Below are 144,179 nucleotides of genomic sequence, written 5' to 3'. Positions count from 1 at the left end.
ATTTTAAAGTGTTAGCATCTGACGTTTTGGTCTTGTCGCTCGCTGCCGCCATTATCTCTTTGAAAAACTGTTTGTGACTCTTGGGAAATGTTGGCCAGACAAGGATCCACCCATTGGATCCTTCATCGCGTGGAGATGTCGGCTGCATTTGAAGGAGCCTTTGAAATGGAACAGCCAAGCTGAGCCACTGAGATGCAATCTGTCCTCAAATGTAAGAAGGTGGCCGCTGAAGTGGAACACAGCTTTTATACCTTCGAAACACTCACTGTAATCATTTTTTTTATTATTACAGACTCACAGAGATGTTAAATGTAGTTAAAGTAGTTTCTCTAATTTCGGTCTGTCAGTGTCAGTGAGCAATAAGGAGTTTCCACACTATGATCCACAGCGCATTCATCTGAACAATCGATTTTTTTTCCCTTCAGGACTAGTTTTTGTTTGATGTGTTATCTTTGAAAGGCTAAAAGAAGAATTCATCAACATGGAACATGAAGTCTAAATCAATAATTTCACAGTTCAGAAAATTTGACATCTTAACCACTGATTGTTTTTTTCCAGAAGCCATTTAGTTTATATATCAAACTGAAAATGATCATTCTTCATTCGGCATCCCCTCCTCTTACTGCTCTCATTCCTTTATCAAAGTCTCACTTGTAATTCGTCTCACACACACCGCACACAAAGTCATTAATGGCTATCAATGTCAAAAAAGTTTTGTCACCCTCGGAGTGTAATTTATTCCATCAAAGGGAAAATCCATAAATCTGTCGGAGGAGAGGAGAGAGAGAGAGAGAAACAGGACTTTAACATCACAGCAGTAAGACATCAGAAACTCTTCATTCTCACAGAGCTGCTGTTGTGGAGCATGACAACAGTGCTACAGTAAAAGATGTGATTACTTTAAAGGTACAGTGTGTAGAATTTTTAGTGATGAAGTGTCATGTTGCAGCTGAACACTCACCCTCTCCTTCCAAACAAGAAAAAGAAACTGTGGTGAACTTCAGTTGTCATAAAAACTCAAAAGGTGTTTAGCTTGTCCAGTCTGGACTAATGTAAAAAACATGGCGGCCTCCGTAGAGAGGGTCCCCTCGATGTCAATATAAAGTCTTTAAATATAAAGGACCTTTTCTGGGGTAAAGAAAACTACAATTCAGACAATTTAGATTAAACAAACTAGTGAAAACATCATGAGGATTATTCTACATTAAATTTCTGCCAATCGTTCCCTTTCACCTAAATCTTACACACTGGACCTTTAAAGACTTTTGCAGCTCAGCTCATAGACACAACAATCCGTCACTGCAAAGAAGTAAATTATCATTTTCATTTGCACGACTTGTCCAGGTTGTACCTCGCCTCTCGCCCAGTGTCAGCTGGGATCTGCTCCAGGCCCCACGGCCCTTACGAGGATAAGTGGTAGAGATAGTGGATGAATGGAAACCCTTTTTATTTATATATTTTATTAATAAATTAAACAGCCAGCATCCTTTTTTTCTTTTTTTGTTTATAATCATTCTTAGAAAAAAGTTAAGTATGTCTATGAAAGCTTTTCATGATGAAGCCACAGCTCCCTCTGGTTTAATTCTATCTCACGCTGTGTGTTAGATGTTAGATTGTGCATGACTCTTTTCAGAAAAACGAACCAGGCAGACAAGGAGGAAGTTAATAAATTATTAGTCCTCTTGTCCTTTATATATATTTCCCAACTGTCATAACCTTTTCTCACTTTACGTTCCTGCTTTTGCAGTTCTGTGCAAAAATAAAAAACCTTCAGAAAAGACAAAGTTGGGACATGATTGTAAACTGTGAGCTCACTGTGCTGCTGCCAGTGGTCAAGCTTCAAATAAAATCTATTGCAAATTCATTCTGAAATAACAGAAAATCAGCAAAAGAAAATGTGAATAAATGTTTCATCCAGTTTTAGCAGAATCGTCCGATGCTGACGTTCTGGTCTCCCGACAGCACTTTATAGAGAAACATTAAAAATTCTTTATATTAATCTATTTTTAAAATTTTTGAAGTCCTAAAATTTCTCTCTGTGGTAAAATAAAGTGGTGGAAGGTGAGTTATAGCATTATTAAAAACCCCACACTCCCCTCACTGGTGTCGTTAAATTGTGACCATTGTTCCTCCTTTTCTGTCTGAGATTTTGAATTCACTGAGAACTCTGTCATTTTATAGTTGTGATATTAACTGCGGTTCTGGGGACCTGTTTCTCTGTTGCTGATAAATGCAGCTAATTGGAGTTTGATTAATTTCCCATTATGTTTTTTTTGTTAGATGCTTCTTTGTCTTCCCTGCTGTCTCACCTGAAGGATCAACAGCAGGGAAGTGTTTGACTGTTCACATGTTTTTTGACTCTTTTTCTCTGCAGCAGCAAGTTTCCATATGAATCCAGTGCAGAGTTTCTGGAGAGACAGCAAAATAAGATAAGAAGTCTTTACCCTCTAACACAAATGATGAAATAGATATATTGAGTTTTTATATTATCTTTATATAATACTTCTTTTTTAGCATCATTAGTCTTTACATCAGCCCAGATTTTATCTGCTGCCATTTTCCTCTCTTCGGTGGAGCAGAAGCTTCAGTTGACATATTAAGTCAAATGATAATGTCAAATTTCCAGTCTTTCCATATCCAAACGAAAATTCACATAAGTCAACACACTGACAGCGAAGTGTATTTAAAGTGTGTGTGTGATGATTTCAAACACCGAGCATCAGCACCACACTTGTTTGACAGTAAAGGGATGTTTGCACTTTTCCTCGTACATCTGCACAGCCTCTAAAGTTGTCATACTGTAAGACAAACAGTCAGAACATCACGTTTTGGCTCCTGGCCTCGTGTGTGCATTCTAATTATGCAGGCAGGTGGAGGTGCTGGGAATTTTATGTTCATCGCCGTCGAAGGAAACACATCCAATATGCTGTGACTGCGGGGTTAACAACCACCTGCGGAAGCTGGGAAGGTGCTTCCTCTAATGTTCACCCTCACCATGGCAACAGGATGAAGCCCCTGCCTCCAACCGCTTCACCCGAGATACAGCTCATGTGGTGGCAACACTTCAGAGGAATAAAGATGGTATTACAACAAATTTAAATTTCACACATCCGGCATCAGTTGCTTCTCTTCTCAAAGTCAAGTGTCTCTGTGGGAATGAGCAGGGATTGGGTCAGAAAGGCTTAAGAGTTATTACCACATTCCTTTCTGATTTTCTTCAAGTGTGTCTTTCTATTCATCATAGGCACACTTTAAGTGATACTGGTAATTGCATTCGTTAATACTCTCCATTTTGGCTCTGAAGCAACACGGACGCCAGATTTAAAAAAAATACTCAGGCCTTCACAATGTTTAATTTAAGTTTTTTTTTTCATATTGTCTGCAGGTTTTATTTCAAAAACTAATCAATTCATTTAAATGTTCAGAATTTCTTATACTCTCTCTCTATGTTTTACTATTTAATATTATTATTCCAATAAGCCTTCATTTTATTGTCAATTTTTAAAAGCACATATTAAAATATATATATATATATTTTAACAGAGAAGGGTAAAAGGGGGGGTCTATTTTGAAATATATTTATAAAAGAATCCCACAAGGTGCTTTTTGGCTCTGCTGTGATACATTTTGGTGCATAATAGAAAAATAAACCAAGATACTCTTGCACAGCAAAAAGGACCTGTGGGTTGTGGCACACTGACCTTTATCAAGTCAGCTCAACATATTCACAACAAGAGTTTCTTTTATATTTTTATATTATATGAAAAAACAGTAGAACGTCTGTAACCGTGAATGTCAAAAAGTTGTTTGAAAGTCCTCTCTATGCGAGCACAAAATTAGATGTTGCTATAATCTACAAATTCCCACAAATATCACGAAAGACATTAACTACGTTTCCTCAAATGTAACTGCACCTGTGCTCGTTCCTGACTCCAATCAGTGGATTCATCCAAAAACATCCGCTACGGCTCATACATGTAAATAAAGTGAGTTCATTATTTGTCGTTTCAGTGTGAAATTCGCTCTTGTATCAGGATAAATGTGATGAACACAAGCTTTTCCTTGAAACGCTGATGACCATCTGTGCCCTGCTCATGTTAATGGAGACTGCAGTGCCTCTCGGTGCAATAACACCAATGAATCATATTTCTATCAGCACAAAACTGAGCGGGAAGTTGACCTTCTTCAAGGGAAACATTTCTAGCCACAAAAGTTAATCTGCTCAGTAAAAACCCACTCTGATATGATCAGGACTGAAGGGCTTTTTAATATGAAAAACAAACAACGCAGGAACAGACGTTATGTCACGACCGAACTTTAAGAAACCTTCGTGTTGTCGTCTCCAAAGATTTAAAGTGATAAAAGTCTCTCTCCTCAGGGCAGCTCGGTATTCTCTCATAATGTTATTATATGATTTTTTAACTGTGCTGGTTTTGCTGATTAAAGCAAAAGTAAAAAATTAAGACAATCTCATGGTGTTGACTTTGAGTGGCAGAAATGTTGGTGTTGAGTTTTGTTTCAATCAGGCCCCTGGCACGTTTAGAAAATGATCTTTGCCCAATCCGTGCCTCTGTAATGAGACAAGCAGGGACATTATCTTGATTAAAATCAATTCCTATTGGATTACTCTATACGCTACATTCCCTCGCTCAGCTTCGCTCATTAGAATACAGCTCGGAAAACAGGAACCAGACTCTTCAAAGCGTTACATGTTCTGTACATGCATGGACAACCTGACAGATAATCCCTATACTCCTCTTAACCATGCTGTACTTTCCTCTAGTCGGAGCGAGGCTACACCTCCACAGGTTTCACATTCACTTGTTCCATCTCCATATTTTTTTCATTCTGTAGAAAATATGAAAATAATGGTTATAATATAAACCAGGGCATTGCCCCTGAAGGAACCATTAGAATGAGGTGAATAAAACGAGCAAAGAAAGGGAGTAAGGAGAAAGAGAAAATGATGCAAAGACAGAGGGAACAATTAAAAGAATGAACAAGTGAGGAGGGTGGAAGTTTACAAGGAAAGAAAGAGGGTGATGGAAGGAAGAGGAGTACAGGAATGAGTAAAGTGGAGCAAAGCAAAGATTTGAAGAGAGAAAAGAGGGGTGAAGAAATTAAGCTAATAAAAAACAAGAATGAAAAGAAGGACAGCGGACAAAGGGAAGTACAGAAGGAATGGATGAAGGACAGTAGGAAGGGAAAAAAAGAGCAAATTAAGAGAAAGGGAAGGATGGAGATAGGAAGGAAGGAGGGACAGAAGGAAGAAAGGGATTAGAGACAGGTAGGAAAGAAGGAAGGAAGGCAGTAAGGAATCAAGAAACGAAGAAGAAAGCAAGAAAGGAAGGGAGATGAGATAGGGTGGGGTGCAAAAGAAAGGATGGAGGAATAAAAGAAGGAAAAGAGCAAATGATGAGGAAGGGAACGATAGAAGGGATAGAGCCAATGAGGAAGGAACTAGGAAAGGAAGTGAACTAACTCATTAGTACTCGTCCTTCTGTCCCGTTCGGAGTCGCTTTGCCGCGCGCGCTCCGTCAGTAAACCGAGTCTCGCGCAGGTTGTTGTACCCATCACGCGCCGCCACATTCTTCCACACGGTGAAGTGTCGCGTTTCACCGGCGCATCTCCACCGGGCACCACCACCACCAGCCGAGCCGGGCACCACCACCAGCCGAGCCGGGCACCACCACCAGCCGAGCCGGGCACCACCACCAGCCGAGCCGGGTACCACCACCAGCCGAGCCGGGCACCACCAGCAGCCGAGCCGGGTACCACCACCAGCCGAGCCGGGTACCACCAGCAGCCGAGCCGGGTACCACCAGCAGCCGAGCCGGGTACCACAGCCACTGAGTCCGCCGACAGCCACCTGACGGGCGGCCGAAGACGCGCTGCATCTCAAGCCGCCGCGAACACAATCACCGCGGGCTCAAGGAGCAACCATGGAGGGCGCAGGTAACGGCTCGGGTGCGGATTACCGGAGCCAACTCCCCGGGCTCTATAACAGCAGCTTGTGCGGGAACTTCACCGGCGGGAACAACAACAACAACAACAACAACACCACCACGAACTTCGAGGTGGTGCGATGCGGCGGGGACCTCAGCGTGAACGAGGGCGACGCCAACCCGGTGATCATAGCGATCGTTATCACGGCTCTGTACTCCATCGTGTGCGTGGTGGGGCTGGTGGGAAACGTGCTGATCATGTACATCATCGTCAGGTAAGAAAGTGGCCCACTCCCCAATTATACCCAACACGCGCTTTGTGCACAATCAGGCTTTTTACATGCTTGAAACTATAAGAGACAAATCACTCACAACCTGATAATGTTTGAACCATATTGGACATAAAGGTGTGTGTGTGTGTGCGCGTGTGTGTGACTGCGGTGTCAACAGCTCAGCTGCCGTTCGTGCGTAAAATGCCTCCAACCTTGCACCAAGTTGCTCCAAAGCGCAGAGAGCGAGCACAGCGAGGGGATGGAGGGGGAAAGAGAAGCTGCTGCACAAAAAAAACCCTCCTCCATATTTCATACAGGCGCAGCCAGCGTGTATATATCTGTCTGTACGTGCGTCTTTTCATCCACTGTGACAGAACTCAGGTGGAAAATCGCTCTTATGACTTAATGCTGCTGTTCCCACGTCAGTCTGCTGAACAAAAACACGATGCAGCATGAAACTCATGTCCACACACACACACACACACACACACACACACACACACACACACACACACACACACACACACACACACACACACACACACACAGTGTCCTCTGTCCACATGAGACATGACTTTCTCTTAATGTAAATAAATGAGCAGACTGATGGTTCCTGGAAGTATTGACCGACAGACTCTAAAGCTTCAGCCTCACTGACTTCAGAGAAGAGATGACAGTCTCAAACCCAAAAGACTTCAATTGGATGCAATGTGAAATATGCTGTCTGCCAACATGGACATCTCATTTTTAAATAACATTTCAAACTTTCTTTCAGACACAGTCACACTTAAAATATCTCCACACAGCAGAAGTTTCCATCCACTTTCATCATTTGCCACCTCTGCTGATGTGCTCCCCAGCTCCACGGTGATCACCCGCAGGTCCTCACGTGTCCAATTAAAAATAAAGTTGATCGTGCTTTTCAAAGTTGTGGCCCCAAGTGGAATACTCTCCCCATAGATTTGTAGTATTTATTGAAGCCTTTAAAAAACAACTCAAAACCACTCACCGTGTGCATCTGAGTGTTTGAATCCATGTGATTGTTGTTTTTTATCACATATATGTGTTACTACTTCCTGAGAGGCAGGGTTTCATTAGTGGCCTTAAATTACAGGTGAACATCTGACACTCGAGCGTTCCCTGGTATTTCATGTAAAGAGAGAGGAAGAGAGAGGGAGTGTAGACGAAGACAAAACAGGTGAGTGGTGGAATTAGAAAAATGCAGGAAGATGGATATGGGCAATGAGACGTTTAAGAGGTGAGGTTAATGGAGATCAAGAGGAGGGTTGTCCATCTTCCTTTTTCCACTTTGTGATTGTTCAATGTATTGGTGCAATAGAGTCTGTAAAGGTTTGGCTTTGGAGTTTATTACCTCTCTCTGTAACTTCTCTCTTTTATATGAACTTCTTTACTACAAAACATTTCTTTATTCAGACATGCACTGAAATTACCCGGAGGGGTTTTATGTGTGAATGCAAATGTCCGAGTGTGAGGCTCCGGAGTTTCTCCTGCAGGCCCTTGTGAGAATAACTCGGGAGATCCTCCGGAGGATTCACTGCGTGCGAGTGTGCACGTTGATCAGGTTTCTAACACGCAACAGACGCAAAACTTAAAGAAACAAAAACAACACACATATCTCAGGGTGTAAAAGAGGTGGAACGACCACAAGATTCGAGAGCTTTCGGTGTCGAGAGCCGATGCCGGCGTCGATGTGCTGTAAACAGAAACACACATCACATCACTGCGGCAGAATTCACACGTTACATCCTGTCTCCTGCCACCGCACACCTGAGTGCTCCAGAGATTTCTGTGCTGTGAACGAGTCTGACCTGGGAATCTCCTGATGTGATGCGTTTTGAGGAATGTCAGAATGTGCGGACATTCTCCGGAGTGCATGTCTGAAAAAGGCTTTTGTTACACCTGTGACTCTCCTCACTTCTCCACTGTTTCCAATATCATTCAAATGCTCATTTTCCTATGATATCGTTCGCTTCAACCCGAGCGCTAAAATAGTTCTGTTTCACTGAAGGATCTGTCCTGCATCTCTCTCAAATGTTTTCTACCTCAAATGATTCTCAACGGATCTGCCCCCTGGCACTTTACAGATCGACTAAATGGAGTGGAAAAGGAAAGGAAAGAGCAGATGGAAGTCAAATCACCTTTTGAAATAGAAACGGCGTCATTTGAAGGAGGGGATCTATTTGTCGGTGTCTGACTGGCAGAGGTTCAACAGTGTTTATGATGTATGAGCTGCTATTCAGGCTCGTATTATGTATTCTGTTGTAGTTTTTCCTCAAAGCTGTTGATAGATCGTGAAGGGCATTGCGTGAGCTTTAGGCCTCTTGTCCTTTTCTCGTTCTTGTAGGAACGACCCTCCTACCCTCTCTCTGCGGTAATGAAAGGGCCGTCAGATCTGATACTGACAGTCAACCATCAAGTGTGTGTGTGTGAAAGTCAAGAGTGCTTATATAAAGTTGTTTTGGGCTCCTGCAACTTTTTGAACTCAGCTAATGAAACCTTGTGTCTCCTTCCTCCGAGAACCACAATCCATCAGGATCATTAACGTTCATCCGCCTCTTTGACTTTCTCTCTATCTTTGCCGGTCTCTTGGTCTTTTGAGTCTCTGTTGGCAGATAGAGAGTGAACAGCCATTTAGCTAATGATACGTAGCGGATATATTTACTTGCAAATGGAAATGTTGTCTTGAACTTCCCATACCCTGTTTTACAGCCGTGGCCCTTGATGCCTTTTTGGTAGATTAAATAGTAACAGCAGTGGATGAGGACTGTTGCTCTCACTGTCTGAGTAACGATAACCTTAAAGCCATAAACCTTTCCCTCTGACTCCTTATCTCTACGGTCCATTTGCCGTCTCTCTTTGCCCCACGTCCGCTCGCTCCGCGCTTAACATCCGCATACTTCTTTTGAGCAAACAAACATAAGCCAAGACCAATGCACACTCAATCGGAAAAATCAATTGCGGTTGAACAGAAACCACCGGGTTCCACTAGGAATATGCTGCCAGTGCGGAGGGTTTGCTGTTACCATGGAAACACTGGGAGGCGCTTTGATAGTGATGAGTGCAAAATGACTCCACCACCAACCCCAAACCTCTGCCTCCATCCCCCATACAACTAGAAGAGCTGTTGCACACAGCGTCTCTAAAACACTGGATGTTTTTGGTGAAGAGGCTGTTAATAATCTGAACTTGCCGCTCGTACGCTATGAAACAAATGTGGCCGCATGTGATTCTGGTGATCCTCCACACATGACACATTTTCCATGACCCAGCTTTCTGATGTAACTTCTAAATATCTGTGTCTCTGCTGTTTATGTGAGAGACCAGTCACATGAAATATGATGTTATGATGAGAGTCGGGGGAATCTGAAAAACAAGGCTAATGCATTTAGAGCCTCATTATTGTTCCTCTGCTGTGGATTCCTCGTCAAGCTCCCGCTGCTTGACATTACAAACAGCAGGGGGGGTGGGGGGGGTTCGGACTGAGTTTCACACAGCTCACCTGCAGTCTTTTGATGTGCTGCTGACACCAGGCCTGCCGGGCTAACACTCAGCTTCAAGCCAGAGAGAAAATCAGGCACAGTGTTTACAAGCAATGAAAAAAGGTGGAAAATGTTTGGGATGGATTGGTTCACATTTTTCAAGGCTAAAGCAACATTGACAAATTCACATTTTAGGGTAATTGGTAGGAGTAGGTGTTTCTCTTGTCAATACCAGCTGCTTTTCCATATCATTTCCATATCAGAATTTACAGGTTACGTCCTGCCTCCTGTGTTCTCTACCCACATTTTCCTGTCGTTGTGAACATGTCTGACCAAGACAAGCTCCAGACATTTTTTTGACCTAATTTCCCAGAAGTTCATGTCTGAAAACTTAGACCACAAAGCCTCGTATTACCTGCAGCTGAACTCTTACACAGACACACAGGTTTGGTCCTTACATTGGAATCACTTAGAGAGAGATAAGGCCAGGACGAATGAACACGGCAAATATTGACCCTGTCAATGTACACACGAGTGTGTCAGGTTTAGACAACTTTTAATTGCCTCCTTAACTTTATGTAAAATGAAAGTATAATTTATTTATAGAGACTTCTTTTAGAGCCCATAGTTATTAACTAGAAATATCAGGAGGTGAGCTGTGCAGGATAAAACAGAATGGTTCCCCTCTCATTAAAACAAATTAGTCACTGTGTATGTGTCATATTTTCAAAGTATTTTCAAAATACCTGACTATATTCAAAACTTTTACTTTTTTTATTGTGGTAACTTCGAAAGTCAAGAAACTTTTTGTGCGTGTTCATGAGCGTGAACGTGCCTGATAAATGGGACTTCCACTGTTCACATGGACTGTTTCAGATAAACATAGAGGAGCTTCGGAGGTAAAGCCAGTGGTCGTTAAGGCCTCCAGAAGACCAAAGCCGGCCCAGAATAACATCAGCTACATAGAGCAGCACTCTACTGTGTGTGCTTGTGTGTAGTATACGGCACACGTCAGTTTTGTAACAGCTGTACAGCGATGAAATGCAGCTATTGTGTATGATGACTTTTATAGTAGTTAACCAATGACAAGAGGGCAGCTCGACAAACTATGGATGCTATGCTGCAATTACAATGTTTGCTTGGAGTACTGACCTGGCACTAAATTAGTGGGTGGATGTGTACTCAGGCCCTAACCTCTGCCCTCGGCATCCATAAAACTATCGGCTGATACTCCTCATTAATTGTTTTACTGGTGCGTTTACCACAAGGCTTCCTGACTTTCAGTGATCAGGATTATTATCAGTTTGACAGCTCAGGCGGGAATTCTGTATGCCACTCTCTCTGAATTAGTGTGTCTGCACACAAGGTACACTGTGTACTTCATTGTAAGGTAGACAATAAGGAGAAGAGAGCATGCAGTGATGTAATTAGACCATCCTGTGTTGATGAGTAATGTCCTTTCTAACACCACTGGACTCCGCTGGAGAGACAGGGCACTTAGCGTCAGGAATCGACAGACGCTCTGTTGAGCTTGCCGAAAGAAAGAATTACAGAAACAAAAAAAAGATAAAGAAATAGAAATAATAATAATAAAACTGTGTTGAGAATGTTTAAGCTTGGCTGTGGAGACTGAAGAGAGAGAGCTCCAGGATAACAGAAAAGCACATTTCAAGGAGATCTTTTGTGGTGATGGAGAGAAGATGGAGAGATGATGAAAGATGATGATAAAGAAGAGGAGGAAAGAAAAGATAGATTTTATCCCCTGTCCTTCTCCACTTGATAATTGGTGGGCTCTTTTGTTCCTCTGTCATTTACAAAGTGACTCATTCACTTACTGTTTAAAATGTCTTTCTCCATCAAGGCGCGTCAAAGTATCGACAGTGGATCTGAACTGCAACTCACTGTGGTTTGAAAGCTGTCAAACCTTTTCTCTGCTGTATACAACAGCTTCAATCGGGTTTGTGCAGTTAAGATGGTGGACAAGGTCAGAGGGGGCCTCTGCTCTTCAGTACATTAACAGCGTTTCTAAGTAACAAGCTGATCATCTCTACTAAAGCTTCATGTTTCCATTGCCAACGTCACTGAGGATCTGGATTTGGCCCAGATTGGCTTGCGTCATATCTTTGGAGAATGGAAACCATTACTAGAGTGAATCACAGTGAAATGCACATGTTTACAAAATAATACAGTGGTTATTGAATAAAAGCAGAGTGTGGGATTTATGTCACTGTGATCTACATAATATTATTCAGGTTAATATTTGTGTCCTTTTTCTGTGTTTCTGGATTTTGTAACCATCTAATTCCAGAAATCTCTCCATCAGTGGCTCACACACCTCGAGAACATTTCACCTCACTGCTTATTGTTACACTTGACTTGTGTATTGTTAAGGGGCCAAGGAAGTGCAGCGTTGAATATGGTGCGATTTGGACATGGATACGTTCAATATTTCTAAAATTTGAATAAACAGGTGAACAGCTCTTTGTGCAGCAGCTGTGGTGCATGCAGCTTCAGTCCAGCAGGTGCATGTACAGAGCTACATATTCACATTCATACTACAATACTACAACACCACAGAAAACATTCCAAGGCTACCAAGGCCCTGGCTGATTCAAACCAAGACAGCGCCAAAAGCTGTACCATTGTGCAACCCTCTATAAATTCAATTCAGTTTTATTTGTATAGCGCCAAATCACAATATCTCAAGGAAGGCACTTTACATTGTAAGATTGAGACCTTCAAAATTCTCTGGCGTCTCCAGAGAGAAAAAACATCCTCATTAACCAGAAGAAAAACCTCTGGCAGAACTTACTCAATGTGGGCGGACATCGCCCTATTCTGGTTGGGGTGAGCAGAACAATGGGGAGGAGAGGAGAGAGGTGGGTGGGAAAGATGGGAGATAAGAGAGGGGGGGGGGGGGGGTGTTTCATTTAAACACAACATAAATGTTTCATATTACTGCTTTCAAGACTTTTGATTGATTTTGTCCTTGGTTTAAATACATTTCATTATAAAACGACAAACAGCTTTCAGGAACTAATGACAGTAGTCGTTCATCACAACAACAACACAAAAGACTGCATCGAATACGACAAAGTGGTGATCGCTCTGATTGTCACAGAATGGTGGTTTGTTGTACACACACACACACCCAGGTATGTTTTCATTTATTCAGCCTGTAAAGAGGAACGTGACAGAAACAGCAGGAGGAAAATGTTTCAGTGTGGGTCTGAGGTTTCTGTTCATGCTCGTCAATGATTTGTTTCAATTATCAAACTGTTTGTACAACCTCTGTGATTAGCCGGTCTGTGTTTGTATTGAAAGAGGGTTGTGTTATACTGTCAGAGGCGGCGACTGATTAATTGTACACATGCCGAGATTCCACCCCACCGGAGTTTGTCTTATCATATTGATCTCCTCCTCAGTTTCAGTCAGGCCAATCATGGCCATTCCAATGTCTCCTCTCAGTATTGATGAATGTTTTGTTTAAATGCTTGAATCAGTGAGCACACACATACGCTGTGTTTCTCTAATTACGTGGAAATATGATGTTTTAACATGGCAGCTTAGTATCTTAGAACCTATTTGGACCTTTATACAGATTTCACATGTCAGAAATCAAATTTTAAACAGCTTTGGCAGAGGACCGTACTGCAGCTAACCACTATAGGTGATCCAGATGTTTTTGCATCACATTTAGGTGCCGGCATGCCATCTTTCTCTATATACAGTTTATGATTAAGATTCAATTCTTCCCCCTCAGATCCCTAAATACAAGCATCCTGACCAACCTGCAAGACTCTCAAGTGCAGGGAATAAAACATGATCCCTCACTGGCTTCCCACCCTCTGTATATATTTAGGATCAGATCGGCTAAATACGATAAAATGGGAATTTGTCGCTGATAGTAGTTTACTTCCAGTTTAGATCCAGAAACGCATCCTTTCTATTGTTGATGTATTACTGAACCTCTGCAGTAGGTGAAAAGATCAGTCAGTGTGAAATGTAGGAAATATGTTCGTGTGAGTCACTCTTTGTGTTTTTCTGTGCAGACTGCATGTGTGTAATTTTTCATCACAATGTGTGTTTGTATGACTCATCACCAGCCTCTTGCAAAACAACCTTCAGCTTGAACAGTGGGACATTTGTCAAGACATTGACCATTCATCTCTGCCTGACGTCCCGAAACACACTCTGCCAAATTGTTTGTCTTGCTGCTTTTTAGATTTGGAACTCTTGATTTTGTGTGTGTGTGTGTAGACTCATGTTCTCTGTCTCCCTCACTGACGCACAAAAAAACTCATTTCAAACCAATGGTTCGGTAATCTTACTTTTATTATCCAATTGTTTCCTGTTTCAATTTTCAGAATTGTTTTGCAATCATGTGTTCAGCTCAGAGACAGAGTTAAATATCTCTATGAATATTTGTGTTTGATCACATTCCATCTATTTCAGACTTTGATGAGTACCCATTACCAGTCACTTGATGTGATGACTGTGAATATTTACTACTCTACACTTTTAACTTTTATATGTTATTTTTATACTCAATCATCATTTTTAATTATTTATTAATATCAATAACAGTGGATTTGATCCATTGATCCAATCAGAGCAGGAAGGCAACTTTAGACCCCGCCTCCTGCAGCAGTCACTTGTGAAGAAACACCTGAAATGGATTTAGAAGACGCCACCGCTGACAGACTTAATGATGGAGACCATTGCATCAGGGAGTACGATTTACTTAGTAAGTACTTTTAATTTTGATACTTTAAGTGTATTGAAAAGGAAATACTTACTTATCCGAGTAATGTGGTGCTTTTACTTTTACCTGAGTGTCTATTTATTTGTAATTTAAATCAAGTAAAAAATTTTAAGTCCTCCCTCCAGCACTGTAGGAATCAGAAATGTTTAAGGCGATCAAGAAACTTTATAAGGAAAGGAGGAACGTCACCTGATTAAGAGGAAGTGTGCAAATGAGGGATGAGAGGCAGTTTGAGGAAACAAAGCAAGTGAATGAGAGGCAAAAACTTTTACTGCCAATTTGCAAGAACAGAAAAAAATGCAACGTAACTCAGGAAAAGACGCAAATTAAAAAACCAAACACCAGAAAAACAACAAGGCTAAAGTCCAAAAACACAGCAACGAGTCCAACAAAAGATCAACCAGGAGTGAAATCAAATGTCCACAACAAGACACTGTAGGTTCCTGACAGAGGCAGGATCCTGACAAACATTGTTCAGGGACCTTTGTCATTGTCCTGGTTATAATAATACATGTGGTTAGGGTTGTGTCAACAGTCTCACGTGTTAAAGCCTGATATTTATTGAAATAATTTATCCACTATGACGTCCTGCCTTCGCTGACTTTAGCTGGAAGTGTTCTGTAATCAAGGTCGTCTGCGCAAGTAGATTATTGTGACCCATGTTTCCAAAAGACACGAGCATAGGAGGAAGTCGGTGACTCATTCTAATCGAAGAATGTTATTCGGGGGGGGGGGGGGGTTCTTGTAAACTTGAGATTTATTTTAATCCCATTCATTAAAACAATGCAGTTAGATTGCTCTCGTACTGCATCTCAGTCATTCTGTCACAACCACTGACGATGTGTGTGTGGGTCCATTTACCAACATTTAATCTGCATCCACTGCAACACATTCCCAGCAGCGCCTGTCTAATGACTTCCATTTACTGAAATGATTTCCAAGAGAATTAGGACATGAGATAAATAGTTATTATGTTACTTTTCTGAGTTTATTAATTTTGCTTTTGTCTTGGGATCTTTCATACAGTTAAAGGTCCAGTGTGTAAGATTTAGGTGAAAGGGAACTATTGGCAGAAATTTAATGTAGAATAATCCTCATGATGTTTTCACTAGTTCGTTTCATCTAAATTGTCTGAATTGTAGTTTTCTTTATCCCAGAAAAAACCCTTTATATTTATATAGGTGTTTAGCTGCAACATGCAATTTCAACACTAGATATCACAAAATTCTACACACTGTACCTTTAATGTATAAATAAATTATAGAAAACGAAAACATTTACAGTCTGCGGCCATTTAAAATCATATTGGAATGGTTCCGTATGATTACAGGAGTCGTAGTGCATATTTTATCATGCTTTTTAATACTTGAACTGTTAAATAAAAAATAAATTTCTCCAGCTTTAATGTTACAAGTCATTTGTACCTTTAGAATCACATTAAATTAAACTTGAATGATCCTCTTGAGAGACTTCATAGCAGCTGTAGCCGCCTCACATCAGATACCGAATATACCAACGGCTCATATTTAATCACTGCCCCAGGCCTCCTCCCATTTAGACCTATCAACAGTGCATCCTAAAGCTGGTTGGGCCAATCATAGCCATTTATCTAAAGCGGGTTCGATATGATGTCTGACATGTGCGCCCAAGGGAAGCGCTGCTAAAACCAAGATGGCTACCACTGATGTGGAGAGTTCTCTTTAATCCTCTAAGGATTAAATTATCTTCAGTGTATATTTACTATAAAAGAACAAACAGCTGCTGTTTACACTGTCACACAGTAAGTCTGTTCTGCAACAGTTGATAACGTAAACTGCAAATTATAAATGCATACTAATTGATGTGGCGATGCTCGACTAGTGTGGCTCTAATGATAGAAGTATTGGTTTGTTGATACGCTACTCCCTCAGCAGCGATGGGATGGCAGACATAACTCATCTGTAGTCTAAAGTATTAACTTGGCAACCATCTTGACATTATGCCATATACTGTTTACACTGCAATAACGATTCCCTTAATATCTCTGGTTGTGTTGATGACTTGTGAGAAATGTTGCATATCCCAGAGTTCCAGTGTTTTCTGGCAATATTGGATTGTATTTTATTATTAATGTGTTGAAGTGCAGCTCGGGGCCCAATATTCTGTGCAAACCAGAGAGAAAACAAACCGAGCTGGACGCCAACCTGACAGTCATTCTGTTTTTTGTCTCCGAGCTCAACCTGAGCCCAATGTTGTCTCCAAATACAGGCACACGCAGTCTGTCTGAACCTGGCCTGACCTGGAGGGACCCATCTGGACTGGGCCCCAGGATAATTCCCCCGTACCATTATTAGAGTCGGTGAATTAATTTTCTAATGTACCATATTATGATATACATTAATATCTCAACAGGAATTTCCATATCAACTTAAACACCACATACACACTGTAAACACGCACTGTCACTGCTCAGGACAGAAACAAATGCCCAGCAGTGAGACCCCCCCCCCCACACACACACATACACACAGTCACACCCTGCGCACCCTGATACATCATGCTCTTCAGCGTGCATGGACAGTGTTACTGTGGAAGCCAGAGGCATACAGATCTCTATTCACATGACGTAGCAGCGTCTGTTTCTGCTACCAGGACTTCATGTTTTATCTGCGCCCAGCAGCAGCCCATGAATCATACACGAGGCTACACATGCACCGTCCGGCCTCACTGGGTCGTGATGAATTGTGTTTAGCCTGCTGTGTAACTAAAGCCATGAAAATTAATCTGTTCCAAACGGGTGAACACGAGTGTGTAGGTTTAATCTTGACGTTTGTTGAAATATGGTGGCGACTGACAGAGGAATTCACTACAGTCTCATTCCGAATATACACAAAGCTTTAAATTCCTGCAATGTTTTTGGAGTTTTATAAACTGTTAACGCTCCAGAATTATCAATGTAAAACATCAAAAGTGACGAAAAATCATTGGAAATGTACAAACTAACAATAACCAGGTCATCACATGTAAACTATAGTAAATCCTAATCCAGTTTATTGTGTTTTACTACAGTGCCATTAACGAAATTGAAAAAAAATGATTAAGGTTTATTATTCACTACTGTGATTTAAAATTCTTTGCAAGGGGCTGTGGGGCGGCAGAATGAAGAGAGGAGGTAATATTCGCTGGCTGGTGTTGAACCCATTAGACATTGTAGCCCAGAGGGAGTGAAAAAAACATTTGAAAAAAAAGCAACAACGTGGAATGAAACCTCAAAAACATCCCACCGCGTAAATATGATGTTTATCTTCTGGCCTGTAGACAATGCAATAAAAGGCTCATTAATTCTGTGTCTTTTTGCACAGAGAAACATTAAAAACAGTGATGGTTTCAATGTTTCTCAGATCAGAGATGTTTTGTCATCTTGTTCATTTTATTTTAATTTGTTGATTCAAAATGTGGCTGTTGGCTGATGTGTGGACGCAATAGCCTAGTGAGCTAATGGAGTTTTAACAAACTCATAAAACGACATTGTTTCAAACAGACAGGGAGTGTAGGAGTGGGTTCTCGTGAAACACTCATTCAAAACACAAAACAAGTCGACTGTGCTTCCTCAGGTCCTCAGTAATACACCCACCAATTTTAAAGGTTGACCAAAAGAGCCACTTTAGAGAAAGTTGAAGGACATAAAAAAAACAGTGATTCCTGGAATATAATTATTATTATTCATGCCCAGCGCAAGACTTTCCCCTGCATGGTCGCAGTTGTTGCCATGGTGAGGCATGAACCTCACGTGTGAAAAAAGACAGTGATCAACTAATTAACATTCAGGCACATTAGAGTGGCTTCAAGCACTGTACAATTTTCAAAAAGAGAAAACAGGTTGTGTGGACAGAATGCTTTTTCTCCCTCGCCTTGTCATCTCATAGTCACGCCTCAGTCACAGGCGCAATGTTTCTTCAGTCAAAACAGAGGGAAACCTGGTTTGCACATTATTTGTGGCCAGAAATAATTGTATCACTCTCGGTCCTTTGTTATAGAGCAGCTGGGGTTCGACTGGTTTGTCACTGAGACAGAGAACACTTGGGACACTTATTGTGTGTTTTGGGTTTAGGTTTGTGTGGCAGAATAACAGCACCGCAGTTTTGGATTTAATGAGGAAGTCAGAGAGACAATTACTTGGTAAGAGTTATCACCGCGTTTTTTGGAGGGGTTTGCTGTGACGTTTGGTTCGAGGACTGAGTACCACGGTCGCAAATGTTTGGCTGCAAGTGGACCTCCGCACCCGGGTCCGTGCAAATCCTAGTGGACATGGGTGGATGACAACATTTACATCAAGAGGACCATAGCAGACCCCGGCAGTCTGGTTGACGCGGAAACTGTGATTTCCAATTCACTTCCCTTTTGCCTTGTCATTTTTACTACGGCTACTAGAGGGCACTTTAAAATATAACATACTATGAGTCGTAATGTGAAGCTTGTACTGACAACCTGAGTTTTCTTAATCAAGAGAATAATCCCCACTGAAAGTGCTGCTTCTGTAACTACATTAGTTTCAGTAACATATTATGCTTATTAGTGATCCAGGCCAGAGGTATTGTAATTTCCTCCCTCTATAACTTGTATGTATGTGGATGTAAGAGCTTTTATTATAATTATTCTTTAGCCCCATGGCCGCATTTAACACCATAGAATTTGTGTATATCATAGAATATTAAAATAATCAATTCTCATCAGTCCTTCAGTTTTTCATGGAGATGTATTCAAATGAGGGAATTAATACTCTTGCTACAGTTTTGTGTCTGTCAAATTGATTATTAATGATTTTGATTGACGCGTCCTTGACGACCTCGCTGAAGATACATTGACGGTTTTGTCCCTTTCTGGGGACTCTGGGCTCTGGGCTCTTTCTCTTCAGAATCGTCTCAGGGATGATTTACCGATGTTACCAAATGTGTTTTTCTCACACATTAAAAAAGAAATAAAACTGATGAGGACAAAAGGAGAAATGAGAAGACCTCGCTCTCCTCCACCTCCCCACCCCACCTCCCCAAGGTAGAAACCACATCTAATGGGTTGGTGGAAGGCTATGAATTATACACAATTTCACTGAGAGGACTGTTTTGGATGATTTTAAGGTCCATTACTGCACATACTTTATCTGCCGCCTCTGTGCTCCAGTGGTTCAGGCAAGGTCCAAGCAGTTTAGAAGCAGATGGAACAATTTTCTGTCATCAAGTGCTGTTTATTCGAATGAAGTTTTTCTCTTTGCAGATGGTTACATCTGTCTGGTCTTGCTGTGACTTCACAGACAATTTTTCATCTTTTGAATAAACCCTGACAGTTTGCTGTAAATATTTTTTTTTTGTGTTATGGCTTTTCTGGGTTTGCCATTCCTCATGTTGCTCGTGCTCTGTTTTCTTCCAACAGTCTAGAGACGTGAAGGTTAGGTTTCGGGGTACCAGGGTCCCTGCCTCTCGCTCAGTGTGAGCTGGTATTGAATCCAGCCTCTCTGTGGATACTTGATGGATTAATTAATTTTTTTATGACATGAAACCAGACAGTTCTCTTATCTTACATCAACAAAGCTTTTGTTTCATTATCAGGGATGTTTATCCCAAACGAGAAGCCATTCTCAGGACATCTGTATCTGTTTTATGAACAATGCTTCAAATAATTGCTGCTGTCATAACAATTCCTTTTACACTTTTTATTTATGTATTCATGTGTTTAATTCATCTTGTTGTTGTCAATTAATATAACACCAGGCACAGCTATAATATAATATTATCACTTTTATTTAAGCACCAAACAAAAAGTGTTTACACAAGAGACATTCAATGAAAAACCTTTTTCCTAACCTGAGCCAAAGTGAATAGGACCTGGTCTGCTGATTGAAAGTGGTGTTGGTCATCTATGAAGCAGGTCTGCATTCTGAAGTGTCCTTAGGCAAGATACTGAACGTCCAGTGGCTCCTGACGGCTGTGAGACAGCGTGTGAATGATGTGTGATAGTAAAAAGCACTGCTAATAAGTGCTGTATTGTGTGTGTGAATGGGTGAATGCAACTTGCTCTGAAAAGCACGATGAATGGTTGATAAGACTGGAAAATAACCACTGAATACAGTCCATTTACTGCTTCCTCTTAGAAAAGGTAATGACACACTTCCTTTCTTCTAAAAAGTCATTGAGGCAGCAATTACAGTACATTTTCCTTTAAAGAACAACAACTAAAAAGCTTCAACTCACAGACACTGGAACAACATCAACTATTTAACTAAGCTTCAACAAGTGTCTCGGCTTCATCTACTGCAGGAGGCTGCTGCTTGCTCTTTATCCAGCATCCAGCATTTCCCACCTCTCCAAGGACTTCCTAAAGACTTGCAAGCACCTGACCTGTTTTTTAAATCATTCCCTAAAGCATATTATTATATGAAAGCCTTTTAATGCCAGATCTTTATCAATGTTGTTTGTTTTCTTCATTTTATCTTTCTTTTTTTGTAGTGTTTTGTTCTGTGATGTTATCTTCCCAAGTATTTGGTGAAGCACTTTGTAACCTTGTTTAAATAAATGCTCTAGATATAAAGTTTGTATTATTATGTGATTAAAGTGCCAAAGGCTGCCTCAAATGATCAATTCTACTGTATATGTACTGTATATTTAGAAATGCTTCAGGTTTCATAAATTCATAAATGGAGAGTACAAAGAAATATAATCAACATAATATAATCAAGAAATAATCACATTGAAGGATCGGTTGGATGGAACTTCAAGGGCAAAGAATAAATGAAAGCTGGGAAATAAATAAAACAGCTAACTGAATTAGTGTAGATTAAATGAGGCCGCACACCTCCACACAGCAGGCTGTACGTAAACAGGCCTCAGACGTATACAGCAGAAGCACGAGCTATCATCCGCAGACAGTCTCAAAGTCAATAAGGGGATGTTGGAAATTACCTGCAGAGCCCTCAGTGTAGGGTGACAGCTTATACTGCATCTCGAGGTGTCTCGTTGGTCCCCGTGCAAATAAAGCCTGAAACAACAAACCCACTAAGCTGTCAGTGTTCAAGTTAATCAGAATTTAATGAAGTAACCGTCATCTGTGGTTGTTAAGAGGATTTGAGATTATTGAGGAGAGGGCTAGAACAGAACAGGAGCAAATTGCCTCTGTGGTGGAGTGACAGTTTGGGTTTAATAAAGTGAAGGCCACTGGGTGTTATGTATCATTGTCACATTATGAATCCAGGTGAATTAAATAACATTACAGCAGGGATGTGTCTAAGTAGTTTTTGAAAAGAGCAGAGCAGCAACAGAGCAATCACCGTGTGGAAATTAAATTAAAGGACTAGTTACACAATTTTTTGAAAATGTGTTTTTTTTCACTTTCTGGTAGAGTTAGACAAAAAAGTTGATACTATGCTAACATATGTAGTTTAACCTCCCTTTCCAAACTTGTAGCGGAACCTGTGGTGGGTTTTTATGTTACCCTCAGGTATAAATGTTGAGCCAACGTGGTTTTTCCATTCTGATCCGCTGTAGGATTGCAACATGGCGGACTCCTTGGAAGGAACGATGGTAAACTGGATTATACACATGCACGCTGGTGCCGCCTTGAAATGTTCACCATAACTCGATACATGATTAATAACAGGATTATGACTATTGTCACAGCAAACGCTAAACACAGTATATTTCTTCCCTGACAAGAGCTCTAAACAGTCGAGCCATTTCAATCGTCTGTGTTCCATCCTCTTCTCTCTGTGCTATCTCTGTTCTATGGATCCATTTCTGTTTTCTGTAAACACTCCACGGTCCTCCACTCCCTTTGAACTACCTCTTGTTCCTCCATCATATCGACAGAATAAAGGATGTTTTTGTTGTTCACTAGAAAAGGGACCATCCTCCATATCTCATGATTATGCTTCATTCAGATGAGAAAAAAAACGCTACTTGAAGACAGTATTTATATGTGAAAGTTTAATAGAGGATTTTGTTCGAAGCAAGTTTATGTCCCCTCAGGTTTCAAAAGGTCTGCTTTTCAAACAAGCCCTTGGAATACAGAATGATACACAAAACCTCAGAGTGTACAGATCTTGGAAAATACACTAATAAATTGAAGTCATTTAATCAACATTAGTGCAAAAAGATGTACATTATTTGCTCTGCAGCAAAGCCTAAGGAAATTAATTTCTGCATGATATCTCCTGGGGTTTAGCACTGTGGGCAGCTCCTTAAATTGAACTATAAGGGCTTATTTAACCAGAACTTTTCTATTACAAAATGTCCCTATTTATGACACAAGGGACCTGAATTATTCACAAAGCATCCCAGGATACTCTGTATGTACATTTATTTCCAACTTTTCATGTGTAAGAACAGCCAGATTTTCAGCTTGGTGAAAATGCATTTTTTATATAATCCAGTGAGGTTTTTAAAATGTTCATTTAGTTTAGACATTGGCAGAGTATTCTCAACGCATAAAAGGGACATAATCCTTTGAAAAAAGCGGCGGTATCAAAATCCCATTATGTGGTAAGGACTCAAGGAAGATTGTTTCAAAATGCCATTTTGCTTTAGCATACATTTTGCAGGAAGTGGTGAATGTTCTCATATAACTAGAAGATTGGAATCAGAGGAGAGACTCACGCTTAATCAAAAATGTGAATCTTGAAATAAACCTTTCAAAATGAACTGAATCTGCTCGTTTCTTTCACCATTAGCTTCTCCCTCTTCTTGTCATGAATTTTTGACCGGGTTCTAATTGTCTCCTAAAAAATCCATTCCTTCTGTGCAGATACACTAAAATGAAGACAGCCACTAACATCTACATCTTCAATCTCGCTCTGGCCGACGCCTTGGTCACCAGCACTCTACCGTTCCAAAGTGTCAACTACCTGATGGGGACGTGGCCGTTTGGGGACATGCTGTGCAAGATGGTGATGTCCATCGACTACTACAACATGTTCACCTCCATCTTCACGCTCACCACCATGAGCATAGACCGCTACGTCGCTGTGTGCCACCCGGTAAAAGCGCTGGACTTCAGGACGCCCCGCAACGCCAAGATCGTCAACGTCTGCAACTGGATTCTCTCCTCGGCCATCGGGTTGCCTGTCATGATCATGGCCACTACCGCCCACATTTGTAAGCACAAAGAAACATAAGGTTCATTATTCCTGATTAGCTGCTTTGTACCACTTTCCAAACACTGAAGTGCTTGCATTATAAATAGAGCGATTGTGTTCGGATGCTGTAGAAAGTTCTCTAAACCTTCAGCAATTTATGTGTAATTATACATATTTAATATTCTTTATGATAATGACAGAGAATAAAAAAATACATTATTACTGCTTCCTGGAAGCATTCACTGAAGGAGCAATCAAGAATAATAGAACTGAACTAGGAGGGTTGTGAGAAGCATTCATTTCTTTTTTTAATCCATGGTCGACGATATGTTCAGCAACAACTACGACACAAAACAGTAAGAGAATAAATGGAGTTCAGTCTTTACATTCTAGCTTTAAAGGGCAATTAAGAAACTCCAGCAGGCTCCGTAAAATTAGAAAAGCCAGAATTGTTTTCCTATGTAATTGCACTAAATAACTGTACATGCCTGCCTGAAGGAAAGAGAAAAAAAATATTATCTCAATTGATGGAATTTACGAGTTCCAAACAGGGTTAACTGCACCAACAGATCAAATACATTTATAATAAGCACCACTTTGTGCATTAGTGGGACGATATAACCGTGGTGTCTTTGGGGAAATTTTGTTCCTTTATTAGAGATTTGAAGAGAAAGGAGATGGCACAAAACGAGAGGAGAGAAATGGGAAGTGACAGGCAACAAATGCTGTTTCAAAGTCAAAATCTTAAGCACGAGGCAGTAGTACACCAAATAATTTAATTCCATGGGAGTTGCTCGCCACTTTAGGGATATTATACATTTAAGGTCTATGCATTTTAAGTGGGACGGTTCTTGGTTAGTCTTTAGAAAAATGTGGCACATACATTTTTGGAAATCTAACACTCAAGTGAACACTCAAGGGACATTTACATACTATTACCCTTTTACCCTAAATACTGCTGTTACTGAAAAAAACTACATTTGATTCCTTCATATACAACTAGATTAAACACATTTCAGACAAATCAAGTACACTACAGACATGAGTCGAGTGAAACTAGAGAGAACTAAAGTGGCATCCAGAAGAGCTCATACCTTCGCCAAGGCCCGACCGTTCTCTTAGATTCAATCAAGCTGCAACACATTTCCCACACTCAGTTCCCTCAATGTTGTTCATCAAGAACCGTTAATTATTCCCTGGGAAATTAGTGAAAATGTCAAAAGCTTTCATCGAGCTCTGCGCCAAAATGTAATGGCTTCTTTCTTGGCTCATGTCCCGTCCTTCCATCAAGATTTTGTGGAAAATCCGTTCAGTAGTTTTTGCGTAATCCTGCTGACAAACAAATAAACAAATAGACGGCTAAAAAAAGGACCTTGGCAGATGTAGCAAAGATGAAATTACTTGTGTGCATGTACTGGGGCTTTGTGTCTCTGTTAACCTATGACCATGAACAGTATGTGTGTGTGTGTCTCCTCATCCTGCACAGCCTCCAATGTTGTGGACTGCAAGCTGATTTTCCCCCATCCCTCCTGGTACTGGGACACCCTGCTGAAGATCTGCGTCTTCATCTTTGCCTTCATCATGCCCGTCCTCATCATCACTGTCTGCTACGGCCTCATGATCCTGCGGCTCAAGAGTGTGCGCATGCTGTCAGGCTCACAGGTTAAGAAAAATATCATTTTTCCTTTAACAAATATGAGCCAGAATTAGTTTATGTAGCAAGTTCATTTCCACATTTAATGCTATCAGGCTTTTAATTAGTTGCAATTTGGAGTTTTTGAACGCAAGCATTAAGTAAGCAAATACGAAGCCCTCATTTCTCTTAAGAGAAACCAATTAGGAGAAAATCACCGTTAGCCTGAGGCCGTGACTCCATTTTAATTATTTGCAGTAGAAGAAGAAACGACCCAACAACAATTATTTACCTTCAGTATCTGGGAAAAATCTTGCAAACGCCGGCTGCAACAATCGACTTTCTATAAAGAGGTTTTATCATAATGTGCATACATAATGTACATTAGATACAAATGGAAAATCAAAGTTAATCTGGGTGTGATTTGTTCCTATTCTGCTTTTCAACTACCAGTAGCACTTTTCTCAACCACTTTTCTTCCCTTTCATCATTCTTTTTCTCTTTTTTATGCCTTTCTCTCTTATAATACCTCTCCCGTCTATCCACAACCCTTTTCTCCCAATTTTTCACTCTTCCTCCCCCATGCATTCTCTAATTCATCTGCCCTTTTCCAGTCCTCCTTCACCATCTGTACTTCTTCTCTCTCCTATTTCAGGGATTACTATCTACATCTCCCTCTCCTGCTTTTGTTCCCCTTGTGCTTCTTCCTGTTTTTCTCCAACCCTCGTTCCACTTATCCTCGGCCACTAAACCACTTACCTCCTTCACACGCAGGAGAAGGACAGGAACCTGCGTCGGATCACACGCATGGTCCTGGTGGTGGTTGCCGTCTTCATCATCTGCTGGACGCCCATTCATATCTTTGTCATCATCAGCGCTCTCATCAACATCCCCAGCTCCACGCTGCAGACTATCACCTGGCACTTCTGCATCGCCCTGGGGTACACCAACAGGTATGCACCCGGTAGACGGTAGAAGTTCTAGCCTAACATCCACACAAAATAGTCCCCTTCAATTCAATCAAGCCGCACAAAATGTTGAAAAATGCCCCATCTCGCAATATCAAAGAAAGTGAAAAAATATTCCTGGATCAGCCCCATGATCCAGATAAGCACCAAAATTGAATGGGGTCTTCCCTGAGCCAACCACAAGGCATGTAGAAATATATTTGGTTGTTTTTGTTAATCTACAAACCAACAAACAGACGAGGGTGAAAACATCACCTCCAGAGATATGGTGACAATCTGCTGGGTATTGACTTTTTGATGATTTTGATGTGTTCGTACTTGTTTGATGACTAGGATGTAAAGTTTTGAAGTGTTATGACCTTTCTTTTTTTGCACCCTGCAGTAGTCTGAACCCCGTTCTTTATGGCTACCTGGATGAGAACTTCAAGCGTTGTTTCCGTGAGTTCTGCACCCCGAGTCCGTCTGTGTTAGAGATGCAGACCTCATCCCGGACTGGAGTCACCAGCCGCAAGCTCCCACAGCGTGAACACAACAGTGGAAACACAGGAGAAAGGTCCAATCAGCAGGTAGTCAGTGTCTGTGTGTGTTGTTACCAGTACAGTAAATAATTTGACCAGCGGTTCCATTCTCAAAGTAAATATGTAGCTACATTCAGCAACTAGTTAGCCCAGCCTAAATCTTGAGATTGCCAGGTTACCCACGGAGACTCCATCTGGTCAAGAAGCAAAAGTCAGGGGCCACATGCGTCGGAGTACTTGACGTAGACTGAGCCATAACTAAACGGTTTGGTCTGCAGAGGACTCAATTTTGACCACGATCTTCTCCTGCTCTTACCACCGCATCGTTGGTTATTTCGAGCGGCTGCACTTTCTGCAGCTCTGCCACCCACATAGCCAGCTCGCAAGCTTCCTCACCCACACACAATGAATCCTGGGAAAGGTTGATCCAAGAAGGATCCACCCATTGGAGGATGCCACCCACATAGCTAGCTCAATAGATTTGTCATCAGTGTGTGATGATAGGCTGGCCCAAGACGAATTCACCTGCTTACTGAAGGACACTTTTGAAGGAGCTTTCAAAATGAGACGCCACAGTCTCAGCGCAATCATTTTTCAAACTGTGCCTCTGAAGGATGCAGCCCATGATTGTGGACACACAACCCATCATACCACAAATTACCCCTTTTGTTTTTGTAGAGATGTAAAGGAGGTGAGATGAGAGGTGCTGCTGGATGTAACCAGAGGCTGTAGCTTCATATTTACCACACAGACTTCATATGTCAAAAAAAGTTTCACCAGTTTGTGTTTCAGTAAAGAGAACGACTATGGGCAGGCAATGATTATAGGTTTTACATTGAGTACACTGGACGCAATATTACATTAACATGATCCATCCATGATCTATACCGCTTATCCTCACGGCTGGGTGAGCATAACATTCTTTCACCTTTTGTAACTCCTCTCCCTGCAGGTATGACTAGCCTTGGAGGGGTCGTCGGTGGACTCTCGCTGCTGTGGCAGCGTTGCCAACGACGATCTCAACTCTGAGGTCACGCAGGTCACCATAGGGCTCTGACCACAGACACGTAGACACACACATGAAACACACAATCCAGGACATGACTGAGAATCGATGGCACAGGCAATTTTTGTCGACGTGCTGCGAGCTTAACTACAGCACTACCTGCATGGCTGTGTAAAGCTTTCACCGATAACAGAAAACACACAAGGCTCAAACTCGACTAAACGGAAAATAAAGAATCCATTCAACACCATGTCCTCCTCATTGAAGACATTGTTGCACTACATCGTGCATTAACGCCACTAAAATCTTCATTGTTTCTTCATTATGATCAGACCATACAGACAGAGTGCAGTATGTACAGAGAGATGTATAGACCGATCTATAAAAGCCACGTTCACAGGCCCCTAATGTTGTGTCGTTCTCGTCTGTCTGCAGAGCTCATTGAGCCAATCCTCCCGTCCCGACCCTCATCTTATCACTAATTGTCCCGGCCATAAAAAAAGAAAAAAGAAAAAAAAATCAATGAATTATCTTGTGTTTGCAGATTTCATACGCCTTTGTGCCCGTCTGTCACATTTCCTCCTCTTGTTTTCTTCTTGAATCATTCACATGTATTTGAGAGGACAAAGGTTTAAAGGCTGTCACCACATGAAGGCATTAGTGGACGCAGGGGACGTTGTCGATGTCGTTCACGGCACCAGCTGTGCTTTTCATCCTGTGTCTGTATGGATTTTTACCATCCAGCATTCACACATTGATTTATCGTCACAGTACCACGCTGGTGTTGGGCACTTGAGGAGGATTGACAGTGCACAGTTCTCTCCCCTCAAACCACTCTAACCCTTTGTTGCCATTTATTGCTCTCCCCCATCTTGTTCCTTTCCTTTCCATTCCGTCTTTGTAAATACGTTTCTCCCCTGTTGCTCGACTCACCAGTAAGTTGTCGTACAGTGGAGCGCTGAATGTTCTCCCTGCTGAACTTCCTGAATGTACAGAAGAGAAACCTGTTATTGTTTTTCACTCTGGATCCTTGTGCTGAACTGTGGGTCCTTCAAATCAGCAAAAAAGAAGACACGTGGTTCTGTTTGCACAGCTGTTGGATCCTATAGAGTGAACATATGGTACTAAATGTACAGTATATGATCAACGACGGCATAACAGCCATTACAGAGGTTATGGGTGTAAATGGAGTCATTTCTCTGGAGTATTTAACAAATGAGCCAAGCAGGATTGTATGTCGTAATCTGTTAAATTGCTTGTGCTTACGTGTTGTGCTGTGTGCTCTACTTGCCGGTTGCCTTCATCGGGAGCTCTACTTGATATTCTGTGCACCAGTATTTTTTTTCTAAAGATCTGTAAATATGAACATGATTGTATTAATCTCCCATGTAAAATACTGTAAGTATTGTGTTGATTTTCTTAAAAGATGTTGCATCAACAAATCGTCAGAAAGTGGACCAGCAAGTCTGTGTGCTTCTAAATATGAATCTCCCCTGTTTTAACTGAGGGGTCGAATATTCATCAGAAAACAATTTGTTTTTTGACTAAAGAAGGATGGATAATGATGCCACACTGTAAATGCAGTCAATTTTTTAATAATATAAAATAAATTGTTATTGTTTTCAGTCGGGCCACCAGCCACAATGAAAGAATAAACTGTTATTGGCCAAATTGTGTTATTAAAAAAAATATCTATCACAAAAATAACTGAAGCATTAAGCTGTTTGGAGCATTAATGTGTCACCTGCTGTATTTCAAGTGTTTATGAGAAACCAAATGTCACCTTCATGCACGGAATAGATTTGGGAATGAAGAGAAGAAATAAAATATTTTGCACGTGTGTGACTGAGTGTAGTGTCACTATGCTCGAGTGTTTATTCTTCACAGATATAATTCCCTTGGTATCGAGATGATGCGTCAAGTGTGCAGAGAAAATTAATGTGTGGGTATTGAATGAATTCAAAAAATGTGCTTCTTAACCTTCATTGTGCAGCAGCTACAGTCAGTGCCATTGCATTACATTGCACTGGCACAAGTTGAACACAGCTAAACTTTTCATGCGGCAACGGAGGCGCGAGTCAATCAACTCGTGTTCAAACAATCTCTCAATCACCTGTTCTAGTCAGCTGGTGAACCAGAGGTGTTTTCTTCTGCTTACGGATTTTATTCCCTGTGTTCTACTGTTTAGCATCGGATTGATAGTTTGTTTGGCAGGTTAGCATGTTGCGTGTCCCAAGCATGAAACTGACAAGCGCCTCGGCACCGACCGTCATGCTTGGTGCTCATCCCGACCGTTAATGCAATGTGCATGTGTGAGTCCAGCGTAAGAGCAGGACAAGCTGGTGGCCCACAGTCCATAGGTCGACTACACAGAAGGACGCAGCCCCTGAATTGGCACAACTGTCCAACACCGAAGAGGACATTAGGTATTAATGTGATATGCACCATTAAAACACATTGTGCAGCAAGTGACACAGAATAGACTCTTAACTTAAAGGTACATTTCTATAAAGTGAATCTGATGTTGTCCCTGATCTGCCCATGATGCTGCTGTACTTATACTTATCTTATTATCTTGAGCAGCACTTCTTGGAATCTTATGTACAGAGGATAATTTGTACTTCATGAATGACACGCTGTAACATAATGCGTCTAATGTTACTGTTCATCAGTGCATTGTCTATGGAATCAAATGTAAATCTGAATCTCACTGTATGATGTTTTCTTGCATCTGAATAAAGTATCATGTACACTGTGGTCGGCTCCTCTTTCAAATACGTACAGGTCCATTTCCAGCCTCGTCTTCTCTGTGCACTCAGAGATCTGGGAATTTTTACCCATCAATCATTAGTCCTACTCCCAGAATTGTAATTTAATCCCAAATGATGATGCTAATGTAAAAAAAAAATGGATTATGATTATTGTGACTGTTACTGATCCTTATTTTTCAGCCATAAAATGTGTGTGTGTGTGTGTGTGTGTGTGTGCTCTTGTACAGCTATCTTTGTGAAGACCAGCTTGAGCCTGCAACCCATGGAGTGAGGACATTTTTGGGAAAGTGAGGACATTTTGGACAGTCCTCACTTTGTCACTCCCCCTTTAATAGACTGTTTGGGGATTAAGACTTGGTTTTAGGGTTAGGGTTAGAATTAGGTTAGATTAAGGGTTAGGCATTTAGTTTGGATGGTTAGGGTAAGAGGCTAGGGTATGAATTATGCCAATGAGCGTCCTCACTAGTACAAACGTATGTGAGTGTGTGGAGTACAAGCTCACTGTCCTGGTAAATCGCACTGTACCAGTTTCTACCACTTTCTCTCACTGACGTAGTATCTTTATAGACAGTCTATGTCTCAACAAACGCGTTTTTGGCTGAATGCACACAGACCTACATAAAAACTCCTCCCCTGTGCATAGACAGGTAAAACATTCCACCTGCCCTGACCTCACAGAACGTGCATTGAACCATTGAGGCGTGAGATGCTTTATGGTCAATAAATGGAAGGTGTGATGGTTATTTCGCTTTTTTTCCTTTGGCCCTTTCCCTCTTGGGAAAAGGCTAAAAAACGACTCTGAAAACTAACAGAGAATGTGAAGGAACAACCACCTACACGCCTGAAATCTTGGTCAGCACAGTCTCAGAAGAGCGTAGGCGTGTTTGTGGCACGTATGTCTGCGTACATGCCTTTAACTGTGCCCTGTCGTGTAAGGGACCGTTGAGAAGCCAGGCATTATTCTTATTGGAGTTGGCAGCATGATCGGTCCTGTCATGATGATTATGATCAAACTCTCCTTGGCTGAAATTCAGCTCTCACTCATCCAAACCCGACCTTACATTTCAAAGGTCTTGAGGAGAAAAATTAGGGTCCCTATGACAACAATGAAGAACATTTTGTTGATGATCACACGCCTGGAAACGCAGAACATGTGACCACACGTGCACACTGGGCGTGCATGTGGTGATGTAAACAGGAAAGTTTTGGTTGTTGGCTGCAGATTGCCTGAATAATGGCTTGTCTCCTATGTAACAACATGGTCAGCAACGCTTATAATAGATCATCCATGTTGCATTCTACTCAGGTATGTGACAGGACGAATCAGGGAAGGCTACATCGTGACTGAAACGACCCGATTAGCAAGAAGTTGTGAGAGTTTGCATCATAGTTTCCTAACATCTCTGCTTCTGTGCGTCCAGACTAAAAATGGACCATCAGCATTTCCAAACTTAAAAACTCTGCTGTAGTATGGACGTAGTGGTGTGGATGTAGTAGTGTGGATGTAGCCTGTGTGATGTATCTGTTTATTCATTCTGCACTGTGTGGTTCTGCTGTGAGGGCTCCACAGAAACTTGTGTAATCTTTGCCACTACCAGCGTCCTGGAACTTATAACCAAAGCTGTGATAGGTTGACAGATCACGGCATGCGATCAGCGGGGAAATTAATTAGCTTTTTAACAGCAAATAGACATAAATCCTTTATGATTTCCGAAAACAGGAGCGAGGAAAAGTGAGATTGTGTGCTCAGAGCCGTGCCAAATCCGATTTAAGTCCTCTGGGCCTTGATACTCCAGCTACTCAGCACAGGGCTGTCGTTTCCTCAAGCTATTTCACACCCAGATAAATGGCTGAGCGGCTGTCATGATTTAACCAAGAGGAACATTGCATTTTCCTGTCATGATTTGCTGCACTTCAGGAGAGTAAAGAGGCGTGCACGCTGGAGAGAGAGTCTCAGGTGTGACGGGGAAATGAAACTCATGGATTGTCCCGAGTAAACGGACATGAGTAAATCCAGGAGAGCAAACCAGCAGTGGGGCCGAGGTTGTGCTTCAGCACGGGACTGATCTCTGAGTCCTGCAAACCTGTCGTCCATCTCATGAATTCATCTGTCGATAAAGTAGCCAGAGAGCAAAAGTCAGCAGTTTGTCAGCTGGCCAATGAGCCACCTCGATTTGTCCGTCAACTGACCAGCCTCTGCTGCAACAGCCCTACAGGGTGCAGTTGTTTTTTTACGTCTTCTCTCTGTCTGCCTCTGGCAGTGGGTGACGTGCTCCATCTTACACAGTTGGTCTAAAGTATCACTTACTCAATTCTTTTTTTACTAGGCTATCACTCAGCGGGACTGTGAGGCACAGGAGCCATCCAGTCAGGTTATATCCCCATCCATCCCCCTGATTTCATTACCCTCCCTCCTTTCCTGTGCTTTGCTTTGCAGTTCCCAAGATTGCTCGCTAACACATTGGCCTAACCCACAGTTGAATAATCACACCCCTGCAAAAGTGAGATAAAAATGCATCTGTTTTTTGAACAAAAACTAAATAAATGCAGGGAAAAATGAACAGTAAATCGAAGTCTTAGTAACCCTGAGCACTTCATAAACCTGTGAGCATCTTCCACAGTCCTTGAAGGATGTCACGAGGTGGATTTTACAAAGAAAACATCCACGGTACCTGGTTCGCAAAGATGATCCACTTTCCGATGACAAGGTTTTCCTTCAATATGTGTACACTTTGTGTAACAATGAACCTGAGCTGAAAAAGATTTTAAAAAAGAACCTTAAGAAGAAAACAGGGAGTTCATTCTTCTCATTGGTCTTAAAGGGGCACTCGCCCTATTTAACACATGAGTAAGAATAAGAAGTTGGTTTGATGAAGTTATGGGTGTTTGACTTTTAATGAAGGAATAATTGATTTGTGGGAATAGTGGCGTAGTGTTGGACCCAGAGACGTCTAATACCTGTTTTACATGGAAATTAGAAGGAAACTGAAAAGCTCTCTCCGCTTGCCGTCATGCAAGTGTTTCACTTTGAAAGATAAAAAGAAAAATTGCTGCTGCACGTGGTTCCTGAAATGTAAAAAACAATATCTAAACATACATTCATGGCTATTTGTGTGACAACATCTGGAAGTTTGACGTAGGTCATAACATTGTACTAAAAAAGGTTCAGCATCAGCATCTATAGAAATGAACATGTTCACCCAGGTGTTTTGTTTCCAGCGCTGCCGACTGGAGCAGGGAACCAATAAAACCTGTGTCTACTGCAGAGCCAGATGACAGTGGGTGTTAGTGGGTTTTCTAGATTAGTGTGAAAGGGGCTTCAAAGTCAATATATCTCTGTCTTTGCTACTTCAATTTTGACTTTCCTTACTTTAACTTGTCTCCCAGATTTATGGAAGACTAATTCCTTTAAAATGGATTATTCCCTAATGAAAAATCAATTCAGTTCCCGATAACTAAAACCAAATTACATAATTTTCTGGGACCTTCCTATGAATTAGATAATGATAGGATAAGAAATGTATTTATTAGTTCCACCATGGGGAAGTGTTGCATGTAATAGCATAAGAGAATAAACACTAAAGGTAATAACATAGGTAAAATATACAATATAAACACAAAGGAAAATAAAAGCTAGGACTATGACCAGAGATGTATTATTCATAGATTTATTCATATCAGATCCTTTCTGTGACCTTATAGGGAAATATAGAACCTGCATAATATTTCTGTAATATTTGTATTCCCTCTTTAGAATTGCAGATAAGGCCATAATCATTTCTTGTTCACTAAAAACACTCAGCAGTATCCACACTTACTAATACAAGTTAAACAATCCTCGTCATGGAAACAGTCAAACTCAAAAAAAGGCTGGTGAATAATGACCATGATAAAACACACACACCACACACACATGGAGATAAGTGAGAGCAGAAGCATAATGTGGCCTCTTACTGTAGAGCTCATTTCTCCTGTTACATGACTAATGACATGCATATAATTCAATCTTTATTCTAATGCAAATCCCACATCTTTCTAACTGTCCGCTGGCCTCATTGTGCATTCAGCATCTCTAACACCAAGGGACTGGAACATTCAGTCGCCCCCCCCCCTCAGAACCTGCTGCACGACACCACCAGCATGAAGGAACGGAAACTGATCACAATCACACAATCCCTTGGGCTATGAAGCAAAGACAGTATCGGCCTCAGCAACAGCGAAGGTGTGACACAGTCATGACCTCACTCCCAGTGGTTTCTGCAAGGACCTGCAGAAATGTTATCTCTGTTCCTTTGATTTCCATATTGCAGTGTGATAGCGTAGAACGGATCTTCCTTTCCTGTTATTCTCATCAGATATTTTCCTACAGAGTCAGTGAGCTTTGCAGACAACCAGTAGTAATGAAAATCTGTCCTCTGGGGACATTTTTTCAAGTTAAATAATACATGAAGGTGAACCTACACAACCTCAATGAAATAATGGTGGATGTTTTCTTGTTGCTACCATGGCTCCATCCCCGGAGCATGACTGCACAGACACAGATTTATTCCATTTGGGTTATATCAGTGTATCACAGGCTGAACAAATAAAAACCACCATGAACATCTATAGAAAATTCAGTCCCTTTCCCCCTGAAGTGTCTTAACTTATGCTCATGCAATTTTCTCCCTGTGTGCCATATGGGAAAAAAATCTGTTTTCTATGAACAGCTCCAGATCTAGAAAAATACGAAATAGCAAATGTAAATCTTTTAAAGTGGGCGAGAGGGAGCAAAGCCAGTACCACTCCCAACATACCTGTCAGCCACATTATATTTACGTATGAGGGGTTTATGACTCCACACAGACGGACATATTGTATTTCTATTGTCAATGCAGTCTAACCCAGTGAATGTGAGCTATTACAATGGTTGCTGCCATCTGCTTCCCTCTTTCTACTGCCGTTTCTAATAAGAAACAACAATGTGTTGACTCAGCTCAACAAACCATAACAACTCATTTAACAAGAAAATAATTGACCAAAAACTTGAAATCCAAAAATAGAAGAGCTTGTGCAAGTCAGATTGTGCAAACTGTTCCCATCAAGAGACTGAAAGTGGAAATGAACTTTAGTTATAAAAACATATTCCACACACGGGACTCTGCTATTGCGGCTGTTTATTTGATTTACTCAGGTAAACCATATAAAACAGTTGCCCCTCTCTGGTCATTATAAGGCTCGGGGGATGAACATGCTTTATTAATATGCTATAAGAGGAGAAACAACTCCATTGAAAATTAAAGTATATTGTACAAAGTCCCTCAGGAGAAAAATAAACTGTTAACACTTAAAGTGATAAATCATCTTTGGACATGGAAACAGCATGAATGTGATATCAGAGTGTGATATCAGTAAACACATAGGTGAGATATTGAAGTCACTTCTGAAGATACAATACATCTTGGTAACCTTTCAGAAATTATATTTAACCCATTCCAGGGATACAAGTGTTTGTCTGACAGTCTCTCAGTTTGGTCTATGTAAATATATTTCAGCAGCTATACTACTATTTCATTACCATGAAGATTTGGTTCAGATATTGGACTGATTGATATGATATTTCCCAAAGTAAATTCATAATGAATTCTTATCCCCTGACATTCCTGCCAGCGCCACCAAGAGGTTCTTAATTGAGGATCTGAGTTAAATATCTCAACAACTGCTGCTGATTAATGTAAAGCAAAGGGACGTACAAAGAAAGCGAACTGAATGAGCTAAAGATAAACAGTTTGTTAACATGTTAAACAGCATTTTAAGGACTGGAGGTGTTTTCCTCAGTGTTCCCTACCACAGAAACCTGGAAACCCACAGAAATCTGGCAACCTCAGAGTTTCAGACAGACTTCCTGCTCAACTGTTTAAGATGAATTAATTGAGCTTTTCTTAAATTGAATTAAAATTGAAGATTGAATTAAAATTAAAGCTTAGTAATTAAATGGTAATTACTAGGAATAAAATTCACACCAAAATAAAATTGCACTGAGCTTCATCAAGATTTTATTCTATTTTATCCAAAAAGATTTTCCTCTCCAGGATACACAGAGACATCATTTTCTGCTGTCTCGCTTTAGCTCATTTAATTTCATTGTGTTGAATTTTATGTAATTTATTTTTCCTTCAATGTCTTAATTTAATATGCATTCACTTATTATGTTATAATTATTTTTATTCTTTTTTCTTTTATAATTAAACTTCAATCCGTCTGAATTAGAGGGGGAACAAAAAGCCACAGCCATTTTCCCCCACCGGTTTACTTAACAGAGGGACCACACCGGAAGTCACATCTCCTCTGTTACAGGCTAACCGCGGTCGGATCGATTAGTTGTTAAAAACTTCTGCTGTCTCTCCTCTTCTCTACTTTATTATCGAGTACGTATGTTTTATATCAGAAAGTCGTATGATCCCTAAATAATATTATATTTAGCGAAAGGCGTCGATTCAGGGAGACTTTTGTTGGATTAGCAGCAGTTAGCTCGCCTCACGTTTACAGTTAGCATGCTAACTTAGCCTAGTTCTTCTCCTCCATTGATTGATTGGTTTTCTCTCTCTCTCTCTCTCCTCCATCCAGAGAGTCTGTTATTCCCGACCTGAGCGAGAATGACGGACCGATACAACATCCACAGTCAGCTGGAGCATCTCCAGTCCAAGTACATCGGCACCGGACACGCCGACACCAGCAAGTGGGAATGGCTGGTGAACCAGCACCGAGACTCCTACTGCTCCTACATGGGACATTTCGACCTGCTCAACTACTTCTCCGTGGCTGAGAACGAGAGCAAAGCGCGTGTTCGCTTCAACCTGATGGAGAAGATGCTGCAGCCATGTGGGCCTCCAGCAGACAAGCCAGACGACGCGTAGATCACAGTGCACCACGTCGTGTCTTTTGTAGGGGAGGTTTTCTGCAGGGTTTTGTTTATTTTTCTTGGACATTCAGTTTTTAATGTGATTCTCAAACGTCTGACAGGACGCTCGGGCTCAGATCTGTGTTGTTTCTTGCCTTGTGCAACTCTGCATCCTTCAGGGAAGTTGAAACAAAGAGAGTTTCAAGCCTCAGACATTCACCAGAGAACTCCTTGTTAAACATGTGTACACAGTCCTGTGTTTGTATTAACTAACAGAGGTGTGTTCTTCATAGAAACATCTGTTTTAATTAAAATCAGTCTTTCTCTCTGTCGGCCTGTTCACGTCGTTATTTACATGATATGTGATGGTTCGTTGATCAGATTGGTATCAGAGGGCTTTCATGGCTCGTTGAATTTCCAGCATGTGCAAAATTAGAAACTGGCGTACTTCAGATTAAAAAAAACAAAATAAATGTAGTAAAACTATGTGCGGCTGTCTACATGTGCTTACTTCCTTCTTACAGCTCTTAAAGTTGAAAACTATTCTGTCTGTGTTGCACAACTTACGGGTTATATTGTTTTGCTGCATTAACAGAAGGCAACAGACCGTGTAGTCTGCTTCACTGTCACACAACAGAGCTGTGTTCACACATTTGAACCCCCCTCTCTGTTAATTAAATGAGCTTATGTAAAGCCTGCTTGTTCTCATTATAAAAAGTCTTGGTGCTGGAACAGTAATTAACCTTATGTGTGTCTCAAACTGGGCGTGTTGGGTTTAAGGGAATTTGACCTGGGAAATATTTGAGAAGTGTCCAAGAAGGGATTGTAAGCAGTGTTCAGTCAGGTTGTGAAGGCGTCAGCATACGATTCACATATTTATGATTGTTAAATCCTCTATTTACCTCTCGTCTCTAGTGAGGAACCATCTGCATGTTCAGTGCCATTAACATGATGAATAAAGGAGATTCTGTGATATGCATGGACAGTAGAAATCGGTTTGTTGCTGTTATTTGTGCTTCATTCTGAGTGTGACAAGATACAGAACTAAAAATTAACACAAATCTTTAAATGAATATTAAAAAAAACAAATAGGGTAAAAGAAAAACTGATAATCACCATAAATTTAGATACAGTAACTGATACAGCAAATATGTGCTGTGCATAATGAATATATGTGTTAAAAACTCAACCATTCAACTGAACCTAAAACAAATGTTCAGATGTTATAGTTAATATAAAAATACAAATGTTTCTAATGGAAATAAAACCTGCAAACCAGAGCTATGATAGTTCTATAATATCTTTCAGCTGCATATATACACACAATGTAAACACTGCAAAGCTATATATTTAATTGGTGGATATGTTTGCCCTCACAGATTCATGGACCTGTTGTCCACCTACACAGTCTCTCACACATGCACTACATTCACACAGACACACACTTGCACGTACCCAATCATCCACCCACACATTTTAGTGCACAGATCAGCTCAGTGAATTATTGCACTGCCGTGTGTTTAAGGTGTGAAGTCTCTTCTGCAGTTGACATTATGTCTGATTACATGTTCATGCTAGGTTGAGCTAAAACAGCCTTTACATTTTGATATGTTAAAAGCAAATTATAGCAGTTAGATGTCAAAGTGTTCAAATTAATTCCTCAAGCAGCTGAACTGGTTTGACAACTGCTGTGAAACCTCAAATTGAACGAATTCTTCCTGTATTGGATTTCAATCAGGAGCTTCTGTTTATTACATAACAGGTCATGAAAATAAATGTTTCTATGACGCAAACTGCCTCCGGCTGGTTTCAGGATGTCATGGAGTGTTTGAGGCTGCAGTGCAGAGAGGGCTCGTGTTTGGATTGAAGTGGGCAGCAGCCTCAGTGAGAAGTGTCACTGGAAAAGAGCAGCAGGCGCTGTGGTTTGATTTGCTGACTTCAGGTGATTTACCAAAGCATACTGCCGGACACACGCACACACACACACACACACACACACATTTGGTGGGAGAGGACGCTGTGCATGAGTCATTGTTGGATTGAGAGACAAGTCAGTGGGTGCCAAGGAAGTTCTTGTGTTGTGCATCAAGTCTGTGTGTGTGTGTGTGTGTGTGTGTGTCTGTGTGTGTGTGTGTGTGTGTTTGCTGGAGGGTTTCTTAGTAGGGTAACTCCTTGCCATCTGTCCTCACTGTGAGAGTCGTTGAGATGGAGCAGCCAAGTCAGGCGAGAAAACAACATGAGGGATATCGATGTGTCTCCACACGCACACACACACACACACACACACACAGTACATATAAACTGCTTGACTTGTTCTCCCAGAGACACAGGCACATAAATAGAAATCTGCTGCTCAGTCTCCAGCTTCATCAGTGGGGACGTGCTGACTCTTTTTTAATGGTAATAAGACGTTTTGTAGCGGTCCTCTTTGATTCCTTGATTATAGGCTCTCAAGAACACATATAATGTTCTCTTAGGAAGTGAAGTACTCAGAAAACCCTCTGCTGCAGAAGACAGAATTTGTTCTTCTTTTACAGTGATTTCTCCAAGGATGGGGAAAAAAGGAACTGATTGTGTTAAGTAAATAGACAATCACCAGCAATTGAGATAAAATAAAAAAAAGATTGAACATGCTGATGAGTACGGTGGGAGAGAATGTTAACTTGTGAAACACGTCTTCACTGTACTGTACTGGTATGTCTGTGTTTGGTGGTTTCGAACAGCGTGAAAACAGTGTAAGAGAAACATCCTGCTGGTCATTTGCTCTGGAGTCCATCACAGTGACTATAAATGCTGAGACCTTCCTGCCTGCCTGCCAACACACACACACACACACACAGGCTTGAATATTTTATACATTAAGGTTCAGTGTGTAAGATTCAGATGAAAGGGATCTATTGGCAACTCTAAGTGGTTCATGAGAGAAACAGTGTAAAAAGAAACAGAAGCCCTGAGATGACTGTATTCACACTTTGGTAACAAGGTGTGAGGAGGTTTGACTGAGACTCCACCCTGACACAAGATACTGGAACTAATGTGTGGTGTGAGAATTTTCTCTTATCATTTATTTATTTCATTTTCATACTGAAATCGAGTCTGAAATAAAGTTAGATAAAATAAAACAAAAGGGCCGTTAATAACCATCTTGAACTTTTTTCCTCGCTTCATTTCACAGTTTCTTTCATTTCCAGAGCCCTTTGAGCTGAAACCTACAGAGAAATAAGGTTCAACTCCATTTGAATCGGTTCAACTATTAAAGTCTCTTCTAAAGACGAGCTTCCATCACATTGGTGCTGAGGTCAGTAAGCGGAGACCTGCTCGAACATCTGACAGCCCAACACCCACAGAGTCACTCTATAGCTCATCATCACCTCCCCCCTGTGATGACCCTGCAGCGTCTATCCATCAGCAATCATCCTGTTCCTTCTCATGACCATTAGAAAGCTGTGTTAAAACAGGAAACTGCACCGGCATCTCTGTTTTTGCATTTTTTAACTATTTGGCCTTTTCTGCGTTGATACTAATCGTCCACGTCTGCTCCCTCCTCTGATCACACACAGATCTCAGCCAAACGGTGAGGAGGTCCCAGAAGCACATTCACCCTCGTCAGATTTGGCCGCTCCTGCAATCCAATTATCTTTGCCCTTCTATGCCACCCACCTGTTTTATCCATCTCGCCGTGGCAGCTCTTCTTTTCCATTTTTTCCACTCCACTGAACGCTTCCCTCTCATTTTCGTTTTGCTGCTCGCACCCCCCTCCTGCAAAACCTCATCACTTCCTCTGTTTCTCTGTTCACTTTCTGCTCCCTTGTTCATTCTCCATCTCTAACTGTTCACATGGGCCAAGCAGGGGTTGTGGAAACATGCACGATAAAAACACACAGGTGATGACTTTAAGAAATCCTGAGGAATAATATAATATATGGCTCCGGAAGATGAAAACCCATGAATCACAAATTGTGACTGTTTCAGAAGCAGCTTCTTGCACTAGTCATTTCTCACCAAACACAAGAAAATTACACATTTCAGAATATTCCTCCTTTGTTTTATTGAATCTTTTATTACCAATCATTTCTCACTCAAGAGAGCGAGTAATTACAGAAGTGGAGTGAAACGTGTGATGGGGGCAGAGAAAAACTGTCAAATAATCACACTTATTGTAACCTCGGAGGATATCGACCGATGATTAATGTCCAGCCCTATTTTCCAAATGGAGTCGAGGACCTGCATTACAGCCGAGCCCTCCAGGCGCGGTGCCAGCAACAAGACTGCATTCCCACCCTGCCTGGGAAACGTCATTAACAAGGAGAGTGATCGAGAGAATGTGTGTGAGTGTGTGTGTGTGTGTGTATATGCTTTACAGCTGTAAAACTTTTTAGACTGGTTGTTTAACGGAACTGTCCAACATGCCCAATGTCAGCTGGGATGGCTCCAGCTCCAGGTCCCCCAGCCCTCACAGGATCATGGATTTTATTCTAGATTTATGGTTTGGGTTAAGAGGTCAGCTTGGAAAATTATGGCTGTGGTGACGTGTAACATAAAGGTGAGAATTTAGGGAGGAAGAGTGTGTGTTCACAAGAAAAGTGTGTGTGTACTTGTTTTTGTTGCCTCTTTAGGACCTTTCCAGCATAAATGCTGATCTAATGAGGACTAAAGCTGGGTCCTAACAAGATTACATCAGGCTGTGGTTGAGGTTAGTGGTAAGATGTGACTTGTGTTTGGGTTAAGTTAGGGTTAGGTATGAATTGGTTATGGTTGTGGTTATGCTTTGGTTTGGCTGTCCACAATGAATGGAATTCAATGCAAAGTCCTATTAAGGAAACCTCTGTGTGTTTGTGTGATCTTGGTCCTGGTCTTGCTCATGTTGTGAGGACCTAAATCTATTTCTTCAGGTTAAGGTTTAAGTTTAAAGGTGAGAGTTTAGGGTTAGGTTAAAGTTAAGGTGAGGATTTAGGTGAAGGTCAAAGTTAAGATTAAGTTAAGAGTTAGGGTTAGATATGCAGTAACGATATGATTAAGGTTTGAGTCAGTCAATGTAGTCATTGTAATGTCCTGCAGACACAACCGTGTGTGTGTGTGTGTGTGTGTGTGTGTGTGTGTGTGCAGGAGGTTTATGATCACTGAGGTCCAGGAGGTCATCATTCAGATACCCCCACCAGATGATACAGATTGCCATCCTCCTCTGCTCTATTATCAATAAAGGGCTGCAAACTTGACATGTGGGCGTACATCAAAAGCAAATCAGAAACTTTAATTCACAGCCCGCGGTCACGCTGCATCGCGTCTGAGCCGTCAGACCCATTTCCAAAGCTTATTTCCTACCGGCGCCATCCTCTGCATCCTCCTTCCAACTCTCCTTGACCCTCGCCTCCTTTAAGCCTTTTTCGTTCTCATTTCCTTGTCGTGTTCTTCCGACCAAACTCCATTACGCCCACATCCTCTCTAAAAGCTGCAGACTAGAGTAGAAAGGGCTGAAATTTGATACTTTAATGGTCAATGACAAAGAAACCTCCCATAGGAACATAAATACACAGTTGTTCAAAGCTTCAGATGTTTGCAACCCAGGCATTAGTTAAAAAGACATGCACTCAGCGACCACAAACAAACAGCCTTCACTGAGGTCACATTTATCCGGAATAAAGATAAGAACTGGAGCTGGAAAGATGCAGTTTTAATGGCACAGATGATGATGATGATGATGAGGTTCATCTCTCAGTCCTGTGTGTGCTCATCACGAACTCCAAATGAGATTGATGTTTGGGAAATAGAGTGACTGGAATTGATCTGCATTTGCAAATTCAACTGTTTTAGTCAGTTAAAAATGTTTTAGAATTTTATCTCAAAAATTAAAGATTACCATTAATCTTTCAAATTATGAAGAATTCTAATTCTAAACTTATTTTTCTCTATACGAAAAAAACACTTTATTGCTTGGATACAGAGATCAACAGAAAGAATTACCACATGTGGCTGCAGAGGGCGCAGTAAATGTTAAGATACATAGTGTTGCTTTAAGTTTACAGTTGTTGCTTTTGTCACATTAATTGTACGTTGGGGCTACAATGGGGTTCGTATTCGTTGGCATCAGTAATGTATTGTTGTTATATTTCCCCATGGGGCGGGCGTGTCGCGGCAATCCAACAGACTCTCGATGAGACGATTCCCTCAAATCCACAGACATGCTGACCTAACTGTGTCGCTAAATGAAAGTTCAGAGAATGGCTGAGGTCATCAGGATTCATCCCCTGTGCGCCGTGAATCTCTGTTGTCATGGCAACCTGGCATCCAATAGTAAAGAATTGGCATAATTCAGACGGATCAATTGTGACCCTCGAAAGATTCAGTTCAAGGAATAAGGGAACATCATGTTGAGTACACTTGACAGTTTTTTTTTAATCAGGGCACGTGGAAGGTCATTTTTTCTAATATGCTGGAGTGATCTATGAAAAGTCCCTTCTTTGACATAAAACATTATCTGAAGTCTCCACAAACAGAAAGGATGTAGTCATTTGTAGCCTCAGTGTTAAAGAGCAAACACCATTTGTGCACATTTTCCCCCATGATCAAATGTTCTGCAGATCTAGTACAGCCTCTTCATCCCAGAGAGCCCTAATAAAAAAAATGATGACAAAACTGATGCTTTTCCATGATTCTTTATATACAAAAACAATATACACAGTTTGCACGTAGCGAGGTTGGGGATATATGACATCATATGAGTTCAAAGATGAATATTTACTGTCTAACATACAGTAAAGGTGTTTATAGTCTGTGTGAAATATCCAGTCCTGGGTCTTTGCTGCTTTTACGCCTCTTGCTGCCTTTTGAGTTGGAAAAAGAGAAACCGATTCCCGGAGAAACATGTTACCTAACTGTGACTTTTACAGGATAGAGAAATATTACAAAAGTCTTTCAATCAGCAACAACAACAGCAGCAGCAGAAATCTGGTAATGGCTCCTGTCTGAAATCTGGGTTTTGATTTGAAGGTTGAAGGACGCTTGACGACAGCAGGCGTTCACACGTGTAAACATTTCCATCAAGGGGTGGAAGTCTCAACGATTGCAAAGTAGCAGTAGCGTCACTGTTGCCATAGAAAGACAAATTTATTGATGCGATAATAATCCAGGAAAGCACTCGGCTCGATGTAATTATAAAGTCGCATATGTTTTAATAGAGAAAACACAAATCTGTTGCGTGGACTTAGATAAATAATAGATTTCTGAAGCTTCTTATTAGGTACCACTTATTAATATTATTATTATTATCAACTCAATTTAACATGTATAGGCAGTATACACAAAATGATTTGTAATGTAGTTGTAAACAGAAAGTTTATAAATATATTTTGAAACAGTTATAATTTCTCTTATGAATATTGCTTTAAATGACTAATTACATCAGATGAATGTAATGGTTGTCAGGTTTTCATAAATGTGTCTATGCTTCATATAAGGAGTTTAAGTTACTAAAACACTGATAAACTGATAAACACTTAAACTGTATGTAAAATGTATTTATATCTGTTTACAACTACATAACCATTAACTCATTGACTGTATAATGTCTATAGTGCTGAATACAGAACACTGGGTTAAAACAAAGTGATACCAGATGTTCTTTATCTCATTTAACTTTAACACACCTGGATTATTTTCTACACCACAACCAATGATGAAACTTGATCACGTTTGAATCATAGACTGTAAATAAATATGGATGACATGACTTGAAGCCCACCTCCTCCATGTCAGTGGATGGGACATAGAACAAACCAAAAAGTCAAAGTACACCTCGAATCATTATTTTCTGAAAGATGGTCTCTGTCGTGTTCTTACCACACAGGACCTCGATATCATGGCTCCGTCCCCAAATCCCTAAACTGCACAGACTCTAGTGCAACTGGGAGGAAGTGGAGACGCGTCATTCATTTTTATTTACATCTGTATGCTGTTTGTTTCTTTTTTCTAGTTTATGCACGGTAACATACGCTCACCTGAGCAAATACTGAGTCACTATCCATTCTGCTGAACAGAAGATGAAATAATGGGATTTATCACAACCTGCGGAATGTTTCATCCATAGTTTGCTTGGGAAACCAGTCGGTTTGATGAAGACATTAAAATACTAGAAACAGCACCTGTGTTTGCGCTGCACGGCACCGTTCACTATCTGAGACGATAAAAAAAAAAGAAATAAGACGACTAAAATCAGAGCTTAAAACATTCACATCGAAGTTGCATTGTATCATATTGGTAGTAAAGTTGATTTAAATGTATGCACATGCTCCATATACATTCTATACAAAATAATCAATATACAAGAACATAAACATTGACATGAATGAATACTGTTGGTATCTTTTCCATCACCGTGCATCATTTCATGTTGCAGCCTCCGCGCGTTCGAGAGCAGACAGAACAACTCGCTCCTCTTCGGTTACTGTTCGTAAGAATGACGAGCGTCGCGGAGGCTGGAGGAATATTGTTTGAACGCGACTCGCTCCGTCTGTAAATCACTCAAACACTTGACCTTTCTAGTCAAAATACGCACGGAAACGAAAAATGAGTGTGTTTGTTGAATTTCAGAAGACGGGGATGAGTAAGCATCATGTTTTGTTGTTTTTCTTTTCTTCTGCCAGCGTCTTTTGTGAGTCCTTCAATATTTCTGACAGCTGAAGTTATAGGTTTGGGTTCTCAGCCAAATACAAATCATCATTTACTACACTCGTCACATTTGACATTTGGCGGTGAAACCCTCCCTGCCTCGATATTCACAAATCCTTCATATGAAGCACACACGACAAATTCAACCCAGTAGGAGACTGATGTGCAATCAAAATCCGGCTTTCTATTTGGCACCAAATCACTCTGAGCAGGCCTTAAATATGAGACACCGAAGTCAAAGCACGAACAGTAGATCCCCTACAAGTTCAACGACTCAACACAGGATGAACGATGGTACACAATCATCACGTATCACCAGGGATGGTGCTGGGTGATTAGAAGCGGCTCTACTCCGAGTGATTTCCATTGCACTACGCTGTGAGAGTGTCAGGAACCCACAGCTCCCTCAGCCTCAGCGGTTACACTCTGAGTTCTTCTTCATCTACAAACTCTGCGCATCCTCACAGGCTACAACTCTTATGACATAATGCCCTCTAGTGGCAATGTTACACTTTGAATATGTCTAAAACGAAATGAACTGCAGTATTTCAGACTCGGCTGTGAGAGGCACATGGGAGCAGAGCGACATCGGCACACAACCGTCCAATCACTCGCACCTCCTGTTCAAACAGGATGTCCATATATGGCCGTTTGGCAGTTTATGACAAGGCAATCCACAGCGTGTACGCAAACTCTGCAGTACACTTGAGCCACATTCATTGTTACGAGGGCAATTTTTCCTCTGGGGAACCTTGAAAGGCCTGAAGTGAATGAAAAAAATAATTACATCCCAGGAGGCTCTGGTCAAATACAATAAATAAATGGTTCTACGCGCCGCTGTTCCAACTATAGATATGTGTTGTGTGTTTCACCAGAGCCTTAAGACACACCTGTAGCTGTCACTGTGGACACAAATACATCAGGGGCAAGTAAAGTGGACTGAGCTGTGTGCTGAGGGTCCGCAGGGCCGCGAGGCTGCTGGGAGCCGTGGCCCCCAGAGAGGTCGTGGTGCTGACGTCCGTCCGGCAGCAGGCGACTTTACGGCCGATGGAATCTGAAAACACAGGTTTCATTCATGAATTAAAAATAAAATAGAATTAGATCGAATTTTATAGCATTTAAGGGTTTTCAGGATTAAAAAATATCAAACATTTGTTGGTTCCAGCTCAAAGCTTGAATGCTTCTAACTTCTGCTTCATCATGAGAGTGACATGAACATATCTTTTTGGTTTTGGAATATTAACTTAAAAAGAAAACAACATTTACCATCACGTTGGGCTGATTTTATGATGAACATTCACTAAATGTAAGATATTTATTCTTTTCACCAATCAGCCTGACCTCCACCCTCCCTGTCATCCACCTCAGAACCTATGGTCCTCAGATCGCAGGTCAACTCTCCATCCCTCAGACTAACCTGAGAACCTATGATGACAGGGCCTCCAGTGCAAGGACGGTGATAAATAAAGTTGAATTCATTTACCACCTTTCACAGAGGAAGTCACAAAGTGCCCCACAAATGTAAAGTTGTTCAAATTAAACAATAAAAGAATCAGACAAAGCATTTGCACAGATAAAAATGTGGGAAACTGGGCAAAGGCCAGGAACTGTCTCCTGCTAGAGATCCACAACGTCCCATCTGTGGACACTCTGGTTATATTGTCAGTTATTACTCACAACAATAGTCAGATCCATTTTGAGTAAGTGGCTTTAGAGATTGAATCCTGGCGGAGTCGTGTTTGTGGCAAAGATTTATAACTGATTGAAATGTTACAGCGACAGATAAGGCCGATAAATGTAAGTTAATCATTATGGAATGTTAAACAGTGCTTGGATTCTACTTGTTATTATTCTAGTGGATTTATGAGACGGATGCATGAGAAAAAAAAAGGGGCAGAACAACACAAAGTTGATTTGCACAAACCAAAAAGAAATATGACGCTCTGAACGAGGAATAATTCATAGTTTTTAAATGTTCTTCTTGTGCTGGGCAGTTTTATAAAAATATTTGGATTTAAAGGTGTATTAGTATTTAACACTGGACATATCCTCTCTGCTCCGTTCAACACGTCAATACAAAACCATGTCATGCAGATCTAATGACACATGAGAGATTGAACCTGAACTTTATTGCAGATCAATGTCTGAGGCTAATAAACTGCAACCGACCTGTGTGTATATCATGACTTTAATGTGGTTAGTGGAAATGGCTTTGGGGGACTGGAATAATATAAATATTGATCAATGTGTGCTAATAACAAGCATAAATTACAGTGATAAATTACTAATGAAGAGCGAGTTATCGTCGGAGTCTCGGCTAAATGGTGGAGGCCATCGACCGCTCTGAGTACCTGGTGAACTGTTTGCTGTCTTCATGAACCTCCATCTCACGGCTCTTAAACTCATTCAGCTCCTTCCGAATAGCAGCCTGAGGGGGCAGAACACACACACACAATTGCCAATTGTTAAAATACATCACAGTTATATTGATTTCTTGTTTTCAATAATAATAACAATGGATAGGATTGTTGCGTTCTGAAACCAAACATCTGAAAAATCCAGCCTTGCATTTCACTTGTCAGAGAGATCCTTCTTTTTAAAAAAGGTATCATGAAATCCTGTCCCTCTCCTCACACAGCATGTATCCTGCTCTCTTGCATTTGTACTGGGTGCACATTCGACATGCTGTGCAGTTCAAGACATAAACAGCAGAGGGCAGACCTGACACAGAAACTGCCTCTTTCTCCTTTGAGGAAATTGATAAGGATCAGTCATTACTCACCTGGTACATACGTGCACTTATATTCTCACTGTAGGAACATGCTTCTTCATATAAGCACAGACTTCATGCACAGAAACATGATCTAAAGTATGTTGCGTATTCTGGGCCAGTTTGGTTTGGGTCAAACTGTTCATTTCCAGAAAAGAGAAATATTCATTCTACAGCAGATGATGTTATAGGAAACATTTCCAGTTTTCAACATGACAAATTCTTTGTGCGCAAAAGGAACAAAAAGGGTTTTTCTGAGCTTGAGGAACTCGTCTAGTAATGATTTCAACACCGTGCAATGAACGTTAACTCTGACTCTGAGTCAGGTCTCTACATCAGAGCCCAGTTTCACTGATGCTCTTGTGGCTGAATTGGAGCAAATCCCTGCAGCAGTTGAAAAACCTCTGCGGATGAGAGGAGGTTGTTATAGCATCTATCATTTCTGGCCTTGTAGTTCACTTTGACTTCTGTCACCTGCTTGCATTTTAAAATAGAATATGCATCAAGGACTATAGGAGCAGGTCGATAAGTTGTTAACTGTTGTACCTTGTCAGCAGGAGTAAGCCGTGTCCAGGGTTTGTCCGCCCGCCGGTCGTAATCCTTGGCGTCTGTTACCTCCACATACTCATTAAAGCAAAGGATCCTTCGAGCGACGAGCTCGGCCACTGTGGGTCTCACACTCAACTAAACACACACACGAAGAAAAGGAGGGAGAGGAGTCAGATCAAACCGTCTTCCCAGCGTTCATGTTATAATACATCTAACTTTTTTTGCACTTGTTGCCAGTGATTTAATGTTGTATCCTGTATTTATTGATTGAAACATTTCTATCTTCTATCACCAGAGCTGGAGAGGCAGAAAACCTTTTAATTCCATCTGTGTCCACTGGGTGGCTCATTTCACCCCATGCAGCATAATTTCTGCCTCCAAATGTGACTCATAAGGACAAGCAAAACTAATTTGCAGCTAAATATAGACTGACTCTGTCTCTGTGCTCTTATAAATGTGTGTGTGTGTCGTTGGTGTTTACTGTACCTTTCTGGAGAGCCTCCTTTTAATCTCTTGCTTAGCTTCTTGCTCCTCCACCTCATTCTTTTCTGCAGGCAGAGAACGAGCAGAGTCATTTTCACACCTAACGTCTCTGCAACAAGCTTCTCCTTATATTTATAACAGGGGGAAGTGATCGGCTGTTTTAAAGTAGCGTTCATTTAATCAAAACCAAAGGGAGAAATTATGATGATTATTTTCTAGAGGCTGAATGAATCATGTGAGTTGAATCTGTAACACAGACGCTTGTTGTGTCCTCATGTGTATCGTATATTTATATGTGAGTAAACTAATAGTGCAACACACTTTTAAACTCCTTGACTTCTTTCCCATCAGAGATTGAAATACAAGCCGCCTGGGATTCACGGTGCAGAACCATGAAAACTGCGAAGAGAACTTGTTTTTCTCTCTGTGCTTCTTCGTAGATGAAGAGATCTTCATACTGAACACTGACAGACTGGAGTTATGAAACGCTGAGGTTGATTGGGTTTTTTTCTCTGTGAACAAGCATCTCCAGAAAAACCAAAACTTAACATTAGATCAGGGTAAAAGCAACAGTGCGTGGACATATTTTTGTTCAGGCATAATATACTGTACGTTACACACAATCTTAAAGGTTTTAAAAGATGTACGAGTCACAAAGTCCCTGACAACACAGATCCCAACGTGATCTGCAATTTTCTTTTCTCCAACAAGAGTCTTTATGGAGGTCGATCACACGTTATTCTCAGTCTTAAACATATAAAGTATACAAGTATACTGTAGCTACAAATGGTTGGAAGTGTGGATGTTGTTCCGTTTTAATCGAGTTATTTCGCCTTAAAAATACTTTAATGCCCTGTGTTGTATCCACTGGATAGAAACTGGGGATCATGGGTCTGAAAGCAGCTTATATGACTATTTAAGCTTCTAATCATAAATATCACATCTCCCCTCAGGAGATAGTGTATTTTAGAAACTTACGCTTGAGGATGTTTCTCTGCTCCAGCTCCTCTGTGGTGGGTCTTTGGCTCAGGCGTCTGAAAAGAGAAAACCATGTTCTCATACGAGGAACAGATGAATTAAACAATACACTGAGTTTAATAGAAAAATAAAAAGAGTATTCGGAGCAACAATTTCTTTTGTTGTGAACTATAGTTGTTTCCCAGCAGCTTCTCTGTCTCAGCTGGAAGAATTTTACACAGATTTTTACAGTGCATTATTTGTACGGGTACATCGCCCACAACTACAAAGAAAAACAATCCAAATGCGATCTCACATCTCGGCCAAGTCTCTGATGAATATTCACACCCAACTACATTTTCACAGCGTGCTGAGTGTGTGTGAGAGTGAGTGTGTGTGTGTGTGTACCTGACTAGTTTGCTGCCTATCTGCTGGCGGAGCTCGTGTCTCTCCGTCTCAGAGCTCCGTGGCAGAATGTTCTTCTCCTCCAGCTCTCTCTTGCTGGGTCGGTTCCTGAGCTTGATGTTCAGCGTGTCTCGCCGGCGGATCTTGCTCGCCAGAGAACCTGGAACAGAGATGCAACACGGAGAAGCTGCTTTAGGCTTCTGAGGGCCTCGACAACACCTGAACAGAAATCAGCTGCAGAAAATAATCAAGCATCAATGAAGCAAACGAGACCTCTCAAAGTCTAAAAAATAAAAAACATCAAATCGAGCTGTAGCTGAACGCTGAGATTAACGGTTGTCTCATGGTTGTTGATGAGCTAATACATGAATCAACCTTGAAACATGGTCGCATGTCTCTACAGATGTTCACTATCCATCGTCCTTTCAGTTGCTGATGAGTTAGAAAGCAGTGAGATTAAAACATGACTTATAAACCTGGATCAAAGCAATACAACATTATTGATAACACACTGAGCGACGATGCCTCACTGTTTGTGTACTCGTCCTCCTCCTCGTCTTCTTCCTCCTCATCCCGGTACAGGATTGGACCATCAGAGTCGGAGTCACTAGCTTGGCTGTCTCTCGGCCTATCAGGGATCACCGTCACTTCGGCCTGATCTGTTTTCACACTCAGGCCCTGTGGCTTCTCAGCTTGGCCCTCAGCTGACCTGCAGGAGACGCAGGATATATCAGAGAGAAACTTAATACAATTACAGATTTATTGTCAATCAGAGCAACTGTACAGATATATATTCTATATGTAGGAATGACATGCAGAGAACTAAGAGCTTGCATGTCCTAACTATGTTTTCACCTGGAACTGTTCTCCACAGCAGAATCTGTTTCTCCTTTCCTCTTCTCTTCCTCTCCTCCTGTTCTCTCCCGTTTCTCCCCCTGAGGGCTGGTCTCTGTCTCCGTGAAGGAAGTCTCCTCTGTATCAGTGTTGACATGAGGAGGATGGACTGCAGATTCAGGAGCCATACCTTTGTGATTGTCCTCGTCTGCAGACTGAGAGGCAGATCCCTCCGTCTCACTGCCTGAGGCTTTAGATGAGACCTGCTTTGTGTCTGAGGAAGGGGACGAGGACTTTGACCCCCCAGGCTGACTGGGAGTCTCTACGGTGGCCTTTTGAGGTATGGGGGTGCATGATTTCTGGTTGGTCCTTGCATCTTTTCCCTCGGCCTGTGCTGCAGCACCCGCGTCCTTAGATGCACGAGAGCGAGGGGTGGAGGTGGAGGTGGTTTTTGCAGTGCCTCCTGTCTTCTTTGGATGGGAGGACTTAGCTGAGGAAGAAACAGGAAAAAGACGACGTGAGATAGGAAACATAGAATATTCTGTTTCCTCCAGGTGTTCCAGTTTCCTCCAGCTTCCTCCCACAGTCTGAGGAAATGCGAAAATGAAACAAAAGCCCTCAACTGTATGTAGGTGTGATTGTGTTTCTGTCCAAATAACTGCTTTGTCTTACTCTAGTATTTATCTCACAGTCCACCTTAAATCACCTTAGACATCTACATAGATTGTGAACATGTTGTTTATTGTTGTTCATGTTGTCTAATAATCTTGGTCTTGGCTCAATAGGAGAGTGTGAGTGTTTGGATGCAGGCTAATCTAAAATGCCAGAACATTTGTGAAATGTTAAAAAAAACAATATTTCCCAGCAAACAAAGGGATTTAATTTTCTCTCCAGCCAACACTCAAGAATATTCACATTGACAATTTACTATATAACTGACTAATCAGTTAATAGCTTCAGCCCTGTTATTAAGTACATATGCATTCCACCGTTTATCTTGTTTGAAGCATTAGGCACTGATCTATGAGAACACGCTGTGAGCCATAATATAACCATCTCTAATCACATCTTTGACCCCAAGACAAAAACAGATTACTAAAGGTAATACTGAGTGAAGCAGTTCTGTATAGTGTCTTTGTTTGCTGGTGGAAGGAGCCTGAGGGGAGGGAAGAACTGCAGATGTTATTCAATCAAAAAACATTTATAGCAACAGAAAAATAGAAACAACAACTGCATGAACATCACGTGCAGTATTTTGGTCTGTGGGCTACTTTACATTCACCACTTTATCGTAAACACACACAGAGGTCATAACAACAACACTGGATATCCTTTCTAATGAGGAAAAGACTTGATCCAAAGGGAGAAACAGGGAAAAACTTGTTTGTACACACATAATGGAAAACTGTGAACATAACACAGGGGTTTCCAGGTGCAGTCTTCTTCCCTTCACACACTGATACAAGCACAGTTTCCATGCAGGGGCGGCAGGCAGGGAAGAACGTCAACAGGCAAACTGGCTTCAGGCTCCGACCAGCTGAACTTACCAATCACACGACCCGTGTTGTTAGTGCCCCTCAGGTTAGCTTTAGTCTGAGTGTTGGAGCCAGTCTTGCCTGTGGTTTTAGTTGTCTTTTTAGTCCCAGGGGCCCCCTCCCTGTGACGAGTTGTGGCTGCAGTGCCGCCTGCAGGTTTGGAAGAGGCAGGCAGGGTGGCACCGTGCGTTTTTTTAGCTTGGACGTCATGAGGTCGCACCTGGTTTGCCCGGGCGAGAGGTTTAGTATCTCGCCTCTCTGAGCAGAGCAAGGGAAGCAGGAAAAGGAAGTGCGTTGTTAAGAGGTTAAAATGTCGGACGGAGTACAAAGGCCGTGTTTAAGAAAATGTGAGACCCGTGAGTATCAAGTTGTAATATAATAAAATATGACAAAGATATGTAGTAATTCAACAAGAAAAATGTCATAATATTACATAAAGTTTAATTAGAAAAAGGTCGTAATTCACAGAGAAAAAAAAAATCTAAATATTAAAGTCTGTACATTAATGAGAATAAAAGTTATAAAATCGCATGACAAAAGATTTTTTTGTGGGGGGGGGATTAAGCAATATGGAGACCCCAGAGTTTCAATTATTAATCTTACTGTTTCTTGATAAATTATGAAAACCATTATTTGAATATCCTAAAAGTACGACTTTATTCTCGTAATTCTATGTCTTTAATCATGATATTTCTGAAATAGAAAAAGGTGATTGAAAGGAAAAAGATGTAAATCTTTGCAAAAGACGAACAAATGAACGAGCAGACAGGGAGACAGAAGATCTGGTTAAAGATAAAGAATGATGCACACAGAGCGAGTGATGATGGAGAAAAGTCTCTTTCCATCAGATCAACAGATAGAATGAACCCATTAACCTTCCAAACCTCCAGTGTGATGACATGCGTGTTCTTACACTGTATTTACAGTGGTCGTTTGTTCGTCTGTTTATCGACACACGAACAAACAAATGGCACAGCGTTCAATGGTAACAGGGTGGAGATGAAAACAGCACCACACTTAAGCAGCATCAGAAGGAAGAGCAGTGGCCTGGCTCCTCTGGGAAAAGAGGGAGGGAGGCATTAGCAGATGCTGCTCTGCTCAGACTGAGAATACCTGTGATGGGAATATCTATGTGATCACATTAGGCCCGGTCAGATTCCACGGAGGATTCAATATCAGGCAGAAAAACTGCTGTCAAATGCATTCCATGACTTAGATCTAAAAAAAGCTGCAACATTTATTTGTAGTATATGAAATTGAATTTCTGAAGAGCTGTAAAAGTCTCATATTCCTGTGTAACATGTTTCACTTTGTGTTTGGAAGGTTGAAGCCATATTGATCAATCGAACAGTTTGTAGCTGCTCGGCTGTGTCAGAAATGATTTCTGGTACGTGCTCTACAACACTAACAGCAAATTATTGCAACTTGAAAGAGAAAATCTTTAGTGAGTTAAAATTCAGTGGTTTTATTCTTCAGACTCTTATTTTATCTCACATTTTATTTCCATCTTATTTTCCATAAATCTTTTGTTTTAACGTTCGTTTACGTTCCTTTTTATGTCCACATGATCAAACACGACAACTATGAATTAGATTATTACCATACAGCACATATTTCAGTAAGGGGGGGACAGGTGGTTTGAAAGAGGAGTGAAAGATGTCGTCAGAGCAGAGAAACAAACCTGAAGCAGAGATGGAGGATTCTACGACACCACTTATCTGTCCTTTCATCCCCTCCCAGACTTTAACAACAATCCATACCGGGCCTCAGATGACTGAACATCACGTCTGTCGTGACATCATCCAGGAGCACTAAAGACAACATTCACCTTGACAACAGCCCCATGGAGGTAAAAAAAACGCAGTTACCTGTTTTCTCCGCGGTGCCGGCGGGCCCAGAGGCCTTTCCCTCCTGCAGCGATTCTGGTGACTCGATGTCAACTTTGACCTCCTCCGACGTCACGCTGGATGTGGCGTGGCCGTTGAGATTTTGACTGCTGATTGGTTCCTCTAGAGGAGGAAAAAAGACACAACTGTAACTGAAATCTTTTGCATTTCAGTAATGTTTCTGAACAAGCAACATTACTACACTGCATTTCACTCGTGTTTGCAATGTGGGGCTGAGGAAGGAATATTTCACAAATGAATTGAACACATGAATGAAATAACGAGTGAGTGAATGATGACACAAACCTTGGTCGGGGATGAGAACTCCTTTCTTGATCAGCTCCTCCCTCGTTTGTCTGGTGGAGATTTTTCTCTCTAGAACTGAAGGATGAACACGGTCGTATAGTCAATGTGTGATTCAGTGGGGGGGATTCCATTTGGTTTTCCTGCATCTGATCTGTTACAGACACTAACACAGCACTCTGCCAAAGCATTGCACAACAGCTGCACTATGCTCCTCCTCTTATTGCGAAAACATAACCTCGCAGTCAACACAACAGCACCACATGGATGGGGAACTAGAGTTAATTCTGTTTCAGATGAGAAAATAATTCACTGGTTAATGAACAAAGAATAATCTGTGGCCATCAAAGTGAGGAACTAATCCTTAATTTCAAGCCAAAATGCTGATTTAAACTCTGATATGATAGTAAACTGAACATCTTTGTCATTTCGATGAAACCAGGAGTTTGAGGTCATCAACTTGGGCTCTGAGGAACAATCAAGAACCGTTTCATTCTTTTATGGGAGACATTTTCAAGATTATCAGGACACAATTGTTAGAAAGCCCTAAACACAAAGCCCACAGTGGTTTTGTTCAGTACCCAAACGCAAATAAGAATGAACAAAGGCAAAATAATGCCAAATGCTCCGAGCAATGTTAAATCCTATTAGTGTCCAGTTTGTTTTCACTTCCACAAACATGGTTTAAATAATGAGCTCAAAATCAAGATTTGAATTGCATAAGTATAAAGTTATTTCACCATCCATAGTGACCATTTAGCAAAGTCATAATCAGCAGTCAACACTGTTTTTCACACACCAGCACAGTTACATCAGCTTAAGATCAAAAAGAGAACACACTGATTCAAATCCATCCATCCTCTTGCTGTTAAAGGTTGTGTTGCAGTGGCAGCAGGGTAAGCAGGTGTTCCAGCATGCCTCTCCCCAGCAACACTTTCCTCCAGAGGTGTTCCAGAGCCAGATGTAATATACTGTATAATCCCTCCAGTGAATGTGGATGTTCCCAAGAAACCTCCAATCAATGGCAGCTGGGAGGCTTCCTAAAAAGATGCCTAAACTCCATCACCATGGCTACTGATGTGAACCAATCCATCCAGATGTCCGAGCCCACATCCAATCTCTAATGGAGAAAGCTTAATTTGATTGCTTGTATCCACGATACTTTATCTCCTTCACTTGGAGCAGCAACTAACCCCATACCCAGAGGAAACAACCTAGTAATTCAGTTGACGCTCCTACGTGATGAGAAAGGAAGAAACATTGAAAACTCTCAGGGCTCAAAGATGTGATGCACACACACACAAAAAAAAAAAATAGGAACTTGAAGCACCACTTCTCATTTGGTGAGTTCACATGTGGACAGTAGCCTGAAACTAACTACAGGGAGGTGGAGTTGTGAAACTTGCAGACAGATGAAGGCTCAGACACACCTGGCAGCCAACCTTTCACGAATAAATCAGCGAGTGTAAACTGTTCGCTCTTTTCCTTTTAAAGCTCTTCAGGGAGCAACACCGCTCCAGTTCAGATTTCTGTTCAGCACTAATCCAGTAATGTAAGCCATGATGTTGCACAGACACTCGATTGAGGAGAACAAATCAGAGGACGCTGTTCATACAGTGTCATTGAAAGAAAACCCACACGGAGATGTCCTACCTTTGGAAAGATCCTGGAACTTGTCACTGGTCTTCTTTTTCCTCCACTTCCAGGGCTTGAACAGTTTCCCTAGTGACGACAGCTTACCTCGCTGCTGCCGCGTTGCAGGGGCATTCTGGGTATTGGCGGCACTGTCCACCACCACATCGCAGCTGGCCAACGATGATGATTTCTCCAGCCCATCAACTAGAAGACACACAAGGAGAAATATACAATCAGGGTAAGAAACAGACAAAAGGATGCTTGCTGACTTAAATCGTTCTCTTTATGACAACTCAGCCCTCAGTATGAAAGCAGGAATATTTGTAACCCAGTTTCTGTACAGTAATTACAGTGTGTGTTCTCGTGTGTGTGTTGGTTGGCGAGATTCCTGTCCTTCCACAACTCCTCCTCTTCCTGTAGAAAGATTAGATGTGCTGCGATCCCTCTTGAAAACTGCAGTGAGTGAATGGTGTGTGTGCAAGTGTGTGCAAGCGTGTGTACCATACCGGAACCTTACAGAGGAAAGAGAGGAGGTGTGCGACTCACATGCAAACTGAAGAAGCTTTTTGTTTTTTCAGATACACAACACTGCTGACTCACTCCAGCTTGAGTGAACGGAGTCCAGCAGGGTTAAAACGTTTATCATGTGACCTTAAATCGCTTCATTCAAAAGCACAGGGATTATATGTATAAAATGAATGATGGCTGAATTCCATTTGGCTGTTTTGGTTTAAGGGTGCTGCACACAGAGTGCCACAGCTGACAGTGACAGCAGAAATGAACTAAGTAATAATATTTATGTCAGTTTTTTCCTCAGTGAAGAATTATGTGAGAGGATATGATTCAAAGCTTCACACAGACTGACTGGTGATCTCAGCTCAACAATACTGACAGAAACATAAGATAGGTTTGTTTTCTCAATTCTGTTTAAGAGGCTCCCATAGAAACAAAGTCAGACAAACAACATACTGCACTGCATCATATATGGAGATTTAAATACTAATGTATCTGCCATATACTGTATATAAAAATGGATGACATGACACAGCTCCCAAAAGTGGAGCCAAAGCATCTGGTTTGCCCCCTGGTGGCTGGTTGCCGTATGAGTCATGCCACCTCCATGTTGTGGATGGGACATGCGCCAATGAAAGGCAAATACATTTTCAATAAGTTCTCATCACCCTGATGTTTGTCCTAGTGTTTATTTTTCTGGTACTTCATTAAGTTTGGTTGTAATTCGATCTTTGACGCTATAAAAACGAGGTGAAAGATCTTGATCGACGACTGAGACGGACTAACAATTGGTCGAGCGAGTGAGTCCCCATGCAGGACCTCGATACCGATGTCATGTATAATTGTCGGCACGATAATTGCTCCCATCTAGATTTTGCTCATTATGACCCTGACAACACAACATGGGAATTAAGAGCACAAAGACATGGAAAAGTGCAGAGCTGAGGCCAGAACCTGCTCTCCCCCGACACCAATTTAATCCTCTCACACAAACAGACACACATCTACACAGACACACACATTCAGTTCCTGTTCCTGTGTTGATATCAAATCACAATAGGTGCATTTCAGCAGCTAATGATGGGAAGATCAGAAAAAGCGATTATCATCACCATTAGTCGGACTATTACACATCTAGTGGGAACCAAATCAGGACAATGGTCCAAATTATAACTTGTAGAGAAGAGGAAAGAGAGGAGAGGAGCAAAACAAAGATTATTGTGGACTTGAACAAAGTTTTCTTTCTTAGAGTGCCAGACAGTGAGAAGAAGCTCACTTTAAGAAAAGGGGAAGGTTTGAGACGTATGTGTGTCATGTAGAAATACAGAAAAATTGATATTTCAGTGGTCTTATATGTCACAAACATGAAGTTTCACAATACATTGACAATGAAACGTTCAGTCACTAAAATCTCCCAATTTGATGAGTCAGCAAATCACATATACAGTCACTTACCATAAGCACGCCCTGGGCTGCCTTAAGCATGGACTAAGATGTGTTCATATTAATGTGTATTTAATTAAATCTTCATTACATAAAATCACTTAGCAACATGTCTATGTAAAATTTCAGATAATTGCCATTGAAATAACTATGTTGATTTGACTTTTGAGGTCTGTTTATATAAATCAGTTCAACGGTGTAACAGTATTTAATAGAGGATGGCTTTGAACTGAGAATAAGCACGTGTTCATTCACCGAAAATGTGTTAAAGTTGGTGACAGAGGAAGTGACAGCATGGACCACCATCAGTAAACAAGCACTCTTAGTTCAAAGTTCAAAGCATAAAAAGACAAAGTTGAAGAGTTTGTCAAACTAAATTATATGTAAACCATGACTCCTCATCCATTGGGGCTGATGAGAACTACGACACGAGCGCAAGGTTGAAGTCCAGTGCTTCAGTTTCTTCCCACTGATTTTTGGAGGCTTCGACGGAAACTTTGCGTATTTGAATGTGATGACATCATGAACAACTGCTTCATGGTTCCATTGCTCCACACAGCTTTTGGTGGAACTTTAGAAAAAGCTCAACTTTTCAAGCAGCAACCCAGGACCAGCCAATCAAATCACGTTACTGTAGTTGCAGGTCCTGCCTAAACCGAGCTAATGCCCAGCAGTTAATGAACCTGGTGTTTGTTCATGCAGTTGTGGAGTTTATTTCCCATGTGTGAATTTCACCACATGTGGCAGTTTTACCACCTTTCACCCCCACATTGCCTCTCTTCTTCTTCTTACTCTTCTGCTTCCCCTGTGCATGAACATGAACGCCCCCTGTTGCTGACTGGCAGGAATAACGTGGGTCAGTTTCCCACAGAGCTCGAGCTGCAGAGTGGAGCGCACACAGGACTGATGGATATCGGGCCACGGGGAGATATTTGTCGTATTTGAGAAATGAATTTGAATAACAAACCTGAGTGAATTAAATTAAAAACCATTCACCACACACAGGAACTGCAAACATTAGAGCTTCACGGTAATTCTGCTTTCCCGACGAGACAGATTCATCTTAGAAAAGCAATAAACTTTTACCAAAATAATGCTGACTACAGCTTTTTAATTACAACAATGTGGCTTAAATCCACCCCAGTTTAACCCAGGGATGTTATTACACATAACAACTGCTGACACGACTCCATGATTGCGCACTGGATTTCATACCAACGTGTTTTTCTTGCAACTACTGACTCACACTGTCATCCTAGAAGGCTGAATCAGGATTTGGATAGCAGCTGTGGAAGTGGACGGGAAAATCAGAAACACAACTGGAGACACCGCAGAAATCTAAGGGAAACTAATACCACAGAATCTTTTTCCAATAAACTGAGAATATTGCGCTTTGACACACAGGCGATTTGTTATTTTCTCCATGTTTTCATTGTCATATATTGTCAGATACAATATTCCCGGATAAAGTGGTGGTGTATTGTGACAAAGCCAGCAAGGGTTTTTTTTTTTGCCGACGTTATGGCAGGAACATGTGTTGAGAAGAAGGGGAAAGGGAGAGGCTTCCTTCCTTCTCTGCAAGTCACCAGGGAGGGAAGAACCAGACATCACGAATGGAGGAAAAGGAACTGAGTGGGTGAGAGAGAGAGGGGGGGAAAAGAGAGAGAAGGGGAGAGGTGGAAACTGAGGTGGGGCAAAAAGAAAATATGGGAGAGAGGAGCGTAGAGAAGGAAAGAAGAAGAAAACAAGGCAACAGGAGGTGTTGGACGAGAGCGGAGGGAGGGGCGATGCAGGGCATTAGCTCCAGTTTTAACACTTGGGTCATTTCTTCCAAATCTCTGTCCAATGTGGGACAGAGAGCTACAGTACAGCCTCAACTCATGATCCTCCCAGGACCGAGCAGCTCGGATTAGGTCAATAGTGACAGACCAGAAGGAAATCAAACAGGAAACCACAGCTTTAAAGTGTTTTAACATAGAATAATCAGTCGTCAGCGCTCACCGGATATCAGCTTCATGTTATGATCTTTCTGTAAGACCCAAACAGGATTAATCCCCAGCTCCTGCTCTCAGAACTGTAGATTCAGCATTCAAAGCACAGCACATCTTCATTGTGTAACTCATTATACAGCAATGCGGAACATATACATCATTATTATAGCCACAGGTTCCTGTGCATGTTGACTTAAGTGCGCTACAAAACATTCTAGGTTTGACTGTAAATGCTGACAGAGTTATAAAAAGGTCCAGTTTTGTTTTCATCTGGCGTCCTTCATCACTTCCTCTACCTCACTGCCTTGAAGATTTCCCATCAAAATTTGGATGGATGGTAAATATTTACAGTCATGACTCACAGACAGAAAGACCAAGGACTATACGGTCCCACACTGAAAACACTGATCCCCTGATGAGGTTTCTGGTCTAAAGGGTAAATATATCAACTATCATAGCTCCAGTGTAGTTTTCTTAGGAAGAACAGTTCTCCATCAGTAAGTAGGTAAAGATCTTTGTATCCTGACTAATGCTCACTCATAAGCTCCTTGAGCTGGCGACTGTTTAGCTTTCTGCTTCTGATGAATGGTGGAAATGATGGTTGTAATAGGGTTTCAGGGAACGTGTACACAGACTCCCAATGTATTTTACAGCTGCATAGGCCTAGAGCAATATTACTTGGATCAAGACTTAGAGGACTGATTTCTTTTCTGACCATTGCTCCGTTTTCTGGGTCAACCATGGCTGGAGCTCCATCTGGGATTTTTCAGCATATTGTGCCACATATGCATGTAGTCTTCTGTGCATACAGGTTTTCATTCAATGTACTCAAAGCTCCATCGTTTGTTTTCACTTCATCCGATGTGAAGAAATCTTGTGTATGTCCAGGAGAGAATTGACTTGAGCTTGAGACGCAGCTAATGTTATTCTGGCAACAATCTCAAAGGTATGAGCATTAAATTGGGAGGTGATTCTGGAGAATTGACTAAGGGATGAAATCAAACTAAGCAAAAATCTCAGTTTAGACAGTTTGATAAGATTCATCATTCATGAGAGGCGCAAAAGGCAAGAAGAGAAAATGGAAAGCATGTTGACATCTGTAATAGGAGAAGACAACTGCTATGGAAAGGAAGGATGTACACTGAAGGGAGAGTAGATTTATATAGGTTTAGTAGATTTAGCACAGAAGAGGGGAGGACAAAACAAGCATGTTGATTATACTCCTGCAATACTGATCTAAGATAAGTAACTGCATGTTTACTTTATTGTGTTTTTGCCATTTGTATTGTTGATATCCATTCTATCATATTGTATTTTACCTTTTAAAAACGTCTGAACTCAACTAAACTAGACATTTTCTCGGTAATGAAGGTGCTGGTAGTGAGTTAAATGTAAATCCTGGGCTTTCGATGATCCTCTGTTCTCTCTCTGGGTAAAGAAACTGGTTTAAAGCCTCAGGTCATGTGGACCTGTGTCAAACTGAAGTACACAAACACGAGTGAAACGCTGAACTCCTCTGCCCTGATTCACGATCTGAATCTGTGTCACCCTCACAAGAGTCGCTCGGTGATGCCAGACAGTTTTGAATTCATTTTAAAAACTCAGCTCACTCACTTCCCTTTGGCAGGAAACCACCGCGCGCTTTGTTTGTGCGCAAAGCTTCGACAGAAACGAAAAAGAGGACTTCCTGGATGAAGATAGCGGAATGCGTATGTGTGTACGTGAAAGAGAGACATGTTGCACACATGCACAGAAACACACACTCACCGCCCGCGGTCTGGGACACAGAGGACACGGCCGTCTGACCCATATTCGGATGATCCGGATCCGGACCGCGCTCCACTAAACCCCCCCCGCGATCACCGCCTTCTTTCCCCGCGTAAATCCCCTCCGCAGCCGCCGAGTGCGTTCATCTCAGGGAGGACAGCTCCAGCCCGTGATGGCCGAGTCGCTGGAAACTTCACTGACTGACTGGGTCCCTACTACGTCGTAAGTTCCCCTCCCACCGGCAGCTCCTCCACCTCCTGCAGCAGCTGAAGAATGCCTCTCATTCCTCCGCGCAGATTAGAGGCGCTGCCGGGGTCAAAGGGTGAAGAGCTCCGACACTTCCAACAGTTTACCCGGGGGAGAGATGGAAAAGCTTGATGGACAGCGAGGGCTGCCGGAGCGGGAAGGTTTAAACCGGAGAGAAAGCTCTCAAAAGCTGCTTTCAGGCGAGTACTGAACTCCGGACATTGTCCTGAAAGTTTTAATGGGGTGTGCTGACAAAACCTACCCTATGGTATAATGTCCGGCAAATCTCCAAATGAGTCGTGTGAGAACACAAAGTGAAAATGTCTGGTAAGATTTACAGCCAGGGAGTCTGCGTGTTGATGAAGTTTCTAACATGCAACAGACACAAAAGAGAAAAAAAAAAAAAAAAAAAATATCTCAAGTTCGGAAAAAGGGTCATGCACGTAGACGCCAGCGAAGATGTCAAAAGATGCTGAATTTATACATAACATTATTGATAATTATTTAATATAGGAAATTGAGATACGTCACTTATGGGGAGCTGTCGGGTCATCCATCTACACAGTTTATGATTGACAGTGTTCTATGAAAGTAAATTCAACTTGGGGCTTTTGACTGTTGGTCAGACAAAAAGTAAGATGAGTACGTTCACTTGAGCATTCTTCAGACCATTGAACAAACCGTGCGTGACAGAGACCTGCTTACGTCTGGATATCACAGATATCCACAAGTAGACCTCACCCATGGTCCGTTGAAGCAGGGAGAGATGATATCAGAGGGAGGATGGCTGGTGCAGTAGTGAGGTTGATTAGCAACTTGGGATCATTTTTATTCTAAATTTATCTGCAGATCTTTTGGACGGAAAATTTGAATAGATAAACTCGATATTAGGGCGTGTACAGTGTGTCTAGTTTGAGAAAATAAGATGAGCCTGAATGCAACTTTCAAGTAGGAGCAAAATCTGTCAGGTTTTGTCAGTGTGGTGATAAAAAAAGCTTTGATAAAAGGATGCAGGGATAATATCAGTTTCATATAAGATACATGACCTCACGTCAGCGCACTGATGAATGTGGTGAACCAGGCCAAACACTGCTGCCACAGAATGACGCTCAGTATGAGAGAGAGAGAGAGAGAGAGAGAGAGAGAGAGAGAGAGCTTTATCTCTCGTCACTGTCAACAAACTGTCAGTTGAGACCATGCAGAACCAGAAACACACACACACACACACAATGTGAGGTTTCAAGCCAAGACTGCCATCTAGTGTTAACTACATAACTCAACACTGCTCTGCTCTTACAAGGGACAACACCAAGTCATTGGATGGTAAGAGCCCCCAGACCGTGTTATCATGTATGAAATCATTACGGCACAATCTATCTCTTGGTTGATGCAATAAGACAAAACAAAGCTGAAGGTGAACATTAAAACAAAACATAACATAAATAAGAGATGAAATAAGAAATGGGGCGACCAATCCTGTAGCTGTGTGTGCTGGCTAACGTTTTGCACCGCCATATCCCCCCCCCCCCCCTCCCAACTCATTGATAGGATTTAAACAAATAAATAAGTGACTTGCAAGCTTCTACATCTGACAGTGACATCAGTGAACAGGAATACATCATTTAGTTGAAGCCATGTATATGATACCAGTGTAAGAGCCATTGCAAAGACTCCACATCCTGTTTATTTTGCACTGTGCAATAATAAAAGTTGTATATATATATATTCATGTGTGGGTAGTTCCCCCGACAAATGCACTCTTAGTGGTCTGTCTTTAGTGAAGAAGATGGAGCTTAATAAACTGAGACAGGAAGGAAGTCCATGAGGAGGTGGAAGAATGTGCAGGACAGAGGGACGGAGGGATTTAGTAAAGTTAACAGAGGAAACTGACGACGTTAGCATTCACAGAGAGGTAACGTCATTAACTTGATGTATCAGCAAAGTGTGTTGCATTTGTCGGAGGCTACACATGGTTAAAAACACAGAAAGGACAGTGGAAAATAGTGAAACCCATTGCTGTTGATGCCCAGTCCATTGACATACACTCTGCACAGAGCCAGAGGGAAATGGGTCAAAATTGCTGGATCACGTAATGTTTCTCAATTTCTTCTTTCATTAGACCCTCCACCACATCTTTAAAGATTGTATGGTTTAATATTCAGATTACTGAACAGCAGGTCTAACAGAGTGAGAAATTGTATTTTCCATGCACTCAGCATTCCTTGTATGAGGAGTTGACCAAAGGTGAATGTGGGTTCATGTGTTCAAAAGGCAGCAAACAGACAGAGAGAGGTCACGGAAGTCAAATATTCAAGATGTTTGTTCGAACATACCTTGAAACATGCCTGGTCACAAATTCACAAGAGACCATTCTGCAAAATGCTGGTGAAAGCAACCTGGATTTAATAAAGATCAATCTTGTGCTTCTCTGTAAATCTGTACATGAATATCCAAATGTCCAAGTTAGAGATCTGTTAGAATATTGTTCAGAATCAATAGAACATCGTACTGAGAAGGTGACACAGGGTCCTATTTATCCTGACGCTAAATAACCCAGATCAAATAGGGGGTCCTGACCTTTTCATTGGCAGGAATAACAAAAGAGAAGACATGAGAGGAGGAGGAAGAGGAGGAGGAAGAGGACGGCCAGAGGAAAGGAAAGGAGTCATCAAATATTAAGTAGTAGCCTCAGCGGAACAAGGGGGTAATAATTGTTTAAGTGCTACTTTTCAGAGCTTTTCTCTCCTCCCCTTTATTTATTTATTAAACTTCGTTTCTGCAAGGGTAGATATCAGAGCCAAAATACATTCTACATGTGCGTATGTGCATGTGTGTGCTTAAATAAGTTTGTGCTTTCATGACTGCCTAGAAAAGCAAAGAAGGACTTTCTTAATAAGATGCCGGTATGGCTGCACATTTTCTTTACATGCCTAAATGCATGGTTTAAGTGTGAGACCACAAACAGTCAAGTGTGACTCAGCGAGCAACAGTCTCTGTTCAACAAGCAAACCACATTCAACTGAGAGGTGCTGGACTTAAATGGTTTCAGGACAAATTTACTGAATCTCACTAGAGCTTCACTGGTCCAAATCTTCATCTACATTTGAATAGCACAATTTGCAGTATATTGCATGTCATCCTTGGGATTGTTAGTAACCTGTGAAATCCAAATGTCTATCATGTCATTTGTCAAGCTATAGATTTTTAGTATCATCGTCAAGCTTCCAACCAAATGTGATGCAAATTTCAAAAGATTTTCCACAATATTTACGCAAAATACAAAAAATGCAATTTAATGCACGTTTCCATCCATTACTGGGAGACAATAGTTGGAGTTGCAAGTCTGATTGGGTGCCATTAAACCATTGCAGAAGTAGTCAACAAGATAATGGGATTAAAAAAGCAGCAGTAAAACCTCAAGCGAAGGGAAACTGCTCCTCATAATTAATCCCACGTAAAAACAATGCGGAAAAATAGAATTTCAATGTGTTTAATGTAGTTGAATTGATGTCGCACAATGTTGCATTGATGAAATAACTCTAACACAGTCATGAAAAAGCTGATAATTGAGGAGTGGTACTTCGATGTAAGAGCCTAAACATTGACTCTTGCTCAGGTTGTCATGATTATTTAATGTTTTAAAGAGTTTTGAAGATTTCTTTTAGTGTAGTTTCATCTTAAAGTTACTTCTGCTCTCAGAAGGCCTGACTTTCTTGGTGCACTTACATTTATCGTTCACCTGTGTGCTCTTAGAATAATTGTGAAGCTTGTGGGCTTTGCTGATAATCATCTAAAATTGTAACTTAATAGCGAACAACGTAGTTCCTGCACATGACCCACATCCATGCAGTGAAAGGAAGCCTGTTTACAGTGAGTCCAGGCGATATCCAATAACTGCTCCTTACAAGCATGTGTTTGTTCCATTGCTCCACTTTTATAACCAAATATTCATTACTATTAAAGTGATATAAGTCTTGTCTTTGTTGTATTTATACAGTAGTGGTTACTGTCATTTCTCTTCCTCTTCCCATCTGCCAGCCTACTCGTCTGAAACCTGATCTCCTGTTTGTTGTATTCTGTTTGGCGCAACCCATAAGCCGCCATCATTGCTAAAATGTTGCCTGTATAAATCAATAGCTGACATCCTGCCAGACATTCAGCCTGAGAGCATGAGAGAGCAAGCAAGCGAGCTCGAGAGAGACAGACGGAGGAAAAGGCGGGGACAGACAGAGCGAGAGGAAAGATTGATATTCTGGAGCTTTTTAGTAATAACAACACACAGAATAAAGGCCAAAGAGGCGAGAAAATGTAAATGCTGATCAGAATCACAGGCATTTAGAGAACGCAAGCCTCGACTGTGCCTCAGACGTGTGATATGAGGCCACGAGAGGACAGTGAATGGGAAGAGTAAACAAATACCAGCCATTTATTTCTACACCCCCATATTCTACTATATAAGGCCACATCTGCACTGATTTAGAGGAGAGCCACTGTCAATTGGAGAAACAGTTGTTCTGAGCATCCACAGTCCAACTAACTTTCAATGAAATACAGAGTTTTGGGTCGAAAGTAGCAGTCGTCCAAATGTAAACCAAGGTGCAGATCGAACAGCAAGATAAAATAATCATTTTTATCCCCGTCCATTAAGACATTCAATGATGTATCACATCAACAAAATTGTTTTTCTCTTTTTAAAAAGAAGAGTTGGGTGGATGTGTATCAAAAGTCAAAGTGTCACGACAGGATTTGTCACTTCAGGAAAAAACTGTAACTTGTTCACAAAATGGACATCTTGTGCACTGCATTGTGGGGTGGCTGTGGCACAGGATGTCCAGCGGGTTGTCCTCTAACCAGAAGGTTGAAGTGTCCTTGAGCAAGATACTGAACCCCAGATGTGCCAGCAGTGTTTGAATGATGTGTATAAATGTGTGTGTGACTGGGTGGATGGTAAAACTGTACTTTGAGTGGTCATCAACATTAGAAAAACACAAGATAAATACAGACCGTCGTATTGTGCTCACGACAAATCTGTTCAATATTGTCTCCAGTGCCAACTGCAAATCTCCAATTCTTAAAAATACGTCAGAGAAAATACACAGACGAGCCTAATGTGACCGAGCCTCACTCTCATTGTCGACACACGTATCATATAACATGAGTATGCATGAGTGCACAGTCACAGATACTGCTTTGCATTGCAAAATGCCGTTTCACAAATTCATAACAGCAGACACTTGTTTTGTACCTATTCAGTACCCAGCCCACATCTCTGTCAACACACACACACACAAATAAAGGATCATGGATTAAAGTGTATTTGTTGTAATGCTTACCTGAGACAACAGCGTAAACACACCAGCTATGGGCTTAAACTCCATAGTCTCTCTCTTATTTGTTAGCACATGGCAGCTGGAGGTTTTTTGTCTATTTAACACTGTGATATGTTATGACAACCTCTGCAAACAGTAATTAAACTATATTAGATAACAGGGGCCCGATATAGCCCGAGCCTGTCTCCTCTCGCTGTGTGTGTCACCAACCGATGCGACAACAAATCATTGTCATTCAGTCCAGTAGACCCAAGATGGTTTTGATACAAACCCAGCTGGAGCTACTGGTCTTAATACGTTTCTTTGCTCTACAGGAATATTGGCAATTAAGTTGCTGCCATTAGTGTGGATGTGGCTTTGTCTAAGCCCTTTAAGATGTTATAATGCAACTGTGGGCAGACTTATAATACCAGTAATTGTCTTTACAGTTAAGCACAGCATCCTTATTGCCTCATAAGCATTGCCAGACAATGTTTAAATGAAACTGTCATCAGCAGAACTGGCCCTCACAGCTCAGCAGGAGCCTGGTTAAGTGATGATATGGCCAACCTTAATGTTATTAAGTGTTCTCCTTGCAGCATTAGCATCTTATTAATATTGTACACGGTGTATAGTCTGTAAAGTAGTGTTCCTGAACGTAATGCATGACTGCGTGTTGTTGTCACTGCCATTATTTATTTGAGATTATGAAACCATTGCAAAGGTCCACTAGAAAAACCAGTTTCTCAGACACCAGCCACTCGGCCAAATGATCTTCTGACAACAATGGTCAGATGCTCCTGTCGCACACACACACACACACAACAGTGAGTCATGTGCATGTTTAAATGCATCATGGCCTCCGTTTGAAATCAATTCAACTGATTGTTTTTTTAAAAACCTTTCAACACACACTGTAACATGGCCACACACAGTTTACATCGATGACATCCAAAACTACATGTAAGGACAACATGAGAGGAGAAGAAGAAGTGGAAAGATTGTGAGAGTGTGTGACTAACAAGCCTTCTGTTGAATGAACACACACACACACACACACACACACACACACACACACACACACACACACACTCATAGTCAATGAGACACATGCACAGGGGAGGAGAAGCGTATAATACGAGGAGGAAACTCACCATCATGTTCCATGATTTGACCCTGCAGGTAATGTTATCAGCAGTGTGAGTTGATCCTCGCCTCTTCCCGACACACCGCCTCTCCGCCTCCCTCCCTCCCTACCCCCCACTGACTCCCCCTCCTCCCTTCCTCACAGTCTTCTACCATTCTCTCTCCCCTCCCTCTCTCTCTCCTTTGCTATCTACTTCCTACCTCCTTCGTCACTCCGCCCTGCCTCCCTCCCTCCCTCCCTCAGCCTCTCTCCACTGTCTGCACTCACCCACCCTCATTCTCTCCCTCCCTCCTGACTCCCCCCGCTCCAATAAAGAGCATTAAAAGTTAATGTTTGTTTCCATCTCTGTTCCTCATTCTCTCCCTCTCTCTCTCAATATGTTTATCTCCATTTCCCTCTCTCTCTCCCTCCTCTGGCTGCTGAGTCTGTCTCCATGTCTCATTTTCTTTTTCAATCTCACTGCTGTGTTGAGGTCCCTCTGTGACGTAGGAGAGGAGAGGAATCATCGGTGAGAATGAATGTATAGAAATAGAGAAGAAAAGGGAAGAGAGGTGTGTCAACTCAGGAAGTTTGTTCTGTGTGTTTAGCGTCTTTACTTTTTTTTGCTGTGCTTTTCTGCACCTGTATTTGTGTTGCAGTCAGTCTATATTCAGCAGATCCTTATCGTTATCATAGTGGAAGATAGAAGACATGTTACACACAATCTTCCCATAATTTTTCTTAATGTAATGAGTGTAATGAGTTCCTCACATTACTGGTTTTGTCCAATAAATGGTCATGAACAAGAAAATTATCAAATTTGCAATGACAAGAAAATTCCTACTGTTTGAGAAACCAAACAATGTTTGTCATTTTTGCGTGTTAATCTCTTAATTGTTACATTTTTTCTTGATTTTTTGTATATAGAATATGAGTATATATTTAAGCACGATTGTTGCTCAGACAGACAGACAGACAATATTATGGAGAAATAAACTACAGAGATGAAGACCATGGCGCCATCGTGACTACACTGTGATAAAAACAATGCAGATCATAAACTTAACATCAGCAATAATCTCAAAGCTAAATAAATCAATACACATATACTCTGAGTTATACCTTCACACAGACGGAGACAAAGAGAGGACTCACAGGTACAGATATAGAATAGAAGAAGAGCTGAGAGGCAGGTTGAAGAGCCACTCAGTGCAGTACGTACGTCATACGTCCCCTTCAAAACACACACACACACACACACACACTCACACTTGTCAATCTCATGTCTTTATTAGATTTCCATGAGGCACACACACGTACATAAACACTTACTGTATGTACACATCATTAGCATCACTACATCCTGTTCATCTGCCGTTGAGGCGTTTTTCTACAACTATTAATAAAGTTAAAAGGTTAGTGATTAACTACACAGAGTTACTGATGCTTTGACTTCTGATGCAGCCGAATGAAACTGCTCCCAACAAGGGAAAAAGAAAAAGCAACTTGCTCATCAACTCCAACAACAGACACACACACACACACACACACACAGAAAAATAACGCACAACTCCTTCATATGTTCAATTAGAGCTTTTTTTTAAAAACACACAGTCTGTTCCTTTTTTTCCACCATTAGACGTGAGAATAACACCAAAGAAAAGGGTACACATGAGCTCAGGAAGATTGCACGTAAAGAGAACAAAAATGATGATGTTAAAAAGTTGATTTGGTATCTAGGACTAGAATAATATCGTGGTGTAGCTTAATTTAGAATGAGATCACAGCTAATCTGAAAGCAGCTTTGATTGAAGTAAGAGAAACATCATTGTCATGGTTACAATGATAATGTGAAGGTCAGTGTCAGGGAACGCTTCCAACAATGGGTTAAATCCACCACTGTGAAAAAGAGACCAGTGCCTTCAGTGTTAAAGTCCAATGTTTTGTTGACCCATCAAACCATCCTGACCACCTGCCACTGCAGACAGTAACGTCCCCTGACTTCTACCATTGCTCCCGCTGGACATGAAGTCGACTGCTGGAAGGTTTTGTCACTTAAATTTAATCACATGTTGTTTTCAGAGATATTCTGAAAACAACAGATGCTGATGTGAATCTATAGGTAAAGTAGCTTCTAATCATGCCAAGTCTACAGTATGACAGGCAAAGATTCAATAATGAAAAGCAAAGATACATGACAAATTCATGACATGACCAAACATGAGAGGAAAATAGAACAAATAAGAGGATATTACAGAAACAAAAAGATGAAAAAAAGATACATCTTTGTTAAATATAAGACAATATAAGCAAATAAGATCAAATAAAAACAATGAGGAACATTAATTGTAGTTTTGTATAATTTCATATAAAGTACAGCTTTTCACATCGTATTAGTTTATTTACTGTCTAATAAATACATATTATTTTGTCTAAATAATATACGGCCTGTTACGCCTTGGCATTCATACTGTCTTGTGTTGGTTTTACTGTTGAAGAGTCTGAACTGAAGAGAGATTTTGCTTGTGACACAGCAGCAGAAAGACAAAAACCTTCCCCCTGACAAGTTGGGAAGCTTTGGCTGTTAAAGCAGCAGTGTCTGAGCATAGCCTGCGTGTGGGCAGTGGAGAGGGACGGGTTGTTCTCTGCATCACTGAACATTTAACAAGTAGTTGTTGCAGACACAGAGAGTATGTAATTAATGTTATTTCGAGGAGTGGACCCAGTAGGAGCAGAGCTCACTGACACTGCTCCGTTGTCCTTTTTCTTTTCTTCAGCTTCTCCATCTGCCTCCTCGTCCTCCTTAATCATCCTGTCTTTGCATCCTTTTTTGCTACCTCTCCTCTATTTGCTGTTTATAATACATTTTCTTTGTCTCCATTAGACTGTCTCCTTTTCTTTCCGCTCTTTGACTTTTTCCTCTCTCCTCCATTTGACGCGTATTGTTTCTTCATCTTCTTGACCTCGCCTTCCGTTTGAGCCTCTTCTGTTCTCTTCTTCCCTTTTATCTCCCTCTTCTCGTCTTTCGTCTTTTCTCTCCCCGTGTAATTACAGGAGCATTACACTGACCATTTGGAGGACAACGTGCTATTTTCCATCTCCAGCTGAACATTACTCCAAATAGATTTTTTCTCACGAACACCCAGGTCCTACACTTATGTGAGTTCTTATTTCGACACACATTAATGTGCATTCTCCTGTTCTAATACACATTGGAACAGAAGGTAGCATTTAATTTATGTTTTTATTAACATATTACACATTTGGCTATTCAGCATAATCTTAAAACTAATCAAAATCTGAAAACTATGCTCTTGTAATTAATAACATTCAATATATATATATTGAATGTTATTAATTACAATTGGACAATTCAGCTGTTCAGCAGGTGCGATTGTATAATAATTTTATAATCTTGATGACAAATTAATCTTTAAAGAGGAAATATTTTCCTGAATTAACATTTATATAAAAACTGCTAATAACTGTATAAAATTTAGGTGAAAGGGATCTATTGGCAAAAATTATTTCTAAAATAATCCTAGGGACGTTTTCCCTAGTGTGTTTTATCTAAATTGTATGAAGTTGTTGTTTTCTTTACCCTAGAATTGTCCCTTTATATTTAAATCCTTTATATTTCGATCAGGAGTGGGTCCTCTCTACTAATTTAATTATTTGTTTGGATCTTTCTTTACATTTAATATGATTTTCAACTGCTCCTCTGAAGCAACACTCTGTAGAACAAATATAAAACTATACCATCATCAAATGCCATTTCAATGCACTTTGTTTTCCAGGCTCTGTGTAAAAGGTACATTAGCTCCCTCCTATGTTTGTTTCACAAACTGCACAGTTTACACATAATCACAACACAGAGAAAACATGAAACTGATCTTTCGTTATTGTAGTTAAATTATGAAAAACTGGTTGGAAACAAACAAATTTGGATCTGATTCCCTCACTGCCCCGCTCCATGCTCATTTTCTATAATTACAACTAGGCTGCAAAAACAGAGCATTTCCTGCGGACACAAGAAAAATTACTTTGTGCAACTTTGTGTGGATCTATAATGTAAATTAATCAAGCAGCAGAAAACAACAGGCCTAGTGGAACAGCACTAAGCCTCTATGTTAATATATTTCATGCCTGCAGTGTATGTCAGAGTAGGTGTAGGCGTGTAACTTGAGTGGAGGGCCTCGCTGCAGGTTGACATCTCGGCTGAAACACTGAATACGGCTGATGGGAAGTGGTTCTAACCACAGAGACAATAAATAAGAATGTCAAGCCCCACACAAAAGCCAATGGCCTCAGGAAAAAAAAAGTGACACTGACACTGAGGTCTAACAATGTCCGTGAACAGGTTTCATCTCCTTCCAACGGGCGTGTCATGGTGTTACTACTCCTTCACACTTACAAAACACACAGCAAATGTCAAGGTGCAAACTAAACTACACACCTATACATGCCAGCATAAATAATTATTGACTGCATATGATTTACTGCTGAGTGACAAAGAAATAAAGACTATTTGCAGCATGTTTAGCTTTTCATTAGACTTATTGTGGATTTCATTGGTGCATGTCCGTGTCTTCATGATCTAACTTTTTCCAAGCACTGATATTTAAGTTTCTGGTTGCAGTTAACCCTTAAATCACTTGTTACACCATCTATGTGACTCTTATTATGTGACCTATAAAAAACCACAGGGTGCACCAGTGATGACCTATATGCCAAAAACCTGTGAACCATAAACCTCACATTTGTGATGTTGATCTGGAAGGAGTGTTATGTTATATGTTATCATTATTATACGAGTTGGCTGACGAAGAGGACCGAAAAGTGATTATTATTTATGACATACAGAGGCACAAACACAAAGTGAAACATTGTGAAAGAGAGGGGGAAGGGTTTTCTATGTGGCAGGAAGTCACTGCTGCTTTATTACTCATTTAGAGATGCTGTCTGTAGCCAAGAGCAACTGGTAACACCAAATGAAAATGAGCCAGTTTTTGCTGGCAATGAATCACAGAAGCATCTTAGCAACTGCTTGACAAGGTTTAACAGGGATCTGATGTAAACTTTTTTGATTGTCCTACCTGAGCGGGCTCCCCGGAGCCTGGTCAACACCCTGGAGCGAAACCCAGAGGTGTCACTGAGAGAGCGGAGCCTGGGGAGAGGCCACAGCAGAGGAAAGTGCTTCATCTCTGGGTGAGTGTCCTCCTCCTCTCCCATCATGGTCGCCTCCTTCTGTCCTGTACCACAACACCAACCAGAGGGATCGCAGAAACTCACACAAGACTTATCATCACCAACTTCCTCATCATCATCAATGGGAAGCAGCAGCTTCTCTTCTTCTGTTCTAACCTTTCCTCTGCTAAAGTCAGAATGTGTGTGTGTGTGTGTGTGTGTGCTCCTGTGCTTGTTAACGCCCCTCGCCTCAGACTTGCAGGTTGGATGACTATTTCAAATTCTTACTCAGACAAGTATTGTGGGAGTTAAGCTACATGCCAAGTATATGATTGCTAAACCTGTTCTGTTTCTAAGTTTAAGTGTATAAAGTCTAGATTATTTCAGGAGTTGTAGATAATATTAAATGATTATGTCATGTTGTGAGGTTGTTCTCTGCTGTTTCCCTAAATAAATAAAAACATATATATATCAAAGTATTTGAGTGCAACTCATGTGGCCGGTATTTTCTAAGGAAAATGTACATGAAAATATGATTTGTACTCAAAACAGGCTACATAGAACCATAACCACATTAGAATATAATAATAAAAACACATGGATAGCTCATAGCTCCAGTTTTCTTAGAATTAATGGTGTTTAAATTGCTATTTAGAGTTGTCATGGATGTAACTTCATGGATACACAAAATAGATTAATATAACTAAAAACAATTATATCTGATAAAACAGTTGTTTAATTGATCACCATTTCTTATGTGCTTATTGTTTACATAAGCAAATAAAAAACTGCCATAATCATCAAGGACCTTAAACAGACTCATGTAGCTGCAACCTTGAAACGTTAGGTGTCGCTATATCCCCTCTCTGGATTATCTGTTCTAACTTCCATCTATATTTACATTTAATGAAGAAACAAAACAAACAGGACCTCTCACTCTGATCTATACGAGCACCAGTGTTTGAAAACATTAGTTCAAGTGTGAATGGAGCAGCAGCTGTTTGGTATCCAAATCCAAACTTAGTACTTCGTTCGTAGGACACTGAGCCCTGTGATCACCTTATAAAATGAACCCAGCTGCTGTTTGTATGGACTCGTCTGCAGATGTAGTCTGAGTACTTCTTTACTCTAGCATTATACACATGAATCTTCCTCTTCTGCTCTTTTTCATTTGCTAATAAAAGCCCTCATTTATTTTCATTACGTTTTTTGGTAAAGAAATGTTGCCCACATTGAGTCTGGTTCTATAAAGTTTTTTCTGTCCACAGTTGCCAAAGTCCTGCTCATTGAATTGTTGGGTTTCTCTATAAATTATGAGGTCTTGAGTCGAGACCATAAAAAGTCAAGACTCTGGACCCTACCATGTTATAGTTTGGAGCCTGAAATCATATTGAATTGAATACCTTTTATTGCTATTCATTTCTTTTTTGCCATAAACCTTGTTTGCATAAGTGCTCTACAAATATATTGATTGTTATTGTGATTATTTTTGTTGTTTTGGACATGTAACATAAAAATGGCCCAACTAAAGATATAACAAAACCCACACCCTTCAGCCCAACTAACAAAAAGGACATAAAAAATATTGGAATAAATAAACACTTTAACATAGAAACAAATGATTTAAATTGGTTGGACCATATAAAGGTTTTTTTTGGCCTTTTATCCTTAGTTTTTAATTGGAACCACCCCCCCCCCGTTTCCTCGTGATGGTACACCCCATTCCAATATGGCGGCGAGGTAGCCGTGCGACCCCAGCGTCCACCGCGGCGTTCACGTACGTGTCTATATACGGAAGAGGGCGTGTCTTCGCCCTGAACCAGCTCGGTGAAAAAGCCAGTCGTCCTGCTCCATGGGGAGAGATGGGCTGAGACTCAGAGGACACCACCGACACCGCCGGACCGTCAGTGCTGCAGCCACAGACCGGGGCACTCCGGTAAGATGCTCCGGGGACGTTGACCCGCACTAGTTAACGCTGTTGCCGTGTTGTTTCGGACACTTCAAGTTGTCAAACGTTGCGCTTCGGAGTGAGACCAGGCGCTAACGTTAGCTCGGATAACGTGCGTCGTTGTATGAGGAAACTTAACTCAGCCACGCAGCAGACACGGTTAGCTTAGCAAACATACACTCAACTTAAAGCGGGTTTTTTTTTTTTTTTTTTAGCGTTTGGTGAATTCATGTAATGTAATGTGTGAGGTAGCATTAGCTGCTAACCGCTAGGCTAACCCGAGCCATGCCCCCCACAGTTAACTTCAGGCCACGGAGCCACAGTTGCTGCTAACGCTAAATGTTGTGAGGAGAATGTGAAATATTGTTGTTTAGTGTCATTGGAAGCTGGGGGAGCAAGTGGTTTGTTTCAGTGCCTCAGGACAAAGGGTTTCCATCTTCACGTTGTTCTGCTGTGGAAATTCAAAACCCCACACAGCATGTTGCTGTGGTAAACAGGACCCTGCCTGTCAGGCGTGTGTTTCATTCAGAGCCAGACTCTGACCTGAAATTACTCTTTTCAGCTGAACTGGAATGACCTGTCCCACCTTTGACCTGTGAAGAGCTCATTCAGTCCAAGCCCTTCCCCTTTATCACCTCCTTGTTCCTCTAGTAAACAAAAAACAAATGTACATTATGCAGGGAAAAGAGTGAATGTCCTCACTAAGGCTGGATCACCTCGGGGACAAAAAAAGTCTGCTGTACAAGTTCCAGGTTTAACACAAAGATGGTGAGTAAGTTTACTGTAATGGAAACGTCAGATCAGCAAATATTAAAATATCATAAAATAATGATCAGAAATTTGATTAACTTTCTATTACTGGTTGGTTTGTGGTTGACATTGTCTTGTGTAGTGCGGATCAATAGGGGTCCAGTAACAAAAACATTTGTCCTCTAGGAGTTTATCTGACTCTGCCATCAACACCTTAGTTGAGTGATCTGCTGTGTATTTTCTATGTGGTGGGAGCAGGTCAGTGGTTATTAAAGCAACAAAAGATTTCTGCTCTACAGTTCACAGTTGTTTGGTTAGTTCGGAATGTATGGCAGCGGTCTAAGATCATGAAAGGAAAATAAAAATCCACTACTGGGATATCCAGCTGGTGCTTACTGTTGTTTTATGACTTGTCCTGTGTGACCAGTTGGTTGCCATGTGATGGTGGACAAATCCTTCCAGCGTATGTAAAGAGTGAGTTTACCAGGGGGGAATGTTTGCCCTAGAAAGAAGTCAACTTATATCATGCAGCCTTATCTGACCTTCTTCAGAGTCAGAGCTGTGGTTTTTTTCACAGAAGAAGAAAAGCAAAACAAATATTCTCACTGATGAAGTGAAAGTTATGGCCTGAAATAATCAGTCACATGTTCGAGAGTGATCTCACTCCTAAATAACACATAACAAGTAAACAAGGTTCGCAGTGAGAGGATTTGAAATTTTTCTCATGCTCTCTATAGCCACCTGACAATGTAACATAGCCTGGCTGCTTACCTAAATGTTTGTTCAGTTGGATGTCTGTAGACGGCTCACTTTCCCAGTGGCCACCAGTCAACTGACAGTTATTGTTGCAATTATTTTCTTTAACTGCTAAAACTTTACCCACGGTCTTTTTGAGCTTATCACCTGAGACACTCATAACACATTTTCTTCAGGTTAATTTCTGCAGATGTCAGGAGAAGAACTAGATTTTACTCATCATGAATTCATTTAATCACCATGTCTGCTGTTAGTTGGTGTTTAGCAGGAGTTTTAGAGGATATTTTTCTGTAGTCTATTGTGGCTAAAAATGAGACTGTAAGAGAGGGGGCGGTGAACCAGAACAGTAATGACACAGGCTGCAATGAAACAGTGAGCTGGGTGAAATGACTTTGTCGGTCAATCACTTCAAGCCTATTTAGTGTATGTGGTCTGCTGTTCACCCTCTAGGGATTTTGTCTTGCACCATCTGTAACATCTAATCTGCACTACTGAAATGCACAGTCATGCATGCAGATGAACATGTGCAGAGCACCTCATTTACGGGGTCTCTAAACTTGACAAAGACGTCTCTCACTCCCGCATGACAATCAGTGTTTGTATTGTGTCGAGACATTCGCCTCTGACAGCGTTGCTGCTTTCTCGTGCCTATGTGTCAAATGGGATGACTCGGATTGATGCAGGGACTAGTTGAGATGCTCCCAGCCCAGAGTCCACACACAACAACCAGGCCTTTTGTCCCTGCTTTGCGCCCATCCACCCACACAGTGCTCATAACATCATGGAGAAAGAACTTCTTTATCTTTGCTTTCCACAGACTCAACTCACTCACATATTTTAGGCCCAGTCCAAAAAGACAGCGGCTTAAACAGGCCAATGTGACAATATTCCCACAGTAATGCTGCACGTACTGACACTGCATTTGACTTTGAGATGTGTGCATTTGCACATGTTAAAGAAAAAAGGTTTGTGTGAGGAGTAGGTTTTAGGTACGTGTCTCACATCAGCAGGTTAAATATTGCTTATTTTCTACCGCACAAATCCTGAGGGTGTTTGTGTGTGTTTCGCTGTGTTCAACATGGCTGAGCTAAGTGGCTTTTTTTGACCATGCTCCAGTGGGTGCTCAGCTGTGGCAGGAGGGAGGGGATGCAAGGGGCCGGCCAGAGGCTTGCCAAATCGGATGAGAGAGCAGTTGGGAGGAGATGGCACAGAAAGTGAGGGAGAAGGAGAGAAAGAGGACAAGCCAGGGTGGGTGGAGGAGATAGAGGAGAGAGTAACAGAGGATAGCATGTGTTACAGAAAAAAAGAGGGGCTCAGAGAGAGCCAACGATAAAGGGAGCAAGAGAGAGTGGGCGAGGCTGATGTAAAAGAATAAAGGCGGGGTTGTGGTTTGTCACATGATCCCCATGCAGGCTGTAGCCTAGTGAGCTCCAGGTGGCAGAGAGAGCACAGATACAGTAGATACAGAAAGAAAAAGAAAGAAGGAGCGGGACACAGTTGCAAGGCTCACCACAAAGACGACCGAAAATCCTTGTTTAACCCCCTCCCACCCTCTTGAACCATCACTCCTTTCTCTCTGTCCTTCAGGAATTCTTCCCAGTTCCACTTGCCCTTGCTCCTCTCCACTCCTGGCCCCAGCAGGCCAGGGAATGTCCCGGCAGCGAGATGCCTTACGTGGACCGACAGAACCGCATCTGTGGCTTCCTGGACATCGAGGAAAATGAAAGCAGCGGCAAGTTCCTGCGGCGCTACTTCATACTGGACACACAGCAGGGAAGCCTGGTGTGGTTTATGGACAACCCTCAGGTAATTACACAGGGCTGTGTTAGCTTAGCATAGCTTTTAGCTTTATTCATGGGGAACAAAAATCCTGCAGGTAACTTCACAGGCAAATGTTTGATTTGGTGCTTTATGAGCAACTGCATTCCAGCTAATGTAAGATATCAGTGTTGACAGTCAGCTCTCAGGCAAACAGCAGGCTACCTTTAGGTTTCTGTCTTTATTGTAGGTATTTCCATTGCCAGACAGTCATACAAGGATGGGGGAACTTGCATTATGTAATTCTAGTTGACAGGGATTGGGGAGAGCATGTTACAGGCACAGGAGTAGGTCGGTGTTAATGGTGTTTCTGTGTTTCAAGCTGTAAATTAGTTTGAATGAATTCACAGATTGAACTCTTCTTGCGAATGTTCAAACCCTCAGTTGCAGTTTGGGCAGGACAAAAATTAGTCGTCAACGCTATACTTTGTTAGCATGCAGGTGACATGATACTTACATTTCTGATGTGCCAGTTTCCTTTGGAATATGTGGCATGTATTTTGAATTTTGTTATTTATTTGATTATTGTAGTGCTCTTGATTTGTCCATGTTCTGAACAATGGGATTTGCAGGGTCAACATTTTATGACCCTTTGTCCATAGCCGTTATAGTGTAACTCCCCTCTCTTGTATTTTGCACATCGTGTTTGCTTGTTACATGAAGTATCCATAAATGATGTAGTGCAGGGTGAATTTTAAATAATTCAGCAAGTCCCTTTCCTTTTATAGATTGAAAAAGGTTAAAAATTAATGATGTTAAATCTGGTTCCCCTACTTTCAGAAACACAGCAAGACACTGAAATTAACTATCATGGCATGCAGCCAAAGTATACTGTACTTACTCCATAACAGCGACTTGCTTTTCAGGACAGACTTTGCCCTTTTGCCACATTAGCCTTTCCCTTATTAGAATGACAAATCATTAGTTTTCTATTTTTGCATAGTTTGTTCTTTTTCATCCCACAGAACCTGCCTGTTGGTACTGACTGCGTTGGTTCTCTCAAGCTCACCTACATCTCTAAGGTGCACAAATATTACCACTGAAGATGATAAGATTATTTATTCATAGAATAATAGTGTTTACCGTGTTTGGTTGAACAGAAAATCTAACAATTACAGTGGATTGTCGTCCTCTAGGTCAGCGATGCCACAAAGCTGAGGCCTAAAGCAGAGTTCTGCTTTGGTAAGAAAACACTGATCTTCACTCTTTCTGCTATTTGTCCCAGTCCCCAACTAGATCTGTGTTGTAGTTCTATTCAGTAACCTCTGATTTACAAGCACGCCCACACACACACACACACACACACACACACACACACACACAGACACACACACACACACACACACACACACACACACACACACACACACACACACACACACACACACACACACACTGACCGTGATCTGACCCCTTGAACAAAAACACACACAGACTCTCCCAGCTTGGAGGGCTGACATATGTGTGGGTGTGGGTTAAAGTTAAAGAATAGATAAGTCTGGCTGCGCTGTCTCGTACCTGCAGTAAATTGGCAACAACTGTGATAGTCGCACCTGAGGATTTTCAGGATTTGATCACGATTTCTTTTTAATTATTAACTGCTCTTGGATACAAATCTGTTCAAATGAGCTCTAGCCTCAAACAAAAACCAGTAAAATCTGGCTTTAACATGAACACATAAGTAATAATAATCTAATTATATAATATAGACGCAAAGTAGTTGAGGGATCCCTGTCCCGGGACTATATTTAATATAACTGAAGGGAACAATGCAGCTTTGTGTGACAGTGACTGTTTAGCCAACAAATAAAGATGCAGGAGGCCGCTGCAGTTGATGATCTGAGCGTTTTGTTCATTTGTTTGCTCTGTTTTCAGATTTCATTATCTCGATCAGGTTGTATTTGCACCTGGAAAGTTTTCCTGGATAAAAACCTTTAGGTTTGACAAATTTAGAACCTGAGTAATTAGATGTTTTTCCACAGCCAACAGCCCGATTTTACTAAAGATAAGCTGCTTTGTCTTTTCCATCTTCATGAATATTGAAAGAGTGGGGGAGTGTGTGGCGACTACAACATATTAGCTGGATGTATTCCCGACCCAAAATTTTGAAAAGCCTTTTTAAAGTTTTAAACTGTCACTTGTTTCCACTTCTTCTGTCATGCTGCTGCATTTCTAGCTTTTAAGGAACATTACTTCTACTAACTAGTGTTATGCACCACTGCTCTCTGCCATTGCCTGAAATTATCTAGTCACTTCTGTGCTTGTGGCATGCATGTATGTCCCTGTGCTCCTGCTGGTAGACATCAACATAGACACGGTACAGAAACATATCCCTAAAAAAATAGCTGTACTGCGCCACCGATGGTCAAACACGTCACGAGACACCTTTAGGAAATTGGAGAATGTCACCGCTAAGAAACTTTTCATAGGTATTTACCAGTTCTTTCTTCAGGGCTTTTCCTGCATATATAATTGCGAGGTGGCAGGTTCAGTCAAAATTTTATTCTGCCTCGCTACAGCATTCTAGCACAGTGGAAACTAGTTTACTATAGTGATCACATTTGTCCCTGGCTAAATACCATAAAAGAATTGTGTAGCTTTTTTATGATGCTGTCAGAACTTGAGGGAAAGGTAACAGCGTCCCACACACAGACTCTGCCTCTCTCTCACTCATCATAGGACACATGTAAACACAGACTGGGTAAAAACAGAGTCTATGAACTTGGACAATGTATGGAGAAGATGGCGGGGAGCACTTTCGGTTTGGCCCGATTCATTTGTCGGTGAGCAACGAATGACAGAGACGCAGAGAGGAGCAAACATACCCAAAATAAACACTGTAAGAGAACTTGGAGCTCTGCATGGCCAAACCACCATTCCCAGTTATTGTTTAATAGCCCCCATCCTCCGTATCCATGTGCTTCAGTGGTGTGCGTGCGTGGTGTGCACACACCAGTTGCTTTGTTGAGGTTTCAACAGGATACTGGCATCCTAATGGGAACCTGATACAGAGATGTATGAAGTTATTTTTACACTGCAATTTATCTAGCAACTTAAGAGGAAACATAAGGTGAGGAAGTATTAAGTAAAGCTAGATCATGGCCATCTCACAGATACAGATCTTTTTACAGTGAGAAAGTAGAGACTTGATTTGTATTTGTGATTGATGTGTGGTGGGGACGGAGATCAAAAGTGCTGCATTTTCCAGCAGCACACATTGTGTTGTTATGTGTCACTATGAGATGGATCTGATAACCCTCTGCCAGATTTGTCATCCTGCTGCCTAAGAGAGACCACTACACATTTACTGCTACTAAACAGTTTACTGCCCCCAGAAATACAGTGGACACATTGGACAGTTGATTCTGTTGGACTCATTCACGCTGGTCACCTGGGAGTGGGGGGGGGGGGGGGGGGGTCTTTGTGTCCGTCCGTCTTCTATATCTGTTCTTCTTAGTTCTAATAACCACTTCATATTTTCCACACTAAGCCAAATGCACAGATAGTCAATGCATCTTCAGAGTACATCTGTCTACGTGTAGAGTTACATGCATGTGATTCATGTTAATACACAGAACGAAACAGATGGTGTAGTGTAGACCGTAACATAGTCTGACTCAAGATGACTAAAGAATATACTTTCACTCTTTCTCTTGTTCCCATGGTTTTCTTTTTTCTATAAATTATTAGTCATCAATGCCGGGATGAGGAAGTTCTTCCTGCAGGCCAATGATCAGCAGGACCTCGTGGACTGGGTCAACGCTCTCAATAAAGCCACTAAAATCACTGTGAGACAAATGCACGCACATACACACAGTGTCCATAGATAAACACAAGATGTACAGTTCTCTCCTGATTCAGCTGTAATCATCTGTTCTTCTTGGCTCATGTTTTATCGTTCTGAGAAACTTTTATTTCTTCCTCTGGAGATATGAATGAGTGGACTGTCAAGAAACTAGAGTGAGTCACAGTATGACTAACAGGATGCTGTATTGTTGTCCTTTGTACTAGGATGAAGGATAATTTCCATTGAGCTTTCACCATCCAGATAGGAAATGGATATAAAATGTGGTCTTGGCTCATTAACTTTAAGTGTTTTGTTTTCCCTTTTACTACGAAACTTTAGAACGTGTTTCTGTTCAAATATTGTGTTTAATTATAAAGTCTGATATGTGTTTGTGTACTTAAGGTGCCAAAGTCGTATGATGGCCAACAGAATACAGAGAACCAGAAGGTTTTGCCAGATGTCACGGGACCAAAGAAACAAGTGTCTTATAAGACAGAGATAATTGGAGGAGTCCCCATCGTCACCCAGACACAGGTAAACATGACCAACACATGTACATACCTTATTCCAGTTACATATTTAAAAATGCATTATGTTAAAACATTTTGAAACCTGACAAACTGCTGTTAACAATAAGTTGTTTTATTAATGTACACTGATATTCTGAAAACTATAATTTTATCCACAAGACCATTCCACTACTGCTTTTGTCTCTTGTGTATAATTTTAAAACAGAAAATCATTGGGTTTTGGAGTGTCGGTTAAATAAATCAAGCAATTTGAAGACATAGGCTCTTGCAAAATCTCATGGTCATTTTTCACTATTTTGTGTGATTCTTGTGTTATTAAATGATTTGTTTGTTGTGCATTCACTATATTGTGTTAAATTACCCTACAGTCAAGATTCTGTCTAACATTTGGTAGATGTTTTCATAGATTCCTTGACATAAATCGGCCATTTGTTTTTGTTTGAAATGTTTTTTAACTAAATTACAATATCTCGGGTGTCCCTCACCCTCCAGCGTGATGGCGGTGACGGGGCAGACAGAGCAGAGCGAGATGCCATGCAGCGCTCTCACAGCCAGCTGCCGTACTTCCTGAGCAGGCCGACTCAAGAACACAGTGTCATTAAGTCAGGTTACTGTGTCAAACAAGGAGCTGTGGTGAGTACCTGCCACCGCCGTGTTATAGTTCCAAGTTAGGCATGTGATGGTGGTCATCTATGTCACTGGCTGTATACAGTGCAACATCCCTTGTCTGAAAATCACTTGCATTTAATCAGGCCAACCCATCGATATGCAATACCATTTTTTATTCATGGCACAATCATAATTCAGCTGCTTTCAGACATGCAATGAACGGCCTCGAGTTCAGGCCCGAATGAGCCTGTGTGAGAATACAGCAGCATACCAAACACACACCGGATGGATAAGGAGGTGCCATGCATGAAGAGGACGCAGATGTTATCTAGGAAAGACAATGAGATCTGAGAGCTTTTAGTGATAAGGGCCGACATCGGTGTTGAAGTTGTGTAAACAAAATTGTGAGAGATCTTGTTTTGCTAGAAAACTATTTGCCAAAAGTTTTAAACATACTTTCACCTTTTCCCCCCAGATGAGGAACTGGAAACGTCGATATTTCCTACTGGAGGAAAACTCAATGAGTTACTTCAAGTCTGATTTGGTAATCAACTTTGATTCAATTATATGAGGTCTATAAGGAATGTTTTTATTGATGGTGCATGTGTTTTGGGTTCACCCTCACAGTCTGAGGCAGAGTAACACCGAACACAGTCCTGACTCAAACATGTTTTATCCGCAGTGTGAGTGGAATTCAGTGCTCTCATTGCACATGTCCCATCATGCCTTGTTCCCCTGTTGGCTTCTCTCGCTCTCTCACACACACACACACACACACACACACACACACACACACACACACACACACACACACACACACACACACACACACACACACACACACGGACTGTCCTCAGGGCAATACTGCACGTCCCATTCCCAGTACTTGGCAAGGTCTGCCCTTATTTGACAGCTTTATCTGTCTGTTTGGCTATCAACAGGCCCCAAGGACAGAGACTTTCTGTCTGCTGGATAAAATGGTCAAGAAAGTTTCAACCATCAGGGTTTTACTTTGCTGCGTCTTTGAAAAACTGTTTGTACCCACTACATTAGCAGAAGCATTTGTAATAATTATACTGTGCATTTCAAGTTCTGGCTTCTGTGAGTGTTGTTATTATCTATTCTCCTTATTCACTCATTATTTTTCTTACCTTTAGGAGAAAGAGCCTCTGAGAATGATCCCCCTGAAGGAAGTTCATAAAGTCCAGGAGTGCAAACAGAGGTATTAAACATTTCCAAACATTTTACCAATGTTAAAAAAAACTTTTGTCCAAGGGGGTTGGTGTTTACGTGTTCTGATTTAAATTATACTGTCAATGAGAGGAATGTGATTTGACTTGTTTTCCACTTTGTTATAGTGACATTATGATGAGGGATAATCTGTTTGAAGTCGTCACCACATCAAGGACATTTTACATACAGGTGCATCTTTCTCTATGATAAAATATACTCTCGATTTGCATACATACACACACACACACTGTACCTTTCCATCACTTCTGATCTCCAGTCCTCACTGTTCTCATTCTTGTCTGTCATTTTCTTCGTCTTTGTCTCCAACAGGCGGACAGTCCAGAGGAGATGCACAGCTGGATCAAGGCTGTCTCAGGGGCCATTGTGGCCCAGCGGGGGCCTGGGAGGTCTGCTGCCACAGTATGTATCATACACCACTGTACAGTGCAGTGCCACCATGGTATAGATTCCTCACCATTCAACTCATGTCTGACCTCATGTGTACCTCTGGAAAAGGACAATCACTTCTGACACTTCTAACGTGCAGAACTTGAGACTTATCTTACTTTGACTAAAACTATTCAAATCACTGTTCTGTCTTTTCTGACTGTATTTTTTCTGACAATCAAGTCAGCTTTTAATAATTTTCTGCAGTTTCTCATAAGAGCTCCCACAGCTAAACGCTACAGAGATGAGAGAAGTTTATCTACAGTAGTTTTCAGAACTTTCCCATGTTTTTAACAACATCAGGCCCAGCAATATAGTTGATTGTAAAGTCTGACAACAAATCAGATGAAGCTACATTTTTCATTCTGTAGTAACTCATAACTCTTAGGACAGATGCTACCAGGCTGTGAGGAAACTTTTGGTGTTTGGCACAGCCTATTTCCCGCCTTCCAATGGCATAATACACTTTTGTTTTTACTAGGTTTTGTCTTCATTAGACAATTGGCAGTTGATTAATGACAGGAAGAGGAAGGGGAGGGAAAGAGATGGGGAATCATAAGCAACGAATGTCTCCAGCTGGACTTGAACCAGTGATGTTTGCTGTTCATAGCTGACATAACCCTTGAACCACCTGGGTGACTCAAGTTATTTTAAGTTAAGTAGGTCATCAGCTCACAAGATAGCAATCTGTTATCACCTCTTTTGTTGGCGAGTGTGAGTTCGTAATGTTTAGTTTTACGACATCTTATTAGTTCAGTCAGCACCCTACATGCATGGAGATGGGCAGGTAGACTTGGCAGGTGTGAAGAGAGAAGTAAACCGGTTCCAAACGTCCTCAGCTGCAGCTGGTTCCTTCTGGTTGGACTGGAATCATTCTCAACACGTCTGCGCTGACTCTCTCTACAGTTCCCTCTTTCTTGCCTCCTGTGTCTTCTTTCTCTCTTGCTTGTTTTTCTCTCACCTCAGTTTACCCTCTCTTGTGCCTCTCTCGTCTTTTTTCCATTCTTTCTTCCTTTGTCACATTCTCTCCACCTCCTCCTCTCCCTGTGGGCAGATGGCCCATCTGCTCTAATCCTGCTTTGCACTGTGTTGTTGCAGATGCGGCAGGCCAGACGGCTGTCGAACCCCTGTATACAGAGGTATACGTCCCGAATCGGGGAGTGCAGCAGCACGTATGTCAGCTCGTCTAAATCCCCCTTTTTAAACTATAAGTTCACCTTTTTTAATACTGTTTTCCACTCACTGGCTGACCCTTTGTGGTTGTAGACATTATGAGGGCAGATCAGATCTGACGGCAAATCTGATGCTCCTGTTTTTTTGCCAACCACACCCTACATATGGCTGTGATAACCCAACAAGCGCTCCTCCCTTCACGCCCTCATTCTCAACGCTTCTCTGATCGACTTCTCTTCCTCCTTTGCTTTTCTTTTCCCTTGGTGAACTGTCACTTTAGCTCCGCTAGAAATTTAGATCCACTGCATTCAGATTGTTTCCAGCGAAACGGGTAAAAAAAATTAGCTTGTGTTAGAAACTGTAGGGCTCAGGTTGTGCTTAATTTATCTTCTCTTGCACGTGATGACTGTAACAAGCACGGTAACTCAAATCAAGCACACCTCAAGTCTTTTAAATGCTAAAATATATAATATTGTTGCAGAATGACTCGATACAGTTGGAATATGACCATGTAACTATTGGACAAACCTGCAGTCACTGCCTCCCTCCCTTATGGTTTCACTTCTACAGCTTTCATGATTATTGATGACGATCTCATGCCCTCCACACACCTGCTATTAACATGTGGTTTTTGTGATCCTGTCACATGTGGACAGCTCTGTGCGCCGTGCATTCCCACTTTTATTAACATACGTCTTGGATCTCACTTCCCCACCCTATATGCCAATAAACACGTACATCTTTTCTATTCACGAAGACCAAGTGATTGTTTGTGTCTGCCATATGTATACCATCCAGTGTCTGCTAGCTCAGTCCATAGAGACTTGGCTTGGGAACCGTAGGGTGGCCGGTTCAAGTCTTGAGCAAGGCACCGAACCCCCCAATTGCTCCCCGGGCGCCTGTGTTCACACGGATGGGTTGAATACAGAAGTCAAATTTCCTGTTGCATGCTGTGTGAACCATAAATAGGAATCTTAATCTTAAAGTGAGTGGGCAAGAGAGAGGTCACACATGAGGCCCAGCCCACCTAATGTGGTCCAGCTCGATGAGATCGCTATCTGATCTGAGTGCGTTCACACCTATATTTAGAAATGTCCACTTGTGAGCAGATCATAAAAACCACATGTTAATTCCAGGGGTGTAAGGGGCCGTATACACGAGTTGATGAACAATCCATGTGCAAACACACACTCACTGCTTGATCCTCCCGACAAACTTAGCTGTGAATAGCTGTTTTCTCTGTTCTTTATTACTGGGTACATGTGTCTTTCACACCTTGTGTTTCTCTCCCTTCATGCTCTGTTATCTCTGCAGTCTGCTGCAGCTGTGTACCTGTCTTAGATGTGTGACATCCTGCCTGTCTCTCCTCCTCCCTCCTGTTCGCTGCCTGTATGTTTTTTCCTCTTGCTCATACACACAATAACAATGATAACGATACACTTGTTTCCACGTTGATCACCTCCACCTTCTGTGTGTTAAATGTTAAACATTTTACCAGCGTTGAAATGAGGACTCACCAGTGCTGAATCCACACATCCAAAGTCACAGTCTTTAGGTAGATTTACATGCACATGTTTGGGTTTGTAAGAGCTTTTAAAGTGTTATGGGATCATATCAGTTAATCAATTGTGCAATTACCCTGCAGGTAATTGTCAGTGATTATCTGATGAATTTGCACCTTCGGATTCAGCACAAATCTCTTAACACGTGTTTGTGTGTCTCACATTAACATTTCTGTGTAAGGAAACTAAATCTAAGATCTTGTGCTGCTCATGTTACACTCAATGGAGTTTTCACAAGCCTGCAAAGTCCCAGGAATTGTCAAAATACTGAACCTTTAAGTCGACAGATATTTATTTTGGTGTTTCTTGGGGCTTGATGTTTTATTTTCTAACCCACATTTCACCAAATGCACAACTCCCCGTTTATAATTCCCACAACCTCTGCTGTGTCGTCTTTCTTCTCATGCCTCTGCTTTGTGTTTCAGAGATTGAAATCTGACAATGAAAGGCTGTGAAATAATGATCAAGAACCAACCACTGCTTCCTAAGACACTCTGCTCTTCCACTGCAACCTGTTGAGACTACCAAAACTAAAACCTGCTGACACTACTACCACTGCTACTGCTACCTCTACTACTCCTACTACTACTGCTACTTCTTCTGCTACTACAGCCACCATCTCCACTCTCTTGCAATGCTACATTCTTCAGCACCTACATCCCTAAAGCTGCATCAGGCCCCACATGCTGGTGCTGATTCCAAGTCTGTAACTCACTTTGGCTCCTCTCAAATAAACTCTGCTTTTCAGGATTTCACTTTTGTTACTAACAACTACTTGTCTTGTCTCTCTCACTCTTCTGTCCCCCCCCCACCCCGTTTCTGTTGCAGGAACATGGCAGCCGTTCCACTTTCTACCGTATCTCATCGGGCCCCCCCGTCCCTCGCTCGCCCATATCTGCCATGCCACCATGCTACCCAGAGTGGGGGGCTGCTGTCACGTGCGGCACACGCACACAGCCTGGCGTGGGACAGCGAGCACTTCATGAGCCTGCTGCCACGGCCCAGTCACAGCCACACGCCAGCACGCCTGTCCCTGCAGGAGACACGTCTGGCAAAGTGACCTACAAGCCATCTGTGACCACCATCACCAACTTGGAAGAGTCACCGTGGCGACGGCGGAGCAGCTTTGAGCCCCGCATGCCTGAACCAGAACCTGTGGACTTGGATGATGCCGACTTGCCAGTGAGTGAGGTCTGAGCCTGACTTGAACTGGACATTAAAACCTGTTTATCTGGATGGATGTTAATGTTGGATGGATAAAGAGGAAACCCTGCACTACAGGTGCTATTAAAAAAAAAAAAAAAAAAAGGGGGGGGGGGGCAGGTGCTGGTTTTCAAACAGGAGCTGTTGGCAGATCACAAACTTCTGAGCTCCTCTTGTCAGTGCCGTCAGTGTGCGAGAGAAACATGTTGGGTCACCACTGAACTGCGTCTGTGTGCCAAAGACGACCCACTCTACCTACGCACCCCTCTGCCTGCCTGCTGTCTCACAATGGCATATTTATTTACCAAGAGAAGACAAAAGTACAAATCTTAGTTCATGTGTGCGGATTCGATTTCAGCTTTATTTGAACCTGTACAGTGATGCGTTCAGCAGTGACTGTGGGAGGAGGATTTTTGTAAACCACTTTGTTTCAAGACTAATAAGGGAGTTTTTAATGGTGCAAGGTGTTTCCTCATATCTTAAATAAGAAAGAAGTGTTCGAACCGAGGACTGGCCTCTCATAACCTCTCTAATTTTAACAGTGTGGTCCGTTCATGCTCATTATTTTAACACTGGATTTAGGACTAGATGCAGTAACAGTAAAAATATGTATACCATCCAGTGTGTTTGATAATGCAAGACCAAACGTGTTTCAGCCTCAAAGCCTCATTTAGTCTGATTTGTTTTTTAGTCGACATATGTTTTGACTTTTTATGTTTGAATATATTGGAGGGTTAAGGTCAGTTGTTTGTCCGCAGTGAGTTTCATAGTTAACTGTTATTGACCTCAAGCTGTATTAGCCTACATGTAAATGTACAGTTTTTACAATTATTCCACAAGCAGAGTTCTGTGCAGAGGCAAAACAAATTGAAAGAGTTCACAGTCAAAGCATCACAACCTGAATCAGCAACTTTGTAAACTGTATTTCAGCAGTTTGCAGTCTTTGTGGACTCATGTGTCGGACACTGGACGACATGGGGGAGTGGAGCAACATTGTTATAAGTAAACACAAAGTACAAGACATGAGCTTGAATGCGTTTTGTTAGTTATAATAATAAAAACAATAGTGCTGGGCCATCTCTGGATGAGCTTCATGTCCTGACAGACTGGATTACAACTGGTTTACATGAATTATCAAACTACTAACACAAACAAAAGATTCAAGCTCAGACACTTCCATTGCATGTTAACATGTTAACGATTCCTCAGATGGTCTTTCTAGTTTTTGTTCATCTGCGGCTCGTCTGTGTGTTTTGCAGGATAGAGCTGTGTGCATCATAATTATTTTTATATGCTTTTAGATGTTTTCTTGACCCTTGTTATCATCCCAGTAGCAGGCAGGTTTTATTTAAAATCTCCCACTGCTAAATAACACACACTAACCTTTCTTTTTTTTTTTTTTTAAGTGCCTGCTCCATTTCATCCAACAAAGCCAAGCTACTTTACCCCTGTTCAGTCTTGTGTAATTGGTTTGAATTGTTTCTATTTATTATGTGGATGACTTGAAAGAAATAAACACTGAAAATGTGCTCAGGCTTCCATCAGTGTTATTCAGTAGTTTAATTATTCATCACCAAAGTGCTAAGTGAGGCTGATGAGATGAATATTAAAAAAAAAAAAAAAAAGAAATTCTCCATCAGCAGGCAAAATCTGCCCTCTTGTGGTGAGAGGGAAATGTGCACCTGGTTCACAGCCATGAACATTTTGTGGAAAAAAAAAAGTGACATACAAGTTCTCCTGACAGGACGATTCTATGGAAATAAATTCAGCCAAAAGTTAAGAGAAACTACAAGAAAGCAACTGAAGAGAAGAAGAATTATATCATAGAATATGATTTATTATATCCTCTGTCCTCAGTGATCTAACAGAAGTATGATGATGTATCAAACAGGTAAAGTAAACTGCCATCCAATTTTAGGTACAGGCCCTGAGTGAAAGTACTTGCATATCGACATTGCATATCGAGCATGTATTTAATTTTCCTTCAGTACAGATGATTTAATCAGGAACAGTATGTGTGTGTGTTTCATACACAGCCTCTTGCCTCATGTAGTTTGAGGTCGGAGTGAGGTCACGGAGCCACACTGAAAATATAAAGCATAGTGTCAGATAACGAGCTGTTCATAGTTCCAGTCTTTCTATCTACAGAATATTGTAGATATGACATGTGGACTACAGGGAGCTGATAAGGATGGTTCTCTGCAGCAACTGTAAAAACATCTGTAGCTTCTTGATATGAACTAAAGCACTTTTTTTTTTATCCCATCTTCACACACTTGTCCATTTCATAACTCATCGATATGGTCTGTGGGACCTGAGGCTTTGCTGTGGCTTCAGGCGTGGACGCTCACTCTCTCTCTCACAGTGGGGACATCACTGCAGACTCCAGCGCTGCAGAGATCACACAGACCTCAGTGGCATCCCCGCTTGGACACGCTCACTGGCTTTGGTCAGAGACTGGGTGTTCCTGAGAGATGAGGTTGTTTTCATCTGCATTTTCCCACCAGTGGCTCGCCTACGTGTTGCCACAAATGATGATGATGCTGCTGCGAGGGGTCGCACAAATGCTACGAGTGAAGTGAATGAAAATACCAATGTCGTCCATTCATTTTTAGACCCGCATGTGAAGTAACACATCAAAAAACAAACAGCTAAAGAAAGACTGAACTCTGGGTTACATGCACACTGTGCACATGTGCTGTTTCCTGACCTCCTCAGGCCCAGTTCAGTGTTCAGAGCACATCAGTGCCCTGCGTCCCTTTCTGCCACCTTCCTAATTGCCTCGTGGATACAGAGGTTTGTGTTACCCACAGCTCTGGTGCACCACAGGGGACCTCGTCCCTCCAGTCCCTTCATTCCCACGCAGCCGCTCACAGGAGTGCTCCCCTCCACCCGGGCACCACATTTAAACTGTCAAAACAACCCTGCACCCATAATCCATCACATTGTGCTGAGGCATTTTATGACACTGATTCATTGCCCTCAGCGTTTACTGGACTCTTTTACAGCCCAGCACAGACATCTGAGCCTAACAGAGATGTGCTGTTAGCCAACGGGGTAATGTAGTCCATTAATACTGGAATTAATACATTATTCTGTGCTATTTCCATTGAGTCACTGAGGCACTAATCATTACTAAAAAATAGTTAAAAAAGAGGGAACTATGCACCTTTGCATGGGAGGATAATTATTATTTAGATCTCACCATTAGATTTAATCTGTTTATTTCCCTGCGAGCTGGGTGCTCATAACCCGTCGAGTTGGAATTAAATCGTAATGAACGGATAAATTATGCTCTTTAACAATTTTCCAATTAGAACAAATTTGGCTGTTTATAATGTGAAAGCACCACATTAACTCCACAAATCCCACAATCCAGCCAACTTTTACCCATTACTGATTTTTCCTAATTAGTCATAAGGGCTTGAGTGGATGCCAGGGGTAATTCATGAGAGAATAGTAAAAGAAAAAAAAGAGGCGTGTAGGATGTGTGTAGTTCTGTGGAGCATGAAGGGAGTTTTATTTATAAAGTGCATTTCATACATTCGAGAACATTAAAAGCAATGACCAAATTAAAATATATCAATCTGAAAAAAGACAACAGACAAAAAACAGTGGAATAAAAGACAAACAGATCGATAGATAGATAGACAGGTCTTGAGCTTTTCTGTGTTTGTCATTGAGCTCCAGAGGTTGTGTCCTTGACCTCTGACCTCTGACCTTCTGTTTTTCTCTGGAGTCACATCAGCAAAGAAAAGATCACGGCAGCGCCTCCGTTCACTACGTCACAGAGAAGCCACCAATCACAGGGCTTGTTGTGATTACCCTCGCCTCTACGCTGCGGTGCCAGAAGAAAAAAACGTGAAGCGCGTAATTGGCTGCGCAGAGCGAAAGTTAAATGTTCCTCCAGCTGAAGACACTCACACTACTGAGCTCTCTCATCCCGTAACACTGCAGCAGAGAGCGCGCTTTCTCAACTCCGTCACACTTTTTATTTAAAACTCTTTGAAACTTTTTAAAAACATGTTTTGGTCATGGTCGCTGTGCGTAATCGCAGCCTTCGCGTCCGCGCCGGCCGCAGACGCGCAAGTCTCCAGCCGCTATGTGATCGGATGTCCCGCTCGGTGTGACAAGACTCTGTGTCCCCGGGTCCCAGCGGACTGTCCGGCGGGACAGACCCTCGACGCCTGCCACTGCTGCATGGTGTGCGCGTCCGGCGAGGGCGAGGCGTGCGGCGGCACCGGGAAGCTCGGGGACCCGGTGTGCGGAGAGGGGCTCGAGTGCTCCGTCCCCGGCGGGGTGGCGTACACGGTCACGGTGAGGAGGAGAAGCAAGAGCGGGGTATGCATGTGCAAAGCCGCCGATCCGGTGTGCGGCAGCGACGGGGTGTCCTACCGGAACATCTGCGAGCTGAAGAGGGTGAGCCGCCGGGCGGAGAAGCTGCAGCAGCCACCTGTTCTGTTCATCCAGCGGGGAGCCTGCGGGAAAGGTAACGGTCCTGTGGGTTTGACTCTGGGTCAATAAGAGACCAACACCAAAACCTATCTATCTATCTATCTATCCATCTATCTATCTATCTAGAAAGTTTTATATTTACGAGTTGAGTGCCTGTTCTAAACTTGCCTGTTGTGCTCTTCATACTAAATAGTTATTTCTTCTCCTGAATGAGTTCTCCTCAAACAGTTCCACAGTGTACTTTCACTTTTTAATAGTTTGTGTGCAGAGATTTTTATATTAGAACGATGGCACATGTGGACATTGACAAGTCACAGTGTGTTTGTTAAAGACCAAAGAGACACTAAAGACTTAATGCACTTTTATGTACATTGATTCATCTCAGTTTGTGTCAAACTCTGAAACTGAAGTGAATAAAAACACAAATCACATTTGCTTTTCCTCAGTTAGACAGATATCATGATCTACCCTTATATGATTGATGGATTATCGCAGAATCGTGATGTTATCGTGGATCACATTGAGCGTATCACGTCGTATTGTGACTTACCCTGCGATAGTCGTGAACAGTCATATGTTTTTATGTGTGGAACTCTTTGTGCTGAGGGAAACACGACATTACGTCTGTTCTCCTTTGTTTCAACCTCTGCATCTTCTGGTTCAAATATCCAAAATAGCCTGTTTGCTGTTTCTTCTGATTTTACCTTCACTCTTCTCAACATGCTCTTGAACCTTTAAATCCTGCACTGGATCACTGTGGGTTGAACTTGACACAGATGTTATTATGACAAGAAGCTGCATTCAGTGGCACACAGTCCCCATGTGTCTGGGATAACAAGAGCCGCCATTCAAAGCATGTCCCTCTTGTTCCTGCATTACAATTAGACTTTGATCAGAGTAGCGTTTCCTGAATAATGAAGTCATGATGTATAAGCTTGATTTGAGCCTGTGGATAATCTCTGACATGCGTTATAGCAGCAGTCACATGGCTGTAATCTCTGTGATTGTTTCAGTGCGCTCCATGTACAGGCCGGTCTGCTGAACATTAGCTGGACACAAAAGAGTTTTCAAAGTCTGATGAGAGCGAAAGTTTGAGAGCACCTCAGTTTTTCCAGAAGAGAAAGTGATGTCAGACTTTTGGACGAAAACTGTTCAATGTGTCAGTGTTTCTGAAATTAAAGTATATGAACAAAAAATTATTGGAATCATTGCATCTTCTAGTTGAACTAAATTTTTATCAAAGATTTAACTCACCCAGCAGCAGAACTCTCTCCGTTCTCTCTACGTTGAAATCAAGTACTGATTTTAACTAAGTTCCCACAAATGTTTCCTTCTTCGTCCTAGTTCATCCAAACCAGTTCCATGGTTACGTCCGCAAAGGAGATAGATTACAGATTACCACAAAACTCAGTGGAACACTATCAGATATTATGTTTTTCTTCAATTTCGTTGATTTCCGGCGTGTTTAAGGGGGACTGATATTTAAGTATGTGTTTGATTTGATGCAGATCCAAACAAAAATCTGGATCTGTTGAATTAAATGCGGTTTCACGAGGGGACTGTTGTGTTGGAGTTTTGGCTCGACTGTGCTTCACTTCCATCACGTGACGCCTCCAGCCTCTGTTGCTTTCACCCAAAGTCTTTGGGCTGATTTTCTCACATTAGGACGAAATGGATTTCTACACAATTTTGTTCAACCATCAACTCTGGTGTTCCTCTGACTTTCCCTCCAGCACCGTGACATTGACTTTTTTTTTTCAACTGATAGAAATAAGAACTTCTCAGTCCGTCTTCTTTCTCACCATTCTGAGAACAACATGCTTTACTTCATGTAGTATAGTAATGTCCCACAAGTAAAGGCCTGTCTTTTTTAACCTTGCTTAGTTTCACACTTACCTTTGCACCATTTAAGGTTATTCCCCAGACTGAAGCTGCTGACGTTTCAATAAAAACAGGACAAATGGGGCGTTCTTCAGCTTGTGACAGGTTGTGTTGGTTGTTACGAAACAGCACTGAGGTGATGCATTTGTAATAATTGGGAAATGTGAGCGTTTCAGTATGGAGCTTTGCAGTGTCGGTGTCATGTGAAAAGCATTTCATCCTTATCAGTGGAGCTCAATCATGAGCAGATATCATTCTTCACCTCCGCTGCACAGTGAGAGTGTGGCTCTGTACAGTTCAAATAATGAGTCATTCATCATCATTAGCACTGTGTGTGTATGTGTGTGTATACTTGACTGTGTCCCAGCATGCGTTCTGAGATCATGATTAAGGTTAGAGGTCAGATGTGAATTGCAGTTAGGTTAAGGTTGGAATTAGGGATGAACTGGTTAAGGTTAGGGATAAAGTTTTGCTCAGGCTCTCCGGAATGAATGGAAGTCAATGCAAAGTCTAATAAGGACAGCTGCGGAAACCTTTGTGTGTGTGTGTGTGCGTGTGTGTGATTTAGCTTGAAAACTATCATATGCACACACTTGCACACGTGTGAGGACACAGGTGGTAAAGACATTGTGTCTTTCTTCAGTTTTCTCTGTGTGTGTGTGTATGGAGAAATAATTATCTACATTTTAATATTGTTTCAAGTTATTGTGTTTTATGAGCCACGTTGGCACAAGGGTGGGTTTTATTTTTATGCTGTTAATGTTTCCTGTAGAATTTACACAGTGTTGGTTTTAAACCAGCAGTAAGCCCTTCGATTCAAATTATAATTCTTGAATATCAGCTACACAAATAAAGTTTGATCAAAACCACTTAACCCAGCCCCGCATATAAAAGAGAAACATTTCTGAGCAGGATCAGACACTGCGACCACTAGTAGATGTCAGCTGCAGGAGAATCTGCTCTCCTACAACTCTCTTAAACCTCCTCCATCGACCGTGAGTAAATCACTGCTTCACTGAAAAAATGTTCTTTACATTGCATCACCTGCGTTCAAGCACCATGAAGAGGATCAGCTGCTCAATAATTTAGTTTTTTCTCTGCAGGAGAGAGTTCGAGTTAATTTTTTTAACTTTTCGTTCTTCAAACCACCTTAGATTTTCATTTAGTTCTACATTTATATATTTTTTTAAGTAGTTTTACATTCTTTAAAGGCAAACATGTGTAAATGACTTCAATTCATTCAGAAAACACTGCTCTGGCTTCAGTACACACTGGCAGATCGCCAAACAAGGAACTCAGCCGGGGAAATGAAATAAAGAAGGTGGTGGAGCGGATCGTGTCTGTTGAGAAAGCAAGAGTCAGAGAGACAGAGATGGAGTGGGAGCTCGAAGATGTGATGACGATGACGAGTAAAGGAGAAAGAAATCGTCTTCAGAGATGATCTTGAGCTCAAGCTGTTGGAGAACCGGCAAACTGAAAACAACTGGAAGCAAGATTTTGAGGTCATGCAGGAGAGCTGTGAGGAGAAGCTGACGTAAAACTCAGCATTGAGCTTACTTGCAACCCCCCCCGACAACTCCCTCCTCCCTCTCTCGTTTTCTCCCTGTCTTTCTGTTGTCACTCGTAAATCACACTTTACAGTAACATGAAGGAATGTGTTGCGCTGACTCAAAGCCACAGTCCCTCCTCTGTCGAAGACGGTTTAAAACAAGCAAAGGACACCAAGGAAAAACACAAAATTAGCAACCCACATTTTGGGGGAAAGGTTTATGTAGATCAAAAATGGTGTGGGCGCGGTGGTGCTGACAGTATTGCCACATTTGTTTGTCAGTCGTGTAAGCAACTTTTATGGTCAAGTCATTCCTAGACAGCTAACCATGTCTGAACCAGAGACAAGGCTGCGGTGAGCGCTATTGATTTTCCACAGCACCCTGGGAAACTTTCCATCGCTGTAATAAAACGCGTCACATTTCATTTGGTACCTGAGATCTGTCAGATCCATTGGGGATTCGTGATATCTGCAGGGGCATCCAGCATCTCTCCTTTTGGTAAAGTAAGCCCAGCATCAGATGCGATTAAGGCCGTTGACTCTGTCGATGATAAGAAACTCAATCATCTCCGAGCACCTTCCGCTGCCCTGCAACCTGACCCCATGTTAAGAAAACATATGCAAGTACACTGTGCATGATGTCATTTCGTGTCTGGACGTTAAAGATGGTGATTATTCAAGCTGTTCACTTTGGCAGAGAAAATTGGGTTAAATATTGCTGACCATTTTTTGGCCATTTCAAGCCATTATTGGTAGTGACAGGGGAGAATCGGAGTGTTATATGGAAGTCGGGTAATTTTTTGACTGAATCCATTGGCTGCAAAACAAAAACCTAATACGAGGAATGTGTTTGACTAAAGTTGCTGATTCACTAACCATCTGTTTAGACTTCATTCAAACTGAAAACCCACCGAACACTTTACTTTGCATCTTGCTTCTAGCGAGCTGATGTTGCAGAACTCACTCTGTGACTCAGGCGGATGACATTGTGCTGAACGTGCACATTCTTCTGCAACTTGTCTAAACCGCTCGTAATATTAAAATATCATCTTTGTGCTTTATGCCGTTCTGTCAGTCTCCTGCTCCTGTTTCTACACGTCTGTCTGTCTGCCTGTTTCCCTCGTCTATTCTCCTTCCTGTTCCGCAGGTCTGCAATTCTCACGCTCATTATTCGGTTATTTCTCTTTCTGCTTGACCACCTTTACTGCAGCCACTTTCATGCACAGTTTTTCCCAGGATTCCATTTAAATTCTGACTTCAAAATGTCTTGTTCATATGTCCTCTTTCCTCTCTCCGATCACGAGACAAAAAAACCAACCTGATGTTATTTCCTTCTGTCCATACCTCCTCTCTGCTCTCTCTCCTATCGTTAAAGTTGGACCATGATAAATCTCTGTAAACATTGAAATGATTGTTGCACTAAAATAGGCTGGTTAGAGTCCAAACCACACAGTTGAACAGTGGGTTCAGCACACACTCATTAATATCAGTCCTGAAATAACTCACAATGTTAAAGGTCCAGTGTGTCAGATTTAGGTGAAAGGGAACTATTGGCAGAACAATCCATGTAGATGTTTTCACTAGTTCATTTCATCTAAATTGTATGAATTGTAGTTTTCTTGACCCGAGAAAAGACCCTTTATATTTAAATACTTTATATTGACATCGAGGGGACCCTCTCTACGGAGGCCGCCATGTTTTTTACATTAGTCCAGACTGGACAAACTAAACACCTTTTGAGTTTTTATAACAACTGAAGCTGCCACAGGTTCTTTTTCATGTTTGGAAGGAGAGGGTGAGGTGAGGGGTGTTCAGCTATCACTAAATTCTACACACTGTACCTTTAAAGAAAGTGAAAAAAAATCCTGGATCCACTGATTTTGTCTGGAGTGGATCCATCGTAGATCCAATTTCCTTTCTTCGCCCATGTCTCATCCCGACACCAAGTTTCGTGTAAATACATCTCATAGTTGTGTAATCCTGCTGATCAACCCACAAACCAACAAACCAACCAACCAACCAACCAACCAACCAACCAACCAACCAACAAACCAACCAACCGACCAACCAACAAACCAACAAACCAACCAACCAACAAACCACCCTCATCTAAACTAAATGTCTTACACTTCAGTGACTGATGAGTCATTGAAGATGCGTATTGGGCCAAATTCAAGTGTACACATAACTGACAGTACTTCAGATGTTTCGTTTCCACATTGAGTTCAGTCAGAATGAAACGTCAACCATCTTTTACCTTTTTTAAAAATCAAATGCCACGTGTCCATGGGGATGAAAGCTCTCACGCTAGATGCTCAGTAATTATCTACAGTTTCAAACGTGTCTCATGGCTCTGGTGCTTCTGTTTGAACCAGTCTGACCTTACTGTATTCACATCTAGTGTCTCCAGCGTGGAGGAGAAGAAAAACTGCTTCCGCCTGCAGCCGCCAATAAAACAGCAGGTACTATGTATGGGAAAACTGAGGAAGAATGGAGGCTGAGATCTTGAGCGGGGATTCTTGTGGTGAAGGTCAATGTGTGGGGAGGGTAATGGGTATATGGGGTGATGAAGACAGGGGGCTTTGAATGTGTGTGTGTGTGTGAAACAGACAGAATAACAGAGCAGCTTCACGGATTTCCTCTCATTGGATTCTTGATTTAACTCCAGGAATAATATTTTAGACGTGATCATTGTCAAGTGATTGTTAACACAACTGCAGTCTTTTAGTAGGAGTCATTTACCGACTCCCAAACATCAGTCATCATGTCTTCCATATGTGTTGAATTTTAGTTTCATCAGGTCACAACATTTAATTTACCGCAGAGCAGAAATGTCATCGTCTTCCTCATTATAGTCTTGAATCATTTTATTTTCCACTTCCTCGCCTCTCTGCGATGACAGGGTTTCCTTCAAATATATATTATTATATAGACTCTGTGTATAATGCAAATCCTTTACGTCCCTTGTTTCCTAACTTATTCCAAATAGTGTCAAACACTCGATTGCCACTCACACACCCCGTCTTCTCCATGTTAGTGGATGGGACATGGGTCAATCTAAAAAGTACACATCTTAAACTTTACTCAAAGAAGGTTTCTGTCATTTTAGGTAGTTGTGTCACTGATGTCTGTTCAAATGTTCTTTTTTCAAGTTTGGTTTGAAGTAGTAATTTTATCCTATAGAAATGAGGAATGAACAGAGAAACATCACCTGAACCTGCCGTCATGCGCCAAGTGTCCCTGGCAACAACGCAGTAGCTGCACACACGTGGATCAGACACTGATCAGGAAGCTTCACATCTACTTTCCCTCCACACGACTCTGGCTCTCAGGAGTTAAAAGTTAAAGATGAATTGTAATTTTTTGGCATCTGAAGAGACAGCTGCTTTTCAGTTTGAATCGTAAGTCAACACCATTCTACAACAGTAAAGTCTTTCTAATCTCAGTTCAGCTGCGAAATTATACGTCTGGCCGACTCATGTTCCTGAGCTGTGAGCAACGTTTGATTCATTATTTCACATTTCTATCAAATCGTCACCACTGGGCTTATAAGACGTCCATCATCACATTTCCTCAGTCGTGTGTGTCGGGCAGCAGTCATCGTATCATGGTGAAACTGAAGAGACAGAGAGACTCAGACAGATTCTGGACACTGGGCCTTCTTTCTCCAACAGTAATCCTATCAGAGCCCACTTTAAACCCATGGCTGTGAAGCTATAGCTTTATATTTCCATTATTTGTCTTTCTTACTGTGATGAGAAACCCGTGTGACATTTACAAAATTCAATATTTGTTTTGTAGCTTTGAATTTCAAGGAATTTCTATGTGGACATTTGGAGAAAAGTGGTTTCATTTTCTAACAAGCGTCTTTTTAGAAAAACAGCTCCAGTGATGGCAATGTATTTCCATCACAACACCATTTCTGCCCAGACTAAAAGAAACCTCAATAACTATTAAAACTATTACCATGAAATTTTGAACGGGCGCTCATGCTTCCAAGGGCGGCACAGTAGTACAGTGGTTAGTAGCTTTGCCGGGGCCTTCCTGTGATTTCCTCCCAGTCTAAGAGATGCTCATTGGGGTTAGGTTAATTGGAGACTAAATTAAATTGTCCATATATAATGTGAGTGTACATATATATAGTATAATAGCATATAAAATAGTTGTTTGTGGACAGGTCGCCATCGTATCACAGGGCTGTATTTTACATTCCTTGGTTTATGACTGAGTAAGATTTCTATGGATGGATGGATGGACAGACAGATAGATAGATGGATGGATGGATTTGACAGTTGGATCCGGTGATCATATAACACCAGACTTGTGGTTTGACAGATGTTTTCATACTATATTATTTCGTGGAATCCGTCACAGTCCTCAGTCCTGACTCCATGTTGGTGTTATCTTAACTGCACCTCAAGCGGAAAGTCTCTTTCTCTTTCCTTAACCTTCCACTGTAATCACTGATATCCCAGGGATTATGGTTCGCCTTTGACTTTAGCAAATTCTTTCCTGAAGGAGAATGTAATGACTGAAAATGTTCCTTGTGAAACAGAATAGTTGGAGGTACGTGGCAAAATGAGGGCTTACGAATGGAGGGATGAAAAGCTCCGAGGGAAAGCTCTGGGGAGTCTTGATTCATAGCTTTGGTTAAACTGTCTTCTGGGTAGGACTTAATTACCAGGTAAATCAGTCAACGTTTCCTGACATGCCCAATGCTGGGTAGATGGTGTGGTGGGTGATTCAGTGTATTTGGCAGTCTCTACTCTCAGTATATGTGTGTGTGAGTAGTTTTGTACAATTTGGTCTTGACAAAAGACCCGTTGATGGTTTCAGAATTTAGTATGCTATCAACCATGGGGTATGGGTTACGTTTTTATTTAGATTCATTATTTCCTGGGCTTCGTGTTTGTAAATGAAAACGTAAGCATGTGTCAGACCTGACCTAGACAGTCTCAACCACAGATGGACTGTCATCTGTTCTTTTCCTCCTCTGTGTTATGATAAAGGTTTTTTTTATTAAATGGTTTTCTATCCTCACACAGCTCTTACATCATGCTGTATGTTTTCTATTTGTTGTTACTCATCCAACATCCTGTGCGTGTGTTGTGTTTCCAGCTCAGGACAATCCAGACAGCCCGAGACACAAATACAACTTCATCGCAGACGTGGTGGAGAGAATCGCCCCGTCTGTAGTTCACATTGAACTCTACCGCAAGTAAGAGCTGTGCATCTGTGTTTGTGTGTGTCTGTGTGTGTGTGTATGAGCCAGACTGAAACACACTTAAATTTACAGCCCACCTGTGGATTCACCCAGGTCACTCCGGTCAGCAGTGCACCTCTCTCCCAGCTTCAGCCTTTTCCCCACATCTTTTCTTTTCTCCGTTTCTGTCATCTCTGCCTCTCCGTCGTCTCTGATCCTTCGTCTTTGTGTCGTCTCTGTTCTGTCTGTAAAGTGCTTTCAGTGTCTGATCCTAAATCTTCCTCTCACTCAGATCTGTCTCTTACCCTCTCTTCTAGAAGACGCCTGTTGAAAGAGTCAACACTAATACTCTATCCCCTTCCTCCTCCCTCCAACCATTGTCTCCCTCACTCCACAGAATGACCTATTCCAAGCGAGAGGTGGCAGTGGCCAGCGGTTCTGGCTTTGTTGTGGCAGAAGATGGCCAGATTGTGACCAATGCCCATGTGGTGGCCAATAAACACCGGGTGAAAGTGGAGCTGAAGAGTGGCGCCTCCTACGACGCAAAAATCAAAGACGTGGACGAGAAATCGGACATCGCACTCATCAAGATTGATGCACCGGTCAGTTACAGAGCGTGATAAAGAAAGTGCTGGTTTCAATGTTTCTAACTAAAGTATTTTTACACTTCTCAGTGACCATACATTGATATGACCACCATAATATCAACACTGACCAACACATAATGGTTTCTATTTCTTTTCAAATGGGTGAATGAATGAATGTGTTGGCTATAGGCTTTGTAAATTGTTCTTCATTCATATGCAGATAGCTGTAAATAAAGAACAGCCAAAATATCGTCTGGACCGAAAACACCTACAAAAAGAATCTCTCATTCATGCACCTTAAGAATTACATTTACTTTTGTCTACTTACAACCCCCAATGCAAGCTAACACTATGCTTCTTATTGAAGTAATAACATTGCTTGTCAACTTCTATAAGCTAACAAACTTTTCCAAGTGCAAAGATTTACGAGTCACTTGGAAACAGAAAACCTCTTGGCAAAGTTTTCTATCAGTCGGTGGTGTGATATCAAAACATTGACGCACTTTTCAGTAATTCTCCTGTTTAACGTTTTAAAGCCGAGAGATTGAAGTCTGGCATGAAAATGTTTCCAAATCTTGGAGATTATTCAGAGCGTGAGTGAAGTTAAATGAGAATGCAGGTGCAGCCAAACTGGTCTTTAAAAAGCAGCTGTCTGGCTGTCAGTCCTGATCCTGTTGGTATTCAAACACAACAGGCTACAAAAACAACCAACACCAGTTCTTCTCACGAGCAGCGTGTGGAGACAGTCGCTTATTACAGAGAGCTGGAAACACATCACCTGTTTAAAGCCAGCGCTGATCTTTAAGAACAGAGTTAAACATTTTTCTGCACAGGAGCAGGTTTTCTACACATTTTCTCTTTGTATCTCCCCGTCCCTGTCCCTGTCTGTTTCTACTGTACGAGTGGGATCCACAACGTTACATGTTAATCACAGGGAAGAAGGAATGCGTGGCACAAAGCCAGGGCCGATTGACGGGGAGTCACAGCAGAGCGGGATGCATTATGGAGCTCACTCTCATGGCTGGATGATGCAGCTCAATAGATGCTCATGACAGCAACGCGAGGTGTTTTACAAAGACGTCGGATTCTGAAAGAAGGCTGAAACACAGAGGTTTTGTTCGGCCGACAGTGTGAGGGAAGAGCGCGGAAAAGAGCAGTGACAGATGCTTTGTTTTTGTTCATCCTGTAATAAAAAGCCGTCCCGTCTGTGGATGACAGGCTGGTCCTCATTCGCTCTTGTAGTTGTTTAGTAAATCACATGCTCAGCCTGTGCTGTGTACAGCCAGATTCAGGAATGACAGTGTATTTGTAGCATTCCTCTGCATGACACCATCTGGTTGATGTAATAATCAAATGACAGCGAGCTGTATCTAAGGGTTAAAAACAAATTCAACATCGTGTCTATACTTGTTTTGAAAAAGAGGCTAAGTCGCTGTGTGAAGTTAAATCAGGTCAATTTAATGTGTGTGTGTGTGCGCACTTCAGAGCGAGTGAGAGTTGATAAGGGGGGGGGGGGGGGGGGATTAGAGGATGAGTGAGTTATGATGAGAAGGTAGAAGGATGAGTGAAGTTGTCTTTTATCATTAGATTTAAAAGTGTAAGTGTAGTCTTCCAAACACCTTTTTGTTGCTACAGGGTCTTTAATTTCAGTAGCTTCAGTTTCGCTCGCCCATTTTTTCATTGAAACAGCAAAAAGTCAGAGAGAGAGAGAGAGAGAGAGAGACTAAGTCTATTTCTGTGGAGGCGAAGCAATGGGGGACATTTTTCATTCTGTGTGAAAATGCATCGTTAATCTAAGGCCGTTAGTCAAATCCTGTGGCTATCTGCATAAATTATAGTCTTTTTGGTTACAAATTCTATAAATTGCTCATTGTCTCGTCACTGCAGCTCGACAAAGACACTGTCTGGGGAAACAAAAGGACGAGTCTGGTGCTAAAGAGAATGAATTTAAGAAGATACCCACTAGTTTTGTTAAATTCAGACCATTGAAGCCATGTTTGGACGTGTTCTGTAGAAAAGTATAGGACTGTGGATCACATTCACCATCAGGAAGTGATCAGTACGGACTCACTCCAATCACAGTAACTGAAAACTCTTTCCTAAAAGCTGTGAACTTATCTGTTATGTCTTACATTTCAGGTCTTAAGCCAGTAAACCTTAGCAGCAAGTGATGAGAAGCTGAATGGTGCAAATTTTGGAGTTTAAGAATTAAGATTTCAACATATTAAGTACACACAAACTTTAAATGTGAAGAAAATGTAACACAAGCATCAAGCTGTCTGTACCAGATTTGCCATATGTGCGTTAATGGATTCATATTCTGATTGGTTCTGAATACTGCTCTTAAATCTTCCATCCTTTCTTTCCTCTCTCATTTCCATCTTCCTCCCTAAGCATACTATAGCTGACTGTGGTTAATACATAATCAGCCACAGATATTCAATTAACAATTGCACCAGTTTACGAGTGGGGAAGTTAAATTCTCCTGAGAATGACGCCTCGCTTCTCTCTTTTTTCTCTTGTCTATGTGAAATGATTTTATTGGTAGCGAGGCCTAGTCTGCTCCCTGGGCTGTGGTCTGACCCTCAGCTCTGGGGAATACATTAGTCTGTCTATACAAGCAGCTGGAACTTCAGAGGGGAAAATAAAAGAGAGAGAGGGGGGGTGCTGCACTCACTTGTTCCTGTGCAGAGAGTCTGAGAGAAAGCAAGAGGGACAGAGAGAGAGAGAGAGAGAGAGAGAGAGAGAGAGAGAGAGAGAGAGAGAGATGTGGTCAAGGCCTGGAAAATGGATCCATATGTCTTCAGGACTGTGTGAGCTAATAGGCTAATGAGTGCACTGTGTGATGTGGCAACAGCCCAATAAAGATAGAAATTGTTGTTCTGAGGGTTTAAAAGTCTTTAACACAGTTCTCTCAGTCGTTGGAAACACTTTCACTGATTTGAATGCGTCTCACTTTTACCTGGATGGACTCACTCTGACGCTCTGGGACTGTCACCTCAGATCATTTTATCACTTGTACAGTCGCAGGTCTGGATGATTTATTCTGCACATGAATGCAGTAAATAGATTCATACTTGATTCACTTTGTAGCACAGAAACAAGAGAATTGTTTTTGGTGGAGGGGAACATTTGCTGAACCACTCCTCTAAACGGTGATTATCCTGTCATAGTTCAGCGAGCATAGACACAGTATGTGTGGGTGTGTAGTAAGAATAAGAGCTTTTTGGGATATATAATATACTGTGTATTTATATGTACCTTTCAAAAACCAAAAACATAAGAATGTAAACTGAAAAAAGAAAATTGTCCACCAACATAATAATAACACAGTTGGTTCTCAAAAATATCTCAAAAAATATCTCAAAAAGCAAGAGGAGTGTTTTTTATTAAACTTTCTGTTGATGTTTTCATCCCACGTTCAACATAACAGGCGGTGAAAAGTTGTTCCAAAAAGACAAAAGACTTCACTGCAGCCGAAACATTTGGAAGTTGACTCCAATAAATGAGCTATTAACTGAACCCTTGTGCTAAACTCAGCTTTACAAGTGGCAGAGAAACCGGCCTCATGTTGCCCATATGGTCCCCTGAAAAACAACAGTCTGTTTGTTTGAGTGCTGCAACTCATCACCTGGTATTAAGACTCACTCAGATCATTTTCTCTGGGAGATTTGCCTGGTGTTGGTTTGGACTGGGCTATTATTGGAATACAGTATGTACATGTGTGCATCTGTGTTTATGTGCACAGAGGAAATAGAGGAATGTACCTCCATGTTGCCGTCTGTAGTTTTGTTTATCTGTTTATCAGCAACATTAGGTAAATGTTTCCCCAGGAAAAGAGAGATGGATGAACAGGACTGACAGACAAATCAGTGTGTGTGTGTGTGTGTGTGTGTGTGTGTGTGTGCGTGTGTGCGTGTGTCAGATGGGTTTAAGACAGCTCACTGCAGGAACTTGGAGGACAGGCTCATTGCAAGTGGAAAGACGCTGCACATTGTCCCTCAGAGACACACCAAGGGGAAATGAATCACATCCTCCTCACCCATCCTCTCTCTCATTCATTGTCCCTGCAACCAAAATGGTTCCCATGCTCAAGGAGAAGAGGCAAAGAAATCACACTCACATGTGCACACACACTGGGTCTGGATGCATTTTGTGTTGGCCAACATTTTGGCTGTGTAATTGTTTTCCAAGCCTCCTGGTCAGGCAGCATCCTTACCCTTAACTGTTTTGACTCGCCCATCGATGGTGTAAAAGTAAAGTGTTTGACTTAAAAAATGGAAAAATTGAAAAGTTTAATAAGAAAAGGGGCATTGGAGACATTCACTGACTATTGATTCATTTTATTTTTCTTCTAAATAGAAACAAGGGTTTGATGCTTTTTGTGACAACAAGAGGTGATTGGATATCACCTGATCCTTCCTTTAAGGAAAAAAAATCAAACTAAACAGTTACTGGTCCAGGTTTTGCAATGGACAGCATGGTGGTACAGTGGTTAGCACTGTGTCCGGTACACTGTTCGAATCCCGGTGTGGCCAAGGCCTTTCTTTGTGAGGTTTGCATGTTGTATCTGTGCTCTCATCCCACAGTCAAAACAGTTGACCGAATTTAAATTAACCTTGTTACGGCTTGTTTTGTTTAATTGGAGACTTTAAATTGACCATAGGTGTGAATGGTTGTTAGTCTCTTATTGTGGCCCTGTGATACCCTAGTGCCCATAATCAGCTTTGATTTGCTTCAGCTCCCCCCACCATCCTCAGAGGATAAGTGGTATAGATAATGGATTGATGGAGGATTTATAATCCTTCTCTGAAATCTAATACACACCAGGTGAATAATTTGACTTGTTCTCCTCGCTTGTTACTAAGAAAGTCACAAAACATTTCACGATGATTTCGCTGTGATGAATTGTCTCTGGAACCTACAGTGCGTTCCTCTGTTTATCCAGAGTAAACTTAACGCTGTTTCTGGGAGGAGGTGTTGCCTTTTATTATCTCACTAACTCATTTATTGCAAGTGTCATAGTCTACAATCTGGGTGCAGGCTTTATGGAAGTGCAACACAAAAGGGGCTATAACCCTTTAGTTCTTAAAGTGGGATCCAGGGACCCTCAGAGTTGCTGCAGCAGATTCCAGTGAGCTCCTCCAGCCGTGTAAAGAATAGTCTAGACCACAATATAACCACACTAGACATATTAAACCTATAGGGAATAATATGCCCCTCATAGGTTTTACTCTTGCCATTATCATCTCTGCATGTACCGTGTCTGTGTTCAAGTTCAGGGCTGGACCGTATCCAAACACAACACAGGGCAAAATATGAGGTCAACTCTAAAAAGGTTACGTCTCCTCACAGCGGAATGTTTCAGCTCAGTGTAAATAAAAGACTAAAGATAAAAGAGAGGTGTTGTTCATATACTTTGGGCAGTTTTCCCGAAGCAAATGAACACATAAGTCCTCATCTCCTCTCATCATTGTGATGGGAGCAGTTCAAAGTTTTGCGGTGTCTCGCCAGAGCTGAGACGCCCTCGAGTCCTCCGAGCTCTCATGCAAAAGTGCACATACACGCGTAACTCACAGACATATGTTTGCTCTTACACAGACTCAGAAACCTTCCCAACAACATATGGAAACCATAGTGGTTTCCGTACTGGTGTAAGCGAGGATATGGCTCAGACAGTGTGATTTGAACATGTTGATGTTACCTACAGTGCAGGGAACAGCTCCGTGAAACAAAAATTTGTACTTCATGCGTTGGCTGTAGCACAAATTTGCACCTACTGCTGTGATATTTACCCTCAACAAGGATGTTCTGTTTTCACCCCTGTCTGTTTGAATGTGAACAAAATTTCACAAAAAAAGCGGAACCCATTCGATTTTGTACAAAGAGCTGCATGACCAGGCATACCCACGGATTTTGTATAATTTTCTCTAACATTGCAAGATAGAACGTTTTTCATCATGTTCACCATTTTCCCAGGGAGTAATGATAAGACTCTTGGAAGAATAGAGGCACATTTAGGGAACTTGAATTTAAGGGGACTGTTGGGCTTTGGCGGAGTTATGCACTCTACTGAGTATAGAGTTGGGTACAGTTGATTTGGTACCAGTTCCTCTAATACCGCTCACTATTGCCTCCAATTACAGGCAAGGTAGCCAGTTTGGCACCTTCCCAGAAATAAAGCATAGCTTGCTATGCAGATAAACTAGTGTACGAGTATAAATGCGGAGGCCAGTTGCATTCAATTTTATTTATATCTCCATGACCTTGATGATTTAACTTGCTCTCTTAAAGATTGATTTAACAAGAAATATACAGAGTTGAATACCCAACCCTACAACTGAGTGCCATTCTACTTACAACTTGTTTTGTAAAAATCATGTCTACAACATTCACCCTACAAATCTGGTGGTTTTCAGTCTACTAAACCTGCACAAACAGGCATTCATACACACATGCATGAGTCACACAGCATACAAGCATCCAGACTGACACACAAACAACCACACCCACTGTCCGCTGTCTCCAACCCCTCCGCCTGCTCTTCTGATCCCCCGACTTCACGTTATATATGAGCACGCTGAGATCTGTCCCATTTTATTTGCATTAGCACAACCCTGAGGGCATGAGTTCAGACATCAACAGTAAAACGCTATGCAATAGTGTATGTAGGAATATGGCAAGGTGGAACTCATAGAATCATGTTTCCCTTGCTTTGAAGTCGCATGTGTATCAAAGGAGCTTAAGTGAGTGAAGTTGAGCTTATATACAGTTCGGGTCACGCACTGACCCAAACCAAAACAGCCTCTGTGTCTCGATCTGTGTATTCTGAAGTGTTTTGGCTGTATATCTAAGCAGTGCCAGGTGTGTAGGTTTTAATTTACAGACGACATTGTGAGAGTTCATGCCCGGGCAACCTTCTCCCTCTATGTGTGTGTGTGCATATAAGTACACACCTCAGAAACTGTCGGGCCACAGTCTGTCCCAGTTTGACTGAGGTTTAAAGTTTGCACCTGGTCGTCTAGTCGTAAAATGGCAGTTAGCGTAATGTTTTTTTTAAACGAAACACCAAACGACCATGGCGTAGCGTTAAATAACTTGAATGCCACTAAGTCCCCTTATGAAAACACATTTAAATTCACCACATCCAGATTTTTATTTAGATCTCCAACCAACTTGCACACACTCACAGACATCAGTCCCCTAAACAACCAGATTTGTATCAAGATCCATGACTCTGAGAAATTGACAAATTAACAAATCAAAAAGTCGAATCTCTCAGACAAACAGACGAGAAGCAAACACAGAGAATACATCCTTCCACCGAGGCTAATGCCGTATCTCCCAATGTTAAAGAAAGTGAAAAAAGGTTTATCCAAAATTGAAAGGCATCTCCTCCACCTCTCCACAAAATTTCATGAAAATCGGTTCCGTTGTTTTTGATTAATCCTACTAAACGAGCGCTATTGAAAACTGTAACATCCCTGGCCGAGGTAATAACAGATCTATATAGCGACTCTGAAGCTTGTCTTGTCCCCCCTTACTTTAGCTAAGACAAACAGAGCTGTTAAGTCGCCCCTCCTTGAATCTGCCTCACATCTAAACTCTCAAGAACTTGGAAAAACATGAAAACATGGTTTGCTTTAGCGAAATCAATGGCATCATACTGAAGTCCAGTGAAACAATGTGAGACCATGATGTGGTCTTCAGCCTAACAAAACAAGAAGCTTTCATTTTCAGAATCTAGAGGCTATTCTCGTCGACCACATCAGAACTCCTCAGCTGCCTATAAAGTATTTTTCCGAGATACTCTCCCAATTGTTGCTGTTTTGGATCTTAAACCAAAAAAAGAAATACGAGATTTGGGTCAGAAGCCGCTTTAGTCCAACGTGGGCAGCATGCATCGATGAACTATCAAACAAAACTGGGTTTGACTCATTCATCTGACATTCTCAAACTCCCTTCCTGTGGTTTGTGGTGTTTGTTGTTCCCCTCTTTTCACCTTGCCTCCTTCACGTGTGGCTGTAGTTCCACTGGGTGAAGTACCAGTGCTTCTAAAATAGCAGGGTCTGAGTCACTTGGGTGGTCAGCAGAGTCAAACTTACACAGCGAGAGGATTTTCCACGAGTCGCTCCAGAAGGCTGAGCAGTCGTGATTAGTAAGCGATTTGTAAGCTGCAGGCCTTTCACAACATTGTGCATTTTGCTTTTGTGCATGATTAGAGACTATAAACAGAAAAAACAGCACTAACAGCAGATGAGTTAACATTTCCTCATAGCTGACATTTTGGAGGTTTTCAGCTGATAGCAACAGTCACCATGGCACCGGTGGTATCGCTAACTGTTATGGTAATCATGGTGACCAGCAGTGTGAGTCCTGAAGGTCTTGGCAGTGACTCACATCCACCTGACGGCCTCTCTCTCTCAGCTCTGTGTGTGTGTGTGTGTCTGTGTGTGTGTGTGTTCCTCTTGCTTCCTCTCTCCATCTGGTTATACTCTTAGGGGGGAGGAAAGCAGGGGGGGATTATACACACTGCTTCTCCCCTGTCAGGTGCCTGTTTGTGTGTTTGCACCTGCCAAATGTATGTTTCCTGGTTTATGTACACACTTCTGCAGCCTGTGTGCATTTGTGTTTGTGTGTGTGTTTATGTTTGCTTTTAACGTCCCTATAATGCACAAACAAGCCCACAGGCACCAGGAGCACGGCCTCAGACATCTGTGTTAGTTGTGTGTGTATCTTGGTGTGTGTGTGTGTGTGTGTGTGTGTGTGTGTGTGTGTAAGGTATAAGGGGGAATGTATGGTTGAAAGGTTCTCTTTCTCAGTTACTGGCTATCACTATCTTTGTCATCTTCTAATAATAACTTCACGTCAAGGGTCAAGATCCTTCACAGCGACGCGTAACAAACCGTTACATGAATCAAAGGTTTGTGATAAATGTTTTCTCACAATGAGATTTTCTAATTTTGTAATACCTACATTTTTAATTAGGCGTCTGTTTTAAGGGTTTTAATGTCTATACTGCAGACATCCATAAAAACAGAAAAATGTTTGCATGCACAGGCGGCGATGTGTCATGTTTTATGACTGAAAATAATATGATTTGTGATTTGCCTGCTATACGTCTGGGTGTTGCATATTGCATATTTCATGGGATCCTTTTGTCGGTGTTTGCCAGCTTGTGTTGCTGTCTTAGTTACCTTGCAGCCTCCACTGCCGCCTATTTATAACCCTGAGTAAACAAAATGGATAGTGCTGGCCATGCCGTCAGGGCTCTGGGTCTGTGCACACACTCAACGTGATGTGGCGCTGCGTGGGCACTGACTGCCGGGCAGTGATGATTTCATTCAGAAAAGGAAACTGTCACTGCGGATGGATAAATATATCCTTTCGCTGTCTGGAGAGACAATTCTCTGCAGCCTGGTTTCCACTGCTCAGTGTAGCCGTGCTAACCAGAGCTTAAGGTCGTCATTGTGCTTCCGTCAGTTTCCCAGCGTCTGTGTTTGTTGGCACACACTTGCCATCAAAGTGATTTGTCAGCAAGAGTCAAACAAATAAGCTTCTGATCTCAATTATTAGCATGTGAGTTGAGATATTTGGCGTCAGTGTCACTTCTCCCTGCGGTGGAAAAGCAGTAATTGTTTTAATGTGGGAAAACTGCCACGCAGTGTTGAGTGGGTTGTGTTTAGAAGACTTGAGGTTTTTGCTGAAATTATTTTCCCACTGTCCACTCATGAAACACATGATCATGTGTCCTGAAAGCTCTGTAGGGTCTCAAAGCTCATTTTACACTTTAATACTGTCTGAACTGTATATTTAACAGATTATTAATATCAGAACACGTGTTTTTTACATGCAGAATACAGACAAATATAGATCATTATTTTTTAACCTGACCATTTTAGACTATAACCTCAGCTTTTGTTGTCGTGGCCGTGAATGAGCTGCTGTTGTGATCGACAAAGTCACTTACATTTATGAGTCCCAGCTGCCGCTGCCGCGGCTACAGGGCACTGATCATTTATTTAATAAAAGTAAAATTGAGCTTATCTTGTGTCCAAATCACATAAAATTATACACTGCACTTCCCTCAAACCCATCGACTTTCTGGTTCTTGGACAATCTGCTACACCAACTGTGCCACAGCCACCTATCACTGTGGCCAATGTTTGCTGTGCTACTTATTCGTCTACATGTTCTTACTCAGCACATGGTCATGACTCCATTCTGTTTCCCAATAACTTTGCCCTCCAGTTATACGAACGCTGTCCCCTTGTGTTTCTCTCCTGCAGACCAAGCTGCCTGTGCTGCCACTGGGCCGTTCATCGGACCTGAGGCCGGGGGAGTTTGTTGTCGCCATCGGCAGCCCGTTTTCCCTCCAGAACACTGTCACCACAGGAATTGTCAGCACCACCCAGCGAGGGGGCAGAGAGCTGGGCCTTCGCAATTCAGACATGGAGTACATTCAGACAGACGCCATCATCAATGTAAGTGAAAGAAGATGCATTTTTATTGTGCAGATTATCATTCATACAAACACTAATAATAAGTGGTGTATCTTTTTGACAGTACGGTAACTCTGGAGGCCCTCTGGTAAATTTGGTAAGTAAAAAATAAACATATATTTACATTTCAATGACATTTTAAAATCCACATTTTCATGTACAGTCCTGTTTTTACAAGAAGCTAAGTGGGAGTTTGCTGTTTCAGGATGGCGAGGTGATCGGGATCAACACGTTGAAAGTGACGGCTGGCATCTCCTTTGCGATACCCTCAGACAAAATTCGTGAGTTCCTGGCAGAGTCCTACGACAGACAGTCCCGAGGTACGAGCTGTCACTGACGCAACTCATTGTGTTTTCATCTTATCGCTTCTAAAACTGTAATGATTTCAAAAGTTGGCTGCAAGAGTTGGCACCAAGATCTTAAGCACATACAGTAAAGGAGCATTTTATTTAGCACAACATCTCTCTGTGCTTTCATGAGTCAATTTTTATTTTTATGATTCTGTGCCCAGCATTACCTCACAGTGTTATAACATTACAAATAAACTACAATGAGGAATATACCAGTATGTGTTCTTTTATGTTTCTGCTTTTCACCCCAGGGTGTTCGGCACACACATGTATTTTATATGTGGCTGCCAACATGACTTCTCACTTTAATGTGTCTGTGTGATGAAATGCCTAAAAAACATATAGAAGATGGAGTATGTAGACGTGCACATGTGCACACCACCCTGTGAGACGTGTTTAAGATTAGTGAGATGATCAGTGATCCGCAGGCTGGTCCAAAGTAATATATCTTTCACTCATATACAGAACAAAAAACACCCTGGGGGATTTAAATGTTTTTGAGGTCAGTAAATGACTTCATAAAACTAAGAGGCCAGAGCAGTGCAGGCGAGAGGATGAATGATTGTATTTGTATTGTGTTGTTTTCTATCTCCAGGGAGAGCAGCGGCTAAGAAGAAATATATCGGTGTGAGGATGATGACTCTCACTCCAGGGTAAGTCGAAATCTGTAGAAATGTAGTGAATGATTCTCTTTATTTTACTGCAGACAACATTAAACTGTGACATTCAGATTTCTAAATTATTTATGCTAAACGGTCACACAGTGGTGCAGTGGTTAGCATGGTTGCAAGAGGGTTCCCAGTTCGAATCGCAGAAAGACTTGTGTGTGTGTTCTGTGTAACCGCTGGAGTCTAGCGACGTCTGCTTTGTGATTTATTGCTGAAGAGGCCAGAACATGATTGTCTTTTTGGAGGCGATCTCAGTTTATTCTGACAAACCAAGCAAAAAACAAATCCTTAACAAATAAACTTGAAAACACAATAATACAGAGGCTAACATACAAAAACTTCAATGACTGAGATGTCATATATCTTTTCCAATAGAATGGGGAGATTAAAACCTCTGTACAGGACTTGACAATGCAGGTCTATACATTCCAGATAATGACTCTGTACAAAGATTTTGTGTGATTATATCAATAAAATAAATTGAAATGCACATTGGATTGTGTGAGACATAAAGCTGTATAATTGGCACTGTTAGATTTGCATTGAGTGTTTTTTCTCCAAGCACTCCGGCTTCCTCCCACAGTCCAAAGACAGACTCTAAATTCTCAGTAGCCGTGAATGAAAGTGTACATTTCCGTGTTTGTCTCTGTATGTTTGCCCTGTGATACGCTGGCGAAGCCCACAGCTCCACACTCTCCCCACGACCCTCAAAAGATAAGCAATGTAAAGATGGATGTCTTTAGACTAGACTGATACCTGTGTCCTCTTCTCTACCTCTAGACTGGCCAAAGAGCTGAAGACTCGACACCGTGACTTCCCTGACATCACCTCTGGAGCTTACGTTATGGAAGTCATTGCAAAAACACCGGCTGCAGTGTAAGATGTGATATTTTGTGTGCTTAGCTGCAGCACTATGGTTTTCAGTGAAGTGCAAATGTGGGGTTTTTCTGGCTCTTTCTGAGCCGTGGGGTATTGTCTTTGGCAATTAACGCAACACAAGAGCCCCATCACTCTCCACATAGCTCCCACTGGCCTCTCTTAATGTAAATACACAGTATATTTATTTCCTTCCTTTATTACATTTCTCTCCACCAACTGTAAAGTGTGCACGTGGACACACACACACTGAAAACTCACAAGCAGCCTCCCACACAAATGTCTTAGTCGCACATAAATTCGTAGCTCACTCTAGCGTGCCTGAAGTTCCTGGCCTCCTAAAATATCCCCCTCCTCCCACAATTGCAGCCCACTCCAATCAGCCACCACCACAGCTCCAGTGCAGTCGGGCTCAGGAGATGCTGAGGTCAGCTGTTTCCTTCTAAACCTCATGGAGGGAGGTTACTCGCTGCACTGTGGTTTTCCTGCGCCTGCTCACCCAGCCCTCTCTGGAGCGGTCTCCTCCTGCGAGGCCTCGTCAGAGTTTACCCGTCGCTCAAATCGCCCCTGCTTCTTTGCATAATGACATTTCTGTGGTTCCTTTTATACGCTGCGTTATTTTCTAGCCTGCACTTTCATGCGTTTATTTGTGCCGGTTTTATTAACTTTGGAAATCTTGACCCTGCTGTAGAGAACCTTCCATTTGCTGCGTTGGAGGTGTGAGAGCAGCAGAGGGTAGTGAGGGAACACTGAGCTGCAGTCGTTGTTACAAGGGAAGGTGCGGTGGTCTATGTTTACATGTGGATGTGATTGAGCGGCTGTGTTGGGAGTCAGCGTTTGATATCGTGGCTGGTTACTGCCTCAGCCTGTGTGTGGTTTCAGGTTTACTAGGTTGTTTTCTTCAGTATGTTTATACGTCTTCTCAACACGTTTTCAATTGCTCAGTGCTCTGAACTTGTTGTTCTCTCATTCCTTCATTATCGTTGCATCGTTAAGGTTTCTACAACAGATGTTATATTGACACAGATTGTGCTCACAGATCACAGATGTACAAGTTCTATTTGTTTGTGAGCTGTTACATCTGTTGACTATTAACCTACTGTTTCCCTACGTAATTATTGCAACACATCTAATTGTCATAAAACTGGCACATCTATTATTGAATGTTTTCACCTTCCGTCGATTCCAAGTGATAAAAATGTGGATCCACCCCTGATCCAGATCCACATTTTTATCACTTTATTTAACATTGCCAGTTTTTCAACATTTAAAGCTTTTCCCAAGAAATACTTCATGAAAAGTTTCATTAATTTGTGCTCAACTGAGTTTTAATCCCGTTGTCATTGTTTACATATTTCATGAAAAGACAAAACCCAACAATTGTTTGTCTCCCATTTCCTGCTCACCCACAACACTTTGTGACTCTTGATCAGTCATCTCCTCTTGTTCTCTCCTCCAGCGCCGGCCTGAAAGAGCACGACGTCATCATCTCCATCAACGGCCAGAGGATCTCAACAGCGACGGATGTCAGTGCCGCCATCAAGAAGGAGGGAAGCTTGAGAGTAGTCGTGCGCCGTGGAAACGAGGACGCCATCCTCACTGTTGTTCCAATGGAGATCGACCCTTGACCCTCCAAAAAAAATAAAGAAACAAAATCCCACCACAGGAGCTGGAGCTAAGTTCTACTTATCACCAGTGGACCTTATAATGGAGATGGGCTTCACTGACACACCCTCTCCCTGTGGCTAAAAGCCAGTGGCGCCACACATCCAGGAAATTTCTGGTTTTGCCTTGAAAGGAACGACTGCGCAGACGCTCTAAAAGCAGTGCTGTTACTTTGGTTTCCATGTGTGTTTTCACTTTTAGCCTTTAATGCTTTCGTCAATGCTACTACTGTTCGGCCACAAACACAAGATGTTGGTTATCGGCTTATTGTTTCTTTCTGCTTTTCCTCGTGTATTTTTTAATATTGACTTTTTGCTGAGTCAGGCCTTTTCAAGCAATTTATAGACTCACTGGGCGAATCTAATTTGTATAATTGTTTTTTTCTAATCTCCTTTTTTAAGTACTGTAGAATGGTGATTTTGTGCTGTATCCTGGAAAGAAATAAAGGGTTGACCTTTAGTTTTGACACTCAACACGCTCACTATCTCATTTTCTTTCTTTCCATTGCCATCCACTTTATACACATATAAACTTACATACACACGTATTTTGAGATGGATTGACGTTAAAATATTTTCTTTGTGTGTGTATGCACAGTTCCCGTAACCATTGCTCATGCACACACACACACAAGGGGGACATAAAACCAATCAGGATCTGGTTTAAATTATATTTTATTGACTTCATATGGGCTTGATATGGGTCTGGTGTGATTATTGGGCCAGGGGCTCTGCAGGCTGACCTCAGAGACAGGAGTATGAGCCAAACAGAGATCCGAACCACGACGTGGTGGCCGCAGATGTGGGGCTCTCATGAACATACTTGCCACATAAATTTTGGACAGAGATGATGAAGTAGACCTCTTGAGAACAACAGCAACTATCTCACAGTCCAAACAGCTTCAAGATACACAAGACAATCCCTGAGCAGAAAAACATTAACGGTGAAATCTGCGATGGAAAAAGTGTGTAGAAGTTTTTGATTTCTTTATTGATATCTACCATAACTCAAACGAATAGTGTATCTGCACAGAGGTTAAACCGAACTTCAAGAGAGTCTCATGATATGTTTAAAAGACAAAGGGACATGCAGTATGTTCTCATTCTTCAGTGTGGTTTTGCAGTTTTTACATTTCATTTGCAGACCAGTGCTCTAATATCCAGTGCACATTTATCCTTCACCCTCCCTTTTTCCATTCCCATACACCACATGGAGGCTGTATTACAGAGAAATGCTTTCCCATGATGTTTGGCAGCCAATAGGCATGCATCAAAATCACTTATTATTTTAAGGATCCACGCAACGTTTAAAAATATTTTTACATCTTTGAAATATATTCTCACACAGGAAACTCAGTTGAAATATGCACATAAGGGCAAAGGTGCATAAAAAAACTAAACACTCTGAGGCAGACGTTGACTGGAAGTATTTACGCCATCGCATGGTGCTGTATCAGTATTGCAATCTCTTGCCTTAATTTGCCAATGCAACTGGTTTGCAAATATTTCAGGCAAAAGTTAAGCACAAAGTTTAAATGCTATATCTTTATTTCACTTGGTAATGACAGCGGATCTAGAGTCATTCATCCCCAGGGTGCAAAACATTCAGAGCGATGACAGTATACGTTTGTAGCATGTGAAGTTTGCCTGTTAATGAAGTCATGGCTGCTTGACCGCCAACACCTGAGCTCTGAACCATCAGTCACTGCAGGGCATGGCCGTATTACCTCACCACCTCTGAGCGATGACGCAGTCTCTGCTGGACTGAATGCACGCAGGTGGGAAAAATCTCCAGCTCTGTGTCCAACTAACAATGTCTGAATATCAGTTTCCTATTTCAACTTTGTCCGAATGTTGCGTCATGATCATAGAAAGTGAGCAAGCCTCTGGTCCATTGGATAATTTTGATGTTTTCCATCTGAAAAAACAAGTTCATGTATTTTCCTCTTTGCTATCGATATCATGATATTACAGCGCTTTAGAGAACAGCTGTGGGTGACTTAATAATGTTAACTGTGACCCCTTGACATGGTTAAAGATGCAGGCTCCTACACAGTGGGAGTTATTTTATTTTCTTTTGGTGATATGGGGGAAGAAAATCTCAAAAATACATTGAAAACATTTCAAGGTGCTCCCATGGGAAATTACTACCCTTCTGTTTCTGCACTGAGACAAGTCATTTTCACACAAGTGTCCCAATGCCCCCGTCTTTATGAAGACATACATGCTGTGTGGAAGAGATGCTGTGATGTCCGTCCGGGCTGAGTAATGGTCATTTCAGTGTTGATACAGTTGGGAGCACTTTGCCCTGCAGATCCGGGCTGTTTATAACACACCATTTATTCATTTGACACCATCTGGGCCCCAGACCAGTGCCAGTGCTTTCAAGAACGCTCAAGTTATTTGAACATTCTGTCCAGTGAGCACACAATAGTCAAACTAGGCCGTATAGAATCACATTTCTTCTCTAAGTTTAACCTTATCGATAACCTTTGACACCACTGATGGGAATTGTATCAACTTTATCATTATATTACACAAATATTATAGAATAAACAAACATAAAGGAACATATTAACACTGAGTTACACCTAATTGCGTTGTACATCTTAATTCGAGGCGACATAGGCAAACGTAAACAGAACATTGATCGGACGATAAGATCACACTCATCAACATTCATTTACACATGTACACGAAAGACAACAAAAATCACTGTGGAGCTGATTTTCTATTCTACTATTGGAACAACTGATTATCTCTGAATGTGGATTAATCTACATTAATTTCACATTAATATATTAATATTATTGTTTTATTTTTTATTAATCTCTAAGGTGAATTGTATATTAACTTTTAAACTATTACAATAATACAAAAAAAAATCATAAAAGTCACCACATTTAAGTGATATTTTTTAAAGCAGGAGCCATGAAATGTCTGGCACGTGTTGTTAAAGTTATTTGAACGTAGAGGGAGGGAGAGAGAGAGAGAGAGAGATAGAGAGAGAGAGAGAGAGAGAGAGAGAGAGAGAGAGAGAGAGAGAGAGAGAGAGAGAGAGAGAGAGAGAGAGAGAGAGAGAGAGAGAGAGAGAGGGGAGAGAGAGAGAGAGAAACTAACGTGATCCTCCAGTGCCCCCTGTCGTTTATTGTGGCGTCAGGTTTCAACCAATCAGAGACGCGTTTGCTGACGGAGTCTCAGCGCACAGGAAACCATCCCCGCCTCTGATTGGTCGCCTCACTCGCTCTACACAGGGGTCTTGCCAGGGAGCGAGGAGGGAGGGATATTTTAATGGCCGTCGGATGCACTTCATAAAGCAAAATGTCCGGATTATCTACTATGTTTAGACTTTGTTAGCCACTGGTGCGTGCGGGCTGCTTTTCTTTGGTGACACACGCCGCCGTGGGGACGTATCCGGTCCACAGGCGTGTTTTTTCGGGTTGTTTCCACAGCGTTTAACGGACTTTTACCCGCTTGATTTGTGCGGCAGGCCTAGCCGGCTGGCTAACAAACAAGCGGACTGTTAGCCTGTCAGTGGAGTTTAAAGGTAAGAGAGGGCGCCTCTGCTCGTTTACACCCCCCGATGATCACAAACATTCATCTCTGAATCCACCCGCACGTTCATATCACATTTAAAAGGCCAAGGTTTCCGATATTTGACGCTAATACCTCTGCGGGCTAGCGTTAGCATAGTTAGCGGCGTTGAAGCTAACGGCTAAGTTTATTGTAACTTTACAAGCTGCAGCAGGCCTGGGTAAGAGTTCACACACGCAGGTGAGTGAACTCTCTCCCGTCAGTGTAATAGTAGCGTAATTATCCAGGATTAACTTTGTTAAAGTTGGTCAAAGTCGCCTTAGCTTCCTGTTATGTTGCGCAGATACGACGAATCATCCGTTATTGCCAAGCTACGCTGCGTGAGCTAACCATGCTAAACAGGACTTGACTCAGATGCTAATGTCAAGTTAAGTAGCCACATTTTGCCTCTTTGATCAGGAAAACAACTCGTTTATTTTTCGTTTTAAGACGTGGTATAAACGTGCTGATTAACCATTTTTTACACATACATATATACACTAATATATATATTTATATACACACACTGGCTGAGCTATATGTTGATTATATTCTGCATTTTTTACAGGGAATATGTAACAGAAACAATCCGACATGACATCCAGATTCGGTAAAACATACAACCGCAAGGGAGGGGAGGCCAATTCGAAATTTGAAGAGGTCTTCTCCAATAAAAGGTCCACACTGACCACAAAATGGGGAGACACCACCTACAAGGCTCAGCTGGGTGCCAAAAGGCCTCTGTTAAAATCCGACACCTCAGAGCTTACCAAGAGACCCCGGCTTGAAGATAGCGACAGTGAGGACGACCCCTTTGGGTTTGACAGCGATGATGAGTCCAAGACCGTGACTTCTCACAGCCTGCCCCAGCTGAAAGTCAATGAAGGGGATGTGTCAAAGACTACTGCAGTGCAGGGTGGTGGGGCTGCCGCTGTTGTGACTTCTGCACAGGACTCTGCAAGCTCAGCAGCCACGTTCACAAGTATGTAATCAATGTGTCAACACCGCTAATGTATTTACACTTAATAGTCTGTTCAATTTGTTACCTACCTGTTTTTTTCACTTTCTGATGGTATCTGCCTCCCATTTAGTTGTGATGTCAGTTTTTAATGTAACTATCTGTAAATGTCTTCTTCTTTCATAGGCAAGCAAACACTTGAAGTAAAGGCTTTGAAAAATACCCAGCCCTGGTTAAAACGCACATCAGATGGCAACCAGAAACTTGCATGTGTGGCCTCTTTTTCAAACGCAGTCCCTTCTGATCAGAATTTCTCAGCATCCCAGAGGCCCTTCTCTTCCTCTCCCAATGTAAACACATACCTTAAACTGTCCAGTGATGCACCAGCTGGTGGCAGAGACTGTCAAATGTCTTCCTCTTATGATGAGCTGCCATCAGAAGAGATGAAAAGTGCTGAGCTGGAACCACTCACACAGCCTCCACCAGAACCTGTGGACAACATTCCCCCATCCCCCTTCACCCTTAGGGCCTCTAACCGCAAGAAATACCAGCGGCCCAACAAGCTCAACAAAACACCCTCTGAACCTGCTGAAAACAACGATAAGCCCAGTGAAACTGCTAGTGCTGTAGTCAAACCTAACAGCGTCCTTCCTGCTGGTGGAAGTAGTACGGCCAGTGGTACTAAAACAGCAGCCAAGCCACCAGGCAGAGGCGGTGGAAGGGTTCGGGATTATACAGTTCTGCACCCTTCCTGTCTATCCGTGTGCAACGTCACCATCCAGGACTCAATTGAGCGGAGTGGCGATGAATTGGTCACTCCAGCTGCCCCTGCTGACATTGGAGAGGCGGGCCAGATGAAGAAGAAGTCTGAAGCTCCAGCACCCAAAACTAACAGGTAATCTTTTGCTTTTCTATGCGTCTCAACCGCCTGCATAGTGGACATAACAAAGTTGTATCAAAAAACTTTCATATATAGGTTACTGATTTTCTTTAAAATTGTGGCAATGCATGATAGCAGGGTTTTCTTTGCCATTATAACATTATAATCATAAGTGCTGACAGCTTCTCAGCTGCCTGGACTCTTTTTTAAAAAATTTTTTTTACAGAGGGTGGTGTTCAGAACTAAACCTTTCGCACACACACAGCAGAGCACAGAGGCTTTGCATTTGTTTTGACAGAAGTTTAGGTGTCCAGAAGCTCTCTGTATGTTAAGATTCATGACAGTACTGATACTGACTAATGCCTGTCTCCATTATCTTAAAGGTTAACTTGAGGTCAGGAATGTCAAGGATTCAGCATTAATTATTGCATTGACATTTTTCCAATATAATATTTAGTTTTTATAGTGAGTTTACTGTTGCTGTTCTAAAAACAATATTTAGATATATTTTAAGCAAATAAATGCTTAGAGATTGACACTCCTAGAACCACCAACACCCCATGGAACCAAGAGAGCACCCAAACCCTCTGAAAACTCAGGGAAACTCCTGAATAATTGAGGACTAACATCTTAGCAGTCATGCCATCACATTCATTCTTAAACATTCCAGCATTTTTATTCAGTCTGATGAATTTTATATTGATGATTTTTGTTCAAGCTTTCTGAAATTATGTGTCCTTGTGAATCATTCAAGATTTTGCATGAATAAATTATTACAATTTCCAGCACCATGCTTACACAATAAAATGCGCCAGATAGAAATAATAACCATTAATTTTGTTCCATACTTCACTGTGCGTTCACTCACACACTCCTTTTTAAGCAGGAGAAACAAATTATAATTTTAAGATACTGTCCACATCAGCGGTTTGAAGACACTGCCACTAAGAGTATGTAGCATTGTGATCTATTATAGGTCCATTATCTCTTATCGTACGTTGGGTTCTAAACAATAGCGCTGTGTTGTGTTGCAACTGTTATCTGACTTAGAAAACTTTTCCATTCTCTCAGTTATCCACAAACTTTGGCCGCCTACCTCTGGATCAGGCTTTGTTTTATTTGTTTACTTTGAAGGTGTGTGTTTTGTTGTGCTTGTCCTGCTCCAGTTTCCCCTTTTCTTCCACATGTCTCAGTAAAATAGAACAATACAAACACAAAGGGAATAAAAACCTTGCTGTATCTTCACAGATTCAGACCCACTCAGACAAAGACAAAGAAGACCAAGACTGAGTCCAAGCTAGAGTTCTTTGGCTTTGAGGACAAAGAGGACCAAGGGGGTGAGGACGGCTCAGATGCCGCCATGGCAGGCAAGAGTAACTACAAGATCAAGTACTTTGGCTTTGATGACCTGAGTGAAAGTGACAGTGATGACGAGAGCTCTCAGGCCAAAGAGAAGAAAGCCAAGAAGGCGGCTGCAGCCTTGGCCGCTCTATGCTCCAGTGTGGACAGCCCTCATACCAGTGACTCTCAGGACAGCCAGGCCAGCAGCAACACAGGTGGGGTGGCCTACGTCAAAGGATTTGACTTCAGATTACCCAGTGAGGTTTGTCCCCATTTACATACTGACTTGGTTTCTCCCAACAGATGCTTTTGACTTCTCTGATGAATCCAGTCCTGGAGGACCTGAGGGACAGAAAGGACGCTCAGGGAAGCAGAGTGACAAATCCAAGGATGTTGGCAGTGGATTCAAAAAAATCTTCAGTGGACCCAAAAAGGTATATAAGCATGCTAGAAACTATCTGATGGTCTGCCTGCTTTCAGACAAGTAATTTGTGTCCTTTATAATGCACCATTTTTGTTGAGGAATAATTGCCCATTAGATTTTTTTTTAGCAATTACTCAATCAGACTGAGCAGCCATGAATCTCTTGACCTATTGAAATTAACTCTGGTTTAACAGGAATCTGCGATCAATATGAACGGCTGATGGTGTGTTATCTAACTTGCCTTCGTGACCTTCCTTCCGACCAGGATTGAACTCTGTGTCTGTTATTGATGTTTAAATGACAATTGCGTAACGGAATACCCAGCTTGTCTAAAAATAGAGATAATTGGAGAGAGCAGAGAAAAATAGAGCAAGTAGGCAGTAAAACGGCTGAACTGAAACCTAAATTTATTTGGATATCATTGAGTGTAATCCAACTCTGCGTCAGCAGTAATGTGTGCTAAAACCACTGTTGCATACTAGTGTCTGAACACTGTTGCCCAGGGATTAATCTGTGACAGCAGTCTCACATGAAAGGGGGGAATGTGTGTTCAGTTGCACGCACTGCATGGTCTTATTATTATTAAGGGGGATCTGAACATAACAGCTTGTTCAGTCCAATATTTACCAGAATAACTCTGCTTTGATTTGTGCTACATTATGTAATGCCTACATTTGCTCTGTTTGTCTGAATCATGTTTTGTTGTGGCTTTGGGTTATTTGTGGACTGTCTTCCTAATCCTGTGTGTTTAGTGCTTCTGTCATCAGCAAAACTCCAAACATTGTCTTTGTGATATATAATTGAGTTGCACATGTTGTTTTCAGGAGATGTTTTTGTGTGCTTGGGGACTGTTCTGCTTCACACTTAGGCTGCTGTTGTCTTAGTGTATCATCATGAGTGTACTATGCAATATGTATCTGTTCAGTTGCACTAATTCACAACAATAACTTCAGTTTTATGTCAGAATGATTCATAGAGTTTAATATGAATGTGTTACATAGTCTTTTTTTTTTCCTGTCCACTTTTTGCTTAAGTTTTCAGAAGAGTCAAATCTTAAGAAAACAAAATTATTTAAATTTTCAAGCAAGGAGCCAAATATAGAACAGTCACTGCATCTCAAACTTTCTGGAAGTTTCTAATATTTAATTAATATTTATTTTTCACAATTCAACTTAAACTGATATAATCAGTCATTATACTGTAAGTTAATATTGAGAACAGTATACTCTTGAATTATTATCCTAGAGCTATGGAAAACAGATTTAAAAGGATGTGAGAGCCATTTCCCCAAAAAGTTCAGACTGTGTTAGCCCATATTATATATTAATTACTATCTTATACACATGAAATTTCTGTTCCATAACTTTGTCATATGTTCATAACAGTGCTCCAAATTTCATTAAGATCTGTGATGGTGCAGTTTAAATTGTCGTGATTTTAAACAGAAAGACCCTTTTATCCTCTTAGTACTTTAGCCTTAGGTGTCATAAGAGGTTTACCATAAATATCACTCTATAAGTAACTAGTAGAATGTACATGAAACAAACATCATGTTTAAATAATCTTCTACATTTTTGTCTCAGTCACCTGCGAAGGCTGTGTACAACGCTCGCCACTGGAACCAACCTGAACCTGAGGAGATTCCTGTGCCTCCACTCTCTCGAGCTCAAACTGCTCCAGTAAGATATCATTTGCTTTGTGTTTATATATATTATGTTTAGCTGTATTGTGTCTTTTTGGCAAACTAATCACAGGGAATCTTGTCATGAACTTGACTGTTGACAGGTGATAACTATGAATTTAAATTTGCACACAAAGCAAGCAATATAAGAGTTATGTAAAGCAAATGCTAATAACTTGTATCATTTGTTTAGAGAATTTCCCATTCTCTGCTTTCCACAATACAGGATAATTGTTCTCTTTATAGTCAACACTTGTGTAATAATTACTATAATTAGTCTCTTTCTGTTCACAGAGAGCTTTACCAGACAAGTGAACCAGGCTTTACTTATTTATTTTTTGTTGATATCATTTAATGGAATTATATTTTTTAGAGACAACTTAATCAGTCTGGCAACTACGATTTAAAAGTTGTTGTTAACCTTAGACGAAGGCATCTGACATCTGTTAACAACATGTATTAAAGACTTGTGTGCTTAACAAACTGTTCAGCTGAGGTAAATCTTGCTGACATATCATTAAAAAGATTTTGTGGCTTTGGTATGAGCCCCATTTCTCCACCTCTTTTCCTCCTTAGGCCATTTTATCAAGCAGCAGCAAAGACAGCAACTCCCATAAAGATGACGGCCTATTCAAAGCCCCTCCACCTCCGCCCAAAGTCATTAAGTCAGAGACCCTCCCCACGCGACTCAACCAGGATATTGTCACGGCTCTCAAATGCAGGAAGGAGCACAAGGAGGTGAGTTTTGGAAACACTGTGGTATATTTAGATGTCGGCTTAACAATAGAGGGGTGGTTACATTCTTATTTGTGTTCAACCTTCAATTCATTTGTTTGCATGATGCAATGATTTAAGCTGTATATTTTAGACTTGCACAAGCTGCTTTTATTTGATGCAGTAAAAGCATAGGATTCATTTGAAGCATGATGTCAAGCCCACCATTGTTTATTTGAACCCCAGTGTGGGCTGGAGGTAGCAGTAAAAACTGTTGCTGTTAATTGAAGCTTCCCTACAGCTAGTGTCATTTACAAATGGGCTCACCGACCGTGGATCAATCTGTTTGCCATAGATCCCCGGAGGTAAAATTGCTTCAGCTAAGCTGTCACTAAACATTCGTGCTGTCTTAAGATGAGGTCCTCCCTCCTGTGTCATGCTGAGCACACACACACAGCATGACTGTTGCTATTGGTAAACATACTGAGTCGCCTGCTGATCAGGCCTCAACTCCTCATGCTGAGCAGACTGATCACGGGTATTAGCACAGTCAGCTATTGCTGGTAATGGGACCAGTAGAGAAGAGTTTAACAATAGGATTTCTCTCAGTGGTGTTATGTATGTTTGTGTGTGCGGGTTGATTATATCTCCAGACAAATACACTGCTTCCCAATTAACTGTAATTAACCCCATTCCTCCTCCACCAGCTGTACACGGTGGTGCAGCATGTGAAGCACTTCAATGACGTGGTGGAGTTCGGAGAAAATCAAGAGTTCACAGATGACTTTGAGTACCTGGAGACAGGACTGAAGAGCAGTCAGCCACTCAACACAAGATGCCTTAGGTATGTGGCGGGAAAAAATTAGCACTGCTTTCTTTGTGGCATTTCCACACCGGGGCACTCAGATGCCATAAGTGTCTGACATTTTTTGCTTGAGGTGGCACATTGTTGATACTGACAAGTAAGAAATAGCTCACTAAATTGAATGAATACTAGAAGAGCTTGTCACTTAACGGTTGTTTAAGATACAACTGTTAGTCTATTTATAAAAGAAATGGAGGAACAGCTGCTTTAATTGACCATAGCTTTATAATTTGTGCAACTGTTCCTAATTATAGTAAACAGAATGATTACCATGCTATCAGCAGCAGGAGGCAGCAATATAAAGTTATGATTAACAAGATTATCTTTTCAGATGCAATATAACATAAAAAAGAAAGGAATCGTGGTGTAATTGGTGTTTTGATTTGTATTTTCTCTCAAGACAACACTAAAAATGTATTAAATGACAAATCAAATAAAGATAATAAGGCAGTGTACATATACCTATATTTGCTTTTCTATTCTTTGTTGAATTGTGAGAAAATAGAGGAAATGTGGCTAAATAAAATGTGTTTTTCTGTAGAATGACAAAGCATTCAGCTTTTCTTTTGTGAATCTGTTCACGAAAGACAACCTTGGCTTCAGGAAACGCTGCAGGGGGTCCAGCCTTGGAATGTTTTTCAGGCTTTAGCTGTGAAGAGAAAAGAGGGTGAAAAGCACATGTTTGTGACAGGAATCAGAAATAGTGATGTGGATTTAGAAGTGGGCTGCTCCACATGATTCCACCATTCTTCATAGTTTTTAGACTGACAAAATATTTCACTCACCATATGTGCAACCCTTCATTTATTTCTCCCTCTCTGTCACTGCTGCAGTATAATCAGCCTGGCCACAAGGTGTGCCATGCCCGGTTTCAGAATGCACCTGCGAGCCAGAGGGAAAGTGGCACAGGTTTTCAAAATGCTCAGTGATGCTCCACAACACCCGGTCAGTAAAACTCTTTTCTGTGACCTGCTTTTCCAAACTTTGTCTCCCTCAAAAACTTCAGCATTGTTGCTGTTATGTTGTAAGGTTTTAAATGATTATTTCTCTTGTTGTTTACCGCATGATAGACTGATATTCATATATATATATAAGGTTCAGGGAATTGTGCAGTATTAATAGATAAATAGACAACTTGTCTGACCTCAGTATGTGCTGCACCACTTTGTTAAAGCCTGTCTCTGTTCCACCAGAATCTTGCTCTGTGCACGGCTGCCCTGATGTATATTCTGAGTCGGGATCGTCTTAACATGGACCTGGATAGGGCGTGTCTGGAGCTAATGATTAAGCTGCTGGAGATGGACCAGGACTACTCAGGCCACCATGATCAGCTCACAGAGAAGGAGGTTGCCAAGGTCAAGGAGAAGATCAGGAAGTTGTGTGAGACTGTGCACAATAAGCATCTTGACCTGGAAAACATAACGGTGTGTTGTATTTTGTAGCTCATAAGAAAAAGCTTAACCTCTGGATATAAAGTACTTTTTTTTTCTTAATGTTTCCAAAAGTGTAATGCCAAATAAAGTGTAGATTTTACATCTTGTTTTTTTTTCTTTTGTAGACGGGCCATCTTGCCATGGAGACGTTGCTCTCTCTGACCTCAAAGAGAGCTGGAGATTGGTTCAAAGAAGAGCTGCGGCTACTGGGAGGTTTGGATCATATTGTAGACAAAGGTGGGTTTGTGAGATGCTACTGTACTTATGTTAAAGTCTGCATTTTCCTCTATACCGGTGTACATGTGCAAATATGTTTTCCAAGGTTGAGTGTCAAAGCTGTTGACTTTCAAGGAGCTGCCAGCATGTGTAATAGTCGTGTGTTGTGTCGCTGCAGTTAAAGAGTGTGTGCAGAACCTCAGCCAAGAGGACGACAAGGAAAACCTCGTAGCGTCTTTATGGGGGGCTGAGAGGTGTCTGAGAGTGCTTGAAAGTGTAAGTACTGCTGGGTTAAACTGTCAAACTGGGTTCTCCATTGCTCCAATGTCATATAAGAGCGACACTTTTGATCTTGTGAATTGGCTGGTAACTTTTATTTTTCACTGATGAAAAGCTGGTTAAAAAGCTGTCTAAATGTCATCATTCAAAAGTCTCAGTCAAATACATGAGTGTCTCCTTTCATTTCTTATTCTTGACTCGTTTTCAAACAAGTCAATATTCTTTCTCCGGTACTGATTATATTTCTCTTTCATCCTATGCCGACAGGTGACAGTTCAGAACCCAGAAAACCAGGGTTACTTGATTGCCTACAAAGACTCGCAGCTCATTGTCTCCTCTGCCAGGTGAGCACTACCAGATACAGCTCGGGGCTGTTATTGACTGGACACAGACACATAATGAGGCACTTTTTGTTTCAGTTCATTCAGCTTTCCTTTGTGCTTTGTGTTGCACTATTGGACCCATCATATTGAACTGTGCTTTTGTAATTACTGAGACCTGTTAAATAAAACATATCGCCTTTTGAAGCAAAGGAATAATTAGTGTATCATGGACTGTAGGTAAAAGAAAATGAAATTAATTATTAAGTAATTGTTACCATTGGAGCCCATAAAGATTTCCAATTTGTGTTAATTGGCATTATAGGTTAAGTTAGATCTTATCTTTAACCACTGAACTTTGATTAATATTGCAGTAGTGTGGTTGATTCACAAAAGCAGACTGAACCTCCCCTCTCCTTCACCCTTGTGCTTGTTTTCTGCATTTTAATTCCTCTCAACAATTTTTATTACTTTTTAGAGCTCTGCGGTACTGTGAGGATATGATCCAGCGCTACAGCAGGGCATTAAACAACAGCTCCCTTTCATCGTCTGGTGCAACGCTGCCCCACTGCAGCTTCAGTAATGTAGGCAAGGCAGTGGAGGACTGCATGAGGGCTGTCATAGGAGTGCTGCTCAACCTCACCCATGACAATGGTATTCTCATTTACAACCTGACATTTTTTGCACATGCTCTTATTTACCTTTGTGTGTGTTAGTTTTTGCCTGAAATTCCTGGAGAGTAACAACCAGTTAGTAATGGAGCCCATCAGCTGTCGCCTGGCAATGAATTAACCTCTGGGGCAATGGCAATATTTTGGGGCTTCCGGTTTGAACGGTGGGTTTTCCATTTGCGGAGACTGTGTAGCAGAAGGCTTCCTGACCCTCCCTCGCCAATAGATTCTGCATGTTAATAATTCAAAATGATGGCCTTTTTTTCTTTGAATGCATACATTTTCGTAGTATTACCACATCTAAAATATCATGTAGCTTGTCACCATATCTCTCAGACCTAGTTGGTTTCCCTATTGTTTGCCATGAAATATATAATATTCAGGTGCTTGACAGGAGATAATGGTGGCTAATATCAGCAGTAGTTAATAGTGATGTTATTTTTGTTTTCAGAGTGGGGCAGTACTAAAACAGGTGAGCAGGAACAACTTATTGTAACTGCTCTGAATTGCATCCTCCGAGTCCCACGTTACATCCCCCAGGAGCAGCGCTTTGATATACGAGTTCTGGTAAGTACTATGTTTTTACAACATAATAAAACAACACTCCATAATTGTTGAAAATATATTCTGCTAACCCATATAGCTTTTAGTATGTTATGTCTTATTTGTGTATTCTGTTTTGTTTAACAGGGTCTGGGTCTACTAATAAACCTTGTGGAGTACAGCTCCAGAAACCGCCACAGCCTGGTGGACATGGAGTACAGTATGGACGACACCTGTGTGGAAGACAGTCTGATGCAACCTGCTGACCAAACGCAATCAGACACAGCAGCGGAGTCGACGATGCCAAGCACAGCTGAGTCTCAGGGAGACGAGGCTGACGAGCCCAACCCCTCCGGTGCTCTAGCGGCTCTTGTGAAAGTAGGTTTTTGCAGGACTCATCAATAAATATCATAGGAGTCATTGTGATCTGTTTTTGTCTTGGCTCCAGGAGAGATTTTCATGATTTCTTTTGAAGTAAGGATGTGAGCAGCAGCAGCAAGTGATGATCATCCATGAGGAAAAATCAGTGTAGTGTATAAACAGGTGATTCAGTGATTCACCTGCTTTGTCAGAGAGATGGTTCAGACACTTTTCAGGCAAACTGATTAATATGAATGGTGCTATATTGCTGTAACATCAAATATGTCTTCTCAGTGCAGACGATCCCTCAGTGTCAGATGGTCAGTGTTTTAAGTAAATGCACAAGTCACAAGTTGTATAAATATAGTAATACGCATGTGTACATCAACCCAGACTCATTATTGGATTTAAATTTCAAGATGAATAAAAAGTTTTCTGAAAAGATAATTAATAAGAGAATGACATTTGTTTATTGCTCTAATTCCCAGCACTTCCTGGAGAGAGAGCGTGCCGCCATCCTGGCTGAAGCCAAGACTGACGACTTGATCAGTGAGGCACCCAAGCCAGCACTGGACAAAAGTGGAGAGTGGCAGGAGACGTCGGGAGAGATCCAGTGGGTGGCATCCGAGACCACCGACAGCCAACCCGAGAAGAAAGAGGAGGAAGATGAAGAGTTGGACCTAAATAAAGGTGGGTTTGATACCTCTGCCTTCTCATCCAGAATGCCTCACTTCTAACTTGAGTAGAGTCCAAAGCATTTAACGTCTTGTCAGGTTGTTGTTAACATGTGACCCCACGTTCACCACCCGGCCGCCATGTGAGTCATTGGGGTCACACAAGTCGTGGTGTGAAAGTTTGTTAGGTCGACTGTTGCAGGATCTCAGGACTGTATTGTCAGTTGCTGATAGATGGTGTTGTGGAGGTTTCCAGATACTTTCACAGCATAAGAAGAGACAATATTGTCCTTAACTGTCAATACCACAAAAATACATTGAACAGACAAAAGCTCAGGCTCAAAAAGACTCAGAATATTTACAGAAATCTTAGATCTTATCTCTAGATAAATGAGGTTAATGTTGCAGTTATGATTATTACAGGGCAGCAGCTTCATTTCCTTCTCTGCATCTCAGCTAATGAGGGTTGGAGGGGAAAAAAATGTGTGCGACTCGAGGCAGAGTTCATGAATGAGTCCACATACACACGCATTTTTGGTTGCAGCTGGAATAGCGACAGGATTCCTCTCACCCGTTTCAGAACACTGCACATAGAGCATCATTCCATTGCAGCCATATAAGGCGCTGAATGTTGTGCTTTTAAGAGGTCAATAAAGTATCTCAAAACACTGATTCCTGATAAGGAGGAAATATAAAACTCCTCACAGGATGTCTCCAGCCAATGTTTGTTTCTATTAAGTGGCTCCTGCTATGAGTCTGAAACCCTCCTCCCCAAAACAGCATTGTATGTGCCTGTAATAGTGAAACTGTTTCTTTTTTGCTTGGTTTTGTTGTAGCTCTGCAGCATGCAGGCAAGCATATGGAGGACAGCATCACTGCCTCCTACACGGCTCTGCTGCTGGGCTGTCTGTGCCAGGGCAGCCAGGTGAGTCCATCAGACACGACCGCAAACATACATGATAGGACTGGAGATTGTTTCCTACTCAAAAATATTCATATCATCATTTCACCCACCTTTCTGCCCCCACCCCAGGTAAACGTGACTACTGTGAGAAAGCATCTACCTAAAGGGGATTTCTCCATCATGACAGAAATGCTGAAGAAATTCTTGAGTTTCATGAACCTCACTGTGAGTATGACTGTCAAGAGAGGCTTTGTGTCACCAGTGTTGCATAATGATACTGTTGAGATGAATCATAGTGTAAGCGTCTGCAAACATGTAGAAACTGAACAGGAGATGGTTGAGCAGCAACCAATCATCAGATCAATCCCCTAAAAGATGAGCTATAAATTTCAGGTAATAAAAATACTTCTCCGGAGAGGTCTTTTATATAAACGCCTTGAGGTGTTGATGCAATCCTCAGCTCCAGGCACATTTTATTGAAGTTACAAAAAGCCATTTAATTGGGCCCATTGAGCACAATTTTTGTGCAGTGGGGTGGCTGGGATCAAATAAACATTTTGATGACCAATGTTTCTGCACAATTCCTCCTTTTATCTTAAAATAATTGCAGCTTTTGCACTATGGACCTCCTTTCTGATAAAATACTAGAATACAGATTAAAAGGACAGCTTTTATTTCTGTTTATCTTGTTAACAAAGAGGTTTTGAAAATGAATAAAGTCTGAATTGGTTGTGGAGCAGATAGATATGAGCAACATATATTCAAAAGCTTCAGAAATCTCTTTGGTTTCATAAAATGCTGGGGCAGTAATTCCCCATGTCGTTAAATCATCAATTCAGTGTGATTCTTGTGCACCGAAGCTGCATAACTGTTCACAACAAGTAGTAATGTGAAGGATAGTTTAAATATATTCAAGCATTAACATGAAACTGAACAGTAACAGATGTGTGCATGTAGCCTCAGCCTAGACTGTGACTCATTCTGTCAGAAATGAAGATGTGAACCATTGATTTCTTTTCAAGCTAACAAAATCTAAAACCCTCTCAAAAATCATCACACGTTGTCGCCCTCACGCTTCTGGTTTTGGTTTTCTTATTTTCTACACAGTGTGCAATGGGCTCCACGGGACAAAAGTCCATCTCGCGGGTCATTGACTACCTGGAGCACTGTTAACAGACAGCCGGTCAGTGGACTCACTCTCCAACTCTACATTAAAGGGATCCCAGGCTCTTCTGTTAGCCCCCTCGTCTGAGAGGAGCAACAACAGGTCATTGGATTCTCAGCAGCATTCCCCCGACTTCACCTCTGCCAGTGCTGTGATCACACTGAATTCTCACAGCTTACGGCGCACTCTGACATGCATTTTCATCACACACACACACACACACACACACACACACACGAACACACAAAAGTTTCACTTCCTCTCTGAACCAAAGCCCTGCTTAATTGACAGTCGGTCATGCAGATTCCTTCCGTTCCACTCAACTAATGCCGCAGTTGGAGTCAGATAAACTTGAAAAGGTTCAGGACTCACCCTCAGGTAACTGGGAATCAGGCTTCTGAATACTCTGTGGAATGTCAGACATAAATAAGAACTCGGAGCAGACGACGTTTTGAAACGTCCCAAAAGGTGGAGCCTCTCCCCTCCAACGTCAAGTCTCAATTCTCAGTCACTTAGCAGGAGTATGAACCTCTGAATCAAATTTTATGGATCATTACATTTTAATCTTTGCTTATTCATGTTGAAGCCAAGGGTGAAATCATTGATTAGCATGAAAAACAATCATTTTCATGGATGTTAGGATGACGTCTCCATTTGTTAACCTGTGTGGAATGATTTCGAATGCATACATCCATTTACTACGTGTTTGCAGTTGGTTTGAATGTTGAAGGGAAAGAACATTTTTAAGCTTTGGGTTTTTTTATGTTCTCATTGTGCCCATTAATTTTGTAAACTGTGTGATTTAGCAAATCTGATCGGTGTTCGCTGATATGTTTTTAGATGTTTTCTTTTTCCCCAAAGGGCATATGATTTTCAAATTATGAATCACTTTTAAAGAAATCATGACATGCCAGCTTTGATAGGAGGTTCTTTATTTCACCAATAATGGCATCTAGGAATTAAACTCTATTATGATTTTGGATTTTCTGTTTTACCTATCCTGTTTAGACTGTTTGAATTTTAATTAATTCAACAATATGTAATTACGGGATGTATTTAGCCTCACGATTATAACAGACATGATGAATTTCTCTAAAGAAAGTGATGGTGCTTCCTTTTGAATTAAGTCAATATTTTTAACATATTTAATTTAATGCCTTCTCCTCCTGTAAATTGAAATTTACCTTGTGAAATGCCATTCATGTCTAAACATTCATGTTTTTATTATAATTTTACCCCATGTGACACAGCTCAGTGGTTGGAAACAAAACAGATTTATTTGAAACATGAAATTTCAACTAAATCTTGTTGCTTTTATTGAAATGGGAAAATTTGCACTCGTGTACATCATGTACATGATGGTTAAAAATTTCGGTCCAGCCACATTTAGCTTGATGTTTTTTAATCGCATTGTATCATCATGTGTCTGCATTAAGAAGACACACATTAAGCTCCCACTTATTTATTCTCATGTGTTGTCATTTTACCTGTGATGCACCTGAACCTTTCTGAAATGCCTCCGTCTTGTACTGCTCCCATGTACGATCACTGATTTGAATGACAGCCATACCTGTGTAAGCAGATTAGGTTTCTCTGGTTTGTAGGGCTACAGTGAACACAACTGTGTACCTGTTTATTACTTTGCAAATTCTGGTCTGAATGTAAATACGACTGTACATAGTGGTTAATGGACATTTAAAAATGCTTGGACTACTTTTTTCCCTGGAGCTGATATTTTTATTTTATACAATATTTCTGAGTTGTCATTTGGAAAAACAAAAATCGCAGGATGAGAAAAAAAAATAGTTTGTACTGTTTCAAGGACCTTTGTCTTTGGTTAAATGTAAATAGTTGTATCTCAAAATGAAAAAGAAGTTGCTACTTTCAATATACTCCCTGTGTTTTCTTCCTTGAATTGTTTGGAACACCAGGAATCCTTTCTTTCATTTCCAGAGTGTTTTGTTATTCATTCAGAGCTATGGGAGGTGAACACTACCAAACCGAAATTACCTTTATTTTCCTTTTGGTATTTGTGCGTCTAGCAGCAACTGAATTCATAACCTTGTATTCTTGCTTGTCTCGGACGTGCCCTTGGCTTGTGTGTGTGTGTGTACGTGCACAGTTTTTATCCATGACAAACTAGCTGAGGTGAAGTGAAAGTCCAAAGCGTGGCTGGTGTATTTAACGGCACTCAGCGGTGACAGTTTTTTGACACTGCTCCTCAGCTTGACTGACTTGCGCATAATGGAAACAAAAGATTTTTGTTGCGGTTGGTATCCCAGAGTCAACCTAACAAATGGCTCGGGGATACTGGGGAATGTGGTGAAATGCTATCAGTCAAAACGGGATTCCACGCGGCAGCTGTGTCGAGTTTGACACAACAGGTGGAGCCTAATGCAGCCTTTTGCATTTGTCGTCATGCATTTAAAGGACGTGGCATCACGATTACTGTAGCGTGCACAAATAACGTCTGATTGTGTTTTGTTGCCCAACATATAAATGTGTGAGGAGACACGGGCGGTGGTGCAGGTTTAAATTCCAAACAGTAGCAGTCTTGTACATGACAGACACCTATGCCTCTCATGCACTCCTATACATTATACATGGCAGATCTTGCAGTTCTTGATGATCAGTGGCAGGGGGGTAGATGAGAGTAAATACAAGCAGGAGAAAACCAGCATTTCCATAGGTTAATGAGATTGATAGGGTGTCCTCCACCGAGAAGGGAGTGTGAGGGCGAAACGGATGCAGAGCACAGGGGGATTAACGTTCCCCACCTGTCAATCAGCAGCCTCTCAGTGAAGCTGCACAGCCTTAGGCGGAGAAATACAGCTGCATTCCTACAGCTTCCCCAGCATCCATGCTTTCATCTCGCTCTGTCTCTGGCTGTATGTTCTTTTTTTTTTCCCTGGCTCCCCTCATTTGTCCCTGCAGTCTTACCTCTCCCCTGTGCAACACCTGGCTACTGTGATGTTGTTGAGCTTTACTCCAGCAGAAATGACCTTTTAGCTCCACGTGACTGCATCTGTTCTTCTGTCGCACACTTGTTTGTTGTGAATGGAAAGATTGCCTGGTTAGTCCACAGCTGCAATTAGGATTTTGTGTGGTTTTTTTTTTCATCCTCCTGCTGTTTCCTCTGAAGGTAAAAAAGGTAATTTAATGCCACTAGGTGGTGTGAGCACTCAGCCTCTGACCGCTGTGAAGTGCACACACACACACACACACACACACACACACACACACACACACACACACACACACACACACACACACACAAGTATCTTCTCATCAGTGGTGTTGCCTACTGATTCCCCCTCAAGCACTAAGAACTCTGTCTTTAGTGAGATGAACACCCCCGTCTCGCTGATGCAGCCACACGCTCACGCACACCCGGAGAGTGGTGAAACATTAATGAATAAGCTCAATAGTTACTTTGCTGATTATAAACACCTGGATTCAGTATTTTCTACCTGTGCTCCAACATATGATCAAGGTGAGAACATGCAGAAGTGTTCACGCCATTTACCGAGTGTTTTCAACGACAAGACGTTCAAGGATTTATTGTTCATATCACAGCAGCTGTAATATTTGTTCCAACAATATGGTTCAAGAATACACACAGAGGAAATCTGAGTTTTGAAGGGCGCGAAAGGAAATAGTGAGTAAAAGCAGCAGAAAAACTAGAATGGCAGCGTAAAGCACAAACCTCCGTCAAGACCCAACAGTCGGTCAATCTGCACCAAATGACTCACACTCATAAAGAGGTTACAGTCGTGGTAATCTGTCCAGTAGTTATTGTTTAATCCTGCTAAATAACAAACAGATTAAAACATGACCTCCTTGGTTGAGGTAATAAACATACATACAAAGTTTTACTCATGAGAATGGAAACAACAGTAACATGTAAATAACCGACACGACTGATAGTATTAGTTTTTTTTTGTATTTTCAAAAATCCTATGAAAAGACTGAAAAACAGTAATTACCGACTTCCCCTTCCTACCCGTCGCTATAATCTGTTAATCTGATCTGTTTGCTCAGGTTGGGCTCAGTCACTGTGTCAAAATGTTTTCCATCTAAAGGACTCGTGAGTCCCTAATGTCACAGCTCAGGGTTGGTCCTGTCAAGACTAAAAGTTGCCCACATCCTCCAAGAATAGCTTTTGCAAATGTCGCTGTTGTGGGACTAATAAAGTGTTATTTTAATTAATTAATGCAATTTACACTGTAAGGTTGAGACCAGTTCTCCACTGTGGAGAGAAAAAATGGGTCGAAACCTCTAAAAGTGAGGGAGAGAGAGAGAGAGAGAGAGAGGACGTGAAACAATCCAATTAAATGATGACATGATGCTTTCATGTTCGCTTTGTCTTCAGGTATTCGCATGTTTCCAAGTTCAAAGCCAGACATCAGAGCTTTAAGGAACAAAAATGTTGTTTACAAGTCATAATTATTCTGATATGATACGAACATGCAGCATAGGCCTCAAGCCGCCAGGTTCTGTGCTTTTAATGTGTCAAAACAACTTACTAATATTTAATATGACCTTTTTGTTTTGTAAATCAAGTTTAGTGGGCTCAGTAGTGTTTTTTACTGAACCAGGATGAAAGTGCATTTTCCAGGGTCTGTCTGTCTTGGTGCGGATTTGCTGGCATCAAAAGTAAAAATACTCATTATGCAGTCTGTCTTCTTAGTGTTATTAGCTTATTGGATTATAATAACCTCTGCTGAGGAGGTTCTGTTTTCACCCGTCTGTTTGTGTGTTGGTTTGTTTATACGTTTGTCGGCAGGATTACTCAAAAACAACAGGGTGGATTTGCTTGAAACTTGGGATGGGACTTCACGGGCCAAGAAAGAACATGTTTACCAGAGAATAATTCATGGATATTGAAAATCTGTGGATCAGAGGACTGATTTATGTGTGTGTGCAATTTTCATCTTAATCTGCAAAACCACACAGTAAACAGTTGCCTCTGACATGCATTGATCAATGTATTTAGTATTTATTTGAAACAACGACCCCAGTGTTTCCCACTGAACTCGCGTTCTTCAATTTGTACGTCGAGACAGATTAAGCCAGGCTGAGCTGAATATATTATCTCAGAACTGCAGGGGAACCTACACCCAACTCATGGCCTCGCACTTTCAGCCCAGATAGGAACTGCACTTGACCGGGCTGCAGGGACGGAGAGAGAGTCGGAGCTCACTGACTTGTGTGCAGGCCGTGGATCATTTTGCTTTCACCGCAAAGAATTTATTCAAACAGTTTGTCCGCCGGTGCTGCAGCAGCACACTGCGCTCTGCGGCCGTAACAGATGCTCTCACTGGTGTCTTGTTTACCCACACACACATGCACACATTTGCAGGTGAACACCGAGGTCAGCCAGGCGTGTGAAAAAATACACACAGGACTGCAAACACCTCACATTAGAAGCAGAGATCAAAGGCACGACAGTAGGTGCATGTCCATCACAGCAAAGGCGTAAACACACTGGCACAAATACACTGACACATCAACACACGCCCCTCTCTGCTCGTGCGTGTCATGGGGAGCTCCTCTTGTTTAATCTCACCCCTTAAATCATTGAGTAGCAGGATGGAGAGACTCACCAGCTCATCTGTATTCCTGGGTGTGCGTGACCTGCACTCTAACGGATGGGCTTTGTCCACGGGCGAGCCAGATGAGGAGCACAGCTGAGTGGTAGTAATACTACCCTGCATGCTGCCTCTGCCTTTTGCTATTCTCCTCCTCCAGGCTCTTTTTGGCCTCCTCTTTGTGTGTGGCAGCAGCATGGAGGCTGATGAGTGTGTGTGTCACATACACACTTGCGCACACAGTCACAAATCAGCAGCTGCATAAAGATCCAGCTCTGATTTTCTTTACTATTTTTGCGTTTCCTTTCTGCACAGCTGCCTCTGAGGCTGGTTGCTGTGAGAAGTGTGTGGGCCGGGTTGTGAGGGCGTAGTGAGGAGTTCAGGGACACATCCTCATTCACAGCATCTGTGCCTGCATGTCAGCCCTGAGATCACGAAATTTGTCCGGCAGAATATATTAATAGCTGTAAACAAGACATGTAAACTGTGTGCACCTTCAACTGTGACATGCTGCAGAAACAGAGCAAACTGAGCTCCGCATTTGGACTCAATATGAAGGCTGATCGTGGAGACATACAGAAATGTTACAAGGATGAATAGATTTTAATCAGGCAGTTTCTTATCTAAAAAAATAAATATATATATATATATATATATATATATATCTCAGAGGTAAGGTAGATTAATCCAGTGTGCCTGTACTTAGAAAGTATTCATCTGTTTATTACTATAGCACTTATCCCATGAGGGTCCCAGCTGACTTTTGAAGAGAGGTGGGGTACATAATGGACGTACGCCGTGGACAGGTCGCCATGATACAATGAAAAACACCCATCATGCTCACATTCACACCTACAAGTTAGCCTCCAATGGAGTGGAGACCCCCGTGGTTTCTGAAAAACAAATGGAAACATCGGCAACACAAGAGTCTAAATGGAGTTTGAAGATCCACTCTTCTTTTTTTTCCCCTCCCCCCGATCTAATGGCCCCTGATACTTCCCACAGAGGCTGGCGTTCAGCAATGCTGGACATTTAGTGCATCGCTGAGAGACGACAAGGCGAAAAGGAGCTTTTTATACTGAAACTGCATTTGCTCAGTAGTTCCTTTTTAATTGTATTATAAATTAGCAGCACTTATATCTCCCAGATGTCATTACCCTTCCAGCCAGATATCTCACTAAAGGTGCAGATACATAGAAAAAACAAAAGCTGTGTCAGACAATGCTGATTCAATTGGCTTTTTTCTTCTTCTTTTTTTTGGCAGCCCTGAAAGGCTTAGTTTTGGTATTATCTTACATAATTGAATCTCTGAGTAATTTGGAAGGAATTAATATTAATCCTCTCCGGTGTCGCCCTGTGAGGCTGCTGCACCTGGGGTAACACAGCGATGCACTGCGGTGAACACGCCAGGCTCCTCTTCAAGTCAAACATCCACCATCACAGGGAAGGAGGATAAATGGTGCTTTGCAAGGTTTGACTTCAGAGCCAGGGAGAGCCGGGGCTTCAAGCAGGGAGGTGCAATAAAAAACACAACTTTACACCGTTCCTGAAATCCAGAGCAATTTTTCTTTTCTTTTTTTTGTGTGAGGTGATATTCACACATTGAAAGGTTTTACAGCAGCTGACAAAGCAGCAGCAGAGAGTGTAAGTCGGCGGATGACAGGGAAACACAGATATATGCGCTGTGAAGTGAAGGATACAGATTTGGTTGATGTTATCGCAGGAGACCTCTGGGATACTACACAGCACTTTGCACTACAGTCTGCGAAGAGAATAATCATGTCAGAGGCATTTTTAAGGTGAAACACAACGGAAATAGCACAGGCCTGGTCAGAAAGAGTTGTTTTTCATTTAGGATGATCACCCTCTGCTAATTTCACTTGATAAATCTTTAAGGCACCATGATAACTCTACTATTTAGCATTTCCAAGCAGCATATTAACACTTGATAGTGTTTATGACACACTATGATGTATTTGTGCAAAAGTAAAATGCAAAAGTAAAATGCCTAAATGTTGATTGAAACGTTTTTCTTCCTGCTAGAAGGCTGCTGTCTGCTGTCTGGTACTGTGCGGGTATATATATATATGCTGTCGGTTGTTGATGGTGTTTTGGCAGAAAACAGCTGCTCCAGCTGAAATTGATGCTGTTTAGTGAAGGAAGAGAGTGAATCAGGTTTCAGGCTGATGAAAGAAGATGGAAGAAGCTGAAATGCTACAAACTGCAGAATCAGGTGTTAATTTTCTCTAGGTCCTCAAGTGATCAGTTGATTGAACTAGTACCGCGCTCAGAAGAACACATACCTCATCAGAGCCCAGCAGTCTCCTTGAATTCATGCGCTCGGGAACCCGGTGGAAACCCTTATTTTCGATGCAGGATTCTTTGAGTGAATGCAGAATAATACTCAAAGAATCCAGTGGGCGTTTGCCTGCATTTATGTAAAATGTCTTAATGTTGTGAAAAACAGGTAAGTCTCTCCTTCAGAGACAGAGGGAGAAAGATGTATACTCCTGAGATGCATCTCTTCTGTTACAAAGGTAGAAGATAAACAGTAAGCTGGAGAAAAGAAACGAGCTTTGAAACTTTTTCATAGTTAAAGAAAAAAAAAACCCGTTTTGCCCCCTGGGTTGAGGAGGAGTTTGCTGTTGTGCTTTCAACAAAGAAACGTGTTGATCTGGGAGTGTTTTGTCTCCTCTGTCGCCAAGTGGAATCATTTTTGCATTTTATTTTCACAATAGTTTTGCTTCTGGATGGACTGCGTAGGATTTCCATAACACACCGAACTGAATCACCTGCTCAGAGCTTTCTTTTTCTTTCAGGACCCTGTTTTGGATCTCGAATTTCCCTTTAAGCTGGTGACTCTTGCACACAAGCATTTCATTCCCTGTGAGAATGTGAACAGTTTAAAGTGAGGCGAACCAGCAGGCCGGTAGATCCCAAGTGTGCTTCTGGCCTTACGATTATAACTTTCAGCTGCATGCATGACACAGAACTTACATTTTTCTGCAGCATGTGAATATTTTGAGTCCGTATCGCTTCGTTTCAAGTCCTCCAAACAACAATTTATTCTCTCTT

At 41.6% G+C, this 144,179-nt stretch overlaps 6 protein-coding genes across 21 annotated transcripts; 5 read left to right on the top strand and 1 right to left on the bottom strand.

Annotated features, from left to right (window-relative positions):
* The first annotated feature begins 5,026 nt into the window (after positions 1–5,026).
* On the top strand, positions 5,027–30,462 carry oprm1 (opioid receptor, mu 1). The gene is made up of 6 exons (XM_020087894.2): positions 5,027–6,220; positions 23,252–23,601; positions 25,069–25,244; positions 25,990–26,168; positions 26,566–26,749; positions 27,654–30,462. The coding sequence occupies exons 1-6, from the start codon at positions 5,943–5,945 to the stop codon at positions 27,657–27,659; spliced, it is 1,173 nt and encodes a 390-aa protein (XP_019943453.1). The 5' UTR covers positions 5,027–5,942; the 3' UTR covers positions 27,660–30,462.
* Positions 30,463–36,746: 6,284 nt separating this feature from the next.
* sf3b5 (splicing factor 3b, subunit 5) lies at positions 36,747–37,686 on the top strand. Its single transcript, XM_020087157.2, has 2 exons — positions 36,747–36,885; positions 37,085–37,686. Exon 2 carries the CDS (start codon positions 37,114–37,116, stop codon positions 37,372–37,374), a length of 261 nt encoding a protein of 86 aa, XP_019942716.1. The 5' UTR covers positions 36,747–36,885; positions 37,085–37,113; the 3' UTR covers positions 37,375–37,686.
* A 6,309-nt stretch (positions 37,687–43,995) lies between these two features.
* Positions 43,996–75,159, bottom strand: phactr2 (phosphatase and actin regulator 2). Of its 6 annotated transcripts, none has more exons than XM_069538199.1 (13): positions 74,871–75,156; positions 57,398–57,583; positions 55,748–55,822; positions 55,424–55,564; positions 53,568–53,813; positions 52,042–52,510; positions 51,717–51,895; positions 51,190–51,346; positions 50,803–50,858; positions 49,828–49,889; positions 49,339–49,476; positions 48,374–48,450; positions 43,996–47,076 (listed from the first exon to the last, which is right to left on the bottom strand). In XM_069538199.1, exons 1-13 carry the CDS (start codon positions 75,007–75,009, stop codon positions 47,061–47,063), a joined length of 1,941 nt encoding a protein of 646 aa, XP_069394300.1. In that variant the 5' UTR covers positions 75,010–75,156; the 3' UTR covers positions 43,996–47,060. The 6 variants fall into 6 exon arrangements, with proteins under 6 accessions (XP_069394300.1, XP_019952119.2, XP_019952112.2 ...); XM_020096560.2 differs by lacking the exon at positions 74,871–75,156 and adding an exon at positions 69,803–69,912; XM_020096553.2 differs by lacking the exon at positions 74,871–75,156 and adding an exon at positions 63,094–63,746.
* A 1,578-nt stretch (positions 75,160–76,737) lies between these two features.
* Positions 76,738–92,306, top strand: LOC109634851 (pleckstrin homology domain-containing family A member 1). 11 transcript variants are annotated; one of them, XR_011246001.1, is made up of 15 exons: positions 76,738–76,897; positions 80,003–80,221; positions 81,199–81,255; positions 81,370–81,415; positions 83,924–84,021; positions 84,423–84,554; positions 85,043–85,183; positions 85,635–85,703; positions 86,317–86,381; positions 86,518–86,581; positions 86,723–86,812; positions 87,938–88,011; positions 89,327–89,401; positions 90,403–90,756; positions 92,184–92,306. XR_011246001.1 is itself a non-coding variant. In XM_069538190.1 (14 exons), exons 1-14 carry the CDS (start codon positions 76,814–76,816, stop codon positions 90,632–90,634), a joined length of 1,446 nt encoding a protein of 481 aa, XP_069394291.1. In that variant the 5' UTR covers positions 76,738–76,813; the 3' UTR covers positions 90,635–91,385. The 11 variants fall into 11 exon arrangements, 9 of the variants coding, with proteins under 9 accessions (XP_069394291.1, XP_019951140.1, XP_069394293.1 ...); XM_069538190.1 differs by lacking the exon at positions 92,184–92,306 and having other exon boundaries at positions 90,403–91,385; XR_011246002.1 differs by lacking the exon at positions 89,327–89,401 and having other exon boundaries at positions 76,739–76,897.
* A 2,339-nt stretch (positions 92,307–94,645) lies between these two features.
* Positions 94,646–118,986, top strand: htra1a (HtrA serine peptidase 1a). Its single transcript, XM_020088025.2, has 9 exons — positions 94,646–95,266; positions 103,781–103,880; positions 104,263–104,467; positions 114,742–114,936; positions 115,019–115,051; positions 115,160–115,274; positions 115,900–115,957; positions 116,753–116,848; positions 118,308–118,986. Exons 1-9 carry the CDS (start codon positions 94,801–94,803, stop codon positions 118,474–118,476), a joined length of 1,437 nt encoding a protein of 478 aa, XP_019943584.2. The 5' UTR covers positions 94,646–94,800; the 3' UTR covers positions 118,477–118,986.
* Positions 118,987–121,760: 2,774 nt separating this feature from the next.
* Positions 121,761–137,405, top strand: wapla (WAPL cohesin release factor a). The gene is made up of 20 exons (XM_020095839.2): positions 121,761–122,059; positions 122,654–123,067; positions 123,230–123,938; positions 125,172–125,479; positions 125,568–125,698; positions 127,272–127,367; positions 127,946–128,107; positions 128,791–128,927; positions 129,782–129,893; positions 130,142–130,372; positions 130,507–130,618; positions 130,776–130,873; positions 131,144–131,220; positions 131,675–131,850; positions 132,319–132,434; positions 132,558–132,788; positions 133,259–133,460; positions 134,281–134,369; positions 134,478–134,573; positions 135,456–137,405. Exons 2-20 carry the CDS (start codon positions 122,680–122,682, stop codon positions 135,519–135,521), a joined length of 3,537 nt encoding a protein of 1,178 aa, XP_019951398.2. The 5' UTR covers positions 121,761–122,059; positions 122,654–122,679; the 3' UTR covers positions 135,522–137,405.
* Positions 137,406–144,179: the final 6,774 nt, after the last annotated feature.

This window comes from Paralichthys olivaceus, chromosome 14 (assembly GCF_024713975.1).
Source record: "Paralichthys olivaceus isolate ysfri-2021 chromosome 14, ASM2471397v2, whole genome shotgun sequence".
Taxonomy (NCBI): Eukaryota; Metazoa; Chordata; class Actinopteri; order Pleuronectiformes; family Paralichthyidae; genus Paralichthys; species Paralichthys olivaceus.
This window is presented reverse-complemented; position numbering and strand designations above follow the sequence as displayed.

Bases quoted from the DNA above. Each gene is read 5' to 3' on its own strand.
- htra1a (XM_020088025.2), top strand. From the start codon at position 94,801: ATGTTTTGGTCATGGTCGCTGTGCGTAATCGCAGCCTTCGCGTCCGCG. The intron at 104,468-114,741 runs GTCAGTTACAGA...TCTCTCCTGCAG, and splicing joins TCATCAAGATTGATGCACCG to ACCAAGCTGCCTGTGCTGCC. The intron at 115,958-116,752 runs GTAAGTCGAAAT...CTCTACCTCTAG, and splicing joins ATGATGACTCTCACTCCAGG to ACTGGCCAAAGAGCTGAAGA.
- LOC109634851 (XM_020095581.2), top strand. From the start codon at position 76,814: ATGGGGAGAGATGGGCTGAGACTCAGAGGACACCACCGACACCGCCGG. The intron at 76,898-80,002 runs GTAAGATGCTCC...TCTGTCCTTCAG, and splicing joins CCACAGACCGGGGCACTCCG to GAATTCTTCCCAGTTCCACT. The intron at 90,757-92,183 runs GTGAGTGAGGTC...TTTTTTTTTAAG, and splicing joins TGGATGATGCCGACTTGCCA to TGCCTGCTCCATTTCATCCA.
- phactr2 (XM_069538199.1), bottom strand. From the start codon at position 75,009: ATGATGGGAGAGGAGGAGGACACTCACCCAGAGATGAAGCACTTTCCT. The intron at 57,584-74,870 runs GTAGGACAATCA...TGTGTCTTCTAG, and splicing joins GCTCCGGGGAGCCCGCTCAG to TTGATGGGCTGGAGAAATCA. The intron at 48,451-49,338 runs GTACAACAGTTA...CTGCCCCCTCAG, and splicing joins GGCTTACTCCTGCTGACAAG to GCTGCTATTCGGAAGGAGCT.
- oprm1 (XM_020087894.2), top strand. From the start codon at position 5,943: ATGGAGGGCGCAGGTAACGGCTCGGGTGCGGATTACCGGAGCCAACTC. The intron at 23,602-25,068 runs GTAAGCACAAAG...CATCCTGCACAG, and splicing joins GGCCACTACCGCCCACATTT to CCTCCAATGTTGTGGACTGC. The intron at 26,169-26,565 runs GTATGCACCCGG...TGCACCCTGCAG, and splicing joins GCCCTGGGGTACACCAACAG to TAGTCTGAACCCCGTTCTTT.
- sf3b5 (XM_020087157.2), top strand. From the start codon at position 37,114: ATGACGGACCGATACAACATCCACAGTCAGCTGGAGCATCTCCAGTCC.
- wapla (XM_020095839.2), top strand. From the start codon at position 122,680: ATGACATCCAGATTCGGTAAAACATACAACCGCAAGGGAGGGGAGGCC. The intron at 127,368-127,945 runs GTAAGATATCAT...TTTCCTCCTTAG, and splicing joins CTCGAGCTCAAACTGCTCCA to GCCATTTTATCAAGCAGCAG. The intron at 131,851-132,318 runs GTATTCTCATTT...TTTTGTTTTCAG, and splicing joins CAACCTCACCCATGACAATG to AGTGGGGCAGTACTAAAACA.